This window comes from Dermacentor silvarum, chromosome 1, assembly GCF_013339745.2.
Source record: "Dermacentor silvarum isolate Dsil-2018 chromosome 1, BIME_Dsil_1.4, whole genome shotgun sequence".
NCBI lineage: Eukaryota > Metazoa > Arthropoda > Arachnida > Ixodida > Ixodidae > Dermacentor > Dermacentor silvarum.
Window position 1 is genome coordinate 332039815 of NC_051154.1, and position 144179 is coordinate 332183993.

At 45.9% G+C, this 144179-nt stretch overlaps 2 protein-coding genes across 2 annotated transcripts; both read left to right on the forward strand.

Moving 5' to 3' along the window:
- Positions 1-43251: 43251 nt before the first annotated feature.
- On the forward strand, positions 43252-102246 carry LOC119437361 (acylamino-acid-releasing enzyme-like). Its single transcript, XM_037704395.2, has 23 exons — positions 43252-43452; positions 50680-50870; positions 62761-62993; positions 63504-63591; positions 64394-64469; positions 65691-65809; positions 66325-66554; positions 68771-68811; positions 70106-70227; positions 72492-72549; positions 72992-73092; positions 75762-75813; positions 75897-75985; positions 83769-83889; positions 84626-84697; positions 87513-87593; positions 93163-93251; positions 93430-93540; positions 95687-95735; positions 95876-95903; positions 99507-99615; positions 101112-101218; positions 102059-102246. The coding sequence occupies exons 1-23, from the start codon at positions 43353-43355 to the stop codon at positions 102156-102158; spliced, it is 2367 nt and encodes a 788-aa protein (XP_037560323.1). The 5' UTR covers positions 43252-43352; the 3' UTR covers positions 102159-102246.
- Positions 102247-105991: 3745 nt separating this feature from the next.
- LOC119443175 (tigger transposable element-derived protein 4) lies at positions 105992-108559 on the forward strand. The gene is made up of 2 exons (XM_037708344.1): positions 105992-107267; positions 108507-108559. Exons 1-2 carry the CDS (start codon positions 105992-105994, stop codon positions 108557-108559), a joined length of 1329 nt encoding a protein of 442 aa, XP_037564272.1.
- Positions 108560-144179: the final 35620 nt, after the last annotated feature.

Consider the following 144179-nt stretch of genomic DNA (forward strand, 5'->3'; position numbering starts at 1 on the left):
ATTACAATATGGCAATGGAACTGTCGCGTATACAAAAACAAGCAAGGCATGCTCATAGAATACTTAGCGTCTTCGGATCAGCCCCTCCCCCACGTGATTGCACTGTAAGCAACGAATACCGTAGCTAAACTAACTGGATACAAAGTCTACAGGAACGATGTAGACAAGAGCCTCCTCACCTTAGTGAGCAAAAAGGTCGTGGCGATCCACCACCCCCTCAAACAGACAACCCCCATCGGTATTCTAATCGAAATCATCCCACAAGACACGAAAAAGTTAACACCGCTCTTCACTTGAATGTCTACTGCAGGCCGAAATGCCCCCCTTTAGTCCTGCAAAATGTAATTGAACAAGCCATACATAAAACAGGAAACAACCAGTTGGTCGTCACGGGCGACTTCAACGCGGCTCACATGCTCTGGGGCTATGCTTACTCGAACCCACGAGGGAACAAGCTTTACACGCTCATAGATGAGCACGATATGTCTCTAGTCACTGATCGGACGACTGCAACACGAATAGGAACGAGCGTCACCAGGGACACAGCTCCCGACCTTACCTTCACTAGAAAGATACCTCGCACCACATGGAAGCATCTGATTGAGTACCTAGGAAGTGACCATGCCATCATCGCGACCACCGTTGCGGGCAGAGATTATAGCGTCACAGTGGGCCAAGCCAGGCTCACAGACTGGACGAGCTTCCGGAAAAAGCGAGGTGGCAGATCAAACGGTACAGAGACAGAACCAAATCTATACATTCTAGATTAGACCCGACAGCTACGGGACGAGGTTAAAGAACACACCAAAGTACTGCAAACTAACGCTATCACTCCCAGCATAGACAACCACCTACTCCACCTCTGGGAAGCTAGAAAGGGATTGCTACGTAGGTGGAAGAAACATAAACATAACAAGAAGTTGAAACGCCGAATTGCGTTGCTCACGGAGGAAGCCGAAGAATATGCAGCATCACTGTGTAAGGAAAACTGGCTTCATCTGGGCGATGGTCTGCGCAGCACGCTCAGTAAATCCAAGACCTGGAGACTCCTTCGGTACCTAAAAATCCCAGTAATTCAAAAACTGAATCCCACCACGAAATGGTCAAAATAATACATCAGTTACCGGGAAGCTTGGAAGATCTGCTGGCTCTCAAGCACAGATATATGCCGAAACAACCCACGGAGCTCCCACCACCGTACTCGGGCAAGCCTAACGCAGGGATGGACGATGATATCCAACTGCAGCTATAGCTTCTGTATAGCTGCAGGTCACTGCAGCTATACAGAAGCTCCGCAAGCACACGGCCCCGGGAGCAGATAAAATCTTTAATAAGATCCTGCCAAATCTCGACGACCTGTCCATATTAGAACTCCTGCAACATCTCAACATCTGGAGATCCGGCACAATCTCACAAGAATGCAAGACTGCGGAGTCAGATTCGTACAAAAGCCTGGAAAACCCCACAACATCAAAAACTTGCGACCCATTTCCCTTACTTCCTGTGTAGGCAAATTGCTCGAACACATAGTATTGGACAGACTACAAACCTACCTGGAAGAAGAAAACAAACTGCCACACTTGATGGTCGGATTTCGCCCGCATCTCTCAACCCAAGACGTACTGCTGCAAATCAAAGAATAGGCAATGACACCCGCCACACGGAACTCACCCACGGCCATCCTTGCATTAGATCGGAAAGGGCGTTCGACAATATAAAACACACCACCGTACTCTCCAATCTCAACACACTAGACTGTGTCACTAGGACGTACAACTATATAAAGAATTTCCTGACGGACCCCAATGCTGTCTTGAAAATAGGAGATAAGGTCACGGATCCTTTCCTGATTGGAGGCCGAGGAACACAACAGGGAGCGGTCATGTCCCCCCTCCTCTTCAATATCGCCCTAATTGGATTGCCCTCCCTGCTCAACGAGATCCCAGGGATACAACACGAGCTTTACGCACACGACATTACCATCTGGTCTTCTACGGGCTCCATAGGGGAGATGGAGGAAAGGCTTCAAGCCGCGGTGGACGTCGTTCACAACTATGCAAAGGGGTGTGAGCTGGCCTGTGCCCCTCAGTAGTCAGAACTGCTAGTGGTCATTCCCGGCAAAAAGCTCAAACCAGATTCACCTACCATACGCATCCACCTGGAAGGACACGTAATCTCCCCCGCCCGCAGCATCAAGGTGCTCAGGATGCACTTCCAGCAAAACAGAACCAACACCATCGTTATAAACAGACTAAATTCGACGGTCGAGCAAGTCAAGCACATGCTCCGAAAAATAATATCAAAAACAAGGGGCATGCGGAAAGAGGACGCGTTGCGCCTTGTACAAGCCTTCGTTGTCTCTAGAGTCACTTACTCCGTACCGTATGCACTTTTAACTTCCACCGACATCAAGAAAATCGACACCCTCTTGCGCAAAGCCTACAAGTGGGCTCTGGGCTTACCAATCAGTAGATCTACCGACATGCTGCTGAAGCTAGGGCTCCACAATACCACCGAAGAACTCATAGAGGCTCACCTGACCAATCAACGGGTACGACTTTCCACCACGACGACGGGACGAACTATTCTCAGTAGACTGGGCATTAAGTCGCCGCTGAAGCATCAACCCCAAACGACGACCTTGCTACCCAAGTGCGTACGGAGCCAGATCCTGGTTCAGCCACTACCAAGAAACATGCACCCTATCCACAACGAAGGAAGAAGGGCTGGAGGGGCTAAAGCTGTCACCAAACAGTGCGGACACCATCGACTATTCGCTTACACCGACGCGGCAGGAGAACCACCACATCCACCGTAATCGTAAGTCAAGAACACCTGACAAGCGTCTCCATCCGCAATGACAACCCCGTCATCGCCGAGGAATTGGTCATCGCCTTGACGATCGCACAGACTACCGCAGAGGCCGTCATAACAGACTCCCAACAAGCGTGCCGCCATTACACTTACGGTAGAATTCACCGAACCACCTGGCCAACACTCCAGAGGGACCTCCCCCCCCCCCCCCCCCAAAGAGACGAGTAAAGATTGTGTGGGTGCCAGCGCATCATGAAATCCCAGGCAACCAGATGGCGCATCTCACGGCTCGAGGTTTCACTAACCGTGCCCCTGGCACAACGGAGGAGCCCTGGCGACCACACCCTCTAGTCTCTTATCAGGGAATCAATATGCACTATTGGTTGCAACGACGAATATTTCCGACCCCGCATAAAAAACTAACCAAAGGTAATGACCGCATTCTGAGAGCACTGCAAACCAAAAGCTCCCCCCCCCCCCCCCACCATCTAGAAATTACCAATTCACCCCCTATATGTCCTTGTTTCGTTGTTGATCTATGAATGACACGCACGGGCCAGTTCCTACCAGGGAAAGGACGCCTTGGTTTATTCAGTGCTCGTATTTAAAGTTAATAAGGGAAAGAGTGTTAAGAGTGCAGAGGAGAACAGAAGAGTACAGAGTGTGCGCGGCGATAAGGGCCGGCGTCGAGTGAATCGTGACAGGCTTTGATTACCATATCGATACATCTTCCATCCTTTGAATTAGTTTGAACAACAAAACAAAAACTTTTTTCATAACCGTAGTTGAATGAGCCGTGACCGTTCAGCGCCCGTGACCACGGGCGCTGAACGAAGTTCTCGCCGTACGCTAGCCGCTCCGGTCGCCTTCTGTTTCGCGTAGACCTTCTAAGAGCCTGGGCTGGCGTGCTCGTATGGCCTTGTGGCAGCTGAGGTCGGACTGGTTCCTCCCCATCCACGTCGCCTGTTGGTAGTTCACGTTGGTCTGGTTCCTCGTTGTCAAACGTTTCATCGGACGCATCCTCCTCGGAACTACTAAACGGCTCTCTCGTTGCCAACAGATGCTGACGGTTACGTCGTATCACACTGCCCTTTTCTGTCTTTACGACGTAGGACCTGGGCCGCATGCGGCTGATTACTCTTGCTTTGGTTGACCATGTGTCTCCCTGGACGCGGACAACTTGCCCTCTCTGCAACGGTGGAAGACGTGTTCCCATTGGCATATTCTGCCGATGCTTTTTCACCAGCTGGCGTGTTGCATCCTGGAAGTCGGGTATCGGGGTGCGCAGTCGTCGGCCTTGAAGCAGCTCGCCTGGTGACTGGCCGTCTTCGAAGGGACTGGATCTGTAATTGAGTAATCCGAGCCAAAAATCATTCTTGCCTTCGGTGGTTTTCTTCAGAATTCTTTTGACGACTTGCACACCTTTTTCGGCTAAGCCGTTCGAGCGTGGAAATCTAGGGCTTGAAATGGTGTGCTTGAAGTCATATCTTCTTGCAAATTTTGAGAATTCCCTACTGGTGAATTGAGGCCCTCCGTCAGTACAAACTTCGATTGGAATGCCATACCTTGCGAACATCGCACTTAATTTATCAATGACTGTGGCAGACGACGTGTCACGCAGCAATTCTACTTCAGGAAAATTTGACAAAGCGTCATATGCGCAGAGATAGGAGCTCCCGGCATACTCAAACATGTCAACGCCGACTCTGTACCACGCGTGCTCTGGAACAGGACGAATCATAAGAGGCTCACTTTGTTGTTTGTAGGAGTTCGTTTTGCAAACTGCGCACGTGCTCACGACGTTTTCAATATCAGCATTCATGCCGGGCCAGAAAACTAAGAGCCGGGCGCGCGCCTTGCACTTGTTAAGCCCCAGGTGTCCGTCATGTATTCTGCGTAGTATCTCCGGACGCATAGTGATTGGTATCACTACCTTGCATCCTTTAAACAGTATACCGTTTACCACAGTTAATTCCTTGGAAAAGGCCTTGAGCTGTCCGTCTATCTGCCGGTTACTTCTTATGGATTCGATGACGCACTTTAATGAACTGTCTTTGTTCGTTTCTTCCAACAACCGGGCTTGACTGGCTTCGCTAACGAGTGACGAAACTACGCTTACGGCATGTACTTCCACGTCTTCGTTGTCCTCGTCCGTGCTGTCGACTGGAGCCCGAGACAGCATGTCTGCCAACACCAACTTTTTCCCTGGAATAAAAATTAGGTCAAAATCATATTTGAGCAAGCGAAGAAAAAAACACTGCAGTCGGGGTGGCATTTCCCCTATCGCCTTCCGAGCGATTGCTATTAGTGGACGGTGATCGGTTTCGAGAATGATCTTCCGTCCGTACATGAAGTGATGGAACCTTTCGCATCCAAATACTACAGCCATTGCTTCTTTCTCTATCTGCGAGTATCTTTCCTGTGTCTCGGTTAGTACCCGCGAAGCGTAGGCAACAGGTTTCCACGATTCCCCGTATCGTTGCAGTAAAGCTGACCCTATGCCCTTTTGGGAGGCGTCCGAGGTTATTTTAGTGTCTCGCTTGGGGTCGAACGGTGCCAACACAGGTTGCATGGTTAAGCATTTGCACAGATCATTCCATTCCTTGGCCTGGTTTTCACTCCATTCAAATACTGTGTCCTTCTTTAGCAGCTGGCGCATCAGTTGAGTTTTTTCAGCCAGCGCTGGCAGAAACTTTCCGAAGTAATTGACGACGCCTAGCATTCGCTGTACTCCTAGCCTATCGGTTGGTGCTGGCATGTCAAGCATCGATCTCACAGTATCGGGGTTTGGCTGGATGCCTTCTTCCGAAATCACGTCACCCAAAAACGAAATTTTCGGCACCCCTATTTCGCACTTTTCCGCGTTCAGTGTTAGACCAGAATTGCGTGCTGCTTCCAGGACAGCTTTCAGCCTTTCATCATGTTCTTTCCTTGTGGGCGCCCATATTAGAATATCGTCTACGTAAACGCGCACTCCTGGGATGGCGTCAAATATTTGGCTCATGGTTTTTTGGAAGACTTCGGAGGCCGAGGCGATTCCGAATGGCAGTCTCAAAAAACTATATCGCCCGAAAGGAGTCGAAAATGTACATATTTTAGATGTCTCTTCGTCGAGCGGTATCTGATGGAAGCCTGACTTAGCATCGAGTCGAGAAAAAATTTTCGCTCCCGCGATTTCAGCCTCGATGTCTTCTCGTCGCGGCATCTCGTAGTGCTCGCGCTTCAAGCATTCATTGATTTTCCTGGGGTCCATGCACACTCTTAGTTCGCCATTATGCTTCCTTACAATCACCAGGGGACTCACCCAGTCTGTCGGCTCCTCTGTTTTGGCGATGATGACTGCCTGGAGCAGTCGGTTCAGTTCCTGTCGTAGTGGCTCTTGCAGGGACAGCGGCACGCGTCGGGCCATCTGGACGACAGGTACAGAGTCCTCCCGTAGCACCATCGTGTATGGACGTTGAAGGCGCCCCGTGCCTGTGAAAACTTCGGGAAATTCTCTAAGCACTTGTTCGCGGTTGCATGCCGTTACCGCGCTCACTGATCGCTGGAAAAGCCCCAAGGCCTCACTGGCGTGGAGCCCTAGAATTGCTTGACGTCCCTTCTTCACCACGAAAAAATCGATGTCAGCGGACTTGTCGCCTATAGTGGCCTTTGTTGTCACGATTCCCAAGTGCTTGATAATCCCTCCGTCATACGCTCGTAGTACTGAGCTACTAGGCTTCATTCGCATTCTTGGTTGGAGGCGTTGATACATGCAGTATGGTAGAAGATTGGCTTGAGCACCCGTGTCCACCTTCAGCTCAACCACCTTGTTCGCTACTTGTGCTTGAACTACCCAGTCTTGTAAGTGGTTCACCCTGTTGGCTGAGATGTCGAGAATGTCGAAGTCTTCGCTGCTCTTGACTTCCGCAACTTGCTTGTTGCTGTTGCATTTAACGGCAAAGTGATTTTTACCACCACATTGCCGACAGGTGCGCCCAAATGCCGGGCAGTTCCGAGCCGCGTGTCGTCGCCCACACCTACGGCACTTGAACACTTCTGGGTCACCTCTATTTGACGTTGCCCTTGCCGCGTCGACGCATCTGTCCTGTGTCATGGCGTCGCCGTCTGCTGTGTGAGGTTCGATGCTAGGCATCACTTTCAATGCGTCGACTTGATTTGCTCTGTCCCAGAGCTCGTTTCGTGCGGTAGACAACTCGGCTGCCTTGCACACTTGCTCAGCTTTCGTCAACGTCAGCTTGTTGTCGCGCAGCAGCTTCTCGCGTACTTTGCCATTGTTTGTTCCGAACACAATCTGATCCCTTATGATCGACTCAGCCAGGGTGCCGAAATTGCAAGACTGTGCTAGCCTCCTTAGACCTCTGATGAACTGCTCTGCTGGCTCACCTTGGGCTTCGCTGGCGAAAAACGTAACGTTCATGCACCTCATTTAGCTGTGATGCGCAGTACTCGTCGAACTTTCTTATGACGGTGTCATAGTCCTGTTTGCTTTCGCCCTCACCGAAGTCAAAGTTGTTGAATACTTCCAAACCGTCGTCGCCGACCACGCTTAGGAGGAGAGCTGTCTTCGTGGGTCCTGTATACGTTTTCCCTTGTGGCGTTGCCGCAGATACGAACAGTTCAAACTTCTGTTTGAACAGGCACCAGTTCCTACTGGTGTCACCCCCTAGGTGAAGTTGTCCTGGCGGCTTCAGAAATTCCATGACAGGTCTTGTGTGGCTGGTAGTGGTTGTTCGCGGATGTTCCTTTAGTTAGCAGCGGCTGGCTCGCGTAACCACTTCTGACACCATGTTTCGTTGTTGATCTATGAATGACACGCACGGGTCAGTTCCTACCAGGGAAAAGACGCCTTCGTTTATTCAGTGCTCGTATTTAAAGTTAATAAGGGAAAGAGTGTTAAGAGTGCAGAGGAGAACAGAAGAGTACAGAGTGTGCGCGGCGATAAGGGCCGGCGTCGAGTGAATCGTGACAGGCTTTGATTACCATATCGATACACTCCACTTTGCCACTTTTGTGGAGCACAGGGTACCCTCTACCACAGGATAGGGGGCTGTACAGAATCACCCCTTAGAGAATCACCCAATCCATACCACACACTTGAGTTTGGGAGAGTGCCCCAGTCAGCTCTACCCTCGCAAGCCAGCGCCAGCTGGTAGCGAGGGCCGTGGATGCGGCAAAAGCCTATGGTTTCCTGGAAAGGGGAGACCAGCCCGAAGACAACTCTTAAAATAATATCTTAATAAAGATGTTTATTCTCTCTCTCTCGTTTAGTTTCACTTAGCGCTTGCTTTCGGCCGATGGTCGCCACGGACTGCACCGCAAAAAGGAAATGGGCTTTCAGCGTGCTTATGAACGTTTCTGCGTGACAAAACGACTCGTACTTGTTTTCTGGATAAAGGACATGGATGAGTTTGATGTTTACGACATCCGTTACGTGCTCGAAATGCACAGCAATGTGGCGGAAACAGTCAGTGTTTCCGCCACCTTGCTGAAGTGCACGTTCAAAATAATTATTGATGCGGCAATGGCCAAGTGTGTCAAGATTCGTAAGAACAAAGAAGCACTGACTCGAAGTACAAAGCCGAGGCCGCAACTGCATGCACAAGTAGTATTTCTTTCTCAAAAATGTCGCACAAGCGGACAGCAATGTTAGGAAATAAAACGCACTCATTAGCTAGACTTGGGCCAACAGATTGCGAAAGCCTCAGCGAACGAGAACGTGAAATGTTCTGTTATTCAAAACATCATTATGCCGTTTTCTATTGTGCGAATCTGGGCGTGTGCTAGTGGGCATTTGACGTTCGCGCTTACGTGCATACGTGTTTGTGCGAATGCGTGCGTGCATCCGTGCACGCGCGTGCAACTCACTTCCGAAAGTAGTAAGCCTTTAAGAAATTACCTGTATAGCGCGAGCCAAATTATCCCCGAAATAACGGCTGTACCCTAAAAGCAAATTTCCCAACCATTGCAAAGGAGAAAGTTTCTCTCTGTCAAAGTGCAGCATGGGATCACAGGTCGCTGAAAAGCCATGTGAGGATCGATTGTAGCGAAGGAAACGCAGCCATATTGAGTCATGCACGTGTGCTCTTGGCCACAAGGTAGAGCACGGGACACAGGGTGCGTATACGCAGCATTACGTCACTCTTCGACGGCCATATTGGGTTTGCTGTGCTCTATGCAGTGCTGCGTGTTGCATGCGCGTACAGCCAAAACATCATCTCTGGATTCGTTTCCTTGGAATGTTATTTGCAAGCATGTTCAGAATTCTGCATTTGTCCTGATTTTTACCCACATACCCTGAGGAGACTTGTAAATGTTACGAACTGTAAAGTTGTTCAGGGAATAAAACTTTTAATGATCACCTCTATTTCAATTCTTACATCCCAAAATAGAGCGAAATTTCTAAATGAGAGCCGTGCATCGCATGACAATAGAACAGGCTGTTTTTCATTCACAACTAGTTTTATGAAATACGTAGAAAATGAGATCGGATCATCTGATAACCTGTACCCGCCTAGGTGGCTTAGCGGCTAAGGTTTTGCGCTGCTAAGCACGAGGTCGCGGGATCAAATCCCGGCCGCGGCGGCCGCACTTCGAGGAGGTAGAAATGGCAAAGAATCCCGTTTCCCGTTCATTGGGCGCAGTTGAAATATCCCCCAGTGGTCAACATTATTCCGGAGTCCCCCACTACAGCGTGCCTCATGATCAGATCGTGGTTTTGGCTCGTAAAACCCCAGTTTTCATTCAGTCTTATATCCTGCGCTCCTTGCAGATGCTCCTCGTAGGTCGCCCTTCCAGTTTGTTGAGAATCTCTCGTGCGTACTTTAGTCAAGTGAACAAGTCTTGCGGGCCGCCATTTTGGACAGTCTCCAGCTAGTAGGCGTGGGAGACCCTGTGTCTAGGTGAAGACGAGGGCGATAGGTTATAAGATGAGGCACACATAGCGCAACATTCAACTTCTTTATTCGAAAATCGGGTCGTCCCTTATATACGCTTACACACGGGACACTTGAAATGCTCATTGCATTTAGGTGTGGTTGACACACGTCTTATCGGTAAGTTTGCAGGCTCTAATGTTTTTAACATTTTTATGTTATTGGATGACTTTTAGGTAATTTTTGACAAATACACCGCTGGCACACAATTTGATGCTTATGGCATCTTGACAACTTTTAAGCAGGTTTAAGTAGTGCAGCAGGTTGCCGCAACTTTTAAGCAGTGCAGCAATCTCCTGGTCCTTGTCGGCGAGCTGTTGGCGAAGCGTTTCAGAGTAGCTTGCTTGAATATATAGAAAGCAGAGAATCAAGCGTGGCAGTTGTGGTCTTCGTCAGCTGCAGCTCGTTCTCGAGTCCAGAGATGCGAATGTTCAGCTGCGTGCTCCTGTTGTTCAGTTGCGACACCTCTGCCACGAGGGTGGCCTTTGCTTCCTCCAGCTGCACTATGGCGGCCTTTATGGCGTTGCTTTCTGCTTGCATCCTGGCTGTGGTCTCTTCCAGTTCACTCCGCAGCCTACTGACTTGTTAATAAACCAAACAAATAAAAAAAATTTCACGTGTTGCGAAAATGGCCGGCACGTTGTTGACATTATCAATACTGTCTACGTATGAAAACGTTGCTCATGGTCGCCAGAACCCGTGCATCAGATACACACACCTGTAAAATGCGCACACCAGAAGCGACCGAATTGCTATCCATTGCTGACCAAAGACATTTGCAATCCTTCACAAACCGGCCGAACCAAAGTATTCTGCAGGTAGTACGTAAATGAACCTGTGAATCCGCGTTCACATACTTTCACGCAGTAAACAGTTGTTGAAACTCTGATAATTACGCGCGTGGTTGAGAACGCCGCGCCCATGCGCCGTGCTTCGGCAACACAAACTCTCAACGTCCGGATGCTTTACGCCTTAAGTAATGGTCATTTTACTATATTCTTCTCCGCAATTCTAAAATGGCATTATTAAGGCCCAGTTACTGACTGACGAAGCAAAAAAATGCAATTGTGTGTGACTGAGCTATGAGGAGAGTCAATTTCATTGACATCATGTGTTATCTCTACCCCATACAGGAAATTGAAAAATCGTTACAGCATACGAACGCACTATATGGCAGTGAACAACTTTTTGAGGGTTTAAGGTTGGCCGAAGCTGCTAATGATGTGTTCTGCAAAGTTAATCGAATATACGTCAGAATACCTATCATTCTTTCGACGTATCACGTTTTTAGAACGAGTGAAGAGTTGACTTATCTTTTACATTTCAAGGAAACACGGTTTGTCTAGGAAAGAGTTCTGCTAACGGAATACGTACATAAGTGCTGAAGAAGCTTTAGAGAGCGTTAATTGTAGAAGAGACAGGGCTTGCAATACACAGCAGCAGCACAAGCGAACATGGATGAGTGCGGATACTCTTCTAGTTATTACGAACAATCTCTCATATAACCACGAATGCAAAAATAAAACCATACGGCTAATGCCTTTGGCGATATTTATAACCCTTTTGTGGATCTGAATAATCATGGTGGCATAGAGCAGAGGTAGAACACCCGGCTTCTAATCTAAAGGTCATAATTTCGAATCCTTCTCCAGTCCACTACATTTTCCGGCATGGAGTGGCGCCCGACACCGGCAAAAATATTGCCGAGGTTTAGAGGGGCTATACTACTCCACGTTCAACCAAATTAAGAAGGCCCACTAAGCTTAAACAAAGTGGCTACCTCCCTCATGACTCCTACAATCTACCCATGGCCCGCAGTCCCCAGCGGCTGCGGAGCACTTGACCAAGGTGGCGATCAGACCTGTGCTAAGAATCTCTGGGTCCGGACAGGCCACCACTGGAATCTCAACCTAGCAACGTTCAACAGGCGCACCCTCTCGGGAGAGGCAAGCTTAGCAGGGCCATTTGAGCAATTATCAGGCAATGCCTGGGATATTATTGGCCTTAGTGAGGTAAGAAGAACTGGTGAGGCTCGCACAGTGATAACTAATGGCCACGTCCTCTGCTACAGAGACTTTCCAGATAAGAGAGAATTCGGGGTAGGATTTCTAGTCCATAAGGACATAGCAGGCAGCATTACTGAGAAGGTAGCAGTCGTCGCAATAAAGCGGAATAGGAGGTATAGAAAGAAGGTAGTACAAGCCTACGCGCCAACCTCCAGTCACGATGATGAAGAAATAGAACAGTTTTATGAAGAAGTTGAATTAGCAATAGCGAAGGTGCAAACTCGGTATACTGTAGTCATGGGTGACTTCAATGCAAAAGTGGCGGAAAAGCAGGCTGGTTAGCAAGCAATTGGTAACTACGATATGGATTCTAGGAACAGTAGAGATGTTGGTAGAATTCGCGGAAAGAAATAGGCTCCGAATAATGAATAGCTTCTTCAGAAAGCGCAGCAACAGGAAGTGGACCTGGAAAAGCCCTAATGGAGAAACAAGGAATTAGCCCTATTAAGAAACAATTTCATACTCTCTGCCGATCCCAGTATAGTGCAGGATGTAGAAGTGTTAGGTAGGGTAAAGTGCAGTGACCATAGGCTAGTGAGGTGTAGGATTTCTCTCAATTTGAAGAGAGAAAGAATAAAGTTAGTCATGAAGAAACAGGCCAAGCTAGACGCTGTTAGGGTAAAAACAGACCAATTCAGGCTGGTGCTCGCAAACATATATGCAGCTTCAGAACAGGAAGATACAGACAACATAGAGGTAATGAATGAAACCGTAACTGGGTTGATCTCAGAAGCAGCAATTGAAATGGGACGTAAGGCACCAAGGACACCAGTAGGTAAGCTCTCCCACGTAACTGTGATGATTATGTGTGGGCGCAGGTCAGCCAGACGCACAAGAAAGCAACCAGAGACACAAAGAGACGTATTTATGACACGAACGGCACATGGGACGAATACGGGAACACGAACTATACAGATAACTGGGTTAACTGTCACTGGCGAGCACTCACAGTTCTAATCAGGAGTCCGGCCTTGTGGCGACGGCTCGGCGGACTTGGCTCTGACGGCGGTGGGTATACGGGTGGCGGTTGAAGCTCAGGATGTCTCCAGGACGTAGCCTGGTTCCGGAGCGTTAGCTCTGGGTCATAGCCCGAGCTCGGCACCGTAGTGGTGGGATGAGAGCCGGGGCGAAGCCCAGCACAGCAGTGGGTGAAAGCCGGGGCGGCGCCCGGTTCGGAGAACAGAACCAGGGCTCTGGGTCGTAGCCCGAGCCTGGAAGCACGGCAGCGGTCGTGCGAGCGGGGACGAGGCCCAGCTCCGCAGGACCCGCGTCGATGGTAGAAGCCGGGGCGGTGCCCGGTTTGTGGAACAGGACCAGGGGGCTCTGGGTCGTGGCCCGAGCCCGGCAGCACGGCAGCGGTCGTGCGAGCGGGAACGAGGCCCAGCTCAACAGGACCCGCGACGATGGTAGAAGCCGGGGCGGCGCCCGGTTCGCAGTGCAGGACCGGGATGCCGGGACGTGGGCCGGCGTTCGGTCCGCTCCATCTCGCTGCACTGCCCGTTCTGTCAGCCTGGCTGCCCCGTCGTTCTAGATGGTCTCTCCCGGCACGCGCACCGACCACGCGCACCAGCGACGCTCACTCCCGCGCTTTTCGGCCCCGCACGCCGAGCACAAGCACGGAAAAGCCCGCGCATTTCAAATATCGGTTCCGCACACCGATCACAAACATTAAATTGTCGTCCTCCTACCACACTTCCCCCCTGTTCAAGAACGACGCGGTGGTGAGGTAGGACGCGTCGACTAAATATGAGTAACACACAACACAGAGTGCGCAGTTCGTCCGTTCGTCACTGAGTTCTTTCCTATTGTCCAGTAATTTAACTTTACACCACATAATGCACTGCACTCTGTTAGCACAAAGTTGACTAATTCAATGTTCCAACACTCCACATGAATAAAGTTATTCTCTGCACACATTTGTGAAAACTAACAACTCAACTGGCCGAGGTCATTCCAAAGTGATATTCCTTATTTATCATACCAGATATACCTGTTCACTTTTTCCGCCTTTTCCTAAACTCCCATGCTTGTCTCCTTTCTTTCTGCTTCCTTCTCGCTCCTATGTCTGCGGCTTTCCTGTACCACTCTGAATGGCCCTGGTTAAAGACGGACTTCATTTTCTGCCTCATCGAACAGCATGTCTTATTCAGCACACGCGTTTTCTTACGCCGTCTTGCTTTCAACCTTCTGTACAAGTTCTTCCTAGCCTTACATTTTGCCTTACGTCTGGAGCGATTCGGCATCTACCGGCTTTCTCGTTGCTCGGTTTCTCGGAATCTAAATGCATCATGTCTGTTGCCTGGCGATCCCTGAAATCATTTTCGATTACAGATTCACTATCTTTGTGAGGTGAATCTACTTTTTTCTCTGCTGTCATCTGCTCCTCGTTTATGCAAACCTCTATTGGGATGTCAGCCATCCTCTTAACCTGTTCAGTCTGCATCAAGGCCTCCTCAATGGTGAGCTTCACCTCTACGCCGTCACGGCCGCTATCTAATCTGCCAACTTGTTCTGGCATCTTTCTTATGTCATGCAATTCTTCTCGCAGCATCTTGAGTTCTTTCTCTTGGGGCTGCTTCCTCTCTTCGTAATATTGCTTAGCTGCAGCAGGTTTCGCTAATCGAACAGCCTCGACGCGTATCCTTTCTTCCTCAATTAGTTTGAGGTTCCTCACTGGTAGTCCACTATATCGCACGTTCAAACTGGTTTTCTGTCCTTGAAGCTTGAGCTTCAGCAGTAAAACGCGTTCCTCGGCTTGTAGCCGTCTTTCTTCTAGCTCAAAGTTCACGCGCTGATCTTCACGAGCTTGGGCGCGAAGTTCCCTTTCTGTCGCGCGTTGCGCGTCAATCCACTCGCGAAGAGCGGCGCCAGCTAAGCCCATGTCTTTGCCGATCGCGTACAGTCTCTCAATGTCCATGGTTTCCTCCCGTGCGTCTAGCTGTCGGCAAGATGTCAAAGCCGATCCTGGCAAGCTCGCCAAAATTGCGATGATTATGTGTGGGCGCAGGTCAGCCAGACGCACAAGAAAGCAACCAGAGACACAAAGAGACGTATTTATGACACGAACGGCACATGGGACGAATACGGGAACACGAACTATACAGATAACTGGGTTAACTGTCACTGGCGAGCACTCACAGTTCTAATCAGGAGTCCGGCCTTGTGGCGACGGCTCGGCGGACTTGGCTCTGACGGCGGTGGGTATACGGGTGGCGGTTGAAGCTCAGGATGTCTCCAGGACGTAGCTTGGTTCCGGAGCGTTAGCTCTGGGTCATAGCCCGAGCTCGGCACCGTAGTGGTGGGATGAGAGCCGGGGCGAAGCCCAGCACAGCAGTGGGTGAAAGCCGGGGCGGCGCCCGGTTCGGAGAACAGAACCAGGGCTCTGGGTCGTAGCCCGAGCCTGGAAGCACGGCAGCGGTCATGCGAGCGGGGACGAGGCCCAGCTCCGCAGGACCCGCGTCGATGGTAGAAGCCGGGGCGGTGCCCGGTTTGTGGAACAGGACCAGGGGGCTCTGGGTCGTGGCCCGAGCCCGGCAGCACGGCAGCGGTCGTGCGAGCGGGAACGAGGCCCAGCTCAACAGGACCCGCGACGATGGTAGAAGCCGGGGCGGCGCCCGGTTCGCAGTGCAGGACCGGGATGCCGGGACGTGGGCCGGCGTTCGGTCCGCTCCATCTCGCTGCACTGCCCGTTCTGTCAGCCTGGCTGCCCCGTCGTTTTAGATGGTCTCTCCCGGCACGCGCACCGACCACGCGCACCAGCGACGCTCACTCCCGCGCTTTTCGGCCCCGCACGCCGAGCACAAGCACGGAAAAGCCCGCGCATTTCAAATATCGGTTCCGCACACCGATCACAAACATTAAATTGTCGTCCTCCTACCACTTAACAAAGGACCTAATAAAGAAACGATAAAGCACGAAAGTGGCAAACTCGGGAGATCATATAGGATTCGCTGAACTGTTAAAAGTGATCAACAAGAAAAAAGTAAGGGATATTCGAAATTATAACGCAGAAAAGATTGAGGAATAAGTAAAATATCGATGCAGCATGAAATCAGTGAGAAGAAAACTTGGCATAGGACAGGGCAAGATATAGGACTGAAAGATAAGCAGGGTAAGGTCATCAGCAATTTCAATGACATAGTAAAAGCAGCAGAATAATTCTATACTGACGTGTACAGTTCCAAGAGCAGCTAAGCTACTTCCATTCGAAGTAGTGATGAACAGGATACAGAGGCTCCTTCTATAACTAGCGATCAAGTTAGAAGGGCCTTGCAAGACATGACCAGGCGATAAGCTGCTGGAGAAGATGGAATAACAGTCCATTTAATCAAAGATTGAGGATATATCACACTTGAAAAGCTGGCGGCCCTTTATACGCAATATCTCACTACTTCAAGTTTACCAGAGAGCTGGAAGAACGCCAACATTATACTAATCCATAAGAAGGAAGAAGTTAATTAATTGAAGAATTATAGACCCATCAGCTTGTTTTCAGTAATGTATAAAATATTCACCGAGATAAATTCTAATAGAATCAGGGCAACACTTGACTTCAGTAAACCAAGAGAACAGGCTGGCTTCAGGAAGAGATATTCTACGATGGATCATATCCATGTCCTCAATTAGGTAATCGAGAAATTTGCCCGTGTACAATCAACCTCTCTATATGGCTTTCATTGATTATGAAAAGGCATTGGATTCAGTAGAGATACTAACAGTCTAAGAAGCATTGCGTTATTAGAAGTAAAGGACGCATACGTGAATATCCTGGCAAACATATTCAAGGATTCCAAGGCGACCTTGGATCTCCACAAGAAAAGTAGAAAGTTACCTATCAGGAAAGGGGTCAGGCAAGGAGACAATCTCTCCAATGCTATTCACTGCATGCTTAAAAGAAGTATTCAAGCTCTTAGACTGGGAAGGCTTAGGAGTGAGGATCAACGGCGAATATCGCAGTAACGTTCTGTTTGCAGATGACATTGTTCTATTCAGCAACAATGGGGACGAATTACAACAAATGATTCAGGACCTTAACCGAGAAAGTGTAAGAGTGGGGTTGAAGATTAATATGCAAAAAACAAAGATAATGTGCAATAGCCTGGCAAGCAAACAAGAATTTAGCATCGCCAGTCTTCCTCTAGAGTCTGCAAAGGAGTACGTTTATCTAAGTCAATTACTCACAGGGGACACTGATCATGAGAAAGATATTTATAGAAGAATAAAATTGTGCTGCAGTGTATACGGCAGGCATTACCAAATCCTCACTGGGAGATTACCACTGTCATTGAAAAGAAAAGTGAACAATCATTGCATTATACCGGAGCTAACATATCGAGCAGAAACTTGGAGGTTAACAAGGAAGCTGAAGAACAAGTTAAGGACCGTACAAATAGCGTTGCAACGGAAAATGATAGGCCTAACGTTAAGAGGCAGGAAGAGAGCGGTGTGGATCAGAGAACAAACGGGAATAGGCGATATTCTAGTTGACATTAAGCGAAAAAATGGAGTTGGGCAGGCCATGTAATGCGTAGGATGGATAGCCGGTGGACCATTAGAGTTACAGACTGGATACCAAGAGTAGGGAAGCGCAGTCGAAGACGGCAGAAAACTAGGTGAGGTGATGAAGTTGGGAAAGTTGCAAGCGCAAGTTGGAATGAGCCGGCGCAAGACAGGGGTAATTGAAGAACGGAGAGAGAGGTCTTCGTCCTGCAGTGGACCTAAAAATAGGCTGATGATGATGATGACGGTAACGTATTTGTAATGGACAGCAATTAGCTCTCGCAGACCTGCTTTGTGGAAATGGCAACTCAGTTACGCGGAAGCCAGCAAGTTGGGGGAAGGTTGATGAAAGGAAATATTGTCATCCTCCCTACTGCAGCACGAAGCTAGAAAGGAAACTTTTATAAGGGTTTCTCAGAACGAAAGCTTCGCGGTAGAAGAAAAAAAGTCGCAGTTTCGCCAGAAAAGGCGAAACATCGATTGCGATAGCAAACTAGAAGACAGCTATACGAAGTAAGGATAGTAGTTTTATCGGCCGTATAAACATGGAACTATTCGCTTACTAACTAGATTAACAAACATGATGTCAGCGAGCACAGGCAAATATGCACACAACACACTCGATGACCGCGAATACTCGCTGTCACAATGCTGGAAACAGGAAGCGCGGCAACAGCAGCGAGGGGAGTGACCTTCGAGCTAAGTATCGCTTCAACCCAAACTGAGCGACGAGAAAACCGCACGCACAAAGGTATGCGCCGATTGCAGATCGCTTTCTAGATGTCAAGATGTCGCTAACTGCATGTGTTACCTGAGGCACACCCAGGAAATGTAAAAAATATACAGCAGATCCAACTCACCATATGGAAGCGGGTTAGGGTTTCTCTGAAGCTCATAAAGATGTGCTCGGCACAGCTACTTGAATATACTTTAGAATACCTGTAATTTTTCATTGTCTTTAGCAGAACTATACAGCAGATATATCTCTTCCTCTTACTAGACAAGATCTTTTTTGGGGGGAATACGTTGTGCCAAAGTAACTGTGAATGGTTGAAGCTTTAGAGAGCGTAACTTTAAAAGAAGACGCAGGGCTGGCAATACACAACAGCAGCCCACAAAAACGTCAGTGATTACATATACTCGTGTAGTTGTTTCAAACAATCTCGTATCTATCCGCAGATGATGAAATAAAACGCCGTGACTAATGCTATCGCTGAGCTGTAATACATTTGCAATGGAAGACAGTTATAACTTGGAGAGCTTTGAGGGCATGGCAGATCAGTTCTGCGGAAGCCCGCGAGGTGGAGCTATCCGTTCATGAAAGGGAAAATATAATCCACCCAATTGTTGCACCAAGCTGCAAAGTTCTCCCGTGCTTCGGGCTGTCGAATAATTCTTCCATGTGCTTCTACCACTTAGCCTCCTGGTTAGCTCAGACAGTAGAGCAACCATCCTGGATAGGGTTTTGTACCTATTTTAGTCCACAACCGATGACAATTTTTTATGCAGCTGCGAAGCTTTCCTTCTGAAAAATCCGTATGGGTTTTCTTTGCAGTTCTGTGCTATAGTCAAGTGGACGACAATTTGCCCTTTCTTTCACAGCTTTGCGGACATTATGAAAGTGACTAGAAATTTTCACGAGGCAAAATAAAGAAAAAAAAACGCTCGCGTATATAGATTTAGGTGTCCGGAGTCCGCCACTACGGGACGCATAATCATATTGTTTTGGCACGTAAAACCCCAAAATTTTGAACTTTCAAAAGGTGGAACTATTTTAGTAGGACCATGCTTCAGTATCATATGGTCAAATAACTCGGCTCATGCAAGCCACAAAAGCCTTCCGCCTCGCGAGGCTATGGCGCACTAACACGGTCTCTATTTGTCCCGAGATCTTTGAGTGGCACCCTCTCGGCCGTCCTGCTCTGCTCGAGTTTTACAGCCAAGCTGTATACTTCTACCAGCCAAGAAAATGTTCGTGTCGTTGGCGTAAGCAAAAAACACCAGGCTGCTAAAAAGTTAATACAAACAGCATATCTCCTTTGAAATCGGGCTTGCACTATAAAGCTCAGCACTCGTTTTCAAAAGAAAAACCACCAAGGAAGCACCAAACCGCATGATGGGATAAGGCGGTGTGTGAACAATGGGAACACCCTCCGACGCGCTCCGGTAAAGATTAGGTTTGCAGCTGCTTCGAAAGGAGTTGACGTCATTCAAAAGCCTCGTGTGAAGTGCAAAACATATAATGTATGATAATGACGTGTGCGAATAATGCGAAGCACGTTCCTTCTTCCTCATGTTTTTTTCCGGTAAAAATTACAGTTGCGTAAGCTACTTAGAGTGGAAAAGTACCCAATAGCATAGAAGTCACGTAGTGACGTCGCCACGGTCTAGAAACTCATTCAGTTCAGTCCAGGCTACCATGGGTAGACCACGGAAACTAAAGACGCCAGAAGAACAGCGTGAATATATTGTCATTGTTAGGTAATAAAGGTTGTGGTTAAGTACATTTCACTTGTATCTGGTTTCATTCCTTATAGAGCCACGTGTGTGTATTCAAGTGACGTCACACTGTGTGATCGGTGTGGGTGTCGTATACAGCTTCGCTGTCCAACCACCTTCACAGCATGAATTGATACCACAGCTTTTTTTTTTTTTTTTTTGAAAAGTGAGTCTGCAGGTTTTTCGACTGTATGTTCGGAATGTTTCGGGGCACGATTGCCTCCGAAATCGAGCCGAGTAGTCGTCACCACGCTCGGTGCAGATTGTTCCTGGCGTCGTCTGCTAGTCGCCATTGCTGTTCTGTTTTCATGGCGAACTCATAATGATCTGTCGGTCATTTTTTTTAATAAATTGCGGGATTAGCCTTCAGCTACGGCGCCTGCGCTGTAATAATGTGTTCCTCGGTTCAGCGCGTGCTACGTGTTCGGTCGCCCACTCCGTTTGACACATACATTCGGATTTTGTTGCAGCATATCCCGGAAGAACTTTGGTGCCATTCTCAAGCAACTAGGTGGTCACTGCGGTACCTTAATGCATGCATTTCTTTAGAGGCAATGCAGCAAAATGTGGTCTGGAATGTCTGATACAAGGGCGCACAAAATTAGCGAGAAAGACAAAATTACATAGTCTTGTGCTGCAGTACCGATCTTTGCATAATTTTTCATTATCATGAATTACTGCCAAATTACGCAGTCGGACAAACTGAAATGATTTGAATAAGGCAGCTGCTGGCCTTCCGTGTTATTGCTGGAAAGAAGTTACTCTTACCTCGCGTGTAGCCTCCAAAGGCAGCTGCTTGGACTGGTCACGCCGTCGTCCGTATCACTGTAGACCTCAGCGCTGATCGAGTTCTGAATCATGAACGCACGCAGCATGTCACGCGGCCGAATGTGCAGTAGGCAGCACTGGAGGCAAAGGCTGTACTCGGGAGGAGCCACGTCACCACACTCGATGCCCTGGCGAATCGTACTCCCGCCAGCTTCCACACCAGGTGCAATCGCCGCCTGCGAACTGCATTGACAATACATCATGTAACGAACAATGCTTTTGAAACGTACATTCGTCAAGCAAGACTTCTCGGTACGCTTCAGCTCTTCCTGTGAAACGTCTCCCGGTTTATTCTATGTGAATAGCGCCTTTCGAATGAAAACACTGAAGATGTCATGATAAATTCTGGAAACTGCTATAAAAAATAGATTCTCTAGTTCTCGCCGCTGGGTTTTAGCGGTTTCTTACCATGCCCATATGTTAAGAAATGGCGATGTGGAGAATATAGTAATCTTAGTTCCGCAAATGAAGCGGTCCTAGCGAAAAACACGGAGAACAAAATACACTGAAAAATATTATTATATTTCTGAAAAAATATTTCATGTGTGCCAAAAATAACTATTTTCTATTCTGTTACAAGCTTGGTATTAAGCCCCTACCATAAAGTGCCCAAGAAGCCGTTATATGAGTTATGATTATTTTCTTCGAATTTCTTAATTCATAGAAGAATTCAACAGAACCAATAAAAGAAACTGCAAGTAATTGTAAAAACTATCCCAACTTAATACGTCCCCAGTGCAATGTTATCACTATGTCGAATGCCGCGTGCATTCTTCGTGTTCTTGGCACTTTCTTATACCTAAGTTTCCAGCACTTGAGTTTCGTGTTCAATTTTACCATTCTTTCAAAAACAAAAAAAAAAGCCAAAAGCCTTCATTTCCTGCTTCTGTTCGTGTGACTCAGTGCGGTATCGGAAAAGGAGCCTAGTTGGAAAAAAGGGTCTTAATACACGTTTTTTATCAGTATTTGTTTTTATTTACTTTTTACTCTTACGCCACTCATACAGCAGCACAAATCATTCCTGCTCAGAAATCAGCAGTTTATTATCGATCCCGCTCACTTCATTTCCCCTTCTTCTTCCCGGCAAACCAGACATTGTCACAATCACGATCTGACACCGTACTTTGCACGTACTAACCTTTTCAAACATTCGTTTTTTCCGCGAACCATTAACGAATGGAATGCACTGCCCCTTCAAATGTTTTTTTTCCAGAACGTGGCTTTCCTGACTTCGAAAAACACATGCATCTTGTCGTTTAAACTACATTGTTGTTATTGCCATACTATCAGTGGCGTAGCCAGAAATTTTGTTCGGAGGGGGGGGGGGGGGGGCTCAGGTTGCAGCGCGGCCTCCTCCTTATAGAATTTGTCGAGGGATCAAATGCATGAATAATAACTGCATTGCCAATTTCATTGTATATTAGAAGCTGCAAACGAATTATTGAACGCTATGCACTGTCCATTAAAATATGTATGTTTTCATAACAGAATATATTCGTATGCCCCAAAAATTGTGGCAGAAATAACTGATATCAATGCTTCCGTGTTTTTTTTTGTCTAATTAATAAGTAAAGAAAACATCTCTATTGACCCTTTTCGCGGAGCAGTTTGTTTTAGAGAAACGAGATGGCGCTCACGGCGGCGCGCCGTACCTCTCCTCAGCGACCGCGCAAGAATACGAAACCATTACTGATTCTACCTTGCTTCTATGCGATCAGCTGTAGGAAATGCAACTGAGTTTTCGCAATTATGCTAGATTGAATAATGTGGATTGAAGACGCGTGCAGTAGTTGGCTGGAAAAATAGTGACTGTTATGTTAAGGAATAGAATGAATCTGTGTGGCGAAGTTCACGGACCGCTGCTGCAACTGTCCGAACGTGTTACCGGCACTTCGTGATGTACGGCTTTCCTCGAGGATACAGAAATTTGCTCATCCACCAGCCTTGTATCGCTAACCTTTAAGGAAAGGGCTTCATCCCCAGAACGTCGGCAACAGTGAGTACCACTCGTTAAACAATGACAAAAGGAGTAGCGCCGCTTCCTGTCATAGTAAGCTTCTCGCACGTTATCTATACACATCTGTCCAAATGGCAGGAAAACTTACGCCCACTCTATCGCCGAGGTATCAAGAATAAGTGAATGGACGCACACTTGAATATATGCGCACTGTATACACACAATAAATGACGGACTACACCTATGGCGCACCAATGTTCGAAGCTTAATGTTTCGTGACGGTCCATAAGAGTAAGCAAGTTACTAGCTGCCATATATATTTGCTTCAAGGTATTACAATGTTTGAAACAGCTACGTTTCAAGCCTTGTGCGCAGCAAGAACAAATCTATCGGATTCGGAACTGAGTACACCCGCGAGCGATTAGGCAGAAAATAATCAGATAGTGGCCGCACCGAGGAACTTCACTGAGTCAGAAACTGACAAGCCACTGCTAATGCTAATCCACACACTAATCCTGACTGAATTCATAATCGCAAAGCTTGGAATGCATATTTAACCCCGCTTTTAGAAGAAGCACCATATAAACTGACTGCGCTGTTTGGACATAGCTTAATCAGCTCCGAAAGCGCTTTTGCATGTTCTCTGAAGCTGTGATCAAAGCTTCGTGTCGTCCACCTAGTCACCGTCTACGATATCTCCGAAAACAGAGGTTTTCTAAGCCGCGCCGGCGCCATACACTTCCATTGTAAACAAGGAGGCAACGGAGGCAGTTCAGGCAAGCAATGGACGCGTCACCACGTGATCAAATATGGCAGCGCCCACGGGATCGCCGCGAAAAGGGTCAATACCAGTTCGAAACCAGCAAAGCAGTGCATGCAGCTTATATGAAAAACGTAAAGGCCATGAAATGAATAAGTTGAGGACACATATTTTGATGAATCTTTGTCATTCAAGAACCTTGTTTACATTTTTGTACATATGCAACGGCCAGGAAGAAACCTCAATGACGCTATCCCTCGTTGCAATCGATTGCGCAAGAGCAGCTGTAATTCGTCGTGTATTGTAATTACACCGAGATAATACTCGCAGCAGTGAGTACAAATAAAAAGTGGGAGTTCTGCAAAGTATATATTAGAAATGCGAAGATAGAATGGAATATACAAATGCGAAGATACAACTCGCTAAAGGGCAAAAAAAAAGTCGCTGGAAACGAAGTTCACTGCTTGTATACAAAAAACCTCGCAGTAAGATATTTAAAAATACGTATGAGTCTCCAATAAATCTACGTATTTAAGCAAACGTCAGTGTATATAATGCATCAAATACGACAAATAAACATGTTGCTCAGTCACAGATAGTATACTTTGCGCACAGAAAGACAGATGATCCTGGCAAGAACATAACTATGATCGCAGAAATCGTGATATGTACTTGGGCCATGCAGCGGTCGCGACAGTGCCATGTGGGTAGAATAATAGAGGAATAATGCATAAATGAGTACGAAAATGTGTAATTTAACTGCCTGCACAACGCCAACAATTATTCTGCGCCCGAAATTAAAGGAGGGTATTCCTTCGTTTCAAAAAAGAAATAAAAGCAGGTAGCTGAAAGGAAAGGACAAACGAAGGCCACAGATGATGCGGTAAGTTGAACTACCCAATATCCGAGTGTTTTTGGCGAACGCCGCGTGGGCCGGGCTTTCAATGAGCAAGGTTGGTCAAAATTGGTTATTGGTATCCTCGTAACTTTTGTATTCGCGTGATAATTGTGATCATGATGCTAACTGCTAGAATAAACGGCGAAAATTTCTGCGGTTTTAAAAGCTAATGAGCGGTCATACGTTTTCGTAATTAAGAACTTATGGACCTGAAGGAACAGTGCTTTTTACTTGCATTAATTTTTGCTGCTTCGCTATCTAAAGAACAAACTTCTCTCGGCGGAAAAGTTGAGCGAAGCTGTCAATGACTTAGGACACGTTGATGCCGACGTCTCTGTGGGTGTATAGAAGCGCCAGCCTAACCATGCGTTCCACAGACATTGTAGAGTGCGAGTAGTTTTTTAGTAAATTCTTGTTAAAAAATATTCTCTCTGTGCTGGCAGTGGTCACTGGAAGGGTGACTAGAAGCTGCAGCAGTATTTACACATTTACATAGAACCTGCTGTCGTAGTGAAAGATGGGCATCTATTCCGGTGCTAAAACCTAATACACTCCCTTGATGTCGTTGGCATACTTGTTTACGTACCTTGCAGAAACAGTAGGCTGTTCGATTCCAGCGATGTCCGTCGTTTCGTCAGGAAGTATGGAGAAGCAGCCTGCTTTTGAATCTAAGCTTTCTTTGATTATGTCACCACAAATTTCTATAATTTGGTTTTGTGCGTCTGGGCTTAAATACAAGGCAATACTGGGGCAACTTTACAAATTGTTCTTCAGATATGTATCTCCACAATCAGCTCGCATGCGAAGAAGCACTCTGAAAATGTCTGTATTTTCAGCAGGGGTATTGCTTAAATCCATAGGGCCCCTGTCCCTGTGGCCACGGAGAGCCAGACCATGTCGCCCGCAAAAAAAAAATCCTCAATAATAGGCCGTTCACTTTCTTCTGTTTTCTCATATTTTACTTTGCCTGCCCTGGTCCAGCTGATCAATCACATTGGGCACGCTCCCTGATAATGTTTGGAGAAAATTATCAGCTGCTAGCTGACAGTCACGGTGATATTTAGTATTTTCGTGTGTGTGGGAGATTGCGAGCACGCGCTTCCATTTATGGAATGGCTTGGACAGAAGCGTTCCAGTGCGAGCATGGTGGCCCAAGTTTATAAGAACATTAGCCCCATAAAGTTCTAGAATTGAAAATCTTTTAAAGCATGCCTTCGGAAATGTCAGCGTACCTTTCGCCTCAAAAGTTTATGAGAACTTTATACCCATACAGTTTCGTAATTGAAATCCATGCGCTCCGTATATTCCGCGGCCACTGCGAGATGCCGCAACGCGCCCGCTCGCTATCGAAAAGCCGTTGAAAGTTTGTGCTCGGATGGGGCTCCTTGCGTTATGTGACTCCATGTGCAAGGGCGTTGTCACGAAATCCAGCCCGAGTTCGCAATGTTCGTGCCGAAATGTCTTTTCGAGCGTGAAAAGGACATTGTAGACAAACTCCAGAATGATTGCCGGCGTCGGTGGTAGTTTTGGTCGGCGGTGCATGCCAGCACGAAAAAATTTCGGGGGGGAGGGGCTGAAGCCCCATCAGCCCCCCCCCCCCCTGGCTACGCGCCTGCATACTATATTATGTCAACGCGTTATCTAACTTGTTTTCTTTACCCTTGTGTGCATAAAACTGTGGATTGTGTTTAAACTAATTGTGTATAAATTTGGATGTGTTTTCTTTACCCTTCTGTACATAAAACTGTTAATACATAGTTATGCAAAATTTTTTACACGTGTATATTTAATCACCTTTGTTAGTGTATGCTTGTCGTTCAGTAGCAATGTTTATTATAACCTTTTGTATAACTTGTTCATTTCTTTCGATATGTTCCCTTTTTGCCCCTCCTGCTTGGTCTTCGGACTGCAGTATGTAATAAATAAATAAAAATAAAAATCTGCATCATATACAATATACAAATGTTCGCACGTACAAACAATTGTTTTTTATCTTGTTGCTTTGCGACCATACTAAGTTATCCAAACATATTTGTTACCCGCGTTTGCATGTGAAGGATCATGCAGGAAATAATACAAAACCATAACCTGGAACTCTTCATGAAGCATTACTATCCAACAAAATGATAAGATCTCCATGTTGTGAGACTTGAAATCAACTGCGGAGTCCATGGTTACCCAAAACTACCTAGGCACTAATGGATAAAGAGAAATTGTTGGCGCTATTTACACGTAGATGAAGAAACTTCTCAGTTTAATGGTCAGAGTGTCGTGGGCACACACGTCATTCTTTTTTCTCTTTCGCTAGGCTTTTCTTTTTTTAAGATAACAAAATAATTGCATATTCAGCGGGCTTTACGTTTCTATCGCCTCACTAGCACCGTTAAGAGACGTTGCCGAATTCGCACAACGGCACCACTAGAAGCGCTCAATCCTCACGATTTGTTCTGCCTTGGAACACAAGGATGGAGCGATGAGATTTGTGTCATTTATGGCAGACAGCTGAATTCTGCCGATTGATGGAGCTCTGATGTCCATTTGGGTTCCAAAATTCGTAAAAAATCATTCGGATACGGTGCATAAAAAAGCTTAAGCACGAAGTTTACGAATTCCTGATTCTGCAGCAAAAAGCGACTTCCCTACTCTCTAAACTGACTCGGTTAGTATGTGGAGCTGAAACAGACAAATGTGTTCAGTTAATTTATAGTGTTTGAGAAATTGTTCGAATATTTACAATCATTTGGCGAACGTCCGACTCATGAGCTAGCGGCCTTTCACATAGCGGTCTAGAAAAAATTAAGCTGTCAAAAATCAAGTTGGCAGGTGAACGAAGGCTGGTTACCCAAACCCAGTCATCTTGTTAGCCTGTAACAAACTGGTCAAAACGCTAAAAGGCAACCAGTTTAAAAATCCAGGAAAGACAATGCACGGATGAATATGACTAACTCTTTACTTCCATCGAATTTCACACAGGTTAAAGAAAGTCGCCTCAAAGTTCCTCAAAGGAAGAATTCAGTAGCACCTGTTCAGCAGTTGACAAACGTGACCTTTCTAAGGTTGGTTCAGTCGATAACGTGTGCAATATTAATCAAAATTTGAAGTTTGTGTTCGGCCAGCGTAACGTCGTGTAAACGCACGTTTATACAACGGCTGTTCTATCTATCTAGACGACAAGTTGTTCCAAAACGAGCGAGAACCTTGTCGTCTGTCCGCCAACTTCAGCGGCCAGCTGATACATTTTATGCTTCATGTAATTGTACATCCAATAATATGTTCCTCAACATTAAACAAAACCTGTTCTTGTGTAACAATAACGCTAAAACAGCTTTTTACGTGGTGTTTCGGCAGGAAATGAATCATTGTGACAGGCAGAATGGTGCTAGCCAGGCGTGTCTTCAAGGCGTCCTGGCTCTCCAAAAACGATGCCAATCCGAAGTCACAATATACCGGCATTCCCATGCATACCACAGCACGGCAGCGCGAGATTTTTCTCCTCTAGGTAATATAGAGAGAAACTCTATGACCAGGAGAAATCCGCGGAAAGCTTCGTTCGAGCCCAGCGGAGAAGTTTTACAGCGTAACCTGTTATGGGCTCATTCTAATAGCCGTTTCGTTTCGCGTTGTTGTCCGCCGTGGCCGCCGCCGCCGGGTAACCGCTATCGCCCGGAATGCGAGTGTACGTTGTCTCCGCCGGGATCGAACCCAGGCCCGCTGCGTGGGAGTCGCATACTCTACCAATGAGCCACACAAGCGCTTGCTATCAGCGTCAGCAAAAAGCCCCATAAACGCGCCCTATAGGCAGGCGCGCTGGCGCAGACGACTCGAGTCTCCTCCAGTATGGTGGCGCCATCTAGTTAAGGCGCCTGCAAAAAGCTGCATGCACAGGCGCAGACGACGAGATGCGATTCAGACGAGGCGCGCAATAAACGCGATCCTGCTAAGAGATGTGCGTCACGTATTCTCGGTATCCTCTTCGGTACACGCTATGCCGTCTCCTCGCAAAGTACGAATCGCTGCTGAAGAAGCGAATCGTAGAGCTACGTGCGTGGCTACAGCCAAGCATCACCGGGCCCAGCAGACTGCTATGCCGAGAGCATTACAAACCGCAGCTCACCGTCGACGCTGGGCGGACAATTAAGATCGTTCTAGTCAAAACGAGGCGAAGAGACTGCCGTAAAGATCCTGTTGTGCGTGGTGCCAAAATTGGAGCTACTCTTGAGCCGCTCCACCAGCTTACGCTGTGACTGTGCTGCGTGTGCCGCGCCGGCCTGTGACTTTTTTCTTGTTGTTTCTGTATCTTGTCTCAAAGGCCAACTGCAACCAAACCTCACTTTGCTTCAATAGTATATGCTACTGATTTGTTACCAAATTAGCCAATGTTGTCAAAACTACAGTGCGCTTAATTGTCTGCTTTTGTTTAAACGGCCTTTACGTAGCACCTAAGTAGGCAACGCACACACCTGGTGGTAAGATGCCATGTAAATCCCAGTCTCACCTTAAAATTTTCAGCACTTTGTAAGCACTGCCTGATCTCTGGGGACATGGCCTGGCTCTGCACTACTTCTTGACATTCCAGTTTGCACGTGACTTCCGGTGAACAACACTGGTGGTATTTTTCTATTTCTTGCTTGATATTTGTGACGTGTAGGCCACTACTGTTTCTAAAGCAATATTTTGCACAAAGGCTGCTTTGAATTTCCGCTAATCAGGAATTGGGCTTTTTACTCGCCCCAAAATTTCGTTGAAGTTGACCTTTAAAAAATTCTGGCAGCACCTGTCTCATGGCTGTCGACGTTAATGCATGACGTCGATTAAAATCTGTCGCTTATTTTGTTCACTCGATGTACCGGGAAGACACTGGCTTCTCTATGTTACGCAGCCTTCTCAGGCTTCCAAGACAGAAAAAAGTATGCGACCCTTCATGGGAACAAAAAAGGCTGCGTCTTACGGCCACAGTCTCAATTAGTCACTTTGAAGGTACTTGCCTTTACACACATGCTACCATTTGGCGTGGTACCTCGTGAAGTGATGAAGGTCCTGTCAATATATAAAAGACACAAGCGAATGCCACTACTTGTCTGGCATCCTATTATCAAATCAGTGTACATTGAAAGTGAAAAGCCTTAAAAATAAATCTATTTATCATACAGCCCCTTTATTTGTATACTGGAGACTTGATTGGCAGCCACCGGATTAACGGCATGCTGCTGATGGTTCGTCATTGTAGTAGGACAAGGACAGCAGCTGCTGTGTGTGACAGAGAAAGGGAGTGACAATGCACATTTTTTTGTTTTGATTGCGGGGAGGCATTGACTCCTCTTCTGTGAAATATAGCGCGGTTTTTCTTTCCGTGAAGCTTTTGCAAGTAGTGTGGGCCAAAACTAGTAGCCACTCGTTGCTAATCATGCGCACTGTCTTCTGCTACAGCAGCTTAGCGTAGACCTTGCGCTGTAGGTCATTGTTTGTGAAACTGCCGTCAGTGGCCCCAAAAGGCCTACGTATAGGAATGTGCACGGATGAGCATTGGTCTTTAGTTGAGAACAAGCAATGCACCTATTCTTGAATGTTCCGACGCATCTCACTAAAGCTCCCCCTCTTTCTCTCTCTCTCTCTCTCTCTCTCTCTCTCTCTATATATATATATATATATATATATATATATTTATATGCTGTTCATTTATAAAGACAACGTGATAGCGCATTGCTTTGTGCATTTTCGGATGATTCATCAAGCGTAGAAAGTAATAAATATTGGTTTCTTGTGCAGTCAGTAATGTTTTGTTTTGTATACAAAAAATTCAATCAGAGGCTTGAAGCCTACGCACAACTTCATTATGGACTGCATGCCTTACGAGGAAAGAGAAACTCTGAATAGAGCACGAAGGCAACAATTCTGTATAGAATTGCCAGCGTGGAACATAAATATGTTGGGAAAGATTACTCAAGCTGTCATTGACTGGCATCAAATATTTAAAACCTCCACATCAGACAAGTATGCTCTGGAGTAGAAGTTGACTGAACGTGCTTGCAAGCTGTGCTCCGAGTGCGTATCTGCAGCTGGACCTCTATTGTTTTTCCGTGAGCCTGCTGGTCAGTGTCGCCATCTTTGGTCCTCTTCCCAACACAGTACGAAGGCCGTACAGTGGTGCAGCAAGAAGACGAGATGCGAGCCCTCGTGCAGAGGCTACAGGAAATAAGATCTTCCCGCAAGCGAGAGCTTAGCAGGTTGAGAAGCGAGGAGGCAGACCTCGGCCACAGGTTGGAAGAGCCTGCATTTGCTTTCGGCAACGGGGCCGCTGTACCATCCCAAGAGGAGCTGCACGAGCGGCGGGAACGTCTGCACGCTCTCGAACAGCAAACGTTCGGCATGCAGTAGTAGTTCTCCTTGGTGTTCACGTATTTCAGTTCCTTTATTTTTGCGGCGAGATTTTGCTTCGTCAGTCAGTACCTGATCCTTAATAATGCCGTTTTGGAATTGCGCAGATTAATATAGTAAAATGAGCATTATGTAAGGCGTAAAGCGTCCGCACGTTGACAGTTCGTGTTGCCGAAGCCCGGAACATGCGCGCTGCGTTCCCAAACACGCGCGTAATTACCAGAGTTTCAACAAGTTTTCACTGCCTGAAAGTATGTGAACACGGTTTCGTAGGTTCATTTACGTACTATCTGCAGGATATTTTGGTTCGGCCGGTTCGAGAAAGATTACAAGTGTCTTCGGTCAGCAATGCTTAGCAACTGGGTCGCTTCTGCTCTGCGCCTTTTACAAGTGTGTGTAGCTGATGCACGGCTTCTGGCGGCCATGAGCAACGTTTTCACACGTAGACGCTATTGATAATGTGGACAACGTAACGGTAGTTTTCACAGCACATGAAATCGTTTTTATTTATTTGTTTTGTTACAGCGCAATAGGTTCGAATTTGATAGAAAGAACCAACTTGATGACAAAAATCGACAGAGTATTCGAACATAATCATACCCCCCCCCCCCCTCTATTAGAACCTGTAACGCTTTTGTTGAAATGTTAAGTTTCCATCTGCGTAGTGCGCGCGTTTGCATTCTTTTGCTTGGGAAGTTAACGCAGGGACGCAGCGTCTCTATCACTCGAACACTATTTTGGAATCATATATATTACAGACAACAAGACGGTTGTACAACCAAGCGATTCTAAGATGGGTTTAATAAAGGTGCTCAAGGACGGCAACTCCGTCCACACTTCAATAATCAAAAACCGCGAAATTATTTGTCGCAACAGATCTAGGGCAACGATAGTGCAGATGACGCCTGCGATACCTATTTACTTAATCGGGTTCATAAAAATGTTAATGTTAAGCAGTAAGAATGTTAATCCTTATCAAGGGCCTGTAGTCCTTTGCGGCCTTTCTCTGCTATGATAATCCCGCACACAAAACATGCGAGGAGAAACTGCTCATCCCTTCGATTCCGAGGTCGCGTCCGGCAGCAGCCGGGATAGAGGCGAAATGCAAGAGTCCCGTTTACTGTACGATAATGTGCAAGTTAAACATCCCCGGGTGAACTACGTTAAGTTATACGGAGCCATCCACTACGACCTCCCTCATAACCTTTGTCGCTGCGGGCCGTTAAAAACGTTAAACTCCACAAACCAAATGAAAACATGCGGGCGTATATTAATTCGTGAGCATTATATATATAATATTCGTGAGCCTTATTGAGCTTTGAAAACGCATCGAGAATGCACTAACTCTTGGTGGAGCTGAAAACATGGCCTGATAAAAGTCGCTTCTGTATCACAGGCCAGCCGCAGATACTTTAGTGGCAAACCGAAACTATATGAAACAAAGGGAACACATTCGAAAAAAAAAGCCTCAACCTAAAAGCGCTAAATACCGCGCACAACATGGGCACATACGTAAGCACTTTGTTTTAAAAGAAGCAGGCGTAAACTAGCTTCAAAAGAAGAAGTTGTGAAGAACCATGCCATTTACATCACAAAGCCATGCGTTTTTGGAAGCTCCTCGAAGTACGCCCGCCCGTTCCTATGCAACCACAGTTTTAGTCTTCTTGCGCTGCGCTCGCCGGATGGTAAACAAAGGCATATTGCCCTCGCCTTGTCGGTTGTGGCAAATGAATGCGCACCAGCATGGCATCACAATGAAGTTGTTGTCCCTAACACGTTTGATGTGTTCCACTTACGCACTCGAACAATCCCTTCGCGCGTAGAGGACTTTCGTTTTACTGGGTCGTAATTGGCGATAGGAGAGCGATCGAAAGAAAAAAATGTCGCTGTTTCGCCCGAAAGGCGAAGCATCAATTGCGATAGCAAATTAGTAGAGAGCTATTCAGAGTAGGGATAGTAGTTTTATCAGCTGCATTAAGTTGGACACATTCACTTACTAACTGAAACAACAAGCGTGGTGTCAGCGCGCACAAGCTTACATGAAGAGATCACACTCGATGACCGCAAACAACCACTGTCAAAACGGTGGCAGCAAGCGCAGCCGCCGCAGCGATTAAAGGTTCGTGCGGTCTATCGCTTCAACGGAAACTGAGCGGCCGAATGCACAGCGCATACAAAGGTCAGAGCCGTGAGGAGATCGCTTGCAAGATACGGCGCGCGCGACAACACCGGCAGCCCGTACGGGCGCAAACATATAATGAAGAACCAAGCGCAAAGCGCGAAGTACCTGAATGCATTTGTTGGCAGAGTAGAAGCCGCCCCCCCCCACCCTCTCTCCCGCGCTGCCTTCCCGCTCTACTCCTTTTGCGTGGAAGATTGCGTCGCCAGTTCGCCTTGCGCCCGGTTGCAAGATACGCATTTCGTGCCGCAGCAAAGCGTCGCCCCCCCCCCCCTTCCTTCCCTCCCTTCCATACCACCACGGCGTTTTGCGCCACGGAAGTCGCGTTTGCTTTCCGCCGTGCGTTCGCTCTCCGTGATAACGCGCGTCCCACGCGCGCTTTCACTCGCACATACGGCGCGCGGCGACGATTTTATCGCCTTTGGACTTTATACGGAACCTCACGTCGACGGCGACGGCAGAAATCTGCTTGAAGTGTCCATATAATTGCTACTGCAATAAAAAGAGAATAAGTGTTATACATATGTGGTACAGGAAAGCTTATTTTATTATTTCCTTGGTACCCGCTTCGGTGGTAGGATAAACTTTTGAAAACATGACAGAACTCATAGTTGGTAATAACGCGAACGGTGGCGTATTCCTGAATAAATATGCCATGCAGAACACTTCCATCTTATTTCATAAGCAAGAAATAGGACAATGTGTCCACCTTAAAAAGCATCTCATGTATTTTGTGTTAATGGGACTGTCGTTGCGAGATCTATTCAGCTTAAAAGTACAACTTTATCGATCCCTTTAGGCATGGATATATTCCGGCATAACACGGGCGCCACGTGCATCACAGTTACGCTATGCAGGTGAAAAGAGGAAGCTTTGCATTCTACAATACAGGAGACAAATTTCCGGAAATCCTGGCGTCGCTGGAGTAACGTATGCGACACCACTGGCCGATCCCTAGCACACTGGAAATGCCGAACTATATATTCGACCATTTAGGAGCAGGTAACAAGAGAACCGGGCATTTCATGATGACATGGCAGGCATATTTTTCCGCCTTCGGGCAGGCAAGCGAGCACGCTTATGCGTCTGTGGTGGTGGTGTTCTCTGTTCAAGGAAGATACAGCAGATTAAGCAACTGGAGGTATGCAGGGTGTTTTCATTTTAGCTGCACCAAAATTTTTAAGATTGCCTGTGGCAGATAGGACAATTGTAATCCTTGCTCTAAACTACTCGATGAGGCGGCCATTACTTCCATCAGAAATCAAAATTCTAGTTGAATAATTACCATAGTTACGCAAACAACTTTTCATCAATTATTTTACGGCAAATCTTTCAATCCACGAATTAGAGACGCTGAGTTCGCAAGGCGTATCCACTTGGAACGAATTCTTAGGACTGTAACAGTTTCGAGATATTAATTGTCAATGTGTCCGAGGAAATGCATGGGCGTTCCGTTTACTTTTAGAGGAAAACGCTGTTTTATGCATTGAAGCACAGCGTTAACTGGAACGCCCATGCATTTCTTCGGACATTTTGACAATTAATATCTCGAAACTGGTTCATTCCTGAAAACTCGGGCCAAGTGGATACGCCTTGAGAACTCGGCGGCTTTAATTCGTAGATTGAAAGATGTGCCGTAAAATAATTGATGAAAAAGGTAATTAGCGTAAATATGTTATTATTCAATCAGGCATTTTGATTGCTCGTGAAAGTAATGGCCACCTCATCGAGTAGTTTAGAGCAAGGATTACAATTGTGCTATCTGCCACAGGCAACTTTTAAAAATTTGCTGCAGCTAAAATCAAACACCCTGCATAGGGTGCTGGAATGCTGCGTGGTCAGTGTAGATGCCACATTGCAAATGTTTAAAGAAGTGTTTCCTAGGGACTTACAACTTTTCCGCATGCGGTATGTTTAAATCACGGACCCATCCCGGGCATAGTGCAGCATAAAAATGTGGGCCGATATGTCCTACCGGGGATATGCCCCTAGCACCGCCGGTTGCCAAGGAGTTTTGCTGGTTGCCATGATGTTTCAGATATATATATATATATATATATATATATATATACATCATGCAATCAATAAATAAATAAAGTGCATGAATGAAAACGTCCGCCGGTGGGATTGGAGCACGGTACCGCCAGCACAGAGTCCTGCTTCACTAACCCCTACGTCACACAGTGTCACAGACCCCGTGAACGAGGCGCAGACGCCGGACCAAATTTCAAAGCCGACTTATCAGCTTCCGAAAATAATCCCACGAAAGCAAGGATAATTAGGAGTGGGCCCTCTGGTGCGCCAGCGAACGCCGGTTGCTGTCCAAAGACCGAGTCAGAGCCCAGAGTTGTCAAAACACAACAAAATATATTCTTCACACAAGGCAGTTACACACACACTAGCACACTTAGGCTAGACACAACACAATACAAATCAGATGGGTATTAACAACCACAACAAAATAATTAACGACAAGGACTAAGAGTCCAACACGTAAAGTACAAAATAAATAGGAACACTAAGTGTCCAATCGTATTCACCGAGCTGGTTGGTCTTGGAGTCAGACGATCTCGGCGTAGCTCGGGCAAATCTCGAAGAAAGAACTTCCGGAAATGCAGACGCTCGATGAACTCGTCGACTAGCTTGCCGGGGAATCCCCTTCTTCCGCAGACGCTCGGTCTTCACGTTACATCACTTCACCGGTGCGGACTGAACTCTCGAACTCCTGAATTCCACTAAACGATTCTCGCACGGCGGTTATATAGCTTCCACAGGCGTTCTCGAACATTCTTATCGGAGTCGCGATCTCGTAGCATGGCCAAAGCCTAGGAAGCTTCTACTCGTTTCTCGTACCTTCGACCGCCGCTGTCGGAACATTCTCGAGGGGGGATGATGACTCATGCTGTTGGCGCGCGCTCACGCTGTAGTTATCTCTCTCGACTCGCCGGGCGAGAAGGTGTCTCGGCGCGCGCGTGTGCTCTCTCTCTCCTTCTCCGGTTAACGTCGCTTCGCCGAGGTTCTTCCAGACGTTTCGGTGCCGTTGTTAGCGTTGTTGCTTGATGCGTATGTGCTCTCCCCCTCTGTTGAAGTTGCCGTGGGGCCGGCGTGTTCTTTCGTTGGTTTGCGTGACACTCGGCGCGCACTTGGATTACGCGCACTTTTGTGACACTGCCCCCCACTTTAAGAATATTATGCAATAATATTCAAGAAAACACAAAAGAAGCGCGCACAAGAGTCCGCTACGCACGAGTCCGTAAGTCGATAATCAGTCCAACACAATTCACACATCACTTCACTCGCGATACATCGAATACAAACACAAGTCACACAGGTTCACTTGGACTACACAATAACACATCGCTTGTGTAACTATTACACTTGTACTATACAATAACAGATCTCTCGCGTAACAGTTACACTTCTACTATACAAAAATACATATCTCGCGTGACAAGGGAAACATTTGAAAAATAACATGTGCAACAAGTATACAAAACTATGACAGGCAATTTATAGAACACAAACACTATATGTCCATGATGCATAAATAAACACTCGGTGCACTCAATCAAAACACTTTGCATCACACACTAATCGTCAACGGTTCTTAAATGTTTGGCGTGCTTATGAGTCCCGGTCGGTTTATTTTCGGAATCGGGCATGGAAGGAAGCTGGAAAGGGTTTGCCTGAGCATTTGTTTGAGCTCAGGTGACAGCCGCCGCGGTGTTCTCGTCAGATGCTGATGGTTTTCCGCATGGCTCTTCAATCGTCGATGGTTCGGTCTTCAGCTCTTCTTCCAAAGGTTTCGGGTCGTATGGGCCTCGAACTCCCTCGATGTTTCCTATGATTAAGTCATACAGTGGGTTGTCCATGCAAAGAGCAGTGACATTCCCACTGTAGTAGGGGGTCTCGACCTCAATCTTGGCTTCAGCAAGTTTCCTGGTCGTACCATCGATCAGGTAAACTAAACGGCTTTCGCCCGTGAGCTCATTGTCTTTTACCAAGTCCCTTCGCACGATCACTGTGCTGGTGCCGGTATCTCGTAACACCGTAATTTGTTTTCCTGCCATTTTTCCGGAAAGGACAGGCATTCACTTAACAGGAAATTCTGGGCGTTGTGTCATCACAGCGTTGACTACCGAAATTCTTTTCCCCTTTCGTAGTTCTACAAAGCCGGCGTTTATGTCTTCTTGGTGTTTTGGCGGGGCATACACACAGGATGCCTGGGGAGCTTCTTTCCCTACGTTGCGGCATGTATCTGCTTTGCGCTCCGTTCGCCCACATTTAAAACATTTCACGTCGTTGGGGCGCGTCAAATTAGTCCGACAATTGCTAGCGTGGTGGCCCAGTCGGTTACGGAGATAACACCTCGGAACAGGCTTCGGAGGGTTTCTCCTTTCATCGGATGCCGGTTTCTTTGCGTCCTCTGGCTCCTCTTTTCTGATCTTGGAGAGATTGGTGCCTCCCTGTGCTTCCAAAAATTGGTCTGCCAATTCCAACATATCTTGAAGCGATTTAGCTTTCCTTTCTTTCAGATACAGTGACAGGCTCGGGTGACAACTGATGAGGAATTGCTCGTTGATTAGAAGCTCTCTAAGCGCACCGCACTCCTGTGCAGTCTCTGAAAGTTCGGTCCACCTATCAAAATAGTGACTGAGCCGCGCGGCAAATTGCGTGGCAGTCTCGCCACCGGCGGGCTTTCCAGTCCTAAACTTATCTCGGAAGCCTTCTACGGTGAACCTAAATCTCTTCAGTAAAGCAGCTTTCACCCTTCCATAATTAGAGGCATCGGTTGGCGTCAGCCTACCGTACACACTAAGTGCTTCGCCACTCAAACACGTGCTCAACGCAGTGGCCCATTGATCCTCTGGCCAATTCTGGCTTTTAGCAACTGTCTCAAATCTGTGCAAGTAAGCATCTAAGTGATCTTTTCTTTCATCAAATGCTACAAGCAGTTTGCTTGGGTTCAGACGGAAGCTAATTTCTTTCCTTTCATTGATATCGACTCTTGCCTGGGCGGGAGCGTCTGTGCGCTGCTGCAAACGAAGTCTTTCGAGTTCTAACTCGTGCTGTCTTTGCCTTTCTCTCTCAGCTAATTCAGCTTCTCTTTGTTCTTTTCGCTCCATCGCCTCTCTTTCTTCTTTTATCTGTCGCTCCTTTGCTTCTCTTTCTTCTCTTATCTGTCGCTCCTTTGCTTCTCTTTCCTCTCTTCGCTCCATCGCCTCTCTTTCTTCTTTGCCCCGGTCGGCCGCTAGCTTCTCTCTTTGTCTTTCTTCTTTTTCCTTCTGGCTAACCCACTTCCGTAGTTCCGCTCCGAAAAGACCCATCTTCTCACCAAGGGCAACTAATTTCTCGAGATCCATAATGCCCTTCAAAAATCTAGCCGCGTGCAAAAAATATCTGCCTAGATTTCAACTATCGAACTGCTCTCTGCACACAAGTTAGCGAAACGTGGTGCAACACTCAAAATCGTTTACAATGGCAATGTAAACGACCCTCGGCTCTTTCTGCCTACTATGGACACACAATTTGCACCAGAAAGGTCCTGTCGCGGACGCCAGAAATATTGTCACAGACCCCGTAGTACGAGGCGCAGACGCCGGACTAAATTCCAAAGCCGACTTATCAGCTTCCGAAAATAATCCCACGAAAGCAAGGACAATTAAGAGTGGGCCCTCTGGTGCGCCAGCGAACGCCGGTTGCTGTCCAAAGACCGAGTCAGAGCCCAGAGTTGTGAAAACAAAAAAAATATATTCTTCACACAAGGCAGTTACACACACACTTGCACACTTAGGCTAGACACAACACAATACAAATCGGATGGGTATTAAACACAAGAAAATAATTCACGACAAGCACTAAGAGTCCAACACGTAAAGTACAAAATAAATAGGAACACTAAGTGTCCAATCGTATTCACCGTGCTGGTTGGTCTTGGAGTCAGACGATCTCGGCGTAACTTGGGGGCAAATCTCGAAGAAGGAACTTCTTCCGGAAATGCAGACGCTCGAAGAACCCGTCGACTAGCTTGCCGGGGAATCCCCTTCTTCCGCAGACGCTCGGTCTTCACGTTACATCACTTCACCGGTGCGGACTGAAGTCTCGAACTCCTGAATTCCACTAAACGATTCTCGCATGACGGTTATATAGTGTCGGGCTGAGAGGAGGACGCCAACACGGCTTGCCTTGTACCAGTGCACGACATACAGGATCCCGAAGCCGTTTGTTCCGAACATCAACCAGCAGGCCGAAGTATAGCAGAAAGTCAGCGCCCAATATGGCGAACTTGACATCAGCGGCTATGAACACCCATTTGAACGTTATGTTGAAACCGAAATTCAGCGTGAGCGAACGATGTCCGTATGTTCGTATCACCGTGTTATTGACGGCTTGGAGTGGCGACGTACTAGGATTCTTCCTTTCGGCTTGTGACGCGGGTATCACGCTCACCTCGGCGCCTGTATCGACTAAGAAACGAGCCCTGTTGTTGCGGTCGGTAACAAAAAATACCGAGGGACGACTTGAAGGCACCTTAGAAGCACTGGTCGCCCTCAGTGTTTGCCGCTGTCGTTTCCCGAGCGCGCGCAGGGTGGAACGCAGTTACGCGCGGCATTTCCGAACCGCCGATGATACCAGCATATATTCTCCCGCTGAGGTTGCGATAGCGACGTGTTTGGCTCGCTTAACTTTGGTGCATTCCTGCTTGTGCGCAAAGCTGATAACGTTTCGGTGAGCCGAGAAATATCGTCACGCATTTGCTGAAGTTCGTCCTGAGCATGTTGTGCTCGCACGGAAGCCAGTGATATGGGTGCGGTGATCGCCATGAGTCGATCAGCAAGCTCGGCGACCGCAGGTAGGTCTTTCTGTTCTGACGCAGCGACAACCAAGCGGACATTTGACGGCAGCTTTTGCAAAAAGAGTTCTCGGAATAATGCTCCGTCTACACTGTTTGTTGTTTCGCCGCGCAATAGTTGCATGTGCCGCAACAGCTGACTGGGAGTACGGTCGCCGAGGTCCGTGTCGCGAAGCAGTTGCTGCAGTCGCTGCGATTCGGGGGGCGTGACACGGCGGATGAGGGTCTCTTTTAGCGTTGGGTATGCTTTTTCAGCAGGCCGGTCGAGTAAAAGATCCCGTATTTCACTGGCTATGGGCGGCGGGAGGCTGCTTACGACGTAGTGGTATTTGGTAAGGTCTGCTGTGATGCGTCGTGCTGTGAACTGCGCTTCTACTTGAATAAACCAGAGTGCGGGGTCTGCGGTCCAAAAGGGGGGCAGCTTACCGTCGACTGAAGAGACTGTCGGCGTAGCGTCCGTCGTGGACGTCGAAGTCATAGTCGTGGAGTCCGTCGTCGACGTCGAAGTCATAGCGACGATGATGCTCAACCCCGGTGGCTGCACCACTATTCCGGGTCACCAATGTTGGGACACGCTGCAAGGCTGAGCCAAGCGAGTACAGGCAACACGCATCCCGAACAACAACTGAACTTTTATTCACTCCGAAGCTCTTAAGAAAAGTGACGTGTCCTCGCGCATGCGCTCTTGGCATTGCCTACGGAAGCGCCGTTTCGTGGCGCTACAATAGCTTCCACAGGCGTTCTCGAACCTTTCTATCGGAGTCGTGATCTCGTAGCATGGCCAAAGCCTAGGAAGCTTCGATTCTTTTCTCGTACCTTCAACCGCCGCTGTCGGAGCATTCTCGAGGGGGGATGATGACTCATGCTGTTGGCGCGCGCTCACACTGTAGTAATCTCTCTGGACTCGCCGGGCGAGAAGGTGTCTCGGCGCGCGCGTGTGCTCTCTCTCTCCTTCTCCGGTTAACTTCGCTTCGCCGAGGTTCTTCCAGACGTTTCGGCGCCGTTGTTAGCGTTGTTGCTTGAGGCGTATGCGCTCTCCCCCTTTGTTGAAGTTGCCGCGGGGCCGGCGTGTTCTTTCGCTGGCTTGCGTGACACTCCGCGCGCGCTTGGATTACGCGCTGTTTTGTGACACACAGGCTTCCGTCGAGAAGCAAAATAGAACTTCCTTAAGCAGAACGTGGGAATACTTGGCGCGTTTTCCGAACGTCGATGGTTTCCCGTCGGCCTGACCACGTGCACCGTCGAAGGCACGTGGAACACCACTGGCGGCGCTGTTTATCACGACAGCGTTGTCAGACGTGTTTTAGGAGACAGGACGCTGTTGCTTCAAGCCCGGATGCCGTGCAGACCAGTGCCTCGAAAGTCCCTAGGCGATTCTGTCCCTAAGCGCCTAGGAGCTCCACGATTGCCATGACAACACGTGTTAAGCGGAAGTCACGTGACCCGCAGTGCCACGCCCCCGCTTTATCTACTAGCAATTGGAAAGTCGCCTCCGGGACCAGGCGCAGCGACCTTGCCGAGCGCAGCTCCTACCTGCGTAGGGATCGAATCGTTCAGGGCGCGTTGAATGTCAGGCGGTGTCTGGGCCACGCCGGCCGCGCTTTATTGTTGTAGCGTTTGTTATAGTGGCGGAAATTCTTGCAGTAGTGGTGGTGTGGCATGACGGCTTTTGATCTCGGTGAACTGTTGTGGTGTAAACAAGCGGATACTGCTCGCGTTTGTAACCCGGTGCCGTGGCGGAAGCCCCGGTACCAGGCGAAGCGGCGGTCATTGGGGTGTTGAGGAGCGCAGCGTAGCAACACCTCAAATAAAAAATACTGCTCCTGTCAGGTAAACTGCTCCTTCCCTGATAGTGAGATTATATTTGGATCATCAAACAGTGATGCATTTATTTAGGAATACCATCGTTTCTCTCTCGCAAGCGCGAGGACAAGCGAGTGCGAGAGAGTGTTTCCGGAAAATAAACGAAACCAGTGGCATAAGGCATGCTTTGACATGTATTGAAACTATGACGTCATGGAATCAGATTATACTTATGCTAATAATTCTAGTCATAAGTTGTGTTCAGAAATTGTAAATCGTTTAATGTTTATATATGTTATGTCTTATCTTCTCAATAAGTCACCTTTCGTCAGGAAAATATTTCTTGATTGTATCTTTTGTATTAAATCCTTTACAAGGCCTTAGATTGCTTTTTCATAGATGTGCACTTGTGCGACTTAATGCGTACAAAACACATGTATCTCCGTAACGTCTTTAACTGAATCCGCTCGTCGCATGGCTCAACCAAGAGACGCCAGTCTCTTGGAGGTGCGAGGGGACTCGGGCTGTAAAATTGAATTGTCTCCTACTCTGAGGTCTTGCAAACACGCATATAAGATCGTCACTTCAGTGAACAATCTTTCGAGGTCAAACGAAGTTTCCAGCTTAACTGTTATTAAAGGTTATATATGCATACATCGATGGGGTTCGGAAAGCTGGTCAGGCCCCAGCCCCCCCCCCCCCCCCCCCCCCGTAAAATAAAAACTGTACGCCTATGACCCAGGCACTACTTAAATGGCATAACGTTAGGCCCGTTTTACATGTTGCGAATTTGACTGCGTTTTCGCACTTGCGAATTCACAGTTGCGGCAAATGGGCCGTCCGACACCTCGTGCGTGCGATTTTTTGATTTCGCAGTGCTGAACTTTTCTGAAAACGCACATGCGGCAAGTACGGGGAACCAATCAGAACGTCGATCGTAGACACGTCATTGTGGCCTGCCTGCTTAATTTTTGGATTGATAAGGTAACGCAGTCGAACCCAAAAAAACTGTCACGAAAACAGTTTCCAAGTTGTATTACTTTTTTCACTGAAGCGAACTGACGCCAAGAATAATTCAGTCCTTCGCTAAGTGCTCGCAAATGCGAAAATCGCAGCTGCCGCGCTCGGTGCATGTGAAACAACAATGCGAAGTTCGCATTTGCGGATATCGTAGCTGCGAAAAACGCAGTGTAAAATCGCACCATGTTGACCGGGCTTTATGATGCCAGAAGCCGACGTTCATTGAACACGCGGTAGGTGCACCAAAGTACGGCCAGCGCCAACTCTAGCCGAGTTCGATATCCCAGAATTTAGAGGAATAAATCTGACCATTAGCATTCAAACAAAAGCTTTTTGCAGATTTGTTATATTTACAGAAGCATCTGTATCTGTGCAAGCACAGATACACCCAACACTGGTATACAACCAATGCCTCGTACAACACACCCTTCGTAAGCGCAGTGATGGAAGAACCGAAACCAAAACTAACTCTGGCGTCCTACGCGCCGTATGGTGTCAACGGTTTGCAACGCGTAGAGTGATACCGGTGATATCGGAGAAACATTTTCAAGCTGAACAAAAATGCTCTAAAGACGCCAACTTTTATAACCGCTTTATAACTGCAGACAGAGCTAACCAGAGCTAACCGCCCTCCTAGTAGAAACAAAGCGATCCCACGACGCGAGGCGTACATAAAAGTTGTACGAAACTAGTGTTAACAAAAATTGTACTGCCAGGCGTTCAACGAATGCTACCCTTTGCGAGAGTCGGAACAAGGCGAAGCAAAAGGCTGCTGCAAAATTTTCAAAAGTTCTGCAAACTTTAGTGCATGCCCGATCTTACCTCATTTGATTGAGATCGGTAGCTACGCTGGCGGTGCACTAACCATGAATGACAAGCCCGAAGCCGACAAATCGGTAATGAAACAAGGCCCGAAGTACAAGCAACGGTACCGCAAGGAGTGGGAAGAATGTCCGGCCTTCCGAGGTAAGTGAGCCATGTCGTTTGTTTGTTTCCATCGGCGTCCGTTTGCGTTCAAAGGACCTTCCACTCGTCGTGCCTCTGCTCGGGAATCCGCTACGTTTAGCCACGTGCGACATCGAAAAAGCGGTTTGCAGGCGGCGTCCATTTCCCCGTCATGTATAGCGGATTCACAGTGGTGCCCTTCCCCGGCGTGGCACCGGTGGCGTGCGCTCATTCGTGGGCTATTGCCCCAATTTCGCCTATGGATACCGTGGCAACTCCTAGTCGTGCCGGTCTCGCAGACTGACCTTGTATATGCGGAATACAGGCGGACGACATTGTAGCTTGCTTATAACATTTGGAAAATGCAGTTAAGCCTTCCTGCTGCTGCGCAGAGCATCCGTTGATCTTGTTGAATAATACCAGTGTCACGCAGCCACTTTTGATCGCGATCGAGCCCGACCTGGATCGAAATTTTCGACCGCGATTGGCACTCTTTCGCAGATTGAGCAAAAGAAGCAAATCGCGACCGACAAATTCGATCCGGATCGGGCTCAATCGCTATCAAAAGTGCGTCGTGTGACACTTGTATAAACTACGACCCAGCAAGAAACGTATCATTACGTCTGTCGTTCATGTCCGCTGTGTTGCCTGCAATGATGTAGATTGAAAAGGTTGGGTAAATTGAGCTTGGCCTTTACTGTTCAGAATATGCACCACGGTTTGGTATGCGTACTGCTCAACAGGAACACTAATGTGTGCGCGCACAAAGCTTATGCCAGCAGCAAACAACGATGTGATTGCACCGGCAGATCCGGTTGAGCAGAGCGTGACGGTGCGTCCACTTGTTTTTGCAGCCAACCGTACTTCCTCTGAACGCGGGCCGCACATGCACCGTCAATACTAGAGTTCCAGATTAGGGGGACGCAAGCGCAGGGGCCCCCCAGCGCCCGGGGCCGTGGCACTGCGCACGCGCAGACCGGCCTGCGCGTGCGCAGCACCGTGGCCCCAAGCGCCAGGGGGCCCCCACGCTTGCGCCCCCCCCCCCCCCAAATCCAAAACTCACTACTGTAACAGCACGCCGACGGCGCGAACGGGCTTCAAGTGCGCAATAAAGTGGATTCACGTTAAAACTTCCTAGTTCACTGAGCTATGAGATGGCGTTGCCTCTCACGGTGGCTCAGAAAAAGTCCATCACTGGTTGTGCTACCTCTGTCTGTTCATTTTTTTATGATTCCATTTTTTTCCAGCAGTACAATGTGCATATGCTTGCTTCGTGTAATCAAAACTAATGAGAACCTATAAAACACATGAGCGATGATAAAAGAGTAGGTGATGAGAAAGTACAGAAACATTGTAGGAACATCAGCACACACTGTACTTTTCGAACAAGTGGGAAACGTATTGCTTGTTGTGCTGAGATCTCGTTACTTGTGTGTTAGTTCACACCTCAGTTTGGTCTTGGAGAGTATTATTATTTTGCTTCAATCGACACATTTACAAGAAACACAATACTGCATGCTTCATACCTGTAACACATTGAAAGCTATGGCTTGTTTCAGCTAATGAGAACATATAATCTGAAGTGCTCCTTCATTTTCTGCCGTTGATCGCCCTCTGCATGATACTGACTTATTGGAAGCTTTTTGGAAGGATCAGCGGTGCACAATGGGCGAGCCTTCCTCCCTTGTCGGAAACATGCTGCTAGTGTTCATTGGTGATTGGCTGACGTGATCTCTAGCCTTCACTGCACTGCACGGAGTTTGTGAAACCAGGTGTAGTACACCTGCCATTTCTACCAAATAGTCTTCATACAGAACACTGACATGGGAAAACGATAAGTACAGCCGCCCAAATATTTAACTAGTGTGCGCGAGCGGCGACTTTCTGTGTACCAGCACCTTAAATTGGGAACAACCTTACAAATGACTATGCTATCTTGACAAGCTTTGTGAGCATAGTCAGATAGCATAGTCATTTCTAAGTTTGTTCCTAATTTAAGGTGCTGGCACACAGGAAGTTGCCACTCGCGCACACTAGTTAAAGATTTGGGCGGCTGCACATCATTGCAAGTGCTGCAGTATCAGTGCAACTTGTTTGAGTTTGTTGTTAACTCAAAGCTTGTTTGAGTTAGTGAGGTAGCAGCAGTACCAGATGACACGAGCACAACCTCGTTGCTGCTAGCTGTCTATGCCATGATGACAATGGCGATGCATAATACCAGTTACAGCAAGAGATTTGATGGGAGCTGTATACAGAGAAGTACGACACTTATAGAAACATATTGTAGGCTTCATAACCTTGTGTCACAGGGAGAAATCCATTCTGGGGATTGGCCAAGAATATGCACATGCCCAGTGCCAACGCTGTTTGTTCAAGTTCATACCCAGTGACCCAAGTCTTCCACTAGACCAGACAGCCGCCAGCAGCAAGTTATCTATTCCGGCACATATATCCAGTGGCCCAAGTTGTCTATATACAGGGTGTCCCAGCTAACACGCAGCACGATTTAAAAAGAGGAACGGCTTTATGTGAAGCAAACCTAGTGCGTATTGTTTCCAGTGCAGTGGAGCCAGTTATTTTTTCGGTGCTGAGATTTAATTAGCTAATTGCAATTAATTATCTAACTCGAGAAGTACTGACCTAATTACAAAAGTGTCAATGAGAAAATTGTAGAGCGACATGAAAAACTACCGATACAGCTTCCTGTTGCCCAGTACGTGCTACATAAAGGTGTTCTTCCGAGCATGAAAGAAGCTTGCGAATACACGCAAAGTGCCTCGAGCGACCAGTCGTGCGGCAATTCTGTGTATATTCACGGGCTCCTTTCACACTCGCAAAAAGACATTTATGTGGCACGTATTGAGTAACAGAAAGCTGTATCGATAGTTTTTCATGTCGCTCTACAATTTTCTCATTCACACTTTGGTAATTAGGGCAGTACTTCTCGAGTTAGATAATTAATTACAATTAGCTCATTAAATCTCAGCAACGAAAAAATTACTGGCGGCTACTCCACTGCACTGGAAGCAATACCCACTTGGTTTGTTTCGCGTAACGCCGTTCCTCTTTTTTTAAATGGTGCTGCGTGATAGTTTGGAAACCCTGTATATATTAGGGTTATGCGAATAGCGATTTTTGAGACTGAATTGAATACGAATCGAATAGTGAGAAAAGCAAATTGCATCGCAGATTAAATACTTTTCAAAGAATGAATAGCCGTTATCACAATTAACATAAAACAATGTTCACGGTCAAGTATTCTTAATGTTAGCAAGTTTCTGTCGTTACATAGTACGTTAGGAAGCATTGTTTATTAAAAGCACGAATGGAGCATTAGGAGCAATCAAGTAGTTTCTTCACATGGACAGGGCTCTTCACAAAGTGCGAATGATCACTCTACAGTCTGGAAAGTATGGCTACCGTAGTGGTGTAACTTGCTCCACTATGTAATATTTCTGATGTTCTTTATGTATACTATGCCCGCGGGGGTGTAAATTTACTGTAGTTTTGCCCCAGTTTTGTGTTTACCTGGGCACAGTTGACATTTTTAAATATTAGAAAATAATTTGAGAAATATTCATATTTGCAAATAGCTACTATTCGATTCGAAGACCAATTCATTATTCGAAAGTTTTGAACACTTGCACTACCCCTATTATATATCCACAAATGTATCCAGTGGGTTAACAGTGACGAATGCCATACGCCAGGGAAGAGATAAAGAAAGCTTTGCTTTAAAGTATGCATGGATAAAATGATTGGCATGAATTCTAGTGGTGAATACAGAGGACCAGTGTCTCTGAGGAAATGCTACTGTATTCCTTATATTCTGCTGCTACAAAGGCACATGTTTTTAAATTGTCACTCTTTTCTATGGGAATTTGCTTTCTGCCCTCTTTTTGTGCCTGAAGCACCAAAGAAAGTACCTAGAATATATAGTTACACTGCCAAGGAAACTTAAAAGAGAAAGTTACTAGCACATGAAATGTCATTCCAGCTTCCAGCTATTATGCCTGTAGTAGCACACACGTTTTGCTCAGCTGACCCTCTCCACCTATCATAAATGTTTCTCTCACCAGTGCGCGTGTATTTTCACTACTGGTTGATATTACATTTTCCTTGTGATACATCCTTGGAATACGCAAACTATGTACTATCGTGAGCAATATGAGCTCGAACACGCGAGCGTGTGGAAAATAGCCTCGAACCCTACATCGGCCGATTTGGAGCGGCCGCATTTGGAAACAAATTGGAAAGAGTGCCGCGCTTCCGCTGGCTGTTCACACTCCCGCCTCGATATCATTGCTGCAAAACAGTAGCTTGTAGCATGTCACTGGCCGCTAGTGGTGATATCAGTTCACATCAACACATACAGCTACATCAAATGACCCATCAGGCTATGCAGCTGCTGAGATATCGGCTGTGACGTAGACTGCCGTAATTCACTGGTCATGCTTGTATTAAATCTAGGCGGTGTTGGCTGAGCGTTCGGATAGGCCACTTTTATCATTTTTTTTGTACGCTAGCGAAGCGGGAGTACCAACAGTTAGCGGAAGAGCGCCCTTCCTTTCCTCTCCGGTTTCGGCAGCGCCATCCTCGTATGATGCTATCTAGGTTTTGAGGCTATTTTCCACGCGCTCCCGTGTTCGAGCTCATATTGCTCACGATAGTACATGGTGGCTGGGCTATGGAGTGTGATTAAAGTATGATGGCAGTGCATGGTTCAAGAGACTATTGCTCTACGCTATTCTGAGCAGTTTAGCTCACAGAACTCAAATTGAAAGTGTATCTTTTTGTTTACTACTGTATTTAGTAGAGCAGACCAACTGATTCGCAAGAGTGCAGGAAAGGATTATAGTGTACACATGTTGCTATGGAGGTTCCCTGTAAGGGGGACAATTGAGATAGGCACCCATTTCCACAGCTGGGTTTGCCATCTTCATCATTACAGGAAAGAAATAAAAAAGAAGAAAAATTGGTTAATGGGGTAGGAGATTGGCATGAGTTGCTAGGTCTATTGTGAAGAGAGAACACTCTGGAAAAAAAGAAAAAGCAACGGAAATAATTTTTACACACAAAAAGACAAAATGCATCAGAATTATAAGGAAGCAATTTTATATGAAAGTTTATATGCAACTTGCATTGCAAATGAATACACTACTATAGAGTAAAATGTAGCTCTTGTGCCCACACATAAATAGCACTTATAGGCTCAAATGCTAAATTCATCCATGCACTTTAACTTTTCATTCACTCTTCCCTACACACACATGTTCTCGCGACTTCGCCTTCTAATCATCTGTCCATACGGGACTGAGAAATTGGTGAAAGCTGAACAGTCAGGAGATTGAACTGGTTACCCCACCCAAACTACGTATCAGAGTTAGCTGGATGTCTCTTAGCCAGTGGTAGGCTGTGCGTGTCACATATTATCATGAGGTCGAGCCTTGCTTCCCTGGTGGATAACTTCTGGAAACCTACCCAAGCCTAGAGGTCAGAGCTTCAGTTCCACCACATCTTTTACTCCATCTCATCAACTGTACTGAGTTGGAAGGGGTCCTCCATTGTCCACCTCTGATTGTGCTGCCGACTGAATGGAAGCTTCATAGTAGGATCAGTGGTGCACAATGAGCGAGCCCCCCTCTGCTCTCGGAACACAAAGCTGGCTCTCGTTTCCATCCCTAGCTGCACTGCATGGATTTAGTGAGATATGGAGTGTATAGGGCACCCGCATTCAAGAACAACCTTTTCTTGCTGTATTTGTTACCAGTTCATTCTTCTGAATGGCATGTATTAGCATATTACCAGCGTATTAGCATGTTACCAGCTCTATCACAATGCATTCAATTTGGATTCCGGCTTATACTTGCAGCCGCCCGGTAGACTGTCATCACGTACTAACCATCCATTTGCAGTTATGCCCTACGTGCCAAGAGTTGACGTCTATAAAAATTCGTTTCTGCCCAAAACAATTATAGAATGGAATAACCTTGACCGACAAGTATTTGACAATACTTGTTCATTGGACACTTTTGAAAAAGAGCTGGAACTGTGCTGTATTGATTGAATGTACCCTTCCCACCCTGTAACAGCCCGGAAGGGCTAACAGTATTGGAAAAATAAAATAAAAAAATATATTTAGCTTCCACAGATGAACTACTATAAAATTTGAGAACATCTGTCAGATAGACCAGGAAGACAAAGTAAACCATGTTCCTTATGCCCATTTTAATAAATGTGCAAGAAAGTTACTTTTCTTAGTGACTCATGGTAGGGAATGTTTTGAGCGACATATTGCTGAAATAGTCGGCTGTTAAGTAAGTGTTGTTGAGTAGTGTAAAGTTCTTTGCAACTATTTTTTTTCTCCTTAAATGCATAGTAAATGTCAATGTATATAATAAGAAAGCATAAGTGCTGCCTGTCCTTCCTGAATATTTTATGCAGCTCTTTTATTTTGCAGCAATAGTGGCAACCTTATCTATGTATAGCCGAGTAGCATTTAGTACATTAAAATGCCAAATGATTCTACAAGTTGTAAATCATATAGGTAATGCGATAACACTTGTGTAGAATGTCAGCATGAGAACAAACACTGAGTCTGCCTAGTGTTTACTGAGAATATGAGAATGTTTCGGTGCTGACAGATATCTGCTTTTTTCCATTCAGTAATATGTTTGCTTGCTGTATTCACTCAGGCAAGTGAATTTATTGCATTATTCATTGCTACTTCTAGTAAATAGGAGTAGTTAACAGTACAACTGCCATTGATTGCTTGAAGAGATCAAACATTTTCAGATGTCCTCTCACAGTTAACGATTAACTCTTCCAGCGCCACTGACGTACCTGTGTGTTTCTGTCCCACCATGTTCCTTCTGACATTCTTTTTGTGAAATAGGAAGGAATGTGAGGACCACATCAAGAGAGCATTTGTCATTATCCATGCAATTATTTTATTCCTGCACAACCAAAACTAAACCGTTGTGTTCATTTTATAATATCAGTGAGAAAAAAATATAATGCTGAGGTTGTGTCATCTCTGAAAAGAACTGACACTAAAAGGATTAAAAAACTGTTAGACTAACTTGCACATAGGCATGCTACCCAGCTGCGATTTATATTTGGTTCCAACCACATACTGTGGAATAAGCTGAGTAAAAATTCACTATCTATCGGCACACTGCACTGGGAAAAGACTGTTTTCGAAATGCGCAGTGAAAATGTGTCTTGCTTTCTCACTGAATGGAACAGGCTGGCTGGCGCCTGTGGTGGAGAATGCCTGCATAGCGTTCTGCAAGAACTGCAAGATCACTTTCACGGCCAAGCTGAGTGACATCCGGTCCCACTCTACCTCACGCAAGCACCAGAAGGCCATGCAGGGGCAGCTGCCAACCAAGCGCATGTCAACTGTTCTCAGGCTCCAGGGCATTGCATCACTTGACGTATGTTGTTTCTTTGTTTAGTAGTGTAAATTTCACACTTCATGGGAATCTAATCTTCCTCTCCATTCTTTTCCTTGCTCTACTGCAAAAGTGAACATTTACTTGTTCCAAAATTTTTTTCGTTGGCTGCCCTGCAAAGCTCTGCTGTAGCCAGCAATCTGAGGAAATGTGTTCAACTTTCACTGGTTACACGTCATAGATGTATCAAACAGCTTTGAGTATCAGCTTTATTTTGCCTTGTAGCTGATTTACGACTTCTTGAGCACCATGGCAATGCATGTTGAGGACATGCCTGCACCTCTTTAGTGAACAAAATGCAGCACTCTACATTCAGTACACAGATTAGGTTGTTCCAGAAAGTGCAGAGCACTTGATAGGTGCATGCAACTCCATGGTTTCAAGGTAGTAACAGAAAGCAGACAGTATCAGCACCAAGACATCTGTTTAAAGCTCACACACAGGCTACATTCCTACTCACAAGCAATAATCATGGAGCATTAAGAAGAAAGTGTATGCTGGCGCGTACGTATCACTGTGCTCCTAACCCCCCGCCCTTTATTTTTTTCATGAACGACAGATAAACTTGGCTACTGCCGCAACTCTAACTCTTCAGTAGCAGCCTTCCAGAATAATAACTGTAGAACTGCAGTTGTCATTTGTTAACATACAGAATTTTGGAAAATGTTTATTGCGTAAAAGATCACTTGGTTTACATAAAAATATTTTATTTATACGTTTTTTATGCTGGCTTCTCGTGACAATATATTGTGTTAGACAGCGAAAATCGAATGTTGTTTTGCCGTCTATATAAGTGAGATGTGTTGAAAGAAGGCGTGAACGACATTTTTTTAATGATTTCGGCCTCGATCACTTCAGTTGGCTTTGGATCATGCGTTCACTGTACCGCTGAGCCTAAAAAATGCGCTCTCCGAATTTGAGAATGTTTAGCGAACAGAAAGTGGAAAGGAATCTTTCCAGCACGGAGCCCCATTGTATGTATATTACTGTGCATGGGGAGTGTTGATATTGCGTGCATCCAGACATTCGATTGAGCGCATCGCATGGCAAGCCAATGTGTCCGCGTATGCCTGCCACTCGCGGCTGCATTTTAACTTCGCCAGGCGAACGAGGTGAATTCGCAATGGCGAGTTGTATTAAAGGATGATTATACTTCCTGAAATTAAACTAAGAAAATGAATAAAATTCTCAAGGGGTGCGGAAAGCAGGTCAGAATAATTGCGTCACCCTACAGTTACCTGGGCTACAGTGTACTAGTAGAGTGTGCTAGATTGGGGGAGTGGGTGGTAGTGTACCTGGGCCGGAAGTTTGAGTCGACATGCAGCTGCGCATTCCTTTCGCCGGGTCATGACTCTTCATGGCCAGATGTGTGGCATCGCTACAAAATAGCACATCTGAAGCGGGCGGCCGTCGCAGCTTGATGAAACTCAGGTTAACACAATGTGAAATGAAAACAGATGCTAAGCAAAATGTAGAAAGAAAAACAAAAATACTGCTTTGATATGGTATATCTGCCGCTGTAGCTTTTTTTTGCGGGTACGTGTGCGCACACATCACAGCATCGCTTTGGAACGATATCGTCCGATATTGTGCTCTGGCCAATCCTGCGCCCGGAGCCGTGCAGAATGAAAATGAATGAACTTAAATAAACTTTACCTGTAAAAATAAAAGCGTCTCTCTCTCTCTCTATTATGGGTCACCGCTCTCTTTATTTCCCATGTCCGTGCGATACGGCTCTGGTTATACGCTCCGCATCTGGTGAAATTGTACGGCGGTGAGCACTCTCGAACTGTCGAGGCATTGTACGGCGCACGGTTGACAGTACACGACAGCACAGCTATTCGCGCCACCACCCTCAGCTTTTCGTTGTTATATTCCGGTGTTGTCGGTTGACGTTTTATCGGTCATCTGAATAGCAGGCTGACCATAAAGAGAAACTGCGTTGCGACATAACGAGCCTGCCGGTACCCGAGCAAGTTGCAACACAGCAGAACGTGGGCAAAAACATTTTGTTTCTTTGATAGGCGCCAAAGAAATGCGCTCAGATGGGACTTCACATTTCAAGCACCTTGCCTTTATTTCTTCTTTCTCCAACTCTTGAGATATATACATGTATAGTTACTGCAGTTTTGCTGACTTGATACTTAGCTAAGCAAACGTAACACCCCTCTCCCACCACTTGTAAAATGGAGTGCCCGAATTCTTCACATTCATTAACTTCACTCCAGAAATTGCCTTCTGCGTTCTTCATGTTGTAGGATCTGGTTGCCAGCTGACAGTGAATGTGCCGATTTATCTTTTTAAAAATAAGATCATGACTTGTATTAAGTCTGCACTAGAAAGAACAAAAGAAATAGATAGCAGAGAAATGCACATGACTGCACCATCTCTATGTCATGCTCATGCTTTTACAATAATTTACGCCTTACAATAACTTCTAACCTTTTCAGGCATTAGGCATTATGGCATTATGTATATAATTGTGTATGCCAAGATTGTGCATCAACAGCAAAAGCATTGACGAATGTAATGATATTTAAAATGTGCCACGTACATCGTGAAGCACTACCGATATTGGAGTGAGCTGAAAGTTTGAATATGTGAATTTTTTGTTTTAGTAAAATGAGTGGGCAGGTATAGGCAGTTGGACATTTTCGCTTAGTGTCAGTGCCTCACTCAACCCACTTATAGCATATAATGGTTTTAACAATAGTACTCGGATGTAACAATTAACAGCCACTGTACTGTCAACTTTTGTGTGTTGTATGGTGAAATAAACCGCTTATTACAATGTTCCTATGCCACATTATTGACTACAACAATTAAATCTGGCTACTGGGAACACTTAGTCCAGGAAAAGGGGAAAAAAATATCTGCGAGCCGATTTGCGACAACCACCTATGCGCCGGGCATCCCACATGGCACACCTTGTTGCCTCTCTCCCATCTCTCTTCCAAGCCTTCGACGTCAAAAAGAGGGTGGAAAAGAAATGAAAGAGGGGCGTGCGAGGCCGGCGATGCGATGCGACAAAGGTGTGCCTTGTGGGGTGCGTTGCACAGATGCATGTGTGGCAAAGCTTCTTGAGAGCGTTCTTCCTTTTTTCTTGCTGTTAAGCTATGTCGACTACAAATGTGGGCCCCCTTTTATGTAATGTCTCTGGGCCCTTAAGGTGAAGTAAATAGAATGAAAGTTTGTAGGGGGTTTGCAAATAAGGATTTTTGAGACCAAATTTTATATGAATCGAATAATGCCCGAATCAAATTTCGAATACATTTAGCAAAGATTGCGAATAATATAAAATTGTTATCACATCAAATCTCTTTATTTTCCTTAAAGACCCCTATTGGGGTGTTACATAAGGGGTGGGGTTTTAAAACAGTCGAAAATGTCGATGGACAGGTTATGGCAGCGATATGGTGGGGAAGGCCGTTCCAATCAGTTGCTGTTCGCGAAAAAAAGTTCATGAAGGTAGTAGTATGGGCTCGTGGATGCAAAACTTGCAGAGGGTGACCGATGCGAGGAGATCACTTTGGCAACAGTGGTTAGCGGCATAGGATTCGTTCCTAACCATTCTCTGCATATTTCTGCAGATTTCGTGTGCATCTGATTCCCGGAGCCATCTGTGTGAACAACGATACTATATCAAGACGCACACGTGTAAAGCCAGCGACCCCAGCACTGTCATCACTGCATCGCGTGCAGCGCCGCCTACAGACAGATCCTGCATTTATAAGCGACCGCCCTGGAATGTCGATCATCACTTTGGCAGCAGTGGTTAGCGGCATAGGATTCGTTCCTAACCATTCTCTGCATATTTCTGCAGATTTCGTGTGCATCTGATTCCCGGAGCCATCTGTGTGAACAACGATACTATATCAAGACGCACACGTGTAAAGCCAGCGACCCAGCACTCATCACTGCATCGCGTGCAGCGCCGCCTACAGACAAATCCTGCCTTTATAAGCGACTGCCCTGGAACGTCAATCATCACTTTGGCAGCAGTGGTTAGTGGCATAGGATTCGTTCCTAACCATTCTCTGCGTATTTCTGCAGGTTAGTGCTTCTGAAATTTTCCTTATAGCCCATAAGTTTTTGCCGCCACCACTGCTGCCGTTCTTTGCTTTTTGTATTGATCTGCATAACTCTACAAGATTCCCACTAATTCCGAGTTGGCGAAAGAACTTGAGCATCTAGGTTCTGAAGTCGCAGAAATGCGTCAAAGTCTTAGTGTGTTTAATGAATTGTACGAATCTGTGAAAGCAAGAAACGACAACCTTCTCCAAGAAAACAAATCCCTGAGAGACGATAATAAGTCTTTGATTGAGAGTAACAAAAGCCTTTCACAACGAGTAGCTGACCTTGAGCAGTATTCCAGGCAAAATAACGTAGAAATTAAAGGTATTCCACAGACTGAAGGAGAAAGCTGCTTAACAATTGTCCAGGCTTTAGGCGACAAGATTGGGTGCCCTGTCACTGCTGGTGACATTGACATTGTTCACCGCGTGCCTGCCAAACAAGGAACTAACATTATCGCGCGGTTCTGCTCGCGAACAAAAAAAGCTGACTTTGCTTCCAAAGCACGCAAAGCAAGACTCACAACAACTGCAATAGGGCTGTCACATAAACCACCCACTTCTATTTATGTTAATGATCACCTCACACCCGATAATAAGCGGCTTTTTGCGCAGGCGCTAGAGCTCAAGAAGTCTAAAGGATGGAAATTTCTGTGGACCAATAACTGTGCCATTAAGGCCAGAAAGTCGGAAAACAGCCGTGTTCATCGCATATGCAGTGCGAATGACTTGTCAGTCTTCAAATAATTTCTTCCTTGCTTGCACTAACGTATAATTCACCATGGCTGACTCAGTTTTTACTCTTGATGAAGTGAAAGCTCTATTTAAGGAAAAACAACCCACTTTATCCCTAATACATTGGAACATCCGCAGTGTTCGTAAGCATCATGATGATTTCATCGCTCTTCTTTGTAGTCTTGATCATGCCTTCTCTTTCGTATGCCTATCTGAAACGTGGTTATCGTCTCATGACGGGAATCTATACGGTCTTTCTGGCTACACTTCTGAATATTGCCATCGTGAAGGTTATCGTAGTGGCGGTTCGGCCATTTTAGTAAAATCTTCATTATCATATAAGCGTCGCCATGATCTTTTTTTTCGTCATTGTCTCTGTGAATGAGTGTGGTTAGAAGTAGAGAGTAATACTCTGCAGCTGCCTACCAAACATAACATCATAATTGCATGCATTTATCATTCACCTTCTTCCTCCTACATCGAGTTTTGTAAAGAATTTGAGCAGTTACTAAACATAGTCACTGATGAAAACAAGGATATTGTGATATGTGGCGACATTAACATCAACATTATCAACCCTGACAGTCAATGTTGCTCTGAGTACTTACGTACTTATCTTAGCTGTGGACTCTCCTCTCTAATTACAGCTCCAACCAGGTGTGAAATAGGCGGACCTAATACTTTAATTGACCATGTACTGTCTAGCATACTTACTGATTTTAGCACAGCTGGAATAGTGGACTATGCCGTAACAGACCATTACCCTATATTTTTTTTGCATAGGTTCCGTAATGCCTTCTCCAGCAGCAAAATATGTCAGGACTTTCTTTGATTCTAATAAATTCACTTGTATGATTCGTGCGATTGACTGGGCTGACGTGCTGGAAGAGAAATGTGGCGAAAGGGCTTTTGAATCTTTTTTTGCAAAAATATCCGAATGCTCTAACTTATGTACAAGTAACACTACTGTGACGCGATGGTTTAGCTCGCCAAGAAAGCCTTGGATTAGTGATTCTTTATTACGGTCCATTAAAAAAAGAGATAATCTTCGTAAGAAACTTAAAGTCCAGCCATTCAATAATGCGTTGCGACTGCGCTTCCACACATATTCAAATGTTCTAACAGCCACTTTAAAAAATGCCAAGCGTAATTACTACGAAAATAAAATAAGGAAAAATGGAAGTGATACCAGACGAAACTGGCAGGTTATTAAGGAATACTTGAACATTCGTACAACTAAAAATCACATATCGTGTGTGAACCACGGTTCTGTTAATATTACTGACTCTCAAGACATAGCTAATGTTTTCAGTGACCATTTTAGTATTACGGACGGTAGTCAGCCTGATTCAACGTTACTTAATTTTCCACGCTGTTCTCATTCCTTTTACCTGTTCCCCACAACATCGCTAGAAGTATGTAATGTTATCAATTCTCTTAAAACAACCGGCCCAGGCCTCGACTTGATACGCCCCTCTAGCATTAAGCTTGTATCTAACGAAATCTCACCTGCGTTAGCACATATAGCAAACAGATTATTTATAGATGGCATCTTTCCTAATCATCTGAAGACAGGTAAAGTAATCCCAGTATTTAAAAAAGGTGACCATAAGTGCATGAGTAATTATCGTCCTATCTGCATTTTGTCTTTCTTCAATAAGGTTATCGAAAAACTAATACACAATCGCTTAACTAAATACTTATCGAAATTTAATCTTTTAACTCCTGATCAATTTAGTTTTCGTGAGAATTTTTCAACTGAACTAGCACTTATTACTTTTACTGAGAGGGTTAAGTTAGCCATCGATCAAGGCCTCTTGGTGGGTGCTCTCTTTATTGATTTCACTAAGGCGTTTGATACAATTAACCATCGTATTCTTTTAAGTAAACTTGAATCTTATGGCATTTCTGGGCCGCCTTTACAATTAATTCGCAACTACCTAATAGACCGACCATATATAGTAGAAGTTAATGGTGTCTTCTCCTCATCAAAAATTGTAAATACAGGCGTGCCTCAGGGATCAATACTTGGGCCACTTTTATTTATCATATTCATTAATGACTTGCCAGAAATATTAACACATGCACACTGCCTTCTTTATGCCGATGACACCACTATTTTCGCATCTGATGAAAATTTACTCGCATTGCAGGATAAGCTTAACGCTGACCTAGCGAATGTTCATTCATGGTGTGTAAAAAACAAGCTATCCATTAACCCATCTAAGACAACACTTATGGTATTCCATTCTTCAAGAACTTATTACATTGACTCTATTGTAGTGTCTCTAAATAATAATGTACTTAGAAGATCCGCGTCTACTAAATTTCTTGGTGTAGTACTAGATGAGAACCTAAAGTTCCAGTGCCATATTCAATCACTTATTCAAAAAATCTCATTTGGTATTCACATCATCATAAAAATGCGCTCTTCATTTCAGCAAACCATTCTCATGTCTTTATATTACGCATACATACACAGTCATCTCTCATACTGCCTGTCATCTTGGGGTAATACATATGCCATACATCTTCATCAGCTAGAAGTTTTGCAAAAGCAGGCACTACGACTAATTGCATTCCAATCGCATACATCTCCCTCTGCTCCCATATTCCGTTCCCTAAATGTTTTACCTTTACGCATGTTATTTAATCATAAGCTGTCACTGCTTATGTTTCGTCTTATAAATACCGAGCTTAATATTCCAGGTTTTACTCGCTCTAGCCTAATAAATTATAACAACACAAGATTTTCAGCACAACTCAATCTTCTTCCAAAAGCAAGAACTAATTATGGGAAATTTACCGTCGCGTTTTTAGGCATTTCTGTTTGGAATTCAATACCATCTGATATGAAGTCATCTACATTATTATCATTCAACCGTAGAACAAAGGAGCATTTCATGAACACTTTAACTGACACATAGTATAATTTAACTAACGTAGAAATAATTAGATGTTGTTCTGATTCACTATTATGCAATGTACTGTCCAAAATACCGAGTCACTGAATTTTGCCTATAAATTGATACTTCTCGTTGTTAGTTTTACGTGCCGTTTATCCTCGTTTGAATTTCTGCAAGTTATCTTTAATGATTTATGCAATTTTTTTTCTTTCTTTTTAACTGTGTGATTATACTAGTGATGTTTTTAAAAGATTTTTTTTCTCTCTTACCGTTCATTTCCGTTCATTTCCGATTATATATAATTTGTATATATATATATATGACATGACTCGCTGTTTGCCACGATCCTACTAACCCCCTTTTCATGTCTTGTTAGGAGGTCCCCCCGACAGTTGTTACTTCGGGACCTCCGAATGTGTACTTACACCCACCCTGTATTTGATTTTGTCGTCAGATAAATATTGATTGATCGATTGATTGATCTGCGTGGTGGGGGTGCGCAGATGTATGGTTCTTGTCTTAGGGGCGATTAAAAGAACTTGTGATACAAAACAAGACTGGCAATGCAACGGTGAGCAGAAAGGTTACACAAACCTGATTGCGATTTGAGAGATGATATGCCAACGTCATATAAGTATGAAGAGTGAATAAATCTGGTAGCCCAGTTTTGTACCGCTTTGATGGCATTTCTTAAATATGCTTGATGAGAGTTCCAGATGGCCGATGCGTATTCCAGTTTAGTTCTGATGAGAGAGATGTATGCTTGTAGTCTGATGTGTTGAGGGGCTTCCCACAGGTGACGCTTTAAGAAACCTATAGGTATTAGCCGATGATATCAGGTTAGTCACGTGCAGACGCCAAGATAAATCATCAGAAATGGTGATACCTAAGTATTTGTAAGACTAGACGAGGTCAACAGGGGAGTTAGAAATGGTATATTCGAAGACAAAAGGGTTGCGACGACGGTGAAAAGATATTTACTTGCATTTGTTAGGGTTGAGTGTAATCATCCACTGCAAACACCAGTTTAGCACATGGTTTAGGTTTGCCTGAAGGGATTCTTGGTCAGAAGGGCTAGTTACTGAACGATAAATAATGAAATCATCAGCGAACAAGCGGATATGACAAGATACGCGCTGGGGTAAGTCGTTAATGTAAATGAGGAATAACAAGGGACTGAGGACAGAACCCTGCGGAATGCCGGAGGTGACTGGTAGTGGGTTTGAGGGTTGGTTATTAATGAAGACGGACTGAGAGTGATGCCTGAGAAATTCGTTAATCCATGCGATGATGTTTGGATGTAGGTTCAACTGGGAAAGTTTAGGAAGCAAGCGTTGGTGAGGTACTTTATCGAACGCCTTAGCGAAGTCAAGGAAGATACCGTCAGTTTGTAGATTAATATCAAGGTTGGCGTGAATGTCATGAAGAAAAATGGCTAGTTGAGTATCGCACGAAAAATCCATATGAAAACCATGCTGTGACGGCTGGAAGAAATTATTGGAATCTAAGAATTGCGTGATTTGGGAGTAAATGACGTTTCATAATTTTGCAGCATATACTTGTTAATGAAATGGGCCAATAATTAAGAGGTGAATCAGTATTACCTGTTTTGTGCACAGGAACGACCTTCCCCACTTTCCAGTCGTCTGGAATGGATTCTTCAGAGAGTGATTGTGAAAACAATAAAACGAAAATACTGGAACAGGTTAGGTTAGCGTCTTTCAAAATTTTTGAATTGATGTCATCTATGCCAGCGGCATATTAATTTTTTATTTGATCTATTATGCGTGAAATTTCATTACTGCAGAACGTTATGGCTTGCATGGTTGTAGTAATAATAATGGTAATGTAAAACATGGTGCTTTGGATTCATCGGTAAAAACCGATGAAAATGCAGTGTTGAAGGTGTCTGCACAGTCTGTATCAGTCATGATTTGACCAGCATTGTTGGTGAGGGTGACAGCGCGTGCTTCCTTAGGGTTTATCGCCTTCCAGAATTTCTTGGGGTTATCGACTATCATATTTTGTAGCTCTACTTCGTAAAATGAGCGCTTAGTACTTCCAATCGCTGTCAAGTATGCGTGCTCAGCTTCATAGTACTTTTCCCATGCGTGTGGGTTTGCGTGGCGCTTAGCGGCACGAAATGCGCATTTTTTCTTGTTTTCGAGCCTTTTTAGTGTCTTTATGAACCAGGGTTTCTGATTACCCTTTCGAAAACTTCATGACGGGATGTATTTATTCGTTAGTTTGATAATTTTTATGTTTGAAAAGCGTCCAGTTCTCATTTACACTTCTGGAAAGATAGGTCGTATCAAAGACCGACAGAAAGTTCTTTAGTTCAGAGTTGATCGCTTCAGTTTCCCTTATCGTAGAGCCTAATAGATTTCTGGGAAGTTTGCTTTAATTCAGGTGAGAAGTTAAAATTGGCATGAATTACTTTATGGTCGCTGATTTCTCCGAGGCATGTAATGAAATTAACGCTGTCTGGATGAGTGGTCAGTATGAGGTCCAGAGTGTTTCCCTTGCTTCCCCTGCGATGCGTGTCTGTTCAGATACAACTTGGGTTAAGTTAAAATTAAGGCAAACGTCAATAAAGTCATTTGGCTCTCCTTGACTATGGGCTGAGGTTGATTACTCCAGTCAATATTGGGGTAATTGAAATCCCCGAATAGTAGGATGTGTGCTTTAGGGTGCTTTGAAACTAGTTGGCATTGTGGAGCTTGCGGGGAAAGTCTGGACTTTTGTCATGTGGCCTGTAACACACACCAATTAATAGCGTTAGTGGTGAAGTGTGGCACATAACCCACAACATTTTTAAGTCTGACGCAACATTAATGGCAGAACAAGACAATTGTTTGCTGACTGCAATTAGAACTCCTCCCCCGCAAGAATCTTTGCGATTGGCGCGAAAAAGATGAAAATTAGGCAGGTCAAACAGAATTTCTGAGTCAGTGATGTTGTTGTTCAACCATGTTGCGGTTAATATAAGTAGATTGCTGCCTGACGAAGTTAGAAGGTTTGATACGATATCGCGTTTTGGCAGGAAGCTGCGAATGTTAGTAAAGATTACTGATAGCGAAAAGTTGGCACGAAGAGTAGGCGGGGGATAGCGTGATGAAGGGCAAGGATGAGTTGATTGTTAAGATATTTCTTTTGCACATTCTGCAATTTCATCAAAGACGTAACGTTTAGGGCCAATATGCAAAGTTTTAAATCAAAAGGGGAAAAAGCACAGCCTTTGCCCTCGCAAACGCGAGAAGTTGTTTCTGGCAGTTTTGAACGTGGTGCGAAAAGTCTTCACCTACGCTATAGTCGGTACCTTTGAATTTTGAACCTTTAGAAAGAATTGATTCTTTAGTTTTAAAGACAATCACAATTGATATAAAACAACGTCCACATCCCAGTATTCTTAAAGTTAGCAAGTTTCTGTTCGTACATAGTACATTATGAGGCATTGTTTAGTAAAGACACAAACACCCTGCATTAGGGCCAAATAAGTAGCTTCTTCGCATTCACGGGGCTCTTCAGAAAGTGCGAATAATCGCTGTACAGGCTGTAAAGTATGGCTAAGTGACATAGCATGCTCTGCTACGCAAGTTCTCGTGTTTTATGTCTATACTATACCCACAAGAGTGAACTTACCGTACTTTTTCTACAATTTTATGTTTAATTGGGCGCAGTAGATGTTTTTAAATATTGTAAAAGCATTAGAAAATTATTGAATTTACGAATAGTGGCTATTCGATTCGTTATTTGGAAGTTTCGACTATTTGCACACCCCTAAAAATTTGTACTTGAAGCCGTCTCCTTAAAGGTTGGCCGATACTATCCAAGGATTCCTTTCACTCACTTTTATTTATTTCTTATCATTAACTAATAAAAACTGGCCAATCATGGTGATAGCATCGCCGGAGCGCACTGTTCAGACCAGTGGTGAAGTACAAAAAGGAATGGCATTGAAATAGAATCAATACATTATACCAGCTCTGCTTTTCATACACACACCAAACAATGCACATGATAAGTGTAGAATGTTACAGCATAGCTCTGCCACTTAACATTGTTGCCCAAGCCACCCGCCAGCTGCTTTGTGCACATTAGCTAATGCACCCTGTGAAGTGGCAACAAATGAAGTGCAGTGTTTGCTTCCCTACGCAGGTGAGGAACGTAGTGAGCCTGTATCGGGAAATAGCCCGAGTACCAGATGCCCGAGATGCGTTTGTGGAACTGGGCCAGGATGGTCAGTCTTTGACTCTGCACACTCTGTGGGAGGTACGCGACGTGGAACGAGGGGAACAGTCCCTCTTCTCCAGGCACCACCTGGGCGTGTTCGATAAGCAGAACAAGCTGAGTTTCCAGGCTGTTGGTCATCCTGAGGACTGTTCATCTGAGTGAGTGTTGACCTCTTTCAAAAAAGCCATGTCATGCTGAATTGTTCGTTCTTATCAGATTATGAAAGCTAGCTATACTAGCATTGGATTGACTCAGTCTTTGGGAGGGTGACTGCTACTTGGAATGCCGATGGCTCCTCTCCTGTTATGGATTGGTCCTTGGGCGAGACAGTTAGTGTTGGCAACGAAGAGTAATAGGTATCCATAATAGGCACATACTATATATTTTCACTTTTCATACTTTTCTATTTTAATCAATTGTTCAACATAATGTGTCTCCACATTAATCCGTGCAGTATTCACACAAGCTTGGGCCAAGCTTGGCTCTACAGTCAGGACTTTGTGTAAGCTGTGACAGATTTGTTTTACAATAATAATTATCACTTGATTGATTGACTGACTGATTAATTATTGGGTGAGTAAAGGGTTCTAGCGCTGCATATAGGGCATTTACTGCAATGTATTCAATCTGGACATTCATGTGATTTCTTCTATTTTGACTTCTTGCAGAGTTTTAGCAGCATTTTCTCAGTCTGGATCGTACAAAGCTGTCTTAAGGAAAGTCGCCAAGAAAGGAGAATTCAAACAGATGATGGAGGTTTGTCTCTTGTGTTTCCTTGTTTTTGAGGCAAGAATAATGACTGTACGTAACATTGGTATGACAGAGTTAAACCTTTGCCTCAACATTTAGATGTTGTAATGGCACTTTGAATTGAATATATATATATTTAAAGTGTTACCGCTGCATACGCACTTTATAGTAAAAACTCTTTCTACAGCGTCAGAAGTCAAATATGAGTCTAATCGATGTGCACTTTTTGTTAGTAACAACCATATGAAGCCAATGGACAGCAAATTCAAGAAAAAGCATAGGGGAAACAACTATAGATTTTGAAACTGAACTACAGAAATAATAAGGAAAAGGGAAACGAAGGCGGAAGAAAAGACAATTTGCCATCTGTGGGAGCCACACCCACAATTTCCACATGAGGCATGCATTGCTCTACCAATCCGGTTACGGCATTGACTCTCCCCCTTCTCCCCCATCCTTCTGCACTTACTTTCTGGAGTATTTGTGTATGTGTACTAAACCTAAGAGTGCTAGCCAGCATTGATGTTTTAGATTGCATAATGTGGACATATTACCTTTGCTGATCGAGTAACTTAAAAATTCAGTTTCCATGTTTCCCTATGTTAATGACCAGAGAGTTTTGGTACCTCTAAATCATCTCCAAGTTAGACATCTGAAGGTTTGTAAACCATAGTGTACAGTAAAGGTCTTTTTCTGCAGACCAGAAGCCGAATGTATTTGTCACATTTAACATTTTATGATAGCCGTCTTCTGGTATGATTGTCTTACTTATTTGTTAACTCACTGTACATTAATTCTTTTTGTTCAGTTTTGGGACCAGAATATGAAGCTGGACTCAGTCGACTTGGAAGCTGTGAATTCTCATGGCAAGGTCCATGAAAGTGGTAAGTCACTTAGCTCACTGCATGTTTTTGACTGACCATTATATTGAGCTTATTCTTCAAAATGCATATATGGTGCACCACTAGTGTAGGCCTTTGCATGTGGAGAAGAAAGCTTAAAATTTGGTCTTTCTCAGTAAATTTGCTGAAAAAAGTTGCTGTCACCACACACTAGCACTCGATGGTTGCGAGAAGGCCTTTTGACCAATGTGCAGCTGAAGATCTCCTTCAGGTTTGAACCTGTTTAAAAAACATAGGCATTTAGTAAGAGACAAATTGAGTGTGTCTGCATGTACGTAATACACTCTTTTGAAGTTTGCTTTTCCAAAATCATAGGTATTTTGGAGTGGCTAAAAATTGTTATTCAAACTGGATCTCATAATAAACTAGGACCTTCAATAAAACCTCTGGAGATACATTAGCATTCGGCATGGCAGCTACCTAGTACGTGTGAGTGCCTGTTCAGCATCACGTGTGTCTGCACGTACGTGAATATAGCTCCTTTACAGCTAGCTTCTCCACAATAATCAGCCTTTTTGGGAGCTCACTTCTGCAATTCCCTTTGTGCTACATGTGATAGCTAGACAATACAGAAGTTCACAGCAAGATGGAGACTTGAGTATTAGAGCAGTTGCTGCCCTGGACGAAGACTAGTGCCCTTGTTGGAACGTTGACTCCAGTGTCATTTTTTGTTATACACCTTGAGAGACAGAGTATTGCTGGTGTAGTTCAACAGTGCAATGAATTTTGGCTTTGACTGGACAGAAAACCTAAGTAGAATGGACTATCCTGGCCTGTAATAAACCTCCAGAGGTTCACTCAGCCTGGCAGCAAGGGCTCTAATGCCAGCTATAGTCTCAAACAGTGTCAACATCGGACTGCGGGCATGCAAGTTCGATACTTGCCTATTTAGCTGCAGCTGTGCTTGGCTTTAAGTGGCTAATGTAATCAAGACATCGTGTGGCAAGAGCCATTGAAAGTGCCTTGTGTGAAGAAGTAGGAGCGGAAGCTTATGTTCCTTTCACCGCATTGTCCTTCTAGCGCTTTTTACAAAGTTCAGTTATTCTGCACAGTGTTGTGAGAAATGATGCCACAATGCACCCCTTTTCCTGTAAACTTCATTATCATACCACACCTATTGTTAATGGTTATGAGTGTGAGGGATGAGTTTGATGGGAATGCCCATTGTGATCATGCTTTGTCGTCGGTAACTGTCATGCGCAGGAACATTCAGCAACTTCTCATGGTCCAATATTGAGAACCAGCTACTCTACGTCGCTGAGAAGCAGGAGCCCAAGCAAGCATCCTACTTCAGCCGCACGGATAAAGAACAAGCTCAAAAGGTCTGGAGGTTTCAGCCTTAAACTGAAGATGTTGCTTGGGTTTCTAAGCCTTGAACTACGAGCTTATTTCATGCAAACAAGTCAGTGGTTTAGCCTGCAGAAGCACTTTAACCTGTCTTCCAAAACAATGCAGTATTCAGTACAGCCCTGGCCAAGGAACATGGTGGAGGTATATTGAAAATTCACATTTGCTTCCTTTCTTCACACTGAGTCACCATCCATCTTGTAGAACTTTAATAACATGCAGAAGGGCACTGTTCAAAAACCACCTGTGGCACCAAATCGTGCCACAGGTGCACGTCTCATTCGGTCCACACTGAGTACGCAATGTTGTGTCATGTGAATGCACTTCAAGCAGTGCAAGTGGGAAATAGTGCAAATGTTGAGCGTAAGCCCAAGTAGTCATTCATGTAATCTTCAAGATTACAAGTTTAAAATTGACAGCTCATGCCTAAAACATTCATGCACAGGGACAAGGTTAAATAAGTGATGCCATCAATACTTTTTCTTTGCAGGGCACAGAATTCTTGTACCGAGACAGCTGGGGTGAATGTAACATGGAGCACTACCAGCCTGTGCTGTGCACCATCAATGTGTACAACAGCGCCATCAATGTGCTGCACAACATGCCCGAGAACATCTCACCAGGGCAGGCTGTGTGGGCTCCTGAAGACCTGGGCATCCTCTTTGTTGGCTGGGAGGGCAGCCCCTGGAAGTTGGGGCTTACCTACTGCAACAACCGCAGGCAAGGGGCCTCTCCTACTTTTACTGCAATGGCTGTGAGGGGTTTTCCCCTGGCTCAAAATTATGCAAGGCAATGTTGTATAGTGTGACGATCGTAATTGAAACCAGCAGCCGAGTTTATAAAGAGAAGAGTTCTAGCTAGTTCGTAGCTGTACTACTATTTGCGGAACATCGGGTTACTGGAAAGCTGTATGACAACAAAGCTGGTAGTAACATCTTGTGACACAGTGTTTAACTAAAGAGCACACAAAGCTAATACTGCATACTGTCCTTTTATGACTTTCCTTTGACAAAAACACTCTCGCATTGCAAAAATGTTTCAGACGCACTGTAGCTGGACAAAGTGTCGCAAGTTGTCTCTTCCACCATCTACGGTTCTGGTGAACCAGTAATCCGTCAATGGGACAATGATTACAGACAAGCTAAAACTCACATCATGTCTCCAGATAAGTAAGCGATGACCTTTGAAGCACTGTCACCCACCATATTCTTCCTGAGGTAACTTGCAAGCTGGCCCTTGACCCTTCCCAGACTGCAGGAAATGATAAAAAGTGTACTAAATTTTCCCAATAGTTTCCAGAAATGCAGTCTGCAGGCAACTGTGTTTTCAATGCAAGAATTCAAGCAGGCCATGTGATGAGAAAGTCTACACGCAGTGCCACTGAGATTAACAAATGCTGGCGTCTATTGTCGAAAAGTGCTACTAGAAGCAAGATGACAGATACAGTAGACGAATGCAGTGGAACCTTATTGACACCTTCTCGTTTGTTATGTTTTCCTGGCTTTTGCAGTCTGTAGAACCAATGCTGTTTAGTTCCCATACAGTCATGCTTATGAGCTTCCTGTTTCTTGCGTTTCCTTTCTTTTGTTTTAAGTCAAACAACTACAACAGCAAACCACCAATACGTCAGCAGCACTTACATTAATCGTCACTGCTGTGACCTTCGACACCTTGCATGGTTACCTTAATGTACACAGTGAGGGAAACGCCTCGGTCCACGGCCACAGCTCCAGTCCCGGCCGGCCGCGCCCAAGGGCGCACAGCCGCAACTCGCGCATTCCTCACACCACTGCTCAGGCGTCCGTCATCTTCTTCGTCCACAGTTGGCTCTTCTGCCACTATTCACGTCAGCGTTCCCACACTGTCCCTCCCTCTGCGAGGGCATTGACGGCACTGGCTGGTCGAACCCGGTGGCACAGACGACAAGATGCCGAGTCGCCATGGGCGACAACGCTACACGCTCGCTGAGCACAGCCACAATCACAATAGAAACACAACAACGAAAGACACACACACACACTGCTGCTCCGCATTGCAAAATCATTCACAGCGAGCACCCACCGCAAGGCACAAAACGAGAAGTGACGAGTCGGCGGCGGTGGTGTAGTTAGTCGTTGGCACAACGGGTGCAAGCATTCGCTTGCGCCATTCCTTTCTCCATGGCCGGCGCTTTACCCCGCTGCTGCGCTGCAAAGGCATTGACAGCACTGGCCCACGGTGGCTGGCAGCAATGGCATGACACTCCTACCGGCGGGCGAACCTTGGAGACTGATAATGCACCGAACAAGGATTGGTGGAGCCATCGAGGTCTTCCAGGAACCTGGAGACCCTAAACCAGACTGGCTTCCATGACGGACTCCTCGCGAAGATTGAGCAGACCAGGTGGTGCAGCTTCGAAGTTGAGGTCTTGCAGGAACCAAAGGCCCTAAACCTGGCGCACACCTGGTCTAGTTTTCTTCTCTGACCTCGTTCTGACGAGTGCACACAGCAGGTCGCCGGAAGGAGCCACCGCCCGCTCAATGCCTTGCCACCAGAGACCACACTGCACCGCAGCGCGCAAGTCACAGGAGGGGCAGATCGCAAATGATCCCGATCGCTCTAACAGTGCCATCGCTGATACCGTTGGCAACTGGCCCCGAGCTCCCGAAATCTCACCGGAACACTACCGCTCACCACGTCCTCTCGAGCCTTCCGTGTAGAACCACGCACCGGGGGACAGAGCACATATCAATGGGGTTTTAGTGTGCAACAATTATCGATTCATACTAGGACGTATTTTTCCACATGGTGACTGCACTCATCATCGGCTATATTGCTAGAAATTTTAGTGACGACTATTCTCGTAGAGAATTAGCAGAAGTGAGCGAAAATAATGACAGTACTCCTGATGTCCTGCTGTCTTACTATTATATTTCGATGTCTTCTTTCTTACGCAGATCTTGCTTGTATTACTACGAATTCGAAACAGACACTTACGGTAAGCACTACACATTGTGGTTAATCCTTGATTTGCTTGCTATCCCAAGGTTTAGAACATCGTAATTGCCCTGTTCCTGGAGTTCGTATGCTGTATTGAAGTGCAAGCTCTTCGCAATGCCTAATGTCATGTTCCTTGCTTTTTGGGGTGTTGCAAGCTCAAAACATGCAGTTCGTACTAGAGTGCCTCATAGCCTATGGTTTAGCTGAGACCTCCTCTATAAAGTGGGCTTTCCAGTGATCATGGACGTTGAGGTTTCTCCCTTAAGCTTCTTGGTGCTCTATGGTAGTCATAATTAGGTATCTTCGATTTGGCTGCACTTTCTGCACTAGTTCAGGAAGTGCAGCACTTTTGTCCTTAATTTGACAGGGCAGCGCGTGCCACCTGCACCATGCTGTTCGACATGACTACATGCAAGGCCAGTCCAGTATGAGTTCATGATTCTGCTGCACTTCCTACTTTGGAAGTGCGGCTGTCGTGCAAGCTCTAGGTAGCAGATAACATGGCACTGCGCTAGTTGATTTTTATGGTGCGCGAACGTGGAAATCTCCCAGTTTTGGTCACAAAAGTTACTCTAGCTGGCATAAAGATGAAAGGTATACAAGTTTGATGTCTGAATGGTCGTGAAGACACATTATGAAAGACTTCTAATGTGTTAAGTTGTTTTCGATAGTATGCCTTTCTCTTGGAATGCTTTTTCCAACAAAGAAATAGCATCCACAGCAACCATTCCTTTCCCACTATGCAGTTCTATCATCATAGCAATTATTTCAATAATGAAAGGAAAATACCTGCTCTTTTGCTTTGTGTTTATTTATCTAGAAGACCTAACTACGTGCAGCAGATGAAAGGGCTCATTTTTTTCTGCACTTTTGTCCTTAATTTGCAATGACGATGAGGCACACAGGTGCGGTGCTACACTTGCATCACCTGAGCTCATGTGGAACCACACATGCACTCTTGGTTCAGAAAGTGCAACCAAATCAAAGAGGCCTTTTGGTGCTTTCATTAGGACTTCGTGTGTAGTGCTCATGCCAGCAAAACACACTGAAAAGTGAAGCAATCATAGCTGAATGTGTACATGAAAGCAGCTAGTGAAAAGACAAATTTTGGCTCTTGCTGTGTGCATTTGTGTGAGGCTTTGCAAATTTTTATTAGTTTCACAGAATTAATCTTGACATCAGTATCCAGCCTTCAGCAGTTCACGTGGACCATGTGAAAAGCTTAAACGAGTCTATTTGACTTGTTCCAGTGATGGGCAGTGGGGTTAACTTTCTTTCCGGTGGATTTTCAGTCACGGTTGGTGACACAAACAAGAGCATCTGCTCGCCACGGTTTAGCCCGGATGGCAACACGCTTGTGTACTTGCAGTCGGAGGTTGGAGGGCCTCACTTCCAAGCATGCCAGCTGGTCAAGGTATTTTGCTGTTGGATTATGCACTTTGATTATAGTGTGCCATGAACTGCAATTGAACGGAACTTGAAGGTCACAGAAATTTGTTCTGCTTGCCTCAAACTGTTCAGGTGAAGTAAAATGTATTATCAATGCATGATTAGCCTTAAATGTATAAAGTATTGTAGCACAGTTTCAGTCTCGAAAGAAAAGATCAGTAAATTTAATGCTGCATTGTTTCCTAGCGTTTTTTTTTCTCCCAACGACGGCATGTGCACTTGAATAGGCAGGCAAAGAAGTAGCTTGGCCTACTCGTTGCATTGCTGCAATCTTTACTTTTTATGATTTGGTGGATAGTTCTATGCATATGGAACTGAATTCGATGCTGAATACATTAAAATAACCTATAGTAATCTTTTCTTTAACTGAAGATCAGGAGGCAACATGATTGTCCAAAGGATGGTACTGCAAAAAGAAATTGAAGCTAACTAGCACAAAATGCATAGTACGATTTGTTACAAACTTTCATTTAGACATTTTTGTCTATAGAGAGTTAACTGCAGATACTGTACTGTCAAGATGGGCATGCTGTCACCTAGCATGAATAATTAGCTTCATGCTTGAAAATACAGCATGAATACAGGACAAAGATGGAAGAAGAGAGAACAAGACGCAAAGGGGCTGCCAGTAAAGTATGAAGTTTATTAAAGTATAAACTATTTTACTAGCCCAGTGGTCCGTTCTGCTTATAATAAGGCTTGTGATAAGCGATGCTGGGGCCATGTTATTCAACAATTACTTTCTTTGAATTCTTTGCTTTTCCTTGGTCATGCTGAGAAGCCAATCTCAGTGAAAATAGTGTGCAATGGTATTCACATGCCAGTGTTGAAAAGCAGAATTTTTAGACATATTTTGCAACATTAATTTTCTTTTATTATGGTTGAACATGAAAACATATTGGTGGCCAATAGAATGATTGTCTTTCTGAATAATCGATAAACGTTGTAATTATGATTGATTTTTTCCATCTAATGCCTTGTAGTTAGCTGAGTTAAGTGATCAAATGTGCCCCAGATATTCTACCTGCATTCTCTTAGGGACAGCTTCTGCATTCAGTAATTCACCCTCTACACTTTAAAAACAGTTTACACCCTTTGAGGCATGTCTTCGTCCCACATCAATAATCACCATTTGTCTTGTTTGCGATTATTTTCTTGAAAACTTTGTGCTCACTATTTTATATCAAGAATGTTATGGCACACTGAAAATGTGCATGTTGTTTTAGACCTGCAAGTACCAGGCACACAGTGTTAAAGAAAGCAAAGACATGCAAAAGAGACGATTGTGTTGTGGGACAAAATATGCCCCAAAAGGTGTAAACTGTTTTCAGATTGTATAGCCGCAAGATATCAACTGCAGTTATCATTGTCTCTTGGCACTATGTTTAGAGAATGAAATTATGGCAAGCCACTTATTATCCTGAACTATTGGTGACCACAGATAAGAAAATGGCTGCTTCAATTAATATATTTTCCATAATCTCATTTTCAACTCTGCAGTGTTGGTGACATTGGTGACATGACAAAAACAGTTGCCTAATCCCAAATATGCTCCTCAATTATTACTTGAACATTTTGTCATGCAGCTTTGGCTATCAGGAATGTCACAGCATACTTCAATATAACTAAGTCACAAGAAGTGGCTGTGACACAGGAAATTGGTAGAATGGGCACTTTCTGCCAGCGCTATTTTACTGTCTTAATTTTTCAAAATGCACGAAGAGAGCTTAGAAATGTGGCAATCTGTCTCACAGCATTGTTCCATTCACATTACGTCTTGTGAAAGTTGTCGCTGAAAGTAATGATCTCAGAACACAGCTCATGCTTGTTGAATTAGGTAAAGGTTGTGAAGTAAGTTGACATAAGAAGAATCAGTGTGGATTAGAGATCATTCATGGGTAGGTGATATTCTAGTTGAGGTTAAGAGGAACGAGTAAAGAAGTAAAGCAAATGTAGGTTTCTTTCATTTGTCCTTTGTTGTGTATAGTTTTCATAAGTATAATAATTACTGTTATTATTCAAGGTAGCACAGACTTGGTGGTGAGGTTAGGAAATTTGCAGACATAGGGTGGGTTGAGTGAATTTGGGTGGGCAGTCATGTGAGTTACCTGGGTGAAGCTCTCATCCTGCAGTAGGCTTAAAGAAGGTGATATGATCATAATTATGATGAAATGTTTGATTGATTGGCCTTCGAAGTGCGTGGCTAACGTCATGCCTAATTGATTACAGTGCTGCTGGGAGACCAAACAAACGTTGATCATAATCGACAGGATTAATACGCCAATAGGTGAGTGTCCAGTGGCACTATGATGAACATTTTCACTTTTTCACAACACTTGTGTTACTTACAATTTGCATGATGTATCCTCACTCTAAACTTTCATTAAATGGGTTTCCATGTGCTGTGAATCACAGTGCACTTAGGCATAAGAGACTTCGGTGCAAGATATGAGTGATGCGTATTTAAATTATGCAGTACTTTGTAAATGTATCTTCTCTCTTCTACTGCCTTTAGCTACAGAGGCTGTGTTGTTTTGGCTTTAACCAAGAAAGTGACCAGTGTGAAATAATCGAGAGCCTCACTTAAATCTATTGCTTTTAATATCCATTGGTAGTCAACAAAGCGGGATATTATAATCTGTTTGAATAACCGGTTCATCCTTGTCTTAATTGTTGTAAGTTGAAATTGGAATTGAAGATTTATTGTTGCTGACTAAACTTCTATGTAGGCAACGAGTTCCCTGGCCTCTACCTGAATGCACTGCCACAGAATTGCTTCAGTGGCGATGGCAACACTGTGGTGCTTTCCACTTGCTGGCACAGCAAACGGGCAAGTGCCTTGAACATATTTTTTCTTCAAGTCATGTGTTGATATTTTACTTTTTGCCAGTATTTGTTTTCACCAAATTATCACAGTTACGAAGTTGCTCGGCGGAAAACGTGCCTACGGTACAAGAAATTTCTTAAATGTTGTCAACCTTTCACAACAAGAGAGATAGCTGATCAGACTGTGTGTGTTGCAATTAGTGTTGTACATTCTCAAATGTATATGAGCAGAAGTGATTACACTGGAATGTACGGTGAGACATGCATTGTTAGTGAACGCATTTGGCCTGTAGGCTTAGCTTCAACAACCGATGACTGTGCTCGCTGCTATCATTGTGATTCGAGCGTTTCTCAACTTTCTGGGCACAACTTTGCCCAATTAAGAGTTCAATTCTTAACTCGCATGATTGGTGGTACATATTTCTTCATCTTCACATGAATGTGATAGTATCTGGCGCTACGTGAGCATTGCACTGGATTTGCACATCATTAGCAATGCTGTAATATGAAGGTAGACTTAGAAAAAGCTTCTAGAGGGTCTCTGAAAGGGCGTTGCTGTGCTGCCAGTGACAACCGGCCAGAAGATGTGATTTCTCACTTTGATAGCAAAATGGATAAGTGTGCTAGTTGGTTAACATTCATCGGGATTGGATATCAACATAATTTTTTTTTGCTTTGTGACCACATGTCCGATTACCTTCATGTGTATACAGTCAACGTTCAATATTTCAGACTTCCTAGAGGCCGCGAAAGCGTCCAAAAATCGGGCAGTCCGAAAAAGTGAATGCATGCCTTTCACTCAAATCGCCACAGGCACGTCTGAAATAGCTCTGAAGGCCTGCCAGTACACTTATTAGGCATATCGTAGCTCGTACTGCGATAGGAGGTGGCGGGTGCACGTGTGTATAATTAAGGAATAGATACTGTGTCCCATGACAATTGCCCCTTCCTACATCTGGATATGCTTCACCTCAATACTTCGCCTATGCTTCACTGCGTAACACTTCTGTATTGAGGCAAAGCATACTTTCGGGAACCGGCATTATGCTACGTGCCGTGCTTTCCGAGTTTCCAAGACAATGGCGAGGAATACAAAGGTGGAGTCAGCGCCATTGCTAACAGCGAGGAATTGTTTGAATAAAAAAAGTCGCAGTTTCGCCCGAAAGGCGAAGCATCGATTGCGATAGCAAACTAGTGGACAGCTATACAAAGGAAGGATAGCCGTTTTATCAGTCGTGTAAACTTGTAAACATAGGCACACTAACTAAATTAACAAACATGGTGTCATGCACGCAAGCAAATCTGAATGCATCTTACTCGCTGACTGCGGAAACTCTTCCAAAATGCTAGAGTGAGTCAGCACAGCAGCATCAACGAGCGAATTGAGTTTCAGGCAGGCGCTCACGGCGCAAAACGCACGCCCCCGCCCACCCTCCGCCTGGAGCCTTCCGGCCTGGTGGGAGCGCGCGGCCGCAGTAAAGCGCGGCCCCTCCACCTAGCCCCCCCCCCCCCAGAGCCACCTTCCGGTCCGGCGGGAGCGTGCGGCTGCAGTAAAGCGCAGCCCATGCACCTGTCCATATAATTGCCCAATAAAACACAGCACCGAACAGAAAGAAGCTTCATAGAGAATGTCGAAGTGGCTAGGCCTAGCGTTGCCTCGGTGGTGGCTACGGCTGCCAGCGTATCTGCATGTGAGCCTGCCAGTTCAAGGAGGCGAAATGGCAGCGGTGGTGGCGACGATTAATGCCGTTTCGGTCCTACCGTCATGGCAAAAAGTCCATAAAATCGGACGGCAAAGGCTTTTTTCGACCGAAATTTCAGACATTTTTATACATTGACTCTATGGGGTACGTGGCGGTGCCACGAAGGCGTCCGAGTCATCGGACATGTCTGGAAAACGGTCGTTGACTGTATATGCAAAGTTGCCTCGATTACATTCTTCAGTTGCAAGTAGGCGGTTGTCCTACGGTTCCACCATCTGTAGTATTTCTTGTTGTGCTAAAGAGTACGCATGATGAATCTCACTTTGACCTAATTGTTGGGTTGCCTCAATGCCATCTAATTAGCTGCAATTTCCTGTGCACTTCATTGAGGATGTTAAGACAAAGAGGGTTCACAGAAAGATGGAAGCTTGGTGATGAGCAGTGGGCAAACGAGGAACCAACATTATTTCCATAAAAGCCCGAGCACCAGCCTTACGATACTCGTTTGCCCACCATTTAAAATAAAGAAAGGGTGCAGAAACCATTGCCTCTTGCGGAAACCATTCTGACAGGAAATGGTCTTTTCTATTTATGATGCTAGTGTTTATTCAAATGTCTCCCTGCAGACTAGCTTTACAGGTTCAGATTAAGGTAGTACGCAGTCATCATCCAAACTAACGTAGGTGTTTAGGTAGCTGTTATGATTTTGAAGGTAAAGCACTTGGCTTTAGCAGATGGCTCCAAGCTTCGTCGAATGTGATCTAAAGGATGTTTTTTTTGTTGTGGTGTCTCTTGTGATATTTCTGGGACACCAGCCTTGCACCCTGCTTAAAACTAGGCAAAAAGAGCCCACAGTAGCTATTGCTTTAGAAAATGATGTTACGACTACAGACGGTTGATACAAGTGCAATTGAGATAGTATTCTGTTGCTGTTTGATGTCTCTTGATGTTTGTTTTATTTCACATTTAGGAGGTTATCAGCATCAACCTCACTTGTGGCAGTATCACAAAGCTCGGCAAAGGTAGGGGCCACTGATTCTCTTGTCTGTAACTTGCGATTTTTTATTGTGCTAAGTATTTGAAAGCTGTGCTCTATCGTATGCAGATGTAACCGTTGGCTGCTGGCAAGTTCTGACTGTGAAGGAAAACTTCATCGTTGCTTGTGTCTCTGCTCTCAACCTTATGCCTCATGTGGTGAGTTAGAACACTCCGTCAGATTAATTAGAAAGATGACATTGCTATTTTATATGTTGCCTTTTCATGCTTAATTGTTCCATGTGATCATACTTGCATCGCAGTGGCGGAGCACGAAATTTTTTTCGGGGGGTGTTCTGCCTTGCTGCTATGCAGGCCGCTTGTTCCCTCCTCTGTCATCAAAACAAGGCGAGGTGGAGAGGCATGAGAAAGCTTTGGGTAGTGTTTGGACTTCATTACAGCCACTTGTCTATGCCCTTGTTGCACAGTCAACAATGCGAAACGTAATAATTGAAATTTAGTGGTGGCTGAAGAGATCTAATTGCAATGTGCATTAAACTCTTTTTTTTTTGGAACTTAAAAAAAAAGAAAGAGACAGCATCTATTTCGTGATAGGTCAAATATTGTGGTCACGTAGCTTGTTACCCGACATTATTGCGGCATTGCTGTCTTGGAATATGACAGGTGGTGTTATTAGAGCCCAATGTAACTCCTACTATATGCAAACTGCAGTCACAGTGTTAATCATATTGCAAAAAGAGGTAGCACCTTATGAAAAGCTTACAGTCAGTACAATCGAACTATCACTACTGCCAATGCCGTCGAACATTGATATAACAAAGTAAATAGTATAAGATCTTTCTTGCTGATATCAGCATGTAACAAATATATGCTTGTAACAAATACGGCACACTATAAAAATCATAATTTTGTGTCAGATGCAACTTAGGTGTAATGACGTTTGACTGCGTTGTATTTGATAACTTTGCTTGCCTGGTTCTGCTGGCATGGGCCAAACAAAGAACTGCACACCCACTGATTCTGCACATGGGGTTATATACATCAGGCCTCACTATACGTGCTTGAATTTATTCACTTTACAGTAACTGTGTGTAATAGTTAACGAAATCTATTACCTGATACCACCAGGAAAATTGTTTAGTATGTACTTTGTTTTAATAGCCATGCAACTGTACAGTCGACTGCCGTTAATATGAAGTTCGCGGGAACCGCAAAAAAGTTCCAATTAAACGAACTGACAATTAAAATAAAATCACAAAAAGCGGCATCTTTATTCATTTCAAAGCCGAAAGTCTTTTATGAAAAATAGTCTGTCATCTTCGTCTGCTTCTGCTTGATGAATCTAGCTGTGGCAAGCATGTTTTGCAAGCAGTAAACGTGTCCAAGTGCTTCTTCGGCGTTGCTTTCTCCAACAAAAAATCGCTGCGCGAGATCAAGACCCGCAGCTACATCGGCAGCCCTCGGTAGTGGCTCGTTTTCGATGTCGTCGTCAGCGTTGCTTTCATGAATGCATTCATGGGGCCGAACGATCTGCACAATTTCGCTGTCTGTCAGTGGACCACATGTTTCCACAGTGCTGTCCACGGCGGCGTACTCTTCAAAACGAATGTCACCGAGAGCTGTGCCAAAGCTACTGTCATCGAGCTCGCTTACTTGCACTTCCCCCGGCAGACAAGAAGCATCCCCTAAAGTTTCCACGAAACCACAAGCCCGGAAGCAGTTGGCGATACTCTCATCTTTCACACGGCCCCAAGCTTGCGCTAGCATGTGGATGGCATTAAGTACACTTCGTATTTCGAGGAGTTTTCCATGCACAGAATCATGCGCTCGACGAGGTACTGCCTCTATTTATTTATTTATTTATTGAAAATACTTTCAGGGCCCGAAGGCACTACAGAAAGGAGTGGGGAGAAAATGACAAGACGTGCAACTAACAAAAATAATACAAGGCATTTTGTAAAGCTATCTTGAACTCGTGATCATCAGTTATGCTTGCGATTGTGGAGGGAAGGTGGTTCCATGCGACGCTTGTCCTAGGAACAAAAGAGTCATTACACAATTTTGTGCGACAAGACGGTAGACCAACCTTGAAGCGATGATCGGTCCTTGAAGAAATATAATGAGGTGGATGAAACAGGATGTCCTTTAAATCGTTGTTATAATAATAGATTTTGTGAAAAAGATTAAGGCGAGATGACTTTCGACGCAACGAAAGGTCAGGCAAGTTTATGGTTTTCTTCATAGACGTGACACTGGAATGACGTGAATAATTCGAGAAGATGAAACGTGCTGCGCGATTCTGAATAGCTTCAAGAGTTTAAATGAGGGTGGTCTGAGTAGGATCCCATATGGCGCATGCGTACTCTAACTTAGAACGTACCAGGGTTTTGTAAAGTGTTAACTTCAGGGATGATGGGGCATCAAAAAAATTCGACGCAGATAGCCAAGCATGCGATTCGCGTTGTTAGCTACATATTCGACATGCGTATTCCACGAAAGGTTAGAAGAAATGTGAACACCAAGGTATTTATAACTGTCAACAGATGGTAATGGAATATTATTGAGGGAGTAAGTACGCTGACAATGAGTAGTAGCGTGGCGAGAAACTCGCATGCTTTTACATTTAGTTGGGTTAAGTGTCATGAGCCATTGATTGCACCATTCAAACACCCTATCTAGATTGTGTTGCAGATTGATATAATCTGCATGGTTAGTAATTTTCTGGTAAATTACACAGTCATCTGCAAACAGTCGGACAGTTGAGAAAGAAAGGCAAGTAGGAAGATCATTAATATAAATCAAGAAAAGTAGAGGGCCCAAAACGGACCCTTGCGGAACACCGGATGTTACGGGGGAATTAGCTGAACAAAAGTCATTAGCTGTCACATAATGGCTACGGTTAGAGAGAAATTCCTTAATCCATGCAAGTACACTGGGGTCTATGTTAAGTTGATTAAGCTTGAATATAAGTAGGTCGTGTGAGACGGAGTCAAATGCTTTGGCAAAATCTAAATATATGCAATCAGTATCAACGTCATGATCCGCGTTAATAAATAAGTCGTTGGTAAAACATAGCAATTGCGTTTCGCACGAAACTGCTTTACGGAATCCATGCTGATAAATACTGAAGAAGGAATTGGACTGAAGGAATTCGATGAGATGCGAGTATATTATATGCTCTAAGATTTTGACTGGGATGGATGTTAATGATATGGGACAGTAATTATTGGGGGAATGTACATCACCAGATTTATGCACAGGGACCACCTTCCCTATCTTCCAGTCAGAGGGCAGTGTAGACACCTGTAATGACTGTTCAAAAAGCTTTGACAATATCAATGAAGAATACACTTGTGTACACTTCATCATTTTTGATTAGATACAATCTGGGCCGGCCGATGAAGACACCTTTAAATTGACAATAAGCCTTTCGACACCAACTGCATCAATAGCGATGGGATCCATTGGTAAAAAGTTGGTTTTTGGTATTTGTGGAAACACTGTGGGAATGCTCTTATTAAAATGAGTAACAAACACATTGTTCAGAACATTGCAGCACTCGCTTTGAACTACTGGAACATTAGATTGGAATAATTGAATGTGTGTCCCTTTAGAACCGTTAATAATGCTCTAAAATTTGCGGGGGTTAGAAACCAGTAGCAAAGGAAGAGTTTATTGATAAAATTCCTTCTTTGCTTTTGAAAGCACAGTACAGAATTCTCGGTTAAATTTTTGATAGCAAGACCAGTGGTCTGTTCTGGCTGTTAGCTTTGCCTGTCGAAATATCCGCTTCTTTTTGTTGCGCATGCGCTTTAACGTGTTATGAAACCACGGAGAGCGAGGACTCGATGAAACTTTTCTTTTAGGTACAAAGCGATCAATTAGGAACAAGAGTTTGTTTTTATAAAGCAACCAGTTGTCCTCAACCGACCGCTGCTAAAAACCAGCAAAAAAACTATCAACAAAGGCCTGTAGTTCCCTATTCATTCCAGTAATATCTGCTTTGCTGTAGTCTTGGATGACCCTGGTTTTTTTCTTGTTGGAAACCCGTGCTCGTAGGGTGGAGTGAATTATAGAGTGGTCGCTAATTCCCGGTGAATGAGTTAAGCAGGAAGCTAGATCTGGCGTAGTTGTAAGCACTAAATCTAGAATGTTAGCGGCAGTGGGAGTTGTACGAGTGGGAAAGTGAACGAGCCTAGTTAAGTTGAAGTCTTGACAAAAAGTTAAAAATTCCTTGCTTTCAGCTGAGTTGTGTTATAAGGAAACCGGGGCTCTTTCCCACCTAATGTCTGGAAAATTGAAGTCGCCAAGTATGAAGAGGGGCGATTTTGGGTATCTGACGAACAGCTGATTGACAGCATCGTGCAGGTCATTACAAAAGGACAGTGATGTAGTTGGTGGCCGATAGCAAACACAAAAAATTATTTCGCGAGAATCAATGAGCACGCGTACACACACAAGCTCAAGTGAAGATACAATTGGAATAACATGAGAAACAAGCGTGTTGGCAACCACCAACAGAACACCACCACCAGACCGGTAATCACGATCACATCGGTAAAATTTGTAGCACTTTTCACAGTCCAAAATTTCTTCATTTTTAACTTTTGCAGACAGCCAGGTCTCCGTCAGACCAATAATATCAGCAGAGCATGAATCAATAGCTGGAAGACAATTCAACGCGCTTATTCAGGATACTCCGAACATTGGAAAGGAAAATAGAGGCGTTCCTTGCGCGGGATCTAGGCAGACATATGATTCACTAGAAGTGCCGGCACGTGCAGGTACAGTGGCCGCGCTATCTTGCGTATCTGCCGATCGTGACAAATCAGTTTCACGTACGCTGTCAGTTACTGCGCAGTAAACGTACCTTTTTTTATTCATGATCAGTTTATTCATGCGAAGCGAGTACGGCTGCCCTGCTACCTTTGCAAATTCTGTTAGTTTCCTCCTTGAGTTTCGCGTAGCTCTGCAAAAATCTTCGCTAGCTGATACACCAGTACCTTTGAGCTTATGTTTCTGTGCCCAGTCTGCATCCCTGACTTTAGACGACGAAAACTTGATGATAATTGGTCGAGTCTTTTTATCGGTGTAGGATCCTAACCTGTGCGCTCGAGAGACTTCCGAGTCAGGAATTTGTAGTTTAAGATGACGAGACAAAACATCTTGAACAAGGCCTTCTGACTCAATCCACGTTTCAGTTGGGCAGTCCGGTATTCCAAAGAACACTAGGTTATCTCGTCTGGATCTGTCTTCAAGATAGTCCAGTCGGGAACTGAGTGCCTGGCCTTCAGTTCTGACAGCTTCAGTGATTAGACGTGGTGCATCACTGAGAACTGCAGAACCGTCGAATGATTCGACGAAAGATTCAACCGCGGATAATCTTACTGTTAAGTCAGCAACTGTTTGTACTAAGGCCTCCTGTTTTGTCTTTAGGTCATCAATAACTTCCATGACTTCAACGTGACGGTGGTCAACTTTTTCAGAAAGTTTAGTGATAGCATCAAGTATTTCTTTGTTAGTAGGGCCAGGGTTTAGTTCAATGTCTCCGCAACATAGTAAGAGCTTTGTAACAAATACGCATTCACACAAACACTCAAAAAACACACTTGGGCACAGTAGGAGCAGCAGGCAGACGTTGCTAGTCCGCTTACAGTAGAGAGAAGGAGGTTTACTAACCTGCACAAAAAGCAAGATCGGGTTTATGAGCGACTGCATGGCTGCCGCTCCACCGTGCCCACTGAAGGGGCATAGGAATTCCAAGGTCCTTATATCCTCCCGTGTCGCTGCAGTCGCCAACAGTGTTGTCGACCAGCTGAACGTGGAAGGGATGCCACCGTTAAAGCAGGGCTGATCACAAGAGGACACATTATTGAAGATCGGGGCCGTCAGCAACAGTGTCAATGAACAGCCAACAATCGCTGGATCCGTTGGTTGTTGCCACGTGCCAAACTGGGCGATAAACTGCACAAAAAGCAAGATCGGGTTTATGAGTGACTGCATGGCTGCCGCTCCACCGTGCCGCTCCACTGCTCCACCTACAGGACCTTTACATTCTTTATTATGCCTTGGTCCATTGGCTGCAACACGAACGTCGTGTTTGCAGGCAAGTATGCAAAGTTGGATAGCTTTCAAGGTTCGCACGTTCATGTGGGCACTGCATTGGTCCACAAGAAACAACACCTTGCGGTTCGATGACGCGAACTTGCAATGAAGTTTGGTCATCCACTCTCGGAAAATGTTGCATGTCATCCATGCCTTCCTGTTTGAGGCGTAGTCCACAGGAAGTGTCTTGATGCCTTTAAAACACCTAGACTTTGCGGCCATCCCAATCACAAGCAGCAGCCACCCATCCGACGAAGCGAAATCATTGATATCCAACATTGCTGCAAGCGATAAGGCTTTTGCCGTCACGACCTCGCCACTGAGGGGAAGTTTGTTATTTTGAGCTTCTTTGATCCAAATCAGCAATGCGTTTTCCAACTCTGGGTAGGCGCCGGTGCGCATTTGCTTTCGTGACATTTTGAACTTGTCATTTTCAAAAGCGTCCAATAGTGAACGCTTACTTTTGATGAAGTTTGAGAGCGTGTTAGGCTTAATGCCGTACTTGCGTGCGATGTGTTGCTTGGCGGTACCTCCTTTGTCAACTTCTTTCAAGGCTTCGACTTTTGTTGCCAGGTCAAGTGTTCGGTAAAAACCGGGAGTTGTCATCATCAATCGTCGCCACTACGACACTCAAAAATCAGAAGCGTAGAGAAACGCGCTGAATTAACCCAACGCACAGCTGCTGCACTCGACAAAAAACAAGAGACTGTACAAAGCCTACAAAACGCTGGCGTTGACTAAACAACCTTGCCATTTCAAGAGATGTGGCGCTGTGGACAGCGGTGATGGCGATAACAGTGCGCTGCAGGCAGCTGCAATGGCGATGACATCAGCACGGTCAGGTAGCTGTTTTGGCATGTGAAAAATTGTGCATTTTATGGGAAAATTACGGTAGCCTCGAGGTTCTCGATTGAAAATAACTTCTAATTAACCAATATTACGAGATTTTAACTTTGAATTATTGAGCAATTTTTTCCATAGAGCTGCATATAAAACTGACGGGACCACTCCTTCACTTCTAATTAACGGAAAATTCCAATTAAGTGACTTCGAATTATCGGGAGTCGACTGTATTTCTTAACCTTTTGGGTGTGGGGCATTTTTCCAAAGTGCAACACATCCAATTTCTAAGTAACACATTAGCAGGCCCTAAATTCAAGTGCTGGCTAGGTTGTTGAACATTTTACGAATTTCTTGATCTGCAAATTCAAGCAAAAATTAATACATGCCAACACTGATTTTTATTAGGATAATTAGAGTTCCTGAGGCAACATGGCATCTTTGTCACTATCCCTTAGAGGCCCCTCATAATTAACATCGAAGTTCTCTGAATCGTAGCTCATTAGCAGTTCTTGAATTTCTGCATCGTTGAAAGACCATGTGCTCTTTTTGTGCCACTTTGCCATGCCTGAAAACGAGAGATGCGAGCAACACTGACAGTTAAGCTTTGTCATGCCATCTGTCGTAAATATTAGTGTAACCAAATTTTGAGTAGATGGTGCAAGTGGTCTTAAAGTGTTAACTTAAATTGACGTGCCTTTGGTTATAGTTTTAAGTAGCACCAATCATTGATCTGTGGCTGCCATCTGCTTCTAATTTGTTGCTAGAAACCAGTTCAACTTTCACTCATGAGATAGCCCACCATTTATTACATAAGGTAAGATCTAGCAGGAAAGACCCCGGCGAAAATTTTGTTCTGTAGAGGAACATTGAGAGCGTAAACAGAAGTCTGTGCTGGTGATTTAAGAAACAACATTTATGAAAGGCAGTGGTCATAACTGTCAGCTACTCTGTGCTTGGGGAAATGCCTTGATGTGAGCAATAGTTTCTTATGATTGAATTTGTAGGTTTAATGATCTTTAATTTTTCTGCTCAGGTTGTGGGTGCACTCACAGAAAATAATGATGTGATAAAATGGATACCCATTGAACCAGACGACAACAAGGTGTCTGGTATAAGCTGGTGGATCCTGCAGTTCTCACCGCCAGATGAGACAAGTGAGCTACACACCATGCTTCTCTTTATCCTTGAATTGAAGATTGATCTAGGTTCTTCTGCACTGGCTAGTCATATTTTCTCAAAATATACATCGTGGTACTTTGGAATTTGAACTGTTCTAAGCAAGGCTCTTTTGCTTTGAATAGGTATTACCAGTATTACGAGTTATTAAAGGCCCCTATAATGTTTTTGACATTGCTCCCATTCATTAATTTAGTAGTTTTACCTTATTTTGATACCATAAATATTAACAGTTCTGTCAGCATACTTTTGAGAGCGAATGCGCTACTGATGTGTGGCTGTGCACTCAAAAGTCTAAGGTAGCCTAATACAGCTGCTTAACATATATCAATCCAACCTACACTATTCTGAATGTTAACGACATCAACTGTGGTATCTCCTACATTTTTTGGATTAACTCAAAGAGCTGGTTGAACAAATTGGTTGATACTTTAGAAGCCAGTGTAGCACAAACCAGATGAACATAATAAACTGATGACGGGACAGCATGGGTACTATCTTCCCTTGCTGTACTGTCTTCTGTTATGGGTCCACCTTTTTCGTGCTTTGTATCGTGACTTCCTCATTTATGGTTTATTTTTGGACTGTAGAACTGTAAGATTCCTGAAGTTAACGTGCATCTTTTATGCTTTATAACTAGAACAACGTTTTGGCTGCAATGTTGAGTGACGCTGACAGCAGGCCATTATCATCTGTTTTGCGCTTTGAATGCAGATATGATTTTTGAAGCAACCCTAGTGACGCCAAAGAACGAGACTGACCTGCCCCTCATAGTGTGGCCCCACGGTACGTTCTTTCATTCTTTGTTGTTCCAGCTAACAGTGTACTTGTTGTGTTTGTTTAAGAAACAGAAACACCAGAATTTTCTGTTTGGTCGGAAGCTAGCTGCAGCATGGAAAGCGAAATGTTACAGTGCCGACTGAAACTGGTCCACCACCAAATTTGGCCAGCTCATATGTAGTTCAACAACAAAGGATGTGATGACAAACAATTCTGCGAGGAAAAACTTCTTGTCAAACAGCTTTTCGTGATCCCATCATATTAAACTAAAAGAAAACCTGCAGCACTTCAATAGAACACTAAAGCGGTATTAACACAGGGTAGCTCATGATGTAGAGGGGAGCATAACGCCATGAACCGTCACGCTGTTTTGAGCTGCCTCACTGTTCACACGGATTGTGCTGAGATTAAGAAACATAAATGTTTGCGGATGATTTTAGCAGCCTAGACTCGCAAAACTGAGCAAGCACACATAGGTAGGCTGTGTTGAGGGAAATGGAAAACAGTGTTGCCTTGTTGCTGAGTTTCAATGTGTCGGCAGGTGTTTGTGCCAGTGAAAAACAGTTGCTGCGAAGCGAGCAAGACCTTTAAACACCCGCAATGGCAGCGGCAATTAGAATGCTGTGATAGGCTGCTAGACTAGTTGGAAAGAGCCCTGCTATCTCTCTGGAAAAGAGGGGGAATGTTTTGTACTGGCCCAGAAAAACGTCTTCCATCCCCTGGCGATGTATTTGCCAGCCTCTTGTCCCTGAAAAGGTGTGACATTGTCACCATGTGATGCGCACTCCCTGCTGCAAAGAGAAGGATTTCTCCCCATTGTGAACACTGCTTTAAGAGCAACACTAAATCAGTTTAGGCTGGTAATAATACTTTAAAAATAGCACACTATATGAATTCATTTGGCAGAAAACAGTTGATTATTAATGCAAAAAATGAAGGCCAGCTTTCCCCTAAACTTCGTGCCAAATCCTTCGTGTCGGTACATCGATGCGGTGTCACAAATTTCAAAGTATTTTCTCCTTGGTCTGCTTTGGTGCAGAGAAAGCATTCAATGCTTACTGGGTCGAGTCCTTGGTTTCCTTAGAATGCTATGTAGTACTAATTCTTTAGCAACAAATTTAATTTTTAATTAATATTATAATATTTAAATGTTATGGAAGTCATGATTCCCCTTCTTACATAATTAAGCGGTCCTTGAAGCTCGAAGAAAGGTAGCATGGCTAAAATTTACTTTCGGCATCTCGACATACGAATTACAGTTTATCCATCATCACCCCAACAAGGTAACTCCAATTTTAACGGGATAGCGTTAAGGGCCCCGTGTCGCAGAAAATCTGGCGTCGGTTTCGGCATAAGCATCGGTGTCCAGGACATCCGTGGTGGAGAAATTCATCCCGAACCACCCCGGGGTGACCACACAGGCCCTTTGCGTGGCGTGTTAGTGAACAAAACTTGAATTTCCCAAAGTAAGATCCGTCAGAAAAAAATTGTTAAGTACGACTTAACTACAACCTACAGACATAATTGCTTCGGATTGTAATTTGAATATACGAGAAAAAAAGCCTGATAAGCCGGCAGGGATTTGGAATGCTATCGTGTTCCACTCTTAAAGGCGAAGCTTAAGCATCCTCCAATTCTGATAGTGCGTGGCTCCGCTCAATCAACCAACGCTCATGCAATTTTGGACGCGCACGTGCCTCGGGGCAACAGCAAACAATTAATAAAATAATAAAAGGTCCTAGAGCCTTCACGTTTTGATATGAGACAGCTTATATTGCCCTTATTAAGATGTTTTCTCAGCAATGCATTTGTGTTTAAAAGTGAAGCCAACTCTAATGGGATCGGTGTAAGCTTAGTCTTTGTAAGCTGGCTTTCCCACGTTGGTATTGCAGTGAAGCCTATTTAAAGAAAATGTGATGCAAATGGGGCTCGATAACGCTATCGCGTTCCACTCTTAAAGGGCAAAGCTTAAGTGTCCTCCAATTTTTGCTTGCACGAATCACCTCAAGTTTTTTTTTACCCCCAGAACAATTACTGAAAGGAACACCCTTTGTGTTGATTTATTCATGTCCAATAATGTGCCACTTGCAATGGAAAAATTCTGCTTGTTGCGAACTTTTTTTTTTGTGCTTGTGCACGTATGCGTAAAATGATGAATCATGCCCATGCTCTTGCTGTGTTAAGTTTGGTACGGCTTGATTATTTCATAGTTTTTTTACACTGCTCATATTTTCTTCTTTCCGCAAAAAGAAGTGCGTTGCTTCTAATTCAATGTACACAGTCCCTTGCATTGTACACTGTATTAATTTTTCTTTTTCTTCTTCCCCTTGAAATGTCATGTGTTAGGCATCACAACTGTATAAACAATAATCCATGCCTGCTTTGGCCACCAGTTGGCCTGCAGTATACTGTAAGTAAATGAAAAAAAAATAATAAAGAAGCACCTGAGCAGCCACAGTCAAAGTCCGTAATGTTATGGCAAGTTGGTTCAGGAACTTCAGGACAGCGTTGTCTCTTGGTTTTGTGTCTTTTCTGGCTTGCCAAGCCTTTTCTTACCTTAGGAGCAGCCATTTTGGTATCGCATAAGCGTAACTAATACAGCTTGACCTAATATTTTTTTTGAGTTCCTTTAAATCCAACTGACCTATTGCAACTCTTGTCAATAAATGCTGCTCCACTGAAATGGATGCCTTGCAAACGGAGTCTTTTACTGGAGTTGTTTGTATCTTTTATAGATCTGTGATTGTTTAATTCATGGGTTAAACAATGGGAGCTCACGCATGTTCTCACATTTCTCCCAACTTCTTGTTATATAATTTAGGTGGCCCTCACAGCTCCTGTCATGCTGGCTTCCAGCTCTACACGATCCTCTTTGTCAAGTGTGGATTTGCTGTGCTCCTAGGTAAGAAACCTAAGTCAGTATGAAAAATGAATGCATTTCGTGGTCAAATGGCATCTGTAAGCACTGCATCCTCATAGCTTGCACACCTCTGGCATCAGTAGCTCGCCCAGGATCTCTGCCATGGGGGGGGGGGGGTGGTATATTTTTGCGGTGGCGGGGGGGGGGGGGGGGAGGAAGCACTTTGCATAAAATGCAATTTCCTCCCTTTAGCCAGAGGAATCCAACAGCAAATAAAAGGCCTATTAATTATAATAATAATGACACCAAAGATGTTGACTATGTTTATTTCAGTGTTTTACTGAAAGTAACTTAAGAGTGATTGAATAAATGCAGTCGAATCTCGTTAATTCAAACACACTTAATTCTAACTGCCGGTTTATTCGAACTGACGCTGTGGTAAGTTATATGTATTTGAATGGGCGAAAACGCTCGGTAATTCGAACGGGAAAGCATTTGCTATGGTTAATTCGAACATATTGCGGACCGACAATGCTCTCAGCAGCGTGCCAAATAACGCGGTGGCGCCTCTGACTGGCATTGCTCCGACACCGCCATAGAGCAAAAGCTTAGGAGAGGCCCCTTAATGCAGCAGCGGAGGCGCAGTCCGGCCAATCAAACTGCCCATGCCGGCAAACGCTCGCTTCCCGATAACGGCAGAAAATGAAACTTCAGGGAGCAGGCTAAGCTGGCGTCGGGCCGGCTGGACCGGCAGCACCAGCACCCACGCTGGCAAACGCTCGCTTCCCGATAACGCCAGAAAACGAAACTTCAGGGAGCGGGCTAATCGGCGCCGGGCCGGCCGTACTGGCGGCACCGGCACGGCGGCGGGCGCCGCCGGCAGAGGAGATCCAGGGGAAGGAGAGAAGAGACCTGCACGCCATTCCAGAAAGCACGTTTCAGGAGGCTTTCAAAAAAATGTAAGAAAAGGTAGGAAGAGTGCATTGCCAGTAGAGGAAAATGATGACTTTGAAGGAGACAGCACTTAAGATGTACCACAAGCAGTAAAGGTGTTATACCAAAAGTTCCGTGTCTTTTTGAACACACCTCGTATTATAGGTTTTTATTTTATAGTGACACTCACTAGATTTAAACTCCCATCATTGCTTAGATTTCATTTACTGAAATGCTATTGCTCGCCCCAAAATAAAATGGTGGTAAATTAATTATTTATTTTTATTTATTTATTTGTACCTCAAATACTTCTTTCGGGGTTTTACATGAGGGGTGGGCATATCTAGTAGGTTACATTTTCGATGAACGCCTTGAACGATGAATGATTGGATTGGTGCATCGCTTCGGCAGGTAGTCAATTCCAGTCCTTCGCTGTCTGTACGAAGAAAGAGTTAAGATGAGCGGCGGTGCGAGCTGGGGGGGGATAAACAGCCTTTGAATGGCTATGACGGGATGAAGTTTGATGCGCAGGTATGATGTCGGTCTGGTGAGGCAACGAGTGATAAAACTTGTAAAAGAGACATAGCCTTGCTGTTTTGCGGCGGTGCTCGAGGGTTGGAAGGTTCAGAGATGACTTAAGTTTAGTGACGCTAGTGTGGTAAGAGTAGTCGGAGTGAATGAACCTTGCTGCGCGATTCTGTATAGATTCTAGTGCTGTCGCCAGGTTAGATTGGTATGGGTCCCACACTGAGCATGCCTATTAAGTTTGGGTCTAACAAATGTTAAATATGCTAGTAGTTTTACTGAAGGGGGTACGAGACGAAGATTACGGCGCAGGTAACATAGAACACGATTGGCATCATTGCTAATGTTGCAAATGTGTGAAGACCAACCGAGGTTACTGGATAGGTTAACACCTAGGTACTTATAAGAAGTGACGGCACATATTTCAACACCAGCGATAGCGTATTTAGCTGAAATAAATGATTGGCGACGGTGGAAAGTAAGTAGCGACGTTTTTTTGATGTTGAGAGACATTAGCCAGTTATTACACCATGTTTCAATGATGTTAAGGTCGGACTGGAGTGAACGAGAATCAGCGTCGTTAGTAATAGGACGATAGATTATGCAATCATCAGCGAACAAACGAATTTTCGAAGAACAACCTTTCGGTAAGTCGGTAATGTATATTAAAAAGAGTAGTGGTCCTAGGACCGTGCCTTGCGGCACACCGGAGATAACGGGTGATAGATTAGACGAGCATTGGTTAGCGAAAACGAACTGTTGACGGTTAGTCAGAAAGTTGCATACCCATTGGAGAACAAGAGGGTTAAGATTTAGATGCGATAGCTTTAGGAAGAGTCGTTCATGAGGAACCTTGTCGAATGCCTTTTGGAAATCTAGAAAGAGGGCATCTACAGGTACGTTTTGATCAAGATGTGAGCTTATGTCATTAACGAACAGAGGTAGTTGAGTCTCGCAGGACATGCCTTTCTGAAAGCCGTGTTGATTAGGATTGAAAAAATTAGCGGATGTTAGGAACTTTACAATATGAGAGTAGATTATATGCTCCATTAGTTTTGAACAAACACTGGTGAGGGAAATTGGACGGTAATTGTGGCACGATGACGATGGTCCTTTTTTTGGCACTGGAATTATCTTACCTATTTTCCAGTCCTGCGGCAACCCTCCAGATGATAATGATTGCTGAAAGATGTGACACAAAATTACACTAGAGATGTGTGCAGTGTTCTTAAGCATTTTGGAATTGATTCCATCGATGCCGGCCGACGATGTTAATTTGAGGGATTCTATTAGCTTGGTGATGCCGTATGCGTCAAATGTTATGTCTGGCATGGTTGGGTGGTTGAGGCAAGGACAGTCTGGGAGGTCAGTGTTAGGCTCAGAAGTGAAAGCGGAAGAGAAGACAGAGTTTAGTATTTCACATGCTTTATGGTCAGGAACACGGTTATTGTCGTCATCATACAATGATAATGGTTTATAGTTATTTGGGGCAATGTATTTTCAGAATTGTTTGGGATTATTTTGAAGCATGCTAGGGAGCGTTGATGAGAAAAATGATCGTTTCGCTGTTGCGGCCAAAGAATTAAACGCCTTTTCACTGGTGTGATATTTCTCCCAAGCAGGAGCGGTGTTTGAATGTTTGGCTGTGCGAAATAGTTTTTTCTTTTTATTCTTTAGTCGTTTTATTGAGTTGTTGAACCATGGGGACGAAGGTCGCTCGGTTAAGGTGATAGTTGGTATGTAAGTCTCAGCCAGTTCGAGCATTATATTTTTAAAAAGCGTCCAGTTGGTGTGAACTGTGCTCTTCGGGAAATCTATAATATACCAGCTGTAAACTCGGTTAGTTCATTGTTAATACGGACGTAATCACCTTTATCGTAAAGTGTTATTTTTTTCTTTCTTTTTTTACTCTGAGGTAGTTGACAAGATAATTCCGCATGCAGCACTGAATGATCGCTTAATTCTGGTAAATGTGTTATGGAAGAAACACTGTCTGGATGGGATGTTAAGATAAGTTCAAGTATGTTAGAGCACTCTTCGTTTTTTCGCGTTGGGGTAGATACTATCTGTGTCAGACCAAAGGTGAGGCATGTGTTAAGGAAATTACTTTCGGGGTTATTTTTTGACAGAGTTATGGCTGGTTCAGACCATGTTATACCGGGAAGGTTAAAGTCACCTAAGAGGAGTAGTTGCGCATGACTGAATGACTTCGTAACAGATTGTAGTGCCTCGTGGAAGTGAATATTGAAGGAAGCATCTGCGTCGGGGGGTCGATAGCATACACCGATAAGAATTGGTTGGTATGAAGAACTGCACAAAATGAATAAAATTTCTAGAGGTGAAGTGATATCAACAGCCGAGCAACATAGGCTGCGATGGGCAGCTATCAGGACACCTCCTCCGCGTTTGCCTATACGATCCCGCCTGAAAATATCAAAATCTTGGAGGAATAAGTTAAGTTCTGTGTTATCGACGGTTGAATTCAGCCATGTTTCTGTTAGTACTAGAAGCTTACAATCTGATTAATCAATGAGGCTACGAAGTGCTTCGCGCTTGGGCAGCAAGCTTCTTATGTTAGTATAAATAAATGATACAGGAATGCTATTTGGCTTTGCAGTAGTGCGCGATGGTAGCTATGAAGTTGATACGACTCTGTTTGTAGCGTTATCGTACTTGTAAGCTCTGTTTTTCATGATTAGTTTATCATACCGAAGCTTAAAAGGTTTCTGCCGGGACTTGCCGAACTCGATTAGTTGTTTACGTGCATGCCGAGTGTTAGATGAGTAGTCTTCTGATATGCTATGGTTGGACCCTCTTAGTTGTTTAGCATTTGAAAAAATATTTTGTTTCACTTTGAAATGTGCTAACTTGACAATTATAGGTCTAGTTCTGTTAGTGTTGTACTTGCCAATTCTGTGGGCACGCTCGACATCTAAGGGGCCCAACTTGATATTAAGTTTAGAATTGCAAAGTTCCGTAATCTTGCTTTCCGATTCTTGCCATGTTTCCCGCTCACTGTCAGCTACGCCAAAAAACATAAGGTTAGACCGACGGGCCCGATCTTCTGAATCGTTAAGTCGCGATGATATGTCGGAAATGGCTTTAGTGTTCTTATATACAACTGTCTTGACGCAACTAACTTCGGCCTTCAGTGCAGTTATGGAGGAAACATCATCTTCGATTTTTGTCAGTCGCCTCTTTATGTCGTCAAAAATTTTCTCGTTCTGCGATAGTTTGGCTCGGATTGATTTCATTTCGTTTAAGAGAGACGCCTGACCTGACCTTATCTCCTCCAACGCTACAATTATGTCGCAGGATGCCTGCGTCGAACTGGAACGGGTGCTGGGGCCGGGATTAGATTCTACGTCGCCACAAAGTGCGAGAAGTTGTAGAATGATAGACGTGCAGTCACGAACAATGGTAACGCAGTAGCCTGGGCTTGGCAGCACTAGCAAAGCGGAATAGCGGGAATGACGTGCATAAATAGTGCAATGATTTGTTACCTGTAAGGCGAAAAGGCGCCGGACGTCAGTGAACCACATTGTCGTAGTGCCACCAAGCCCACTGATGAGCGCGAGGGGGTGACGTGTTTTATGCGTGAAGGTTGATGTCTGTGCCGATGCGTCGGCTGATACACAGCAGCATAAAGACGATAAATGCGGTAGATTTCCGGTCAAGGGTGGTGCGGCGCAGTAGTCGTCGCTTGTTTCAGTTTCAGCACTGGTGAGTAGATGAAGTTGGTCCAGCTGTATCGCTAGCGCGTTAAAGGTAGGGCGAGCTTACCCCTCCAGCGACGGCGTACGGCAGGCTGTAGACGTGAGGCGGTACGTAGTGGTGGTCAGGATTGGTATTTGCTGGCACACGATTCAGCAGGTTTCGCCAGGCAGGTGTATCCCGTAAGCCAACACACCGTAAGGCGGGCGTGCCCGCAGACTTCGTGGTGGCTCCAGGAGAACAGCAGGTGCCAACGGGAAAGCAGAAAACTGTGAGTACCTGTAAGGCGAAAAGGCGCCGGACGTCAGTGAACCGCATTGTCGTAGTGCCATCAAGCCCACTCTTTTCTTGTGGCCAAATGGTGGACATTTGGCCACAAGGCTTGCCATCACAATGGGGTGATGATTACGGCATCAATAGCTTTTCTTCCCTTTTGCAGTGAATTACAGAGGATCCAAGGGATTTGGAGAGGACAATCTCCGATCACTGGTGGGAAAGATTGGTCAGCAAGACGTACTTGATGTTCAGGTAACTTTAGAGCCTACCACTCGGCTCCTTTCATCATGTGACTAGTGACGAGATATCTAAGTTTTCATGATTTCAATGGCAGCACTTTCGTTAAGTGCTCAGAAACTGTTTGTGTACATCATTGAGTAAAAAAGGTTTCCTGGCATCATAAGCATAACATGCTTTTTTTTTCATACAGTGTGCAGCTGAAGTAGTAGCTCAGCGATATGAGATCAATCCCGACAAGATGATCATATTTGGCGGTTCTCATGGAGGCTTCTTGGCATGCCATGCTATTGGCCAGTTCCCGGTATGCATCACAGTGGGCTTTCACTTTTCTCTGTACAATTGACTTGCATTTATTCAAACTTCTAGGGACCATAACATTTTGTTTGAATTATGTGAATTAGACTCAAGCAAGATTCGAAAAAGAATAATGAGTTATAACGTGTACCGTTGAACACACACAGGTTCTTTCAAACATACATGACTGTAGTGGTTATACATATTTATGAACGACCTGGTTCTTTTCGCGGTGATCTTCTGTGGGGTGAATTTATGGTAGCGCCCTGAATATTCGCAACCCGGACATCAACAAGCAGCCTGGATGTCAAATGTAGGCATATTTCACCTATTCATGCCATATGAATGTCCTCTGCTCAGCCATTTTCTGTTTACTTATTTTGCCCCTGGCAAGTAGAAAAGTTCGACTTGACTCACTTTCATGGGAATGCACTTTGCCAATTCAAAATTTGGTTGATGTTGCCTTCCAAAAAAAAGTTTTTGTAACACTTCGTGCAATTATGTTCTATCCCACTGCATTTCATTAATGTACAGTCGAATCTCGTTTATTCGAACTCACGCTGTGGTCCCGTCAAAGTTATATGTATTCCAATGGGCGAAAATGCCCAATAATTCGAACGCAAAAGCATTTGCGACGGTTAATTCGGACATACCACGCACCGACAATGCTCTTAGCAGCGCGCCATATCACACGGCGGCGCCTCCGACCGGCATTACTCCCGACACCTCGACACCGCGTGGTCAGAGAGCAAAAGCTCAGTAGAGAGCCCTCAATGCCGTGCGCGAAGGGAAAAAAAACACTGTGCCGTAAATTTCACCCTCTTTCACATGGCAAGGTCGCCGTTTCTACGTCGTGCCGGAACACGCGTGTACATGCCAACAACAGTGTACTAGACAACCGTATTCTAGTACACTCTAGTGTCGAAGTCTCAGCCACGTGGAGAAAATGCCCGTGAACCCTTCTTTTTTTATGCTTCCTGTATTTTCTAGTCACGTGTTGACCTTGCAAGCTGCAGCTGCTGCGCAGAGGAAAGCAGCGGCGGAGGCCCAGTCTGGCCAACGAAACTGCCCACGCCGGCAAGCGCTTGCTTCCCGATAACGGCAGCAAATGAAACTTCAGGGGGAGGGCTAAGCTGGGGTCGGCATGGCAGTGGGCGCGCATGGAGACAGTCGAAGGCGAGGGAGCTACGATGGAGTTGATAGGGAAGGTGAGGGAGCCACCGTGCACCGAAGCCACTGTTACCGATGCAGAGGAGTTACCGAGACCAAATCCGCTTCCCTGCCGCCCTCCTCCCTCACCTTCGATAGTCTCCGCACGCACCCGTCACTGTGCCGGTGCCGCCCGGTCCCTGAAGTTTCATTTTCTGCCGTTATCGGGAAGCGAGCGTTTGCCGGCGTGGGCAATTTCATGGCCCGCGCTCGCTATGCGCTTGTGCGCCACGATATTTCATGACTCGCAACGTTCGTGCATTGTGCTAGGGTGCACGAATACTTCAAAAATACGTCCTTTTAATTCAAACTTATTTTAATTCGAACAAATTTTCGGGCCCCTTCGAGTTCGAATTATTGAGATTCGAATGTACCACTACTCCAATGAGAGCCTTCCCCCCCTCATGTGGGAACATATATAACGACAGTTACACTTTAATTGCATTGTGCTTACGTAAGCGGTTTGCATAGGTTACAAATTTGCATGCACGTCAATGTTGCACCCTGCTGTATGCCACCTGGAGCACAGACTTTGTCAAGGCATTAGTCAAAATAGCTTCTTTTCTGTGCTCCTGACCCAATGTAATGGTGTTGCAAAAAATTGAATTGAATTAAACTACAATACTTATCTGAATTAAGCACCTTCAAGATGCGTTGGAAACATGATCGGCCCAAAAAATTTTTATGTTTCTTTGAACAACCAGAATTTCAAATTATCCTAGTTCGAATTATCACGATTGTGGTGTAGTCTTACATAGTATATTCAACATGTATGCAACATTGTGGCTAGCACTGCCACAATCACATGTGTGTGTCTTTTTCCCACAGATTAGCCAGACACTCGGTAAGCTCAGGCTAAGCAACAACTGCTTACTGAAAAGTTGCCACATACATTAAACTTTAAATGTTGGCATCTAACACTGCACTCTTCGTTTTCTTTGCAGAGCTTTTATAAGGCATGTGCAGTTCAAAACCCTGTCGTGGACCTTTCATGTAAGTTCAGGATCAATCTGGTATTGTGAAACTGAAGTCCATTACCTTGACTTTGCCCTCGTTTTCTCGCATCCTTTTGCATGTGTGTGTGTGTGCGTGCATGTGTGATGCATTTCCTAATGTCTTTATTTCTATTACAGCCATGGATGCAACTGACGTTCCCGACTGGTGAGTGGATTTTGTAGTGCTCTATTATAAGCCTTGGCAATAGATTTTTACAAGTGTCGGGATATGGGGGGATTGCCGACGGCCCTCTGCCTCGACACACCGAGCCTCGCAGTTGGCGCATGCCTGCGCATCAACCGCGGTCCGGTACAAGCTCGAGGAAACAATAGACGACAACCACATGTACACTCGGAAAGCATTTATTACGACTGCAACTAACACTTCGAGCAGGCCAGCTAGCTATAGTTGACATCGCTGAGGGTTCCCTCGAAGAGAATAATACACAGGTAAAGAAGGGCTTCCGACTTACCAACTGGGGAATACGGGGGGGCCGCGGCAAACAAGAACGCGGTTGACTAACCACGTGCGGGAATACGGGAGCGGCGGCGAAGACTTCCGCCGTCGCCGCTTGCTGGAGACCAAAGAGACCCGGGCGATATCAGCGGGATCTCACGTGACCCACCCGGTGGCGCTGATAGCGCTTGCGATTCCCGCGCGCCACCTGCGGAAGGAAAGTTTCCCCTCTCCCAACTCTCCCTGGCACGCATGCGCTTGACGTGACATTCGCTGCCCATGCGGCGGTTATGGGACCCGTGGTTTCCCACATCCCTCCACCCTTAAATATTGCCCTACGGTGGAGAAATCTCTCGAACGACAGCATTGACAAAGTCTCCGGGCAGATGCGATGGTAAACTCCGGCAGGAAATGTCCAAATCCACGTTGATAGGCAGCACTGTCCTGTGTGGCGGCCGCCCACATGTGGCAGCCGTCACAGTGGTTGACGATGACGGGGGCTGAAGATGGCTTGCCCTCAAGATGCGCGCCGCAATGTCCACCCGGGAACAGCGGGTCAGGACTTTCTCGAAGCGGCGCGCGCGCCGGCACGATGAATCTCGCACCGACGCACCCTCGTGGGAGTATGATGGTAGGCCTCCCTCCTCGTGGCTCCCATGTGCTGCTGCATCGGGCCGCGAATAGGGAGGGGCCGAGACAGCAAGCAGGGACGTGGACCATGGCAGCAATAGCAAGTCGAGGCGGCTTCACTCGTTCTGCGAAGTCGCTCAAATGCACTCCACAAACACTTAGAATTAAGGCAGTAGAGGCCGCCGCAGCGTCGGCCGTCTGACACGATGCTGAACCACCCGTCTACCGCATAGCTTTATGCGGCAACGAGAGAAAAAAACAATCCAGTTCGTTTGAATGAAGTTATTCGCTTCGACCGAATTTTTCCGGTCCGATACAGCGCGAAAGTGGGCGATGCTAGTATGAACAAAGCGCTCTCTGGTCCCCCGAGATTTCGGTTATTCCGCCGGCAAAATATTGCGTTCATCTGAACAAAATAAGCTTTCTATTTCGAACGAGGTTTCTCCGCTCGGGCGAGTATAATAAAACTAGCGAATCCGGTTGCACCCGCTAAATGTCACGGCATGGTCGTCTTCGAACATGCGACCGGCAGCTCCGCAGAGCCTTAGGCCTAATCGCATCCATGACGGTTACCAATGCCACAGAAGACCCATAAAGGGTTCCAATGAGCCGCCGCGAGGAGATGCAGGCCTAGCTAAGCGGTCCCCGCTCGCTGCTCAACACGCAGCTTTCGAGCCGACTCCTGGGACTGCGCCCCGCTGACGTCCTAGCCAGCGTTTCCGGCGCCCGGTTCCCAGAGCCAAAGATACAGAAAGGAGGCTATTTACATATGTACAGGGAAAATCGACCACCGCCTCGGCTGCTGCACTCACTCGCTTCGGGCGTACTATTAAAAGAAAACTTGCTGCAAATATCAGCGTCCACACGAGTTCGGCGACACTGGCGCAGCGTTAACTCGCCCTCAAGAAAGCAAACACAGATCTAGCTAGCAATCACGCCTTTGGCTGAGGCATAGGTGAGGCCTAACGCTGGTCCGGACAGATCGTCGTCCCGTTTTCCAAGAGCTTGCCCCACGTTGGGAACGGCAAAATGTCGGGATATGTGGGGATTGCCGACGGCCCTCTGCCTCGACACACCGAGCCCCGCGGTTGGCGCATGCCTGCGCATCAACCGCGGTCCGGTACAAGCTCGAGGAAACAATAGACGACAACCACGTGTACACTCGGAAAGCATTTATTACGACTGCAACTAACACTTCGAGCAGGCCAGCTAGCTGTAGTTGACATCGCTGAGGGTTCCCTCGAAGAGAATAATACACTAGGTAAAGAAGGGCTTCCGACTTACCAACTGGGGAATACGGGGGGGCCGCGGCGTTTGCCGCGGCAAGAACGCGGTTGACTAACCACGTGCGGGAATACGGGAGCGGCGGCGAAGACTTCCGCCGTCGCCGCTTGCTGGAGACCAAAGAGACCCGGGCGATATCAGCGGGATCTCACGTGACCCACCCGGTGGCACTGATAGCGCTTGCGATTCCCGCGCGCCGCCCGCGGAAGGAAAGTTTCCCCTCTCCCAACTCTCCCTGGCACGCATGCGCTTGACGCGATGTTCGCTGCCCGTGCGGCGGTTATGGGACCCGTGGTTTCCCACACAAGCATCAACTAGTTACACCATTGGTGTGTAGCAAGCATTGCAGATTGACCTTCGTTGGACCGTTCTTTTTGTACCCGATTTAACCAACTAGCTCTCTTCAGACAGGTTTCATTCTACTGCAGATTCATGTTATTAGGCATTTTGTATGCTAAGATAAATACATTTTATACGACATCTTTCTCATTGATTTGATTCTGCAGAAACGAAGACACATTAACCCATTTAGACTTTGTTTTTTGATCAGCAAACAGTTTTCAGATTTGGAAGAGCACCACATGCCGTGACAAGCTTTTTCACGAGACCATAAACTGTTGAGAGAGGGAAAAGAAAGATAAATATGCAGAGCTCTGTGCATTGTTTTTACCCGCAAATGCAAAGGTGGCCATTGAAGGGCAGAGTTTCGTAAGGCAGGAAATTGTAGCAATAGGAAATAGTCAACCATCGTTATACAGAACATGGATATAATGAAGTAAATATGAAATTCAGGAAATAATTTTTCACCGATATCAGTGCGTATGTTTATAATAATTATTGGTTATAATGAAGCTATTTCTGTGCCACATGCGATTTTGTTAGGACGATATTTGACTGCAGTAGACAATTAGTGTCCCCATAGAGTTTCTTTCAAAAATTACTAGATAGAACTTTGGTGTTAGTGTCTGTGGGAGCTGCACGCATGGTTGTCTTTTCTGCTTGGGAATGATGGTTAGTACATGGACTTGCCCAAACTCTGTTCTGGCTTCACACGGCTCTGTGACTTTGCAAATTGTTCATTTTCAATAAAATATTGCAATTTGCAATAATTCTGCATGTGCACAGTCTCATCACCTTCTGTGTTTATAAGTATAGGATTGCATTAAAATTTACGCTGATAAAGGCACTTAAAGCACAGCAAATAAAGCCAGAAGGACGTTTGAAGCCACAAGCGCGAAGATCAGACAAATCAATGCACTACTCATCATTCCCACAGTAGCTGAACAATTGCAGCACCAGAGTTTGCTCTAATAATCCTAGTAGGAAAATATTAGTAGAATCCTAGCAGTAACCCAAGTAGATCAGCAGTATCTCTTTACATGTTGACAACATTTGTAGGCGTTGCGTCGAGAGTGGCGTGATTCCGGACTACTCGACAAGTTGTGTGCTGGAGCCCAAGCAGCTGGAGCAAATGTGGAACATGTCGCCCATGAAGTTTATCAAAAATGTAAGCCCTGTTCTGGCAAATTTTTGGAGAGCTCTCGTAGGTATGACACCAGGACACTGTGCCTTGACGTCACCACGACCAATTCAGTTAGGTTCACTGTGGAACAAAGTCCTATTCCCTATCTGTTTTTCAGCACCATTTGTGCCCAATCTGTATTTGAGAATTTAATATTATTGCTCTTCCTCATTTTACACCACCCTGCAAACTATACCATGCTTCTCTCCTCAGTTAGGTTGGGTATCCACTGGTAATTGAATTCATAAAGGTCCACTATAACAATCTCCCATATCCACAACACATTTTGTACTTGTGTCTTTAAATTCAATTCTGGCTGGAGTACCATCACCGACTAGCTTTGAGCTGTGATTCACACCACTTTCAGTCTTTTAAAGTTACAGATACCACTTTCTACTCTATCATCCTGTCCTGCTCTAAACAACATGTGCAATCTGTTCCTTTCCTGATACTTTTATTTATGCCTAGGTGATAGATATGCTCAGTATTGGCTGCATTAGCTTCTGTGTATTTTTAATTCCTCGTACATAAAAATCGATGAATCACTCACTGCACATAAAATTCTTTGTATGCTGCCTCAAGTGCACGGACAGAAGAGGCAAGGCATTAATAGCGTGCTTTCTGACTCAAAGCGTTCATCTACTGGTGTGAAGGTAGTTTGTCAGTTTATCAAGTGAGCAAGAAAAGTTCTTGGCTACAGTAAAACTATTTCATAAAACTAACCTTTTTGATGCAAGTAAGAGAACACGATGTGAGAGAACAAGAGAACACAATGTGACTTGACTCGTTAGGACACTTGATATCGCACTGGTCCTGTGGTAAATTAAATGAATGTTTCTAATTAAATGAATGTTTACTAAGCTGAAACAAATTTCTAAACGTTTTAAATCCAACTTCTGCATTTGCACTATTTGGTCTTTTTGCTTAGCGTGAGCTATGATATTTCTCTTTTGATATTTCTCTATGATATTTTAACTTTTGTAGTTTGAGCTCTTCAGGCATTGATACTTTCACAAGTTGCCTGTGAACTTTGTTCATTGGCATTTCATCTTTTCCGAACTTTGTAATTCCATATGTCCGCAATCTTTCTGCTGGGTGGTACAGTCCTTATAAAATGTTTTTTTACAAAATAAACAGCTAGCCCACAATGAGTTATGCAGCTGAGGAAAAGCTCTTGTTAGGTTGCAATGTGTGTTTACCTAATTTAAGCTATGTTATTCAGAAATTAAGTTGTTTTAAGGACAGATGGTGCCAAAAACGTTATTGCCTTGTTCACACGTGGCAGCTGGCTAGGTTGTCACAATTTCACATTGCATCACGACATCACACCAGTCTTTGCATCACGTTGGCTAGACTACAGTCATGAAGTGTTGCCAATATTATACCTAAGTAGCTGTCGAGTCTATCTGAATAGGCATTCTGCTACACCCAATGGCCAGGGAGAAGCTTGCTCAAATATGACAAAAACTTTCTGTCAACAGGTGCATGTTCCAACCTTGGTCTTCCTCGGCAAGAATGGCCTTCGAGTGCCAGTGACACAGGGCATGAAATTGTACAAAATGCTTCTTGACCAGGGAGTCAGTTCACAGTAAGTGCTCACGCTTGTGTGCCAGCATATAACACACAATAGGTTGTACTCGTGTCATGATATTCCTATGATCCCTGGGATAATGACGTGCACTTACAGGAATGTTTGGAGGAGAACAGCTATTTTCTTAGAATGCTATGCACTGAGTCAATGAATTTTAATTGCAATAAGGAATAATCTGCAAACATTCATTCATTTCTGAAGAACATTTCTTTATAGTGTGTTTGATGTTTCCCAAGCTTTGAAGCGAGAGTAATTGACAGGCGACAGAAAATCCCAAAGCAGGCATGTAAAAAATCATGAGGCATTCCAAATTGGCCATATTAACAAATATGAGGGAAAAAATGCACCCCATGGCTGTGTTGAATACCTTGCATTGTGCTCCTTGATCCCGAGAAAAAAGAAAACAAAACCTAAAAATCAGATGTCTCCACTCCTTTGAAGTACTTGCACCGACGCGATGCAGTATGTGCCCTTGATTTCTTTGTCGAGAACTGCAACATTTTGTCGACTTAACCAGTGCAATGTTCATCTCGACAGAGCTCTCAATAGGGTGCATGTTCTTTTGCGAGGTTTTTTGTTAGAGTGAACAGTCTAGGCAATGGCCAGTTTTGACTGAGTCAATGAATAAGGTTGCTCTTAAATGATCCAGCATGATTATTGTACTCTATGTTGGGCCATTTTTCTTTCAGTAGTGAACTTTTCAACCATGCACTAATTTTCAATTGTGCAATCCATGCTTTCATTACGTTGTGCTCCTTTGAGGAAAATAGAACCGTAACGTAGATAATTGCATCACCACCTAGTCATCAATTGTTTTTTTGTTTTTTTTCATTTCAGGATGTACATGTATGACGACAACCACGCATTATCCAAAGTCAATGTAGAAGCAGACATGTTTGTGAACACTGTTCTTTGGTTCAAAAAATTCATCAGCTAAGTTGGATGCAGCAGCGAGAACTGCCTGTTGAGACAAGCATGTACCGTGCTGCAGCACACAACAGAAATCATTTGATAAATTCATTTTCATTGCCAGAACATACGCACCATAACTCGTGTGAATCCTTGCCAGGTTTTTTTTTTTATATATAAGTTCAGCCAGTGCAAGGTTCATGCACGGCTGCTCGATGAAGCACACGAAGTGCAGCCTGCCACAATGCCCGAAACCCGTGTGAGGTGTCTAGTTCTCCATGCCACCGCAGGAGCGCCACTGCTCCGGGACTGGTGCGCGCAGATGGGAGCTTTCCTTTGGCTGCATACGCATGCTTCGCGTTTACATTTTATTGACACAAGGGTTGTACTTTCTGTTTTTAAAATATAAAAGAATATCTCAACGCTGCCTGCAAGGATATCATTATACTCAGAAGTCGGTATTGGACTGATATGGGCTCACATAGGCCCAAACGGCGCACCTTTGCCGCTGGTTTCGTGCCATATGACCATCATTCAAGAGAACTGGCGAGTTCTTTATCGAGTGGCAGTATTGCTGATACAGCGGGCGCTCTTGTTGTGTGTGCTGGTTTACTTGCCTCGCTTGATGTGCTTGTTTGCTGGTTAAAAAAGAAAAAAAAAACGTAAAATGAAACTTCTTACAAATGCGTGTATAATGACATAGGTCTGGATAACTATTTTCTGCTAGATTTTTTTAGTGTCACCTTTCTAGAAAAATGAAATCATCATCATCATCAGCCTATGTTTATGTCCACTGCAGGACGAAAGCCTCCCCCTGTGATCTCCAATTACCCCTGTCTTGTGCCAGCTGATTCCAACTTGTGCCTGGAAATTTCTTAACTACATCACCCCACCTAGTTTTCTGCCATCCTCGACTGCGCTTCCTTTCTCTTGGTATCCATTCTGTAACTCTAATGGTCCACCGGTTATCCATCCTACACATTGCGTGGCCTGCCCAGCTCCATTTTTTCCTCGTAATGCAGTGCTTCCACTCCTACACCAAATGCGCCAAATTGCGCCATACGACATTTCCTGTGCCATCCTGATAAAAAGACAATTTTGCGTCGAAGTGCGGCAAAATTAGCAACTGCACATTACGTGTGTGGCCGCAGTGGTCCGCAAACGTGCATAGCGTGCATTACTATAGCGGCTTCATAAATTGAATTTCCCGTTATCTATACGTCGGCGTCCCATAATTTGGGCTCGATGGGGACCGCCTAAATGTTCAAACAATTGGGAGTCAGAAATATACAAATTCTCCAGGAAAGTGAATTTATTCCACGAGTGGCTAAAAAAAGTGCCTTATGCTCGGTTGACCACTTTTGGGAATACATTCACTTTCGCGGGATTTCGCGTCTCTAGCGTCAGCGTCTACGAGCGACGCCATTCTTGGTAGTGTGCCAGGAACGCTATCATCCGGCGACGTGTTCAGTGCTAGTCGCGCGAAATGTTGCGACAGTGAAAGTATCCCGGAAATTGATTGCCGAAAAATAAAGCTGCACTTTGTCAACGCGGTCCTGCGTGCACGTACGCTTGCCTACGATCTCATCAGTCCGTATCTACCATTGTTATGCTGTCACCACAGATGTACTGGAGAGGCTAGAAGGTTGGACTATTGTCATGAGCAGATGCCGCTGCCAGCCGCCACAGTGAAACCTGTTTATGACAGCGTAGGTGGCGCTGCGCGCAGTAGGAGAGTAGCAGTAGCCGCAGTCGCAGGCCTAATCGAGTGGAAGCGTGCATGCCGCTTAGGTGTTGAGTGAATGTATACCTTTCTCCTGTGTTTCTGCTTCACTCACTTCGCTCCTGCTTTCGTGAGATACTTCTGTTCAACAGTGTCGTTAATGTCATTTTTCATCTTCTGGAAAATGCCTGCGAAGAAAAGCAGGACATGTTTCGTGCCACTGTGTAAAGGCAGATGCAAGTCGTCTGCCGAAAAGGTTTCGCTGTTCCGTACTTCGACGGATGCTCTTTATCAAGAAGAATGGGCAAGGAACATAAAACGAGAGGACAAAATGCTGGACGAGACAAGTGTTGTGTGTTCTCGTCATTTTGATGATCGTTATATTCAAAGAACTTTCAAGCATGTCATTAATGGGCAGCTTATTGAGATCGATCGTGACCGATCAGCGCTTACTGAGGACGCCGTCCCCACGATATTCTCCGATGTGCCCTCCTACATTTCCAAGTGTGTCCCTGAAAAAGACAAAAGAGAGGAATCTCGCACACAGTTACGCGCCAGCACCGAAACACAGAGCTGAAAACAAACATCCTCAGATACCCGAAAATGAAAGTGGCCCGGATGCAAGATCGCATCTATTCAGTGACATTCTACTCCCTTATGCGCTCTGCAACAGAGTTGTGCTGACAAATGACCCTGCGACGTTATGCTTTGGGTGGCACAGCAGCACTGGGTTAGACAACGTGCATGTCACTAAGCATATTAAGTTCATGCCTTGCACAAAGGATGCTTCGGCTTAGCAGACGAGAGTGTACCGTTTCTCTGCGTTTTGCCACAGCGTAAAGGTGGAAGAAGTTTGTGTTAAGACAGTTCACGACGCTGTGGCGGCATTGACAAAGGCTGATAGCATGATACCCTGCCCAGGCTTTGAAATTCAACCAGTCCACCCAAAGCAGTGCATTCAGCATGACGGCAAGAACTTCGCAAAGACTGCCTGGGCACCTCAACTGACGGTAAACCATGTTTGCAGTGCAGGTACACCAATAAGCTTGCGCTAAATAGGTCATATCGGCTTAAGAAAAAACCTGGAATATCTTGCAAACAACGAAGTGCTAGGAAATCTTTTGAGGTGCTGCGGGCCAGAAGAAAGCTGGCAAACGCTGAGAAAAGTGCTGTAGAGCTTTGAGTCACCAATGAATCTATTGCAAGCTCTGTCTTAGAGACAAAGATCAGCGGACATCCACGAAAACAGCGCCTTACTGTGAAAACTTGCCTTGAAGGAGCCCGTAGGTAGTCAAGCCGTGGCATGCTGTATGACAAGTTCTGGATCATAGAATGCATACTTATGCATATGCAAAGCCTGAAGCTATGAGCATGTCAGGCGGCATGAGATAATGGCACTGCCTAGCAAGTCTTGCCTGGATAAGCATATGCAGACGTTCAAAAGTGCATTTGCTTCAATACTACTGTGCTTGCAGCTCTGCAGGAGAAGACTCGGAACATGGATGAGTTTAGTCTTCACAGTGGACTTGTGTTTGACGAAATCAAGCTTTCAAAAAATATCAGTGTGAAACCATCCAGCGAGCTCACTGGCTTTGTGGACCTTGGTCCATTTACGGAGGATAGTACGAGCACAGCAACAAATGACCATGGCTTGGTCGTCATGTTCCAGCCATTTTATGGAGGGTGATTCAAACCTATAGCCTCTCTAGATACAGTAAAAGCTCGTTAATTCGCACCTCGTTAATTCGAATTTTCGAATAATTCGAACTAAGTGGCACAGTCCGGCCATGCTTCATAGAGCCCCATGTATTGAAAAGCTCGTTATTTCGAATGCTAATCCGGCCCGCCACGGATAATTCGAACTGCGCGCCGCCGTAGCCAGCTCGCAGTCTCTGCTGTTAAGCGACAGATGGCGCGACATACACTATCATCATCGCGTGTTTTTAGGGGGCAGCACTTGCGTTTATTCGCAAATGCTCTGCCGCATCGTCATGGACAGCGGGATACGCAGTGCGTTCGGTGGCAACCCCGAAATCAGCCATTCTCTCCGTCGCCAGTGCAATCGCAACGTCTAACTTCTAAGCCTCTCTTTTGTTCTGTACGCGTCCGTCACAGACCGACACTGCTCGCGTGCCGCTATGTCGTCGCGTGGAAAATACCGTGCCAAAACGTTGAAGGAAAAAGTGGAAATTCTGCGGGAAGTGGATGCAGGGAAGCAGAGTAAGAATGAAATTGCCAAAAAGCACGATATACCGAGAAGCACGCTGTCGACCTACATCCGCAATAAGAAGACTATTGAGGACTCGTACGCGGCTGAAACTTTCGCCAAGGATCGGAAGAGAATTCGTACAGCAAAGCACCCGGACCTGGAGGCAGCGTTGCTCGCATGGATTAAGGAAAAACGGAGCCAGGATATCCCATTGAGTGGCCCCATCATTGTAGCGAAGGCGGCTGATTTCGCGCTACGTCTGAACGTCTCCGACTTCGCCGCTTCGGACGGGTGGTTTCACCGCTTCAGGGACAGACACGACCTCGTTTTCCGCAGTGTGTGCAGCGAAGCCAAAGCCGTAGACGCGGAAACCTGCACCGTGTGGCGGAATGGTGCGCTACTAGACCACCTCAACAGGTACGCACCATCCGATATTTTTAATGCCGACGAGACCGCCTTGTTTTTTAAACTCTTGCCGGACAAAATGATCACCTACAAGGGGGACGTGTGTGCAGGCGGCAAACGTTGCAAAGAGCGGGTGACGGTGTTGCTCGGGGCCAATATGACTGGAACCGAGAAGCTCCCCCTATTTGTGATAGGGAAGTCGCAAAAGCCTCGATGTTTTAAGAACATTCGCACGCTGCCGGCTGACTATGCAGCAAATAAGAAGGCCTGGATGACGGGCGAGCTTTTCAAGCAGTGGCTGAGGAAACTCGACCGAAAATTTGAGCTCGGCAAGAGGCAGATTCTCCTCCTCGTCGACAACTGCTCGGCGCACAAGGTGGAAGTCGAGTTGAGAGCCATTGAGCTGGTTTTTCTTCCGGCTAACACCACTGCGGCTCTTCAGCCTATGGATCAGGGCGTTATAAAAGTTTTGAAAAGCTTTTATAGACGCCACGTTCTCGAGAAGTTGCTCCTGTGCTCCGATAATGAGAAGAGCTACACCGTCACTCTGCTCACAGCCCTGCACATGCTTGTGCGTGCCTGGAATCAAGTAACCACAGAAACAATTGCGAATTGTTTCCGGCACTGTGGTTTCGGAGCCCTTAACGCAGACGCAAATGAAGTTGAAGAGGACGTCCGCGCTCCGGTTCATGTACGGGAGGTGCTCGGCGATGTGGACTTCGGCGACTACGTGAATGTCGACAGCTGCGCGGCGGTGTGCGGTGCCGTGACCGATGATGAAATCATCGCCCAAGTTGTCGGCAAAGACGAAAACCCAGCCGTGGACGATGACGACGCGAATAATGAAGAAGATGATGATGATGTTGGTGAAACACCGGTACGACCTTCGTTGGCACAGGTGATGGACGGACTAAATCACGCCCAGCTTTTCTTCAGTTTCGAAGAAGGCGAAGACGATGCTTTCCGGCTCATTCGAGCTCTGGAAGATAAAGCAGCAGCAATCGCTTTCAGAGGCAAAAAGCAGAAAACCATTACGGACTTTTTTTGCAAATAAATGTACCTAGAGGTGCTCTACCTTGTTTTTGTCATCAGATGTGGCTTTCTTTAATCACTTTCGTTAGTTCGAATTTCGGTTAATTCGAACTCGTTAAGTGTCCCCGTGAAATTCGAATTAACGAGCTTTTACTGTATACGAAAGTACAATTAATGCATGCACCAAATCTTCAACTTTTGTCAACAGGACCGTGATTTTGTAGTGACGCCTTTTCTGCTGCTACTCCTTGCGCTTTGTCAGTGGTGTGATCGCACGTACACACTAGCAGCAAAACGGGCGCGGTGCGCCGCTGGCAGCAAAACGTAGCTGTGGCAGGGCAGCCACACCAACCGGCGGCTCGCCGCTGCAGCAGTCACGTGACATCATGGACTCCTCCACGAGCAGATCATAATTAGATTTCTCAGCTCTTCCTGCGCATGCGCGACAAGCCGTAGTTGCGAGAGAAATATGGGGACTTTCGGTCCTTGAAATTTCTCTTCGACTAGGTACTACGGGGAAGAAAGTTGTTAGCTCTGTTCGTCCCTAGCCGAGCTGGCAGCGCAGAATCGACAGAATGCGTGGTCGGCAAGGTGAAGATGCCGTGTCCGAGGTGAGTTTGTTGGTATTTTGTTGCGATGGTAGCATGTTAAATTTTTATAGTCGCATGAGGATACGTTTGGAAGTGAGGTGTCTTCTCAGATGGACTTTAGTGGCAAAGCATTACATCGTGCCGATGCATTGTTCATTAGTGTCATTGAGCATACCGCACACTTCAGGAGATTTGCGGGAATGGAAACAGTTCATGAATACAACTGTTTGTATGTGAAAGTAAGAAAACTGAACGTCGCTATGTAATGTACCACCAGACTCCGCATCGGTGATTCCAGCTTTGTTGCCATGTTCATTATTCTCCCCGAGTGCTGCAAAGAACTCATCTTGGGTATGGATTTTCTGCGGGATTATGGAGCTATTATAAACATCCCGGAGTGTTTGGTCACATTTTCAGCGAACCCAGATGTAGACTGCAACTATGATAAACAGCACGGCGTTTACGACTAGCCGAGGACGTGACGATGCCGCCGCGAACCTGCTGCCTTGTGGCTGTCTCTAGTGAGAGACCTTACCACGGTGATGTGATAGCGGAAAAATCAGCGTATTATTGCTCACACAAGGCGTTTCGATTGCACGGGGCATTCTGGCTTTAAATTGTGGGCATGCAGCAGTACTGCTTACGAACTTTAGCAACGAACGCTGCCACGTCCCAAAAGGCACTACTGTTGCGTTCTGTGACGACATGGTACAAGTAAAGGACTACTTCGCTGTGCACGACCAAGGAATGAGTGACGATACCATTTCGGCCCAGACAACATTGTCCGTTGACGTTTGCACGACCCTGTTGCCCGCTGAGAGGCAGCGCCTACTGAAACTAATACAGCTGTTTGAGGATTGCTTTTCATATATGTCGAAGGTCAAGCAAACACCATTGACCAAGCATCGGATAATTATGGACGATGCCACGAGGTCAATTCGACAGAACCCCTACCGTGTGGCCCCGAAGGAACGCGAAGAAATACAAAAGCACGTGAAGAAAATGCTCGAGGATGATGTGATACAAGCCTTCAGAGAGTCCTTGGGCATCCCCTGTGGTGTTGGTCAAGAAAAAAGACGGCAGCTTATGCTTCGGTATTGACTACTGCAAGGTAAATCAGGTAACAAAGAAAGACATCTATCAATTACCACGCATCAACGATTCACTAGACAGGTTGTGCCACGCACTTTATTTTTCCTACATGGACCTACGCAGCGGGTATTGGCAAATAGAAGTCGAGCGAGATCAGGAGAAAACTGCCTTCGTGACGCCCGACGGTCTCTACGAATTTAAGGTGCTACCTTTCGGTTTGTGTACAACGGCAGCCATTTTCAGTGTCTAATGGACACCGTACTTTCAGGTCTAAAGTGGCAAACATGCTTGGTATACCTTGATGATGTGATAGTTTTTTCGGCTACATTTGAAGAGAATCTAACCCGGCTACTGGCTGTTCTCCAAGCCGTACGCTCGGCTGGTCTCACGGTAAGCCTGAGAAATGTCATTTTGGCTTTAACGAACTTCAATTCCTGGGATACGTCGTCCGGAGCGAAGGTGCCCGGCCTGACCCAGACAAAATAGACGCTGTTACAAAGTTCCCCACACCATCTAACAGCAAGGCAGTGAGACGCTTCTTGGGCCTGTGCGCCTATTATCGCCGGTTTATTGCAGACTTTTCATGTATTGCCTCACTGTTGACGCAACTAACACGAGAGAATGTTCCCTTTGTTTGGGGTGAACGTGAGCAAATGGCATTTAACGAATTACGTCAGCGTCTGCAAATGCCTCCAGTTCTGGCACAGTTTGACCAGGATGCCCCAACATCACTTCATACCGTCACGAGCAATGTAGGTCTGGGTGCCATGCTGGTGCAACGGCAAGACGGCTCCGAGAAAGTGATAGCCTACGCCAGCAGAACTCGTGCTCAGAAGAAAACTATTCCACTATGGAGAAGGAATGCCTCGCCGTTGTGTGGGCTGCTATTAAATTTCGCCCATATTTGTATGGTTGCTCATTCACCGTCATCAGTGACCACCATTCTCTTTGTTGGCTGACTAATTTAAAAGACATCTGCAGTCGATTGGCATGCTGGAGCCTCAGGCTTCAGGAGTTCAACATGACAGTCATATACAGGTCAAGGAAAAAGCATACCGACGCCGACTGCCTCTCGGTCACCAGTACAGCCTTCTGTCACCGAGGATCAGGACACAGAGGCTGCATTCTTGGGCGTTGTCGATACATTTACCATTTCCCAGCAGCAGTGCGATGACCCAGAACTGCTTCCGCTTATTGATTTTTTGGAAGGCTGAGGCAAAGACGTGCCTCGACTGTTTGGACACAGTCTGGCGTCATTTTGTTTGAAGGACAATGTTCTCTATAAGTACTTTTCTCGAACGGGCAGCACCTACTTACTGGTCGTGCCTGCTTCGCAATGAAGTTCTCACAGCGTGTCATGATGAGGCCACCTCAGGTCATGTGGGCTACACACGAACATTGTCCCGACTGCGGCAGAAGTATTATTGGCCGAAGCTCCCAGCCGACGTTAAACACCATGTACGCACTTTTCCTGACTACCAAAGATGCAAAGCACCACCCGACAAGCCAGCTGGTCTCCTACATCCTGTAGAGGTACTGGGAATGCCCTTTGCCAAAATTGGCATGGATTTTCTTGGACTGTTTCCAACTTCAACTACTGAGAACAGGTGGATTATTGTCGCCACTGACTACCTTACCAGTTACGCGGAGACAAAAGCTACCCAGCGCGGAACAGCAGCTGAAGCTGCTTGATTTTTCATTGAAAACATTGTGCTTAGGCACGGTGCCCCAGCGGTTGTAATTACTGACATAGCAACCGTGTTCACAGCTGAATTTAAGAAGCAGTTCTCAATCTCGGTGGCACAGCCCACCGGGAAACGACAGCCTATCATCCCCAGACAAATGGACTAACGGAGCGTTTGAACAAGACACTCGCAGACATGCTTTGCATGTATGTCGAAGTGGACCATAAGAGCTGGGACGAGATTTTGCCTTATGTAACCTGCGCATATAACGCTGCTCAACAGGAAACAACTCGTATGACACCATTCAGCTTGGTACACGGTCGTGAAGCCACGACAACTTTCGATGCAATGCTACCCCACAAGTGTGACGATATCCATGCAGATGCTGAAGAATTTGCTCAACGTGCCGAAGAAGCCAGACAGCTTGCACATCTACGCATCCACCACCAGCAAGTTCAGGACGCAATGCGGTACAATCGTCAGCACAAATTTGTCGCCGACACACCCGGCGAGACAGTGGGTTTGGATACCCATTCAGGGCAGGGGACTTTCTAAAATACTACTAAGGCGATATTTTGGTCCATACACAGTTATCTGACGACGGAACGACATGAATTACGAGGTCGTGCCCGATGGTGAAGCTTGTTCGTGGCGCCACAAGCAACCCCCTGAAGTGGTGCATGAGGTGCGCACAAAGCCATACTTTTCCAAGTGGCTTGCGTTTTAGTGTCTCGTACATCCTCAAGTTGTGCATTTGCCTCCCTTGGGAGGGAGGCAAATGCCGCGTGTCTAATGCGGCAAAGACAACGATGTAACAAGACATATCGGCACTTGTGAAAAACAGAGCAAGAAGAAGCAGCAGCAGTGACTAGCGCGTGGTAATAAAAAGCGTCCGTTCTTGTTACTGCCTCTGCCGACAAGTGCGTTCGGTTTGTTCCTCAAGTTTACGACGTCGCGACCATATTACACCTGATTGTATAGTGCTTAACTTGTGAATAGCCAGTGACAAAGACATTGCACTAAAGATTGAGACTATGTTTTAATATGCAGTGCTTATGTGGCAAATAGGAGACGAGAAGGTTCAAACCATGTTTGGAGATGAGACAGGACTGCCTAAATCTGCGTAGTGAAATATTGTATTATTTAACGTTAGTGCACTCACTTTCTTCAGTCTAACAATTTACTGCAGCTTACAGCTTCTGTCGGTGCAGGTGCTTCTCTAATGTTGCCATTTCGTAGTTTTACAAGTTTTCCTCTGGTGTTTTAGTCTCTTCTGAATCTGGAAGATGTGACTGAACGCATGGGTATCAGAGTTTGTACTCCATCAGATTTAATGGTACATTTCACCTCGAGATAGCCGACGTACTTCGAATTCAACTATTTTTATGAAACACCTTGCTCTTGCTGCTCACAAGGCTAGAACAGCTGCCAAGTGATTGAGTCATCCACCTGTGGAGCATTTTTTCGCACATGCTGTACAGTGTCAAGGCATGTGCAAACAGTTGTAGAAACCACAACCTCTTGCCTGGCATGCATGTTGCATGATGGTGTCTCCACCATTTTTTCCTATGTGTTTTTTTTTTTCTTTTTCATCCTTCACCAGCACACCAATCTTTGTTTTTTTCATGTGAGAGCTTGCCATTGCTATTTCTTGTGCTTCCACCTTTGCTGTGGCAGTCACTGGCATTAAATCTCTTGCCTAGGTGTACATCACGATGACTTGGTAGAGGTGCCATAGACAATTTAATTGCAGGGTATTGAATCTTGAGCATATCAAAATGAAGGGAATTAGCTTTTAGTTTTTTTTTGTGTGGGAAGGCCTCTAACCCTTTGTGATGAAATTTCATTTTGGTGACATACTGATCAGACTTAACAAGTTGTTTCCAATGACTACATTTTTTGTGCGTCGAAAGTTCACACAGTTGCCAAGTTCCATAGTACACACATGCCTCAAATACTTCACAGCTTTATAGGTGTTGTTTCATACTTTTGCCACTTAATTCGGCATTTTATGCCCATTGGTAATCTTGTTGACTGGGTTGCTTCTTGGCAATACTGAAGTTACGACTTGTACTCAGCATGAAAGAATGCTTTAAAACCATTGTTCTGTCCACTTGCCTCATCATGCCACTGTGTCATTTTGATCTGACTTCTCTATTAGAAGTCAGATAAGGACATAACACGAGGACATAACATGCATTCCATGTAAAGTTGAAAGCTCAGTTAAATACTTAATCAAAAGAACTGCTTCCACCTCCAACTTTTTTTCACATTTTTAGTCTGTTTTAAGGCCTCACCAAATATTGTGGTTGCCAACATGTCCTATAGTGGAAAACGTTCGCTGTCAGATGACCTGAATTGTTATGTCAGACAGCGTAAGAGAAAGATGACGTACTAGCTTGAAACTGTGCTACCCTGGGGTTGTCGTGTCCTCTTGATTTGCCAGGATGGGTTATTTCCCTGGAAACCATAGTAGTAGTCAGAAGAATGGCAGAGTAAGAATGGAATTCAATGAAGCTCCATTCAAATGCTGTGAGACATTTTACGGAAGCCAGGCCTGGCAGTGTTGGTCAATTTTTGAAGTTCCGAGTTAGTTGATGCAATCTTTGCATTTTTCTTCATTGCTGTTTCTTGATTATGCAGATAGTGGCACAGCTAGGCTTTCTTAGGAGGCATTGCTTCAATAGGCACTTCCTAGAAAGAAATGGTGGTTGTCTCTATATATGTATCGCACTCGGAAGAATTCTTTTGATATGTTTTTTGAGCTGGCCTACATGACACGTCATTGAGATGCTTATAGCTGAAAGGCAGTGTCTTTGGTACTTTGTGCAGAAATTTTGAAGCAATTTTTTCTAATAAAATTAGCTGAAAATCACAGTTCATGGATTCCCGTCATTTGACAGGTGCTCCCGAGACATTTGACAGGCAGTCCTGTTGTGTACTTGTGCTTGTACCTGGTATGGCATCGGACTAATCAGTTAGTTTGCTTTGCACAATCCAGCCAAACATCACCTCACAAAGCTTCACTTGAGTACTTAGCTCTCCTTGTGACTGCACAAGTGCAGAGGTACGTACCAATGACACAATTCTTGTTGATTGGGATGACAGTACACTAAGAGGCTTATCTGTGGCAAACAGATTGAGCATACACATTGTGAATGTTATCATTTATGCTGATGGACACATCAAGAATCTCATGAGTATTATAAGCTTTTTGGAGTCGGCTTTACTAGGCAACTTGATCTTTGCATTGGTGTCATGTCTTAGGGCTCTCAATACTGCCAAGTGAGATGTTCAGGTGCTCTGTTTCGAGGTATGGAGGGTCTAGCTGTTGAATTGCTGAATATTATAAACCAGGAAAGCATGGTTGCACGAACAGGAAAAGAAAGACTTGGAAAGAAAAAGTTGGAAAAGACAGGTTAGGCGCTGATTCTATCTAGTGAGCTGTCCCCCTCTGTTTGAAAGAACAAACACAACACAGAAATTAACACAAGAAACTGCACTTTTCGTAGATTACATGGATGGTTTATCTGTACGACAGTCCCAGCGTTGTTAACACAGGTTACACATCTGCTTCACGGCACTTGCACAAAGTTTCGGTTGTAAGTCAGATGGCGAGGGGGTCTACGTTGCCGTAGCGACCTCCTAAGAGCCGAAACAGGTGACGCACAAGTTGGGGCTCCAGACACAGTAGGCATTGCGGCCCTTGGCACTGGTGATGCTTGTGTTGAACAACATCGTCGTCGCATTCGACAAGCTCTGGAGGATCTCTATGAAAGGCTTTCTTGAGTGGGTAAAATGTGTTGCCAGTTGCGTCGCAGTAGCCTACCTCCCTCTGTGAAGACATTATAGGACTAGGGTTGAGCCAACGGTTGTATGACCTTTGCTTTAGTAGTCCACGTCCTGTTCTTCACACGTACGTCTCCTTTCCTTAGAGGAGCCAGTAGGCGCCTGTTACTCTCCATTTGGCGGTGCTTGAAGACTGGCTTTTCGGGCTTCCCTTGGATGCACCGCAACGTCGAGCAGAGGATCCGACCCTGGAGCAGCTCCACAGGCAATCAGTCGTCGGCTTCCAGCGGTGTAGTCCTGTACGAAAGAAGCCCCAGCCAAACATCTTGTTTAGCTTCCATGGTTTTCTTTAAGGTTCTCTTCACTATCTGTATGCCTTTTTCAGCAAGTCCGTTGGACTGCGGGAATCCTGGACAGGAGGTAACATGCCGAAACTCGTATGCTCGTGCAAATGCAGCAAATTCCTTGCTTACAAATTGTGGGCCACTGTCTGTACACACCTCCATGGGGATACCATATCTGGCAAAGATAGCCCTGATTGAGTCAATGACCACTCTCGCCGACGTTTCTGTGAGCATATCTTCTTCGGAAAAGTTTGAGTAGGCATCTTAGATGCAGAGGTATGATTTTCCGCCGTAGTGAAAGATGTCTATACCAACCCTATACCAGGGTTGGTCTGGCACAGGACGCATCTGCAGTGGCTCTTGCGGCTGGCAGTACGCATACTTTTTGCAAACTGCGCAGGTCTGAACAAATTTGTCAATATCGGAATTCATTCCGGACCAAAACACTGAACGCCGCACTCTTAATTTGCTCTTATTCAAGCCAACGTGTGCTTGTTGGATCTTTTCCAAGATTTCCCTTTGCATGTTTGCTGGTATTATAATCTTGCAGCCTTTAAGAAGGACGCCTTTGACTTCAGAGAGCTCGCCAGCAAATTACTTAAGCTGTCCTTCGATAGGCAGGCCGGTAACAACGCTGTTACGAACACAGCTTAGGTACGGGTCTTTGCTTGTTTCCGCTACAAGCCGGTTCCACGTCTGCGTCATCAGTCGTGATGTCAGCCCCGTCGTCTTTGATTGAAGCCCGTGATAACAGGTTGGCGAGCACCAGCTGCTTCCCTGGAACGAAGCACAAGTCGATGACGTAACACAATAAACGCAGCAAAAACCACTGCAGCCTGGGCGGAATATCGCCTATTGCTTTTTTTATAGATGGCAATCAAGGGGCGATGATCAGTTTCTACTATGACCTTGCGTCCATATACAAAGTGGTCAAATCGTTCACAGCCGTACAGAATGGCCATTGTCTCTTTTTCTATTTGAGAATACCGCTGCGCCGTATCTGATAATACCTTCGACACATATGCCACAGGTTTCCAATGGCTGCTATGACGTTGCAGAAGCACGGCGCCTATTCCATTTTGTGACGCATCACAGGACACTTTAGTTTATTTTTTGGGATCGAATATTGCTAGCAATGGGTGTTTGCTTAAAGTATCGCACAGTTGTTTCCACTCGTTTGCGTGGTTTTCTGACCATTCAAAAACCGCGTCGTTCTTGATCAAGCTTCTGAGCAGCGTTGTTTTCTGAGTGAGCGACGGCACGAATTTGGCAAAATAGTTTACAACACCCAGCATTCGTTGCACTGCCAGTTTGTCGGCAGGTGGCAGCATTTCTATCATACCCTTTATTAGGGAAGGGTTGGGCCTGATGCCTTCAGCACCGATAACGTCACCCAGGAATTCGATCTGTTTGATGCCAATTGTGCACTTTGCTCGATTGGAAGTTAAGCCTGCCCGTTCTGCAGCCTGTAGTGCAAGGCGCAGACGTTTGTCGTGCTCTCTCCTTGATGTACCCCAGATTAGTATGTCGTCAACATATACTTTTACACCAGGGACTGCCTCAAAAATTTCATTAGGCTTCTGCTGGAAGACCTCTGGTGCTGACGAAATGCCAAATGGCAACCTCAAAAACGGTAATGTCCAAACGGCATTGAGAATGTATAAATTCTCGACGTTTCTTCGTCTAACAGCATTTGATGGAACCCAGAGTTCGCATCCAATCGTGTAAAGACTATGGCGCCTGCGAGTTCTGCTTCGATTTCTTCACGTCTCGGCATTTCGTAGTGTTTCCGCTTTAAATTTTCGTTAACCTTTTGGGGATCAATGCAAACACAGAGCTTTCCGTCCTTCTTTCGTACAAGAACAAGTGGGCTCACCCAATCTGTAGGTTCCTTGACTTTGACGGCTATTCCTGCTCGCTCCATGCGCTGTAGTTCTTCCTTGAGTGGTCCCTGCAGGGCCAGGGGCACCCGGCAAGTTATTTGGACTGGTTTTGCTCCCTCACGAAGCACCATCCTGTAGCGTCACTGAACGGAGCCTGTGCTAGAAAACAAGTGAGGAAAGTCTTTAATCACTTTCTCTGAGCTGTTTTCAGATACACTGTGGACTTGTCGGGACAGAAGTCCTGCTTGTTGACATGCTTGCAGGCCAAGTATCGCTTGACGTCCGTTGTGCACAATGAAGAAGTCCATTATGGTTTTGCGACTGTTAATTTCCACTTCTGGCCTGATAACACCCAAGTGTTTAATCAGACCCCCACCGTACGAACGCAAGACCGCACTGCTCGGTTGCAGTGGTGGCTTCGGGTGCATTTTTTATAAGGTCCAAAGGGCAACAAGTTGGCTTCAGATCCCGTGTCCACTTTGAGTTGCACTGACACATTGTTCACGCGTGCTTCTACAGTCCAGTCGCGTTCACTGTTGATCTTGTGAACCGAAATATCGAGGACATCAAAGTCATCTTCCGACTCTTCCAGTTCGTCGACATTAGCACTCACCCTACAGCAAACTGCGAAGTGGTTCTTTTTTTTGCACTTTCTGCATGCCTTTCCGAACGCAGGGCAATTACGCAGCTCATGTGTTCGCCCGCATTTCCGACACTTGTAGTCTCTGTGCCTTTCAGTACGTGCCACAGGGCTTTGATTGCGCACTGGGACCTGCTTTATATCTTGATCCCAAGCTTCGTGGTGCGAAGCGGATATTTCTGCCGCCTTGCAAGCTTTCTTGGAATTTTGCAAGGTAAGCTTGTCTGCTAGCAGCTTCTCTCTTAATTGAGTATCCCTAGTTCCGAAGACAATTTGGTCTCGGACCATTGAATCAATCAATGCACCAAAGTTGCATGCTCGGGCTTGAGTCTTCAAATCCCTCAGTAAATGTTCAAAAGGCTCACCCGGCTCTTGTACCTTTTTCCGGAAGACGTACCGCTCGTAGACTTCGTTTTGTTAGGTGTCACAGTACTCCTCGAACTTCTGGACCACCGTACCGTAGTCAAGGTTGCTTTCGCCTTCCACAAAGGTGAAGGTATTGTAGACCTCGATGGCTTCTTCGCCTGCGATACTCAGAAGGGCACCTTTCGCACACTCCGGGTGAGGCTTCTTGTCGGTGGTTTTGGCCGACGCCAGGAAAAGATTGAATTTCGGTATGAACAACTTCCAGTTGTCCCCTGTGAAACGTAGCAGGTCCGTTAGCTGTAGAAATTCCATTGCTGTTGTTTTTCAGGCACTTCTGACACCATGTATCGTGTGATGCGATAAAGCAAGACTACAGCCTCGGGTTGCTTGAGAACGAATGACTGCCTTTTTTTGAGTGCGCTTATATACATGTCGGTGGCAAGGGTGACAGCATGCGCGGAACACTGTCTGCGCATAGCACGTGCTCGGTTCAGATAACACACTCGATACAGCAATGTTTGCAACGGTCACCCTCAAGTCCTGCCTGTGAGTCTGTGGAAGGTTTGGAACCACAGTGTTAATGGCTCTGGTGTACAGCTTTAGCTACATAACCTCCTTCCTAGCTTCTCTTTCAAATCTTTCTGCAATTCCTCATTCTCTCTACGGCATTGTGCAATTTGAACTTTTGCAGCAGCTATTTCCCGAAAAAAAAGCTTCAACATCTGCCTTGAATAGCACAAAATGCTCATTCATGAACGATAGCTTCCCAAATGCTACCAAGTTTATCATGTATTTCAGCACTTGAACCAACCTTTGTCTTAGTGTTCCACTTCATGAACTACTGGGCGATTGTATTCTCAGGAAGGCACAGGCATGAATCAGCAAGCTACATGTCCTGCTCAAACCTGAGGCCCCTGCAATGGATGAATGGCTACGAAGTGTAGAATTGGTTAACCTGCACGAGCTTGTGGTAGAGCACTGCACGGGCCGATTTTTGCGGCCCGGGCCCGTTTTCACATTGGGCGGCCCGCCCGAGCCCGATCAAAACTTTTATGGCGAGACCCGGGCCCGGCCGGGGCCCGGAAATAATCTACGTTACCCGCCCGGCCCGGCCCGCCACCCCTTTACCTTAAGCCCGAGCCCGGCCCGAGCCCGACTCGAAACCGGCCCGAACCCGGCCCGAGACCGAAAAATACATGTTTTTCAGAGTTGAGAAGCCCGAGAATAACTCGCAGAAAGCCCGAGCCCGGCCCGGGCCGCGTCAAAAAACCCGAGCCGGGCCCCGGTCAAAAAGCACACGCCGTGCCCGAGCCCGGCCCGAGCCCGTGAAAAAACTCCTCTACCCGGCCCGGCCCACGGGCCGGGCCGGGCCCGTGCTTTCGGGTAAGCCCGAGCCCGTGCAGTGCTCTAGTTTGTGGTTGGACATTTTGAGGTGCTTAGGTTTGGGTTGGTTTCAGCACTGACTAACCAAACCATGCACATTGCTCAGTGCTTGAATATATTTGTGAGCATTATTCAGATGCTGTGGTGACTTCCTGAATGTTTTTTCATGTGATACCGTGCCATTGCATGCCACAAATATGAGGCTGTGTGCATTAACTGCTTCCGGTCTGAACCTTTTTTTATGAAGTGAAAACTATATTACATGCATCTGAACGACAAGAGTCAAGGAAAAATTGTAAGAATTCCCACTGTATAGTCTTTGCAATGAGTCGAACAGTTTTCTCATAAACTGCCAAAAACTCAAGTGTGTTGTAAGTGGCATGTGGTTCCTCAGACATTTTAATTCAAACTCATAATGATGTGAAATATGGCCACAAATTATATGAAACCTGTCGTGGTTGCCGAGTGGCAATGGTGTTGGGCTGCTAAGCACAAGGTCGTGGGATCAAATCTCGACCATGGTGGCTGTATTTCGATGGGGGTGAAATTCAGAAAACACCTGTGTACTTAAATTTAGATGCACATTAAAGAACCCCCAGTAGTCCAAATTATTCCGGAGTCCCCCATTACAGTGTGTCTCATAATCAGATGGTGGTTTTGGCATGTAAAACCCCATTAAAAAAAGTTTATATGAAAACCATTTTTGTGCTACTGTTACCAAGGCAGGTTATATACATTAGGCAGCAGGCTCCAAAATTAGATTGCAGGGGCCTAACCTCAGCGTGATGGGACCCATGGACATTTGTGGAATTCGAAGCGCCATATTTATCTGCATGACAAAATCAAAATATGTAATAAGCATTGCAAACACCCATGTTCCTGAAAATAGTTTTATTATTTTTCTCATTGTTGGATACAACCACGCAGCCTTGTTGTTGCAGAATAAACGCAATTCCATTCAAATTCTTGCAAAACATTATGATTCCTACCTGAATCATTGAATGAGGAAAGGTTATTGTACTTAATCATTATGCAAGGCACATATGTATTAAAGGTTGCAGTCGTGCCTTACGTGCATTGGCTCACTCACAATTTTAAGAATTTCAACGAGAGCTGGTGTCAGAGTTGTTGCTGCAGCCCCGAGCAAGGCCTTGTCTATGTGCTTCCTGGTGAATGGCACGCTTGAGCAAAAAGATTTGCAAAAAAGCATACAGAACAACGTTAACATTCTAGTTTTAGGCGTAATTTACCAGACACCTTTGTCTTGTGGTAAAGTATATATTGGACGGACCAAAAGATGTTTTAATGAATCTACAAGAGTGTAAAAAGGTTCAATTCAATTGCTTTCAGCAAGCAATTTGTCTGAACACAAACGACAGCACAAAAGAAAAGTTTAATTTCATAGCACCAATTTAATCACTCCAAACTGCTAGCACCAGCTGTCATGAGTGCTAATGGAAGTTATGACCATTGAAAACCACCATGACACTTGCATCAGCACTCCTCCAATTAAAATATTGTGAAGTCTTACATGTCGGATCCATGACCTGATTATGAGGCATGTCATAGTGGAGGACTGTGGATTAATTTTGACAAATTGGGGTTCTTTAAAGTGCACACTCCTTCAATTTCACTCAGAGACAAGCAGGAGCAATACCTTTGACATGCACTATGTCACTTTTGATGAAGACAATGACCTGCGCTATCAGATAGACAAGCACCCCTGTGTTGGTTGTGGATGACCGCACCTGGATTTTCTTTTTTTATGCTTGAGATTTTATGAGCACCTCTTTTTTGAGCCTGGTTATAAGTTTACATTCTTTTACTGATATTTCTGCATTCCTTACTTGTTTTTATTTTTTATTATTATTGATATTTTTTTAATGGGAGGGGGGAGGTACTTGTCTGTACCCGTGCATACTGTAGGCTGTAAGCAAGCAAGTGCTTCTTAGGTTGGCACTTAGATTTGCATAAGGATTTTTGTGTGTGCCTTTCTTATCTATGACCATTTGCTATACTCAGTCATGTTGCCTTATTTTGGTATATAACAGTAACTTTTGCACATTTCATCTTACCTGGGAACACTTCAGTTGTAAGGCACATATTAAAAATGTGGACTAGACAGTTCGCTATGATATCGATAACATATATAACTGACGTAATTTGTATTCCTGATTGATCGAGGGACTTGCTGTTATTTAGCTTAATAAAAGATGAAACTACCTCGCTTTCACTGACCGGATCTAGGAAAATGGTGTGCTCATTATGATATTTTAATGTTGGGATATAGTTATTCGCGGACAAAGGGGTTAAAGAGACAGAAAAGTTAATAAATGCGTTAGAAAGCTCCGAGCCTTTTAACTTCATTCTGTCCTTTACTAGTTTGGTAAGCGGTTCAGGAACATGACCAATTACCGATCTTAATTTTTTCATAGCTGTTCAGAACTCCCTTGAGAAGAGCTGAACAGATCGGTGTAATATTCCTTTTTGGCTAAGTGAATATTTTTGTTGACACGGTTTCTGAATGCTGTATAAGTTTTCAGTGCTTCGGCAGACCTTACTTGAACAAATGATCTGTAAAGTTGTTCGCGTTTTCGTATTTGCCTGAGCAGTTCATGATTCATCCACGGTTTCCTACACTTTCTAGACCTGCTATAGGGATGGTAATATCGATGAACGATTAATCGACTAAAAGTACGCCGCAAAACGATTAATTGTCATCGATGTCTACATTTAATTTAATCAGTTTAATCGATTAAAGCAGTTCGATTAATCGTTTTCCAGACGGTGACTAATGTGGCGTGAAAATTTTGAAATCGTACTATAGAATGCGGAGTACGAGCAACGGCAGCGCGGCTGCGAAGGCTGAGAGCGACAGTTGACTGCTTTCCCGAGTCCTGCCGAGCTGGCCAAGCGCTTCCCCGCTTTACGCACGCGTCGCGCAAGGTGCCTGGGGCTGGAGAGAAGCCACCCCAGTGGAGGAATAAATGAACTAGGTACCGTGAGGCTGCAATACGCGAGGCTGCAAGTCTTGGCAAGCGAACTCACCGTCAAGCCATTTCTTTCGCTTTTACCTCGCAGTATATAGTCAGCACGTGACCCTGAGAGACAACGTATTGGCCGATAATGTTTGGTTCGCAGTAGTTTCAAATGGGTGCGCTCCCGTTCAGCTGCGCTGCTGCCCTGCACCCGGCAGCATTAAACCTACCACGCGCTCTGATGTGGCGATTACGTGTTGCGCCGTTACTACATGTCAGTCGTGCAGCGATGATATCTTCTAATTTCTCCTTCCTCCATGCCCACCCTTCTCAGTAAGTGCCATTTTTAACATGCAGGGTGTTCATTTTTAAGTTTTACGGAATTTTTAGAAATCGCCTGTGACAGGTAGCGTAATTTTTATCATTGAGCTGGGTTATTCGATGAGGCGGACATTAGCACGAGAAATCTAAACACATATTCAACTAATTAACAAAAATCACTAATTAACTTTAGTTTTTACGTTACGACACATATAGCAATTTACGAATTGCAGCCGGTGAGCTTGTCAGGCGTATCCACTTTGAATGAATTTACATAATGACACCTTGGTGATATGCACCATCGCCGTAAAAATGCACTGTTGGTCCACTTACTTTTTTACCAAAATGCATTGAAGCACAAAAGTAACTGGAACGCCCATGTATGTCGTCCCACCCTTTGAGAAATAATATCTCGAAACGTGTCATCCTGGAAATTCATTTCAAGTAGGTGCGTCTTGCAATCTCACCGCTACAATTCGTAAACTGCAATATGTGTCGTAAAGTAATTAACTAAGAAGTTCATTAGTCAATGTCAATTTTTGTTAATTGGTTGAATATGTCTTTCGATTTCTCGTGCTACTGATGTCCGCCTCTTCGAATAACCCAACTCAACGATAAGAATTATGCTACCAGCAACAGGCGATTTTAAAAAATTCCGTACAAGTTAAATATTGTCACGTAGTAGTGACGGTGAAAGAAACAGTCGCAAAACTGTGAATGACGAAACAGATGTTTTATTGGGCGAACCTGTGCCCACAAAAGCAAGTTGCACTCGAAGCACAACGATAGCGGCGAACACAGTCGGCGATCGTCGAAATCTGATCAGCGGCGAAACGCGTCGGCTTTTATACCTGAGTCATCGAAGGTTCCAGGGTGACCCCATCGAAGCACTGGGGTCGCCCTGGTGCCCGCGTGTCTTCCAGAAAGGACTAGACAATTTGCATCGCTCATACAATCAGATTACATAAGCGTCCGTGACAGTAGACAACGGATAGAAGCATCGATAACGTTCGAGAAACTTCCGTCCTGCGCCCTGCGCCGAGCGATAACGTTTAACATTTGTTAGCCGGTGAAAAGCGGTCACCGGGGAAAGATAAACAAGTACACGTGTTAATATGAACACCCTGCCACTAGTCCCTAGTGGCAATTATAGTTGACCTCTAACAAATTAAACATTATTCTTTATGAAAGTTTATACGCTTATATTTCTTATCCTGGTTCCACCTTTCAAACGTTAAATAGGTAAAATAGGTGAGTAGGTAACTGTGTTTCAGCCTTTTTAAAGCGGCCGAAAAAAAAAGTTGATTAATCGACGAAAAACCCCGCATCGAAAGTGATTAATTGATTATACGCTAAACTGACGAACGATTAATCGTTAATCGATTAAAAAATTACATCAACCATCCCTAACCTGCTAGATGTTTTGTAGGGAAAACATTCATCATAAATTCCCGTGAATTTGTGTAAAAGCTTTTCATAGGCTGCATCTGGGTCGTTTTCTTTTAAAACATCATACCAGTCTACGTTAGACAAGCAGTCCCGGAATTTTAACAGCTTGACAGGGTTTATCCCATGGTACACGTAAGAGTGCTTCTGCTTTTTGAAGTGTTAGTTTGAGACAGTGAAATGTAAACAGGCAAGTGATCACTTATAACATAATAATGCCTGCCTTAATGTAAGAACTGTTATAATTGGTTATGAAGACACCTAATGTTGTGGCTGTGTTTTCAGTAATACATGTAGGTACAGTTATTACATTGTGACATAAGTGAACATTTAATAATGATTCCAAGTTAAGTTTCATAGCACTATCAGCCTAGAAATTAATGTTCAAATCCCCTCTGATGATTACTGTACATTTATATTCATCAACAAATTGCAAAAGTGCATCCAATTGGATATGTTTCGCCCCGGTGGGCAGTAGCAGACGCAATACACAAAGGAACCACATTTTAGGGTAATCACTTCTTAATCGGGCGTGACGCATGTAAACACTGAAAGAATTTCACAATTCATTTCCCTAAGCGGTAAGATGCACACTCCACCTCCTCGCTTACTATCACGGTTTAGGCAGTGACAATTATACGCTGGCAAATAAAAAGCTTCCGCATCATTACGAAACCAAGTTTCCGTAAACATAAGAACATGAAATGGGAAACGTATATCACTAAAAATATTCTATGTATTAATATTTGTTCTTTCCAGATCGTAAGTTCAAGTGAAAGCACTTAAAGCTCTTGTTGAACTCGCTATAACCATGTTTTGTAAGCTCAGCCGGGTCTATAAGGTGGGCCAATGAAGAAACCATTTTAAGCGGGAGCTCCATGAATGCAGCAGTGACCTATCAAGCAGCTATCTCCAATAGGTCACCTTTACTTCTGATTATAACAGCACGTGCACCCTCTGCTTTCCAAACTAGAACTTTCTCATTCGAGTGCCAGGTGAAACAATAGTCGTTTTCAGCCGCCCATGTACGCCTGCTGCGTAGGAGGTCCCTCTGTTCTTAGGTCATATTTTCAACAATGGTCACTGTTGATTTCAGGTTTTTTAGGACCTTTCTAGCATCAAGCCATGCGTCACGTTGCGATTGCCGCACAAATCGAACTACGGTGCCAGGCTCTTTCCCTGGTTTAATAGGGAGCCTGTGAACAGCGTCGACATCGTTTAAACTCAATTCTGGAAGATTAGCAGACTTTGCGATGCCATTTAGTTTTAAGAGCAGGTTTTCATTCGGAGTCCTCGGAACACCATGCACTCCAGTATTATGCTTCCTGCTGTGCATCTCAAGATTATTTAGGGATGATTCTAGTTCTTTGACCTGTGCATTGTCGCAGCAGGGTTTCTTTTCTAGAATTTCGACGCGCTGTCTTAAGCTGCCGATTTCCCTATCTTGCTGCGCCTGCTTATTCAGAATTTCATCATATTTGTCAGACATCAACTGTATCGATGCTTTAATCTGATCTACCTGCCCTGGCAGACCCGCGAGAGCGTCAAGCCTCCTGGCAATGTCAGCCAGACTAGCAGCGAGCTCCGGTTCCATATCCTGCCTTCCGGCGCATTTCGGTTTCGTATTACGACAATTAGGGGCGCGATCTTGTACGCGTTCCAAAATGGAACGGAGGCGTTCCGTTCTATCGAGCCGCACACGATTGGTCAATTTGAACGTCGCGGTTGAAATTGACCAATCGTGTGCGGCTCGATGGAACGGAACGCCTCCGTTCCATTTTGGAACGCGTACAAGATCGCGCCTTAGTGCACCGCCAAGTACGGCGCCCTGTATCTTCCTTGCTTTTAAACGTGCTCTCTGACCATCCCGAGCAGTTTCCCAAATGGTAGGCATACTCACATTCGATGCACTTCAACAGACGCCCATCAGTTGGCAAGGCCTCGCTGCAGGCGGGACACACACCGCTCGCAGGCATTGTGGCAGATAAAGGCACGTACGTACGCGCAAAATACGTAAGCACAAACAAGAAAAGAAAAACACGGCGACACAGAAAACACCAGCGGCAAGAAACGGCACGGCAGCAGCGGTAGCAGTATAACGAAATAAACTGACTAAAAGTTAACTTCGAGATAGCGATATCACCAACCTGGGAAATGAAGATAAACAGAGTTAGGACCATGCATCCTACCGCCGCCGCGGCCGTATTGCCCCGATTGCCAGGTAGCCGCCAGGAGTGCAGAGTCCAGCTCACGCAATGCGTGACGTCAGATCAGATGGCTTCGGCGGTTTCTGTACGGATAAAACGTCCAGAAAACAAAAGAAATGGCGTTGAAACCGGACGTATAACCAGCCAACATTATGCGTGATCTGTAACGACAGAAAAAGGTCGGCCGATCAGGTAAGGGCGGAAGTTAGCAATTGGCCCAAACGAGAGCAAGGCTGTCGCGTTCAGTCATTACAGGGAAGCTGTCTATGGCTAGGATCCTGGATTTTATGGCGTCTGCGCGGAAAACCTCTCCCCCCAAAATTGAGAGTGAAAGAGCCAACAACAAAAACAAACGCATATCGCCGCTCGCGATATTTGGTTTAACGGCCACCTGTGCATAAAAAGGATGTGTCTCAGTGAATGTATGACGTCGTGCGTGACGTAGTGTGCAACTGATAAAGCGACCAAGGTGAAAGGGTTGGCTCCCCTCGGCGAGACCTTGCTAACGCGCTTGTGCCACAGGTCACGCGTTCGTCGTCTTCTTCCACAGCTGACTCCGCTGCTGCTCATAATTCCAGCGTAAAATTTAAGTTCTCTTCTGTCGTCGCAATGGGGACGCGAATTTTACGGGGGTATAAGCCATTCATTCTCTTATGTGACAGAGATATTTAATAACAGATGATGAATACTCGCGCCGATGGACTGAATCTAATCACTCTCGCCTTTGAACGACTCTCAACTTTTCTGCGCGTTAACTGAACTTAGGACAGCGTCGGCCGTGCGCGCAGCAGCCTCGAAGGAAGAAGTTCACTCTTTGGGATCCGTTTCGAGACTGGTTTATTTAATGACTAGAGTGGGGAAAGGAAAGTGGAAAGTGAGAAGTAAAGAAACACAGTAAAAGGGCGTGAGTCAGGCACGTGCAGTGCCGTGGAGAGTGTGCAGTGGCCACTGTCGGGTCGGTGACACGGGGCACGGTGGTATTCACAATTAACTTGCTCGCACAGTGTCGTTAGGGGCCCCCCTTGGCTCTCGCTTGCTTCTCGGTAGCGTCTTCGCGGTTGTCATCGAAGGTATTGTTAGGCGCCCCCGCCTCCGCTCACGCTTCTCAGTAGCGTATTCATGGTTGTCATCGAAGGTCTTAACATCCTCCCCCGCAATGAGCACCGGCTCATTCCTAGCCGCCATTGTCCACACAGGCTGGCAATTCATTGAGATCAAGGGGGCGGTTCGTGTCGTCGCACAAGTAAAAAAAGCGATATAAGCTTTGTGTTCGGACCTGCTATCGTTGTAGAATATGGGCCTCCGCAAAGTCGATACCCGTTTCAAATGGATCAGCCTGGGTGACTTGATAGGGGGAAGCGGGGCAGTGGGCTCTTCTGCGGCTCGGCAACTCTGCTTCTTACACGTAAGACAGCGTCGAATGACCGATTTGATTGCCTGTCTTCCTTGAATAATCCAATAGCGTTCCCGAAGTTGGGATAACGTGTCCCGTACTCCTGCGTGCAGTAGGCGCCTATGCTCCCAAGAAATAAGTAAGCGTGTGAACGGATCAGACGGTGACAGTATTGCGGGACGCTTAGCGTTTTCTTCTTCTGTGCTGTACTGAAGCCGCCCGCCAACTTTCATTATACCGTCAGCGTCCAAGAATGGGTTCAAAGCTATCACTGATTATCCCCGGTCGAGCAGCCTGGCGGCACGTAGCGCGCGAACTTCGTTTCTGAACGCGTTTAATTGACAGGCTCTTTTCCAAATCTTTTCTGCATCGGATACCTCTTCAGCCGTCAACTCTCCCGTCAGCTTTGACTGGCTTCGACAGTTTTGAATGAACCGCCTGACCCACCCTGTTACGCGGAGCACTCTCGTCAGTGAGCTGTGGTCTTCCAGGTTCATTAGTGGCACTGGTGTGCTCTTGTTGGCCGTCAAGTCTGCCGCGTTCTCTCTCGATGGGAGAGTTACTTCGTATCTACCGTTCTTGTGTACGATGCTTTCTTTAAAGGCCCGAAGAACGTTGTCGTCTTTGGCGGTCAGCTGTGCGTTGTCGACGATACCAGGGTGCTGCAGCTCCCAGAATGACCTCAATTGAGGAGAAATTTCGCCGGGTTCTGTGGCCACGCCTACCCACATCACGTAGGTTGCTCCGTAGGCTCCGTGCCCTGCAATGTCCACCCAAACGCGGTCTCCATGGCCACGAGATTCTTACAGAGGCACTTGAGATTTCCTGTTGTTATGTCCCAATGGTGACCTGCCCCGATAAGCAGCTCAACTCCAACACCACGATGGTAACCGTCAGGTACGTTATCAGCAAGCTGGAGGCCTTGTTCATGAGCGATGCGAGCCGTGCAGTCATCAGGTGGTTGCAGGAGATCTCCGCAGATAGCGGGGACCTCTAGTGCTTCGATGCGGATTCTGGCGTTGCGCCAGTTCCGCAGCCAGCATTCCACGCGATGACACCTTTTCTCAGACGGCTTCTCGCTTCCAAAGGCGTAAATAGCGAGCTTCTCCTCTCCTGTGACGCGAAGATTGAGGCGCCGGGAAACTTCCTGTCGTATAAATGTTCTCTGGCTGCCACCGTCGAGCAGCATTCTCACCAGAGCACTCTTGTGCTGGCCTTCCGCATACGCTCGCGCCGTCTGTAGAAGCACGCGGGTCGCTCCCCGTGTTGGTCCTACCTGAAACGATTGTTGTCTCTGCTGGTGCAGCATCCTCGAATGAGGGAGGTCGCGTCAATCTTCGGTTGAGTTCGCAGACGCCTGTTGCGTGTCACCCAGAGCATTTGGCGCATTTCAGCCACCTTGCAGTTCTGCACTCAGCAGCCCGGTGCTTCTTTTTCGCACACTTGTAACAGCGCCGCTCCCTTGACATCACCTCCTTCTTCTTGTCTATGCTTACGGGGGCGACACAGTTCGCTGGTTGATGTCCTTCTGCATCACAAAATGCGCATGGCGCCTTGTCGTCGGTTACGGTGAAAACAGACGCCGATGGGTTTTGAGGACGTACGTCCCCCTTTATCGGTGCTTTCTGTTTAACAGCGGCGTCCTGCACATGGCGTAATGCACTCTGGGCTCTCTCTCTGCTCTCAACTTCCCCTCTCATGAAATCCAGGAAACCGAGCAGCTCGTCTTCGGGCGTTTCAGGTGAGGCGGCCTTCCGTTGGAAGTACGCCAAGCAAAGTTCACTTTGGATGCTTTTACGAAGAACTGTGAGAAGCAGCGTGCCGTATGGGCTCGACGACACTCCCAACGCCTCTACGGACTCCGGAGCGGATTTCATTGTGGAGGGCCCTCAGCCTTTCAATGTCATGCAGATTGTGCACTGGGCGGACGTCAAGCAAATGCAACATGTGGTCCTCAATTATGACGTCCTCTTTCCCAAATCTCTCGATGAGGGTCTTCACCGCGATGTCGTAATTTCGATCGCTGATCGACAACCCTTCAATAGCAGCGACGGCTTTTCCGGTTAGGTAACTGTTAAATATTGGAACTTGGCTACTGCAGGCAGGGTGCTGTTCTTGTGAAAAGTTGAGTCGAATTGGTTCCAGAATTTCTACCACGAGCGCAGATCTCCGCTGAATTTTGCGATTTCCAACTTCGGTAATTTGGTTGTTGCTGATGGTGGCTGGAATACCGCGGCTGGGACGGAACCAATGGGGTGTGCTTCCTGCTCTGAAGTGTTGTCTGTCACTGACGGAGTTGTTGACCTGCTCTCGTTGGTTGTATGAATTCTGAGAGCTCTCTTGAGCTTTGTTTTGAGGGAGCATATCTTCTCCGCGTATGCAGCGCAAGCTTCTAGGCGGAGGCCGCATTTCGATGGAGGCGAAATGCAAAAACGCCCGTGTGCTTGCGTTGTAGTGCACGTTAAAGAACCCCAGGTGGTCAAAATTAATCCGGAGCCCTCCACTACGGCGTGCCTCATAATCAGAACTGGTTTTGGCACGTTAAACCCCAGAATCAATCAATCAATCAATCAGCTTCTAATTTTGCATCTAATTCTTGCAGATCTATCTTTTCGATGCTCTCGTTTACAGATTTTTCAACTCCTCTGCCTGTTCAAGAAGGTCGAGGTGTTCCTCAAGCTCACCGACTTGATGGTTGGCGATTGCAGTGGGTCGCTGGCCGCTGCGATGATCTTGTCGATTGCTTGTCGCAGGGCGGCCTGCTTCTTCTGGAGTCGTTCCATGGCGCTTTCGATGTCAGCAGGCGAAGTAATCCCGGGTTTCAGCACCAAAATGTGATGAATACTCGCGCCGATGGACTGAATCTAATCACTGTCGCCTTTGAACGACTCCTAACTTTTCTACGCGTTAACTGAACTTAGGGCGGCGTCGGCCGCGCGCGCAGGATCCACGAAGGAAGAAGTTCACTCTTTGGGATCCGTTTCGAGACTGGTTTATTTGCAGTAGTAAATTACTAGAGTGGCGAAAGGAAAGTGGAAAGAGAGAAGTAAAGAAACACAGTAAAAGGGCGTGAGTCAGGCACGTGCAGTGCCGTGGAGGGGGTGCAGTGGCCACTGTCGGGTCGGTGACACGGGGCACTGTGGTATTCACAATTAACTTGCTTGGACCGTGTCGTTAGGGGCCCCCCTTGGCTCTCGCTTGCTTCTCGGTAGCGTATTCACGGTTGTCATCGAAGGTATTGTTAGGCGCCCCCGCCTCCGTTCTCCCATCTCAGTAGCGTCGCCTCTCAGTAACTTCACGGTTGTTTGTCATCGAAGGTCTTGTTAGGCGCCTCCGCTCTCGCTTCTCAGTAGCGTATTCACGGTTGTCATCGAAGGTCTTAACAGGAGGCTGTGGCTCCGCCGACGAGCGGCCACCGGTCCGGCGTTCCGAGTCATTTCGTGGGTACCTGTACGCGCGTGCACCAGATTTCAACGTGTGTGCGCGCAGGAGATGAACGTGGGCGCAAGGTTTACACTTGGAGCTTATTCTGAAGAGAAAGCGAATACATAAATGAAGCTATGTTTCATTTATTTATGAGAAATTTAAGTTAGCACTACGACGGGGTAGGTGAGCCTCAGCTAGGCGACTGGCCACGGCCGTCTGGTGTTGAGCGATCGGACAGTGACGAGATGCTCTCTCGACTCATTCTCGACGCCTTTTATGTTATGCGGTCTCCCCCCCCCCCCCCACACACACACAATTCTTACAATTATTTTCTATTACATTAGTCACTGCCGCATTCTTCAACATTCACCTACCGCGGTTGCTCAGTGGCTATGGTGTTGGGCTGCTGAGCACGAGGTCGGGGGATCGAATCCCGGCCACGGCGGCCGCATTTCGATCGGGGCGAAATGCGAAAACACCCGTGTACTTAGATTTAGGTGCACGTTAAAGAACCCCAGGTGGTCCAAATTTCCGGAGTCCCCCACTACGGCGTGCCTCATAATCAGAACTGCTTTTGGCACGTAACACCCCATAATTTTTTTCTCTTCAACATTCACCTGATTTTCATTTATTTACTCTCAAGGCCCTACAGGCATTACAGAGAGGAGTGGCAATATAAAAAGAAAACATGGCTAAAGATGCAGCACTTGGTCACAGATAGCCGACTTGAACACATCATGATCTGTGATAGTGACGATGGAGGTGGGAAGGCGATTCCAGTCTTGACTTGTTTTCGGGATGAAGGCTTCAAGGTATGCATTGCTTTTACACTGAGGAACCCCAACCTTCATTTGATGATCAATACGGGATGACAAATGGTTCGGAGGCGAAAGAAGTGTCATTTTTAGGTCATTATTAGTGTAGTATATTTTATGAAACAAGCATAAGCGTGAAATTCGACGTCTAGTAGAAAGGAGAGGTAGGTGAAGATGTTGCTTGATGCGAGAAACGCTGGCTAAGCGATAGTAGTTAGAGAGAATAAACCTAGCTGAGCGGTTTTGAACCGATTATTGAACGGCATGGCGGCGCCTAGCATTCCTATATTTGTTTCCGCGTGGACTTCGAGGCCATTCACCTACCTGCCCTCCCATCTGTTTGTTGTGGCGGTTTCTTAGCTTCCTTGGCCCAGCACACCCGTCCTTGACATATCTTGTGCGCAAATCAGCGTTCTGTAGGTCTTTCAATCTTGTCGATTCTCAACACATTTAGCAAATGTAATGCAGTTGCTAAACTTATGGTGGTGAAGTTTATTTTTCAATCAGCATGTCATCAGCACTGCATGGTTCCAGCTAGCAGGCTGACCTGAACCGATTATTGTAAGAATTTTGCACATCTGAGAAAACTTGATCTCGGTTCCGTTTGTGCCTTTGCATTTTCTGCATCTCATAGCAGCACACACTGTGCGACTTATCGATTCATACGTTCAAATAAAGTCAGCCTATAACCTGCGTTGACAAACGCGTTGACGATCTACAGCTGCATTGCAACAGTCGCCTTACTTCTTCGACTTTCCACGTGAATTTCCCGTAGCTCTAACCGGCAACAGCTCACTGGTTCAAGAAAACGGAAAGATTATGTTTGTAACGTGACTTTTTGGAATCATGAGGTTAGTGGGTGCACAGATGTGAACAGATTGCGCAATTTGAGAACACAGAAAGAACCTGAAGCTTGACCTCGGAGCGAACTAAATTTCTTGTCAAATAAACACACACACACAGGTTAATGCGAATAACCGATTTCTTATTGCGCACAATCGACCACTTACATACACTGTAAACGGAAATAACTCTCAGGTAGAAGTGTAATGCTTGTCCTCTAGCGACCCCCCGGTTGGGAGTTTATTATGCTCCGAATGATCGGAGTATAATTTTTACTCCGTGCGGGCGCAATTTTTGCGTGGTGCCATCGGAGTTTTTTTTTCTGCCATTTTTATTTTTTCGAGCTGGACGGAGTTTTTTCGAGGTGTACCGGGAGTATAAAAAAGACACGTCAACTTGCGTGGAGAATTTTTATGTAAAAGCTTCGGGTCAAATTCCGAAATATACGCACAAGCTAAATTGTGCGAAACATGTGAACGAGACCAGACAGACCAAGCAATACATAAACACAAACATTTCAGAAAAACCCGATGAAGAGCTGTGAAAGACATCCCACGGACACTCGACACACAACAAGAAGCAACCCTGCCAGTATATATAGCCACGATAATGTGGGCCTCGAAACGGCCTAGCGAGCAGCTGTAGTGTTTTCAGAATTACGACTCACAGGCTAGCACATATGAGATCGGCCTCTCTGAAAGTAGCATGAAACCTATATCCACACGGAACTGTTAACTTAAAATATTGAAAAAACAACGTTCATGGCATAATTTTTCAAAATTGAATGCCATTCCGTGAGCGCTGAAGCGACTTCGCACACTGCCGGAATCCGCGGCCCAATAGTAGTGGGTTAGTTACAGTACGCAAGAAAAATGTATACGTGCGCGTGCTTCATGACAAAATTAGCTTCGTGCGAAAGAATTGTGGCGGGACAGCAATTTATTACATGTGAGCATGACCCGTAGTAGCCTACGTAACACCGAAAATTGCGTAGTCATACATTTTTTTGACCGCACTACTTGCTCCGCGTCCAAGCAATGTCTCTCGGCTGTGAAACGCACCCATATCGCTGATCTGGCAAACGAATCCTCACGCTCGGAGCCAGCAGGTATCCTCCTAAATCAGTATGTTGGATGGAGCATGATGTTAATGCAATATCCGAAGCAACGACGTGATCAAAACAGAACTGCGCGATAACAATTCAATTCACATCGCTCAGTAAGAAGCTTTATTCACAGTACGTACTTACGTCCTACGGTATTTCTTGGGCGAGGACACCCGTACACAGATTCATAAAAGAGTTGCTTGCACCACGGTCTAACTTACTGGCAGCACAGCACCGTGACGAAGTCGGAATATGGCATTCATGCGCGGCTATCACGGACGTTGTCGCTCGAACAGTGGCTGCTGTTGCCATTGCTACGCGGCACTTTACACCGGACGTTGTCAGAATATACTCAAAAGGGCATAAAAGTGGTATTTAACACACTGAGGAACACAAGTCAAGGTCACGCAACACGGAAGCACAGCCAGAAACCCGAGCCGACATCACGAGTCAACCGGCCGTTTCGTGGTCACAACTAAGCCTTTTTCCGCACTTGAAATCGTTGCTCTTGCATTCATCGTTGTCAGGAAAGTGATCACAGCTAACGCACATGAAGATGAGATACAGTGAGCTTCAGGCACGCCTATAACACTTTCTGGAAGGAAATATAGGAAAGAAAATCGGCGAAACGCTCGCACGGAACGACACTTTACAGATGTAAACAAACCGTCAGCCATGAGCACCGCCGACTCCGCCGAACGCGGCCGGTCGCTGGCGCGGCGCACAGCCTTATGGGAAGCACCACGTGACCAACCTGATCCGGCGGGAGAGTTTTTTAAAACTCCCTGTGCGGAGTTCCCGGGGAGAACAAAGTTTTGAAGGCGGAATAAAATCACGTCATGTCCGCCCTTATCCTCCCACAGGTTGTGAGCGGAGTGAAACGAGGGAATGCCGTTGTATTCCTCCCATACATCGAATAAATATTCAAGGATGGGAGTATATAGGGCACATCACCTTGTTATAATTCCCATGTGGGGGTATTTTCGTTTACAGTGTACAAAAAAAGGGTCAACAATCGTCGCCACCAAGACGATTAATCCAAATGATCGCACATCCCACACAAGACCATAAGGCATCGCCGAAGATGAAATTGTTGACAGTCCTAACAACCTCCCCGTGAATTCATATGATCGCTCGCGAGATAACGCAATCCTGGCTAAAACAAACAAACACAGAAAATATTATAAACAGAACAGAGCGCATAGGCGGGTCCATCATTAATCATATGGGCAGCAGCGAAAAAATATGCACAGTGATACAGTGCCTAGAATATACGTAAGTATTTTCTAGGCACTGTAACAGCGAGTTTCACTTCATCTGTTCAACTGGTCGACTTGACTAGGGAATTTCGGCCTCCATTCTGGGTACATGAAAGAGCTAATTTTGGTGAGCAGCCCAGAGTTGCCAGCATGGTGTTTTGTATACCGCTAACCTTGGGCGATATTGCGGAACGTATTTAGTCTCGCGTCGCCAGAGTGACCTGGAATTCATAGAGTTTCTCACTATATTACCTAGAGGGAAAACTGGCGCTGCTGCGCTGTGGCATTCATAGGAATGCCGGTATAATATGACTTCGGATTGGCATCGTTCTTGGAGAGTCAAGAAAGCCTTGAAGACGCGCCTGGCTAGCACCGTTCCGTCTTTCACAATGATTCATTTCCTGCTATAACAGCACGTAAAAAACTGTTTTGGCTTTATTATTAGACAAAAAATGCTTTGTTTAATTTCGAAGACTTAATATTGTATGCACAATTACATCAAAGCTCAAAAATATCAGCTGGCCGCTAAAATTGGAGGGCAGACGACAAGATTATCGCTCGCTTTAGAACTATGTAGTTTCTCACTATAACACCTAAAGGGTAAAGTGGCGCCACCGTCTATGCAAGTTTCTTAAAGGGCGCCGTGCCCTCATGGGAATGACGGGATATGTGTCGGCGAGGCTTCTGTTGGCTAGTGTTGAACGAGGCTTCGTCTAAAACGTTGATATGGCTACACAAATAATGCCTTATTAAAATAAAATCTACATAAAAGGCTATCATTCACCCATATTATATCTCTTATGACAAGGAAGTCTAGCACGGCTGTGCACGACACGAAGGACGCCGACAGGAAGACACAACAGCGTAGGTTTAGCCAGGCGCACCAGGAACAGCGTCGAGCCCGACTTCAGTAGCGCTGGCGATCCGGCTGCGGAGCTCTACACGACGCACTTCTTCCTTTCATCTTCCCCCCTCGCTGAAGACGGAGCCGCACAGGAGGCCTAAGGCGTCATGAGGACGAAGGGCTCGTGATAAGGCTTGAGCCGATCGACGTCCACAGTTTCGCGGCCTCGGCGACGCAAGTCCGTAGGGGGCGTCAGAGGTTCGGAGACGTAGTTCACCGGAGAAGTTTGCTGCAGAACCCAGTAGGGTCCATGGTATCGGGATACAAACTTGGAGGAGACACCTGGTGTTGAAGTCGGAGGTACCCACAACCAAACGAGAGCGTCAGGCGAAAACTGGGTGTGGGGGCTCCCGTCGTCATGACGAAATTTCTGTAGCGCTTGTTCTTGCGTTTTAAGGGAGCGAGCTAGTTGCCGACATTCTTCTGTATACCGGGCAGCTTCGGAAACCGGTGTACCCTCTGATAAGTCGGGACGGCAAGGAAGAATAGTGTCAATGGGAAATGACGGTTCTCGGCCATATAGAAGAAAGAAGAGAGAAAAGCCCGTCGTTGCCTGGGGTGCCGTATTGTAGGCGTACGTGACATAGGGAAGGATGAGGTCGCAGTTGGTGTGGTTGGAGGCGACATACATTGAAAGCATGTCGCCTAGAGTTCGGTTAAAGCGTTCTGTCAATCCATTTGTTTGCGGGTGATATGCGGTGGTACAGCGATGAATAATGCGGCATTCAGTGAGAAGTTCATGAAAGACCTCGGCGAGAAAGACGCGGCCTCGGTCGCTCAGTAGTTCGCGGTGAGCGCCTTGACGTAGAACGAAGCGTTGAAGCAGAAAGGAGGCAACGTCACGAGCCGTCGCGGCGGGTAGAGCGGCCGTTTCGGTATACCTCGTGAGGTGGTCTATAGCTAGAATGACCCAGCGATTACCAGCAGTTGTGTATGGCAGAGGTCCGTATAAGTCTATTCCAACCCGGTCAAAGGGTCGTGAAGGGCACGGCAAAGGTTCCATTGGTCCAGAAGAACGGCAAGGATCAGGCTTGCGGCGTTGACATTCTGTGCAAGAGCGAATGTACTTTTGCACAAATGTGTGACCTATGACGTAGTCTGGTGTAGGTCTTGAAGAGACCAGCGTGTGCACACTGAGGGTCGGCGTGGAAAGCGGCGCATACATCAGTGCGGAGCTGCCGTGGTATTAAAAGCAGCCATTTGCGGCCATCGGAACTGTAGTTACGGCGATAGACGATGCCGTCGCCGATGGCGAAGTGCGAAGCTTGCCGGCGGAGCGCTCGGGATGGTGGGCGTTCAGGTGAATCAGAGATGTAATCTATCAAAGATGAAATCCAGGAGTCCTTGTGCTGCTCCAAAGCCATGTCGACAAAAGCGAATGGGGGAAGTGGGTCGTCTAGGACAGAGGCACTGACAATGTCGGTGTGGACAGGCGAGCGCCAAAGAGCATCGGCATCGGCGTGCTTCTTGCCTGAGCGGTAGACAATCCGGATGTCGTACTCTTGGAGCCTCAGCGCCCACCGGGCTAGGCGGCCGCAGGGATCCTTGAGGGACGACAACCAGCAAAGTGCGTGGTTATCGGTGACAACATCGAAGGACCGGCCGTACAGGTATGGACGAAATTTTGTAATGGCCCAGATGATCGCTAGACATTCTTTTTCCGCGACTGAATAATTCGCTTCAGCTTTCGTAAGAGTGCGGCTCGTGTAAGCAACAACATATTCTTGGTAGCCGGGCTTCCGCTGGGTGAGCACAGCGCCAAGACCAATGCCGCTAGCATCCGTATGGATTTCCGTGGGAGCAGTTGGATCAAAATGGCGCAGTATCGGTGGTGTTGTAAGCAGGCGACGTAGCGTCGCGAAGGCCTCGTCGCAAGCCGGGGACCGCGCGGAAAGATTGGGGTCTCCCTTAAGTAGCTCTGTCAGCGGAGCCATAATCGAAGCGAAAGTTCGAATGAAGCGGCGGAAGTACGAGCGGAGGCCAATGAAACTACGCAAGTCTTATAGAGACGTTGGCCTTGGGAATTCTTTAATAGCACGGAGCTTTGCGGCATCGGGAAGTACGCCGTCCTTCGACACGACATGTCCGAGAATTGTCAGCTTGCGTGCCCCAAAGTGGCATTTTTTCAAGTTGAGCTAGAGGCCAGCGTCACTGAGACAGCGTAAAACCTGCTCCAAGCGATCGAGGTGAGTAGGAAAATCTGGTGCAAACACTACTACATCATCCAAATAACACAACCACGTGTTCCATTTCAGGCCTCGAAGAATACTATCCATCATCCGCTCAAAAGTCGCGCGCGCGTTGCAAAGGCCGAATGGCATCGCACGAAATTCGTATAAGCCATCTGGTGTGATGAAAGCTGTTTTAGGCTTATCGTCTGCAGCCATAGGCGCCTGCCAATAACCAGAGCGTAGATCGAGGGAGGAAAAGAACTCTGCACCTTGTGAGCATTCTAAGGCGTCATCGATCCGTGGCAATGGATAAACATCCTTTCGGTTTATTTTGTTCAGGCGACGGTAGTACACGCAAAAGCGGATCGAGCCATCCTTATTTTTAACTAAAGCAACTGGCGATGCCCATGAACTGTCGGATGGTTCAACGACACCACGCTTGATCATTTCACCTACTTGCTCATCAATGACGCGTCGTTCTGTCGAAGATACGCGGTATGGTCGCTGCCGTAGCGGTGAGTGAACACCGGTGTCAATCCGGTGGCATACAGTCGTCGTTCGACCCAGAGAAGTGCTATGGTTGTCAAAAGCAGGGCGAAATTTGTCGAGGAGACAGAGGAGGTCATGGTGCTGCTTGGGGATTAAGGCGTTGTCGATGACGTGGCTGAAAACGTCTTCAGGCATTGTGGCAGGTACGGGACTACCGGAGAGGGTGTTGACTTCGGACGATCTAGTAGGAAGTTGCAACGCGGTAATGGTGTCCTAAGGCTCCACAGTGTCGAGATATTCACCGCGAAGCAACGTAATCGGGAATAGGAAGTGGTTGTAGACAGGAAGGTGAGTCGCACCTGCTTGAAGGCCAAGCTGTGCGTTTGGGAGTGGTGAGATGTGGCGACGAACGAAAGCAGTGGAAGGTGTGAAGAGTACGGTAGAGTCGGAGGCAATGGAACAAGATACAGGTGCCAGAACGGATGCGTGCGGGGGTATCTGGATGTCGTCAGGGAGGGATAACTTGGTGCAGGAAAGCGAAACGTCGTCAGATATGGTATTGCCAAGCGAAGAGAAGGCGACTTCTGCACGGGAGCAATCAATGACAGCTTGGTGACGAGAGAGAAAATCCCAACCTAAAATAATATCATGGGAACAGTGGGAAAGAACGACGAACTCGACGATGTAGAGCACTCCTTGAATTTCAAGTCTGGCGGTGCACGCAGTCACCGGCTGGACGTGCTCTGCTGTGGCCGTGCGGAGTAATGGACCGAAGAAATGCGTCGTGACTTTTCGTATTGAGCGGCATAGTTTTTCAGCAATCACAGATATGGTGGCACCTGTGTCAATGAGGGCAAGCACAGACACACCTTCAACAGCGACATCAATAACGTTGGGCGGCGAAAGAAGAGGGCTTGAGCGTTGCGATGATGACGCAGTTCTTGCCTCGGGAACTGCGCCGCTTAGTTTTCCGTGTCAGCGGTAGAGGGACGTCGACGCATCGGGGAGAGCGAGCGACGACGAGGAGAAGGAGAACGACGGTCAGAAACTGGGCGAAAGCTAGGGCGGGGAAGAGGTAAATCGCGGTCTGGAGCGTAAGACAACGGATGGTCGTACGCTGCTGTGCGTGGGTCGTCACGTGGATGAAGTGGACGGCGGCGGCACGGGCGTGCAACGTGTCCGGGAATACCACACGAATATCAGATGGGCCGATTGTCCGCTGTGCACCAGGGATTAATTGCTCGATGGAGTGGAGGTCGTGGTGGCGTGGAGGTAAAAACAGGGCTAGGCATCGGAGGCGGAGCCCGAACGTCGGTGGGCGTGGTCGTGCGACGGCGTCGGCGTAAGTCAGTGGGGCGGTGAGTTGCGCCCGCTCCAGAGGAAGGACCTCGGACACTTGTTCTTCTATAACGTCTCGTAGGGTCGGACAAAGGGACGAACTGGACTCCGCTGGGTTGGAGATAAGGGAGAGCTGGCGAGCAACTTCCCGGACGAAAGCCTTGATCTGCGAGAGGAGGTTGGAATCGTGAAAAGGAGTGGTCAAGCCGGACAACGATTCCTGATGGGGAACAGGACGGCGGGTGAGGAGGCGTTGACGGCGGAGCTCGTCATAGCTTTGGCAGAGTTCAATTACTTTGGCAACAGTAGAGGGGCTCTTTGAAATGAGCATCTGAAACGCGTCCTCGTCGATGCCCTTCAGTATATGCTTGATTTTAGTGCCCTCAGTCATGGATGCATCGACGCGTTTGCAGAGAGCGATGACATCTCAGATGTAGCTCGTAAAGGTCTCACCAGGCTGCTGAGAGCGCTGCTGCAGACGCAGTTCGGCACGAAGCTTTTGAAAAGCAGGGCGGCCGAAGACCTCGCTGAACTTTGTCTTGAACACAGTCGAGCTTGAGACTTCGCTTTCGTGGTTGCGAAACCACAAGTGGGCAATTCCGGTGAGGTGAAAAGGGACGGTGGTCAATTTCGTGGTGTCATTCCATCTGTTGTGAAGACTGACGCGTTCGTATGATGATAGCCAGTCATCAACGTCGTGGTCATCAGCACCGCTAAAGATGGAGGGTCCCGCTGACGCAGTGTGCCGGGGCATACGGAGGACGGGGGAGCAGGTGGTGGTAAGCTCGTGGCGCTCGCGGAGCTCATGATGACAGGGAGGATCCGGCTGCGCAATTCTAGGATTACAGAAGACCCAGCAAACCTCCACCAATTATGACAAGGAAGTCTAGCACGGCTGTGCACGACACGAAGGACGCCCACAGGAAGACACAACAGCGTAGGTTTAGCCAGGCGCACAAGGAACAGCGTCGAGCCCGAGCCCCACTTCAGTAGCGCTGGCGATCCGGCTGCGGAGCTCTACATGACGCACTTCTTCCTTACACTCTCAATAAAGTTTACTCACCTACAATGCAGAATCAAGCGAACAAAAACAAGAACAGACGACAAATTGTTTCAAAGCGTGCGAAAATACTGTCGTCTGCCCTCCAACTTTAGCGGCCAGCTGATGCTTTTTACGGTTCATATAATTGTGCATCCAATAGTAAGTCCTCAAAATTAAACAAAATATGTTTTTCTGTAATATAAAGCTAAAGCTGTTTTTACGTGCTGTTTTAGCAGGAAATGAATCATTGTGACAGACGGAGCGGTGCTAGCCAGGCGCGTCTTCAAGGCGTTCTGGCTCTCCAAGAACGATGGCAATCCGAAGTCACAATATACCGGCATTCCCATGGATACCACAGCGCAGCAGCGCCAGTTTTCCCTCTAGGTAATATAGTGAGAAACTCTATGTTTGGATCAACTTGTCGTCTGTTCTTGCTTTTCTTCGCTTGATCCTGCATTGTAGGTGAGTAAACTTTATTGAGAGATGTAATATGAGTGAATGAACGCCGTTTATGTAGATTTTATTTAAGAACGCAGTATTTGTGTAGCCATATCCAAGTCTTAGACGAAGCCTCGTTCAACACCAGCCAACACAAGCCTCGCAGACACATATCCCGTAATTCCCATGAGGGCACGGCGCCCTTTAAGAAACTCGCATAGACGGTGGCGCCAGATTACCCTCTAGGTGTTATAGTGAGAAAGTCTATGGTAGAATTATAGACGAGAAAACGATCGCCAGAAGGCGCTACGGCGCCTCCTGACAGCGCCCCCAATGTAGAAATGTCAAACAGCGCGGTCGCGCCGTGGTGCAGTCTCCGCTTTGCTTACGTTGTTTCGCCCGCGCGTTCCTTCGCTGCTCGTGCTCACGACGCTCCGTTTTCGACGGCGGCAGATCGCGTGCTGGCTGAACAGCGATGAAAAGACTGCAATGGGGTTTCAAGAGTGTTGCTGACGCCGACAGCTTTTTTCGTGGCGGCAACCTCAAGAAATGGGAGCGTCTGCTTCCACACGTGTATGGCGTTGAACAAATTGTGGACGGTGAGGTGACAGTGAAAGCCAAGTGCGTGTCGGAGGGGTCCAACAATATTGTATACGACATCGAGTTAGAGGTACACACCGAGTTCAGTAATTTAGTCACTTTTATTTCTCTATGGTGCAGTCACAAAGCGGTCATGCAAGCTTGCAGAGATGTGCAGAGACGGTGACGATTGCGGTTGGGTTCATTGGTCGCTGGGCGCGCACACACAGCTGCTCTCATTTTGGCTCCCAGGGAGTGGCATCCACACTGTCAGAACACAAAGAACACATGCATTAGGCACTAATGAGCCAATAAAATGAATTAACGATGTAAGTACTACATATGCGCACAATGCCTTATATCATTCGGTATAAATATTTAATGTGTATCATGCCTTATTCAATGCAGATTTTAGAGTCATGGCAACTAATTGCATTAGTGAGCAAGGTATCTTTTCACTGCTCATGAGAAATCGCTCGTACAAAGTGCTCCGCGAAATCAATCCAAATCACGGTAACCGGCGGTTACCTTGGGACCATAGCACGAGCGCAAGAATTACATGCCTCATCAAAGCAAATCTACTTTCTCGTCGGGCGAACGCCCCGCCGCAGCTATAGAGTAAGCTCACACCGATGGCCGGCTATATACTACACGAAACGAAGATTCTTGGCAGGAAGAGTGAAGCAGGAAGAATGGGCAAGGTGACAATTACTTCAAAGCATGCTTGGATATTGTGAACCTAGAAAGCATGGCCAAGCAACAAACATAAACGCGCATGTCTCGGGCAGTTGCTTTTCGATCTGCCGCTTATCGACGCACGCGATGACCGCAGCTTGCATTAAATACGGCTTGCCACCACACAAAAGACAAGCAGCGCGCGGACCCTTTTGTTGCCTGCACAACTAATAACTTAAGTTGCAGCGGTTGGAAAAGGCATATAATTATCTTGAGCTCGTCCTTGCCGATCGCGAGTGAACGAACAGTACAATCAATTAAATTCGGGGGTTTCACGTGCCAAAAGCACGATATCATTAAGAGGCACGCTTTAATGGAGTATCTCAGGAATAATTTTGGCCACCGGGGATTCCTTAACGTGCACAAAAATCGAAGTACACGGTAACAAGTGTATTCTTGCATTTCGCCCCCATCGAAATGCAGCCGCCGTGGCCGGGAATCGAGCTCGCGTCGTCGAGCTTAGCGGCGCACCACGTATGCATTTACCGCTAAGCTAACACGGCGGATGTCCCTGTACGATTCAACTACGCGACACGTCTAAAACAAACGGCCATGCGCTAAATACAGGCATATTACTATTGCGTTTTTATCGAGCGGCCGTGATATTGCACGCGAATGCGAACGTGCGTGACTTACTTGACTCGGCGCACTACAGTTATCCACGCTTGTCGTCTATCTTTCTCGTACCACCTCCCCGGAATTCTGTTGGACTTCACGTGCGGCTTTTCACCTTTCGAGGCTGTTGTGGCAATCAAGAACACAGCAGTATTGCGTGCCACCTTTCGTGGTTGGTGAGGTCGCGCTCGCCGTCGTGAAAAGAACGCGCACTATCGCTCGCGCCGTAGAGAACACGGGCGCGCGCTGGCCCAGCGACCACCTTCGACTCTTACATCCTTCCGCCAGGGGAGTATTCGGCGCTGGTGCCACGTGGGCACATTTTATGTTGCCTCGTCTATACTAAAGTCCCTAGATTTTCTGCTCTGTCTTAAACAAAGCAAAAAAATATGTGGGGACTTTAGTGTATACCGTTCGATACAGCTCGGCTGTAAAAATCACTTAGGTATCCGGCAACCGCTAGGAGCGCGCGTGTTCCTTGAGTCGAGGTGCCATTTCAGCGCAGCAGGAGCAGCGTGCCAAAGAGATAAGTTTTGTTATTTTATATTTCACTTTGTGGTTTTTTTAGGAGGGTTAGCTTAGCCAAGCAATCTTTATAAATTATTTTAAGGCTTTCTCACTTTCTTGTTCTTCTCGCTTAGATAAAAGTAGGTAAAAAATTTTTTTTTCCACATCTACGCCTTGTTAGTACGAGATGATGGTTGGTACTAGGGGGAACCCACGCGTGCGTTGTTCTGAGTGCGAGCGTTCCTACGCGCTGGAAGAAACGCGGTTTAAGTCAGCACGCGAAGCGAATGGTGCAGA

Excerpts from the sequence above, each read along its gene's own strand:
- LOC119443175 (XM_037708344.1), top strand. The coding sequence starts at position 105,992 with ATGTCGTCGCGTGGAAAATACCGTGCCAAAACGTTGAAGGAAAAAGTG. Across the intron at positions 107,268-108,506 it reads AATCATCGCCCAAGTTGTCG|CGAACCCAGATGTAGACTGC; the intron begins GCAAAGACGAAA and ends TCACATTTTCAG.
- LOC119437361 (XM_037704395.2), top strand. The coding sequence starts at position 43,353 with ATGAATGACAAGCCCGAAGCCGACAAATCGGTAATGAAACAAGGCCCG. Across the intron at positions 62,994-63,503 it reads CCTGAGGACTGTTCATCTGA|AGTTTTAGCAGCATTTTCTC; the intron begins GTGAGTGTTGAC and ends GACTTCTTGCAG. Across the intron at positions 63,592-64,393 it reads AATTCAAACAGATGATGGAG|TTTTGGGACCAGAATATGAA; the intron begins GTTTGTCTCTTG and ends CTTTTTGTTCAG.